General features: G+C 39.3%; 1 protein-coding gene across 1 annotated transcript; it reads left to right on the forward strand.

Moving 5' to 3' along the window:
- The first annotated feature begins 10,391 nt into the window (after positions 1-10,391).
- Positions 10,392-105,615, forward strand: SH3PXD2B (SH3 and PX domains 2B). Its single transcript, XM_044659836.1, has 14 exons — positions 10,392-10,487; positions 30,543-30,623; positions 48,750-48,825; positions 57,735-57,811; positions 63,643-63,734; positions 68,178-68,203; positions 77,473-77,607; positions 80,428-80,532; positions 83,708-83,791; positions 85,767-85,884; positions 89,834-90,060; positions 93,221-93,270; positions 94,117-94,242; positions 103,984-105,615. Exons 1-14 carry the CDS (start codon positions 10,392-10,394, stop codon positions 105,529-105,531), a joined length of 2,841 nt encoding a protein of 946 aa, XP_044515771.1. The 3' UTR covers positions 105,532-105,615.
- The last annotated feature ends 16,136 nt before the right edge of the window (positions 105,616-121,751 follow it).

Below are 121,751 nucleotides of genomic sequence, written 5' to 3' on the forward strand. Positions count from 1 at the left end.
AGGGAGGGAGGGAGGGAGGGAGAGAGAGAGAGAGAGAGGGAAGGAGAGAGGGAGGGAGGGAGGGAGGGAGGGAGGGAGGGAGGGAGAGGGAGAGAACATGAACATGGTTCAAATCCTGATTTAATATCTGGACTTTGGAAATGACTGGAAAAGTCTCAACCTCCTTGACCCTTCATTTCTTCAACTTTAAAATAAGAAATTTGAACTAGATGTTTCTGAAGACCCTTCCAATTCTAAATTTGTAATCCTATGAATGCCTTCTCTTCCTCCTGTGCTCACCTACTGAATTACTATTCATCCTTTAAAGTCCAACTTGTTACCTATTCAATAAAACTTTCTTTGACCTAAATACCCCAGCATTTTCCCCCTGAGACTTCACATATCCTTTGTTCTGTAACTCTCTAATGTGCTAAGTATATATCATGTACTATAGCCATCTTTAGGTGTCTGATTTCCCAATTTCTCCCTACAAGCTTCTTGAGAAAAAAGATTCACATAAATTTTGTATCTACTTAACCAATTCTTTATACAAGATAGGCATTTAATATATATTTGTTGTGTTACAACTATCAGATCATAGATTTAGAACTGGAAGGACAAATCTCTCATTTTCAGATGAGAAAACTACAGCTTAGAGAGTTTAAGGGAATCACCTGGGTTATACATTGTGTATCCAAGATGGAATTCAAATCCAGATCTTGATTGTTAATCCTGCATCTTATCCATTATCCATGCTATCTTTCTCCCTAAACTCAATCTGATTCTGCGCTGAGCCAGTTACCCTGCCCTGATATCTAGCTCAACCACTGCTGTGCCCACATTCTTAGCTCTATTATGATCACTATGGATTCTAAGTCCATCTAACCGCTGCATCCTTTCTGGTATGTCTTCCCCCTGGTCCCTATGCCTGTTATTTAACTGAGAAAGAAACATCTCTCCATGTTGGTTTCTTGGTCTTAACCTTCTCCCATGACCCAGCTTACTTTTTTGACCTGTCTCTGTCAGTCTCTTTGAGATTATTTAAGTGGAAGGTCATCAGAGAGACATTTGTCCCAACCTATGCCTGACTAAGAATCTTATATATAATGTTACCCAAACAAGTGCTTGTCTAAGCTTTTCTTAAACCTCTGCCTTAGAATCGGTTCCAAGGTAGAAGACCTATAAGGACTAGGGAATTGGGATTAAATGACTTGCTCAGGGACACACATCTAAGGAGTGTTTGAGACCAGATTTGAATTCCAGGTCTACCTTCTCCAGGCCTGGCACTCTTTCCAGAGCCACCCAATTGCCTCTCACCTAAGCTTTTGCTGACTTGTAATGAATAGATATTTGCCCCGATAGATTACGTTATTTCAGGGCAGTTCCAATGAGTTAAGTGGTTTTCCCTCTCTTACCTTTTCCCTTAGAATTGCTACTATAGACTCTAAACAATCATTCTAGTGCAAATATTGCTAAAATGGAAATTAGTCTTGATCAATGACACGTGTAAAACCCAGTGGAATTGCTTGTTGGCTATGGGAGGGAGGGTGGGAAGAGGGAAGGGAAAGAACATGGTTCATGAAACCATGGAAAAATATTCTTAATTAATTAATTAATTAATTAAATTTAATTAAAAAAAAAAGAATTGCTACTATATTCTTATTCACTTAGACTCTATCATTGGATAAATATGAGGATTCTCTTCTAACGTTATATGTAGTCTTGTGTCAATCTGGGGGAAGAGGATAGACTTTAAAAGCACATGCTTGTTTATGGTGGACAGATCCAATGAGATATTTTTTAAATGCTTCACACACTGCCAGGAACATAGTGGGTGTTTAATAATTGCTTGTTCCCTCTAGGCAGTTATCACATTCAAACATGAAAGATAGAATGTATTAGTAGAATAATAATTATTTTTGATTACATGATAGAACTGTGAATTTCTTTGTACTGTGCTGGACAGGATGATAAAGAGGCAGCAGCATACCAAGAAGAATTTCTTTTTGGAATCTGAGTACCTGGTTTCAAATCTTGGCTCTGCCACTTACTACCTGTGTAGCCAAGTTATATCACCTTTCTTGGACTTGGTTTCCTCATCTATAAAATGAAGGGTTTAGACTAGTCGAACTTTAAAGTTCCTTTTACTTCTAAAAATCTATGAACTTGGCATGCATTGATATATCCTGGTAGAGGTGTCCAAGGCTGATGAGAGTAGGGGTTAGAGAAGGTTGGTAGTAGGTGGATAGATATGTTGAAACAGCTGTGAGTGGTTCTGAGACTCAAGTGAGGAGAGGCCCCTGTTTCCTTCTCTTTTTATTTTCTGGAACCGTTTCAGTGTAAAAGTGACCAAGAGTTGTGTCTTATCTCTGTTTTAGTTTACTTTGGACTCTCCATACTCCAGCTGTTTATTTCTCCTTCCTGCGGTGTTGTCCTATCAGATTGAGGGCAGCTGGCCACACCAACCATCAGGTTTCCATAGAGGAACACCTTGTAGCTTACATTTCCTTAGAGCAGGGGTTGGCAAACTATAGCAAAGGGCCAAGTCATACCCTCTGCCTAACTTGAGTTAAGAATGGTTTTTACATTTTAGAAGACAAATAACTTGATATTAAAATGTAAATAAAAGGAAAGTTTAAATAAAGATTTTGTCATTTAAAATGTAAAACTAGAGCTTTTCTTAACTAGAGCTGGACAAAAACTAGTAGCAAGCTAATCCTTGCTTCATAAGAGCAAGGAAACCTGCAGCTTTAATGGTGGGATGATGGATGCCCTCTGAAATCTAATTTTTCTTGTCTAGACATACTTTCATTGATATATGGCATTCCTGATGAGGAAACTCTCTTACCAGCAAACTCCAAGGGTACAATGTGTATTTTAAAGGATTTCCTAGAACACTGAAAGAGGTAGTGTCTTGACCAGGGTTATAGAGCCTTTATGGGTCAGAGGTAATACTTGAGCCCAGGTATTTCTGATTCTAAAGCCAGCTCTCCATCCAGGTTGCCTGTCTCCTTTATTACCTCTTCCTCTCTGTTTGTAAAAGTTCTACTCATCCTTCAAGGCTCACTTAAAGTCTTTCATTTTTGAAACATTTTCTGCCCAGCCCAGAATGAACAATCATTTTCCTTGACTCCTAGAAGACCTAGTTTCTATGTCTCTCATTTGATTCTTTGCTACTGTTTACATTTTTATATATGACAGGATATGATGTTTTTTCTGTTATTTCATGGATTTTTGCAAGAAATGGTCTTTTAAAAATCACATTGATTGGGTATATGCCCAGAGAGGAGATGGTCTGGCCTTGTGGCAAGAGGGAAGGATGCCAGATGGGACATCTGAGTGCTTTCATGACATCTACAAAATGCATAAGAACCCAGTGGAATTGTTCCTGTGTAATGGGATAGATCTCCTGTAGAGGATTACTGAGAGACCATGGACAAGAACTGCATAGTTTGAGAAGACATGGTTGGGTTGTGTTCTGTTTTTGGGGGGAAGTACCATTGATGAGAGAACAAATCTATTGAAGAGTGATGGTTTAATAGAACTAGTATCAGATTTGGCATCCCCTATTTGCCACCATGGAGAAACTCTTCTGGGCTTCCATTTCCTCATATGTAAAATGAAGAGATGGTTTTAGATGATTCTGAGATATTTTCCAGCTTTAAGTTCTATAGGCTATCACCCCAGTTAGATTACAAATTGTCTGAGAGCAGTGACTCTGTCTTTATAACCTTATGTAAAAAGATCATCATTTAATGGAAAAATAACTAGACTTCTTGCCTCAGTGGATAGAGCACTGGGGCTAGAATCAGGAAGATTCATCTTCATGAGCTCAATTCTGGTCTCACACACTTGTTGTGTGACCCTGGGCAAGTTGCTTAACCCCCATTGCCCAGCCCTTACTGCTCTTCTGTGTTGGAACCAATCAATATGCATTAGATTCTAAGACAATTAAATTTTTTTTTACATTTATTTGTTTGTTACATTAAAGTTTTCAAACATCTCCCTCCATTCCATCCCTCCCCTGCTCTAGAGAAGGCATAATTTGACAAAAAGATAAATTATTACATAAAACTATGTCTTGCTTATTTCTATTTATCAGTTCTTTCTCTGGAGGCAGACATGCATTCCACAAATAATATTTCTGTTATTGTATATAATGTTCCCTTGGTTCTGCTCATTTCACTCATTATCATTTCAAATGGATCTTGACATGGTTTTTTTATTTATCTGCTTGTCATTCTCTAATAATTATCCTGGATAAATAAAAATATATTCATCATTATTTTTCAAAGTCAGAGACAATGTATTATATAATACTTCATAATACTAGTTGTGTGACCATCATCAATAAGTGACTTCTTCCTGTGTCACTGTGACTTCCTTAGGATTATAGCTATGATTCTTTGACACCTGTATTGTCCCAATTTGTAGCACTGGGCTTATCCTAATTAGCACTCAATAAATTGTAGATTAGTCCTCTGATTGTGGACTTAATAATAATGGCTTAAGAAGAGGAGAAATTCTTTGCCCAATCTTAAATATTAAGCTTGTTTTCTCTTCTGACTCTTTCAGCCTTTGTGAAGACTCGCTTAAGGGACTCCTTCAGATTCCCTCAGTGCCTGCACTACTGTTTTTCCTAGAAAGCTGGCTTTCAGGTTGGTTTCAGGCAGATAGAACAAGCCAGCTGCCAGTATCTTTTCTTGCCATTTAAAATTTCCCCGTCAGCCTTACCGGGGCCAGATGTGTGAGGAAGAAACTATGACCCGAGTTGGCAAGGAGAGGCTGGAGTGCATTGCTATTTGGGAGGGATCATCATCCTGCCCAGCATTTTCCGAAGTTTAAATTTCTCAACCTGGAAAGCACAGACCTTCGATTTGGCCTGTCCTGTTTCTGGGAATTGGTCCTCTGGGCTAGAGCCCTCTGGACTCTAGGAGTTTAATCAAAAAGACATTGGGAGAGGGGCAGGTAGGTGACTCTGGAAACAGAGAGCCAGGCCTGGGGACAGGAGGTCCTGGGTTCAAATATGGCCTTAGACACTTCCCAGCTGTATGATCCTGAGCAAGTCACTTAAGCACAGTTGCCTAGCCCTTTACTGTTCTTTGACCTTGAACCAATTCTTAGTATATATCTAAGAGAGAATGTAAGGGTTTTTTAAAAAAAGATATTGGAAGTGGGGATATCTATCTTCTATTCACTTTATTCATTAGGGGTTTGAAAGATAGATGATAGAAAGATAGTAGATACATAGATAAATAGATAAAGACAGAAAGATAGCTAAGTACATAGTGAGATACATAGTACATAGATAGATAGATAGATAGATAGATAGATAGATAAAGACAGAAAGACAGATAAGTAGAGAGATAGATGGATAGATAGACAGACAGATAGACTGACAGATAGGTAAAGACAAAAAGATAAGTAGATAGATACATAGGTACATAGATAGATTGATAGATAGATTTATCAATCTATTAAGATAGAGCTATTTATTAAGAGAATAAGTTCCTCAAGGAACTTACATTCTAATGGGATATGAAAGTATCAAAAGGAGATCTGGAAAGGGTTGGAAGGAGGGTGCCATCCAGGCAAGTCTGCTGGTAGGGAATGAGAAGCCCTGGATGTGTAGGGCTGGGAGAGAAGTTAACACTTCAGGCAGGCTAGGCACTCATCAGTCAGGAGAAGGGGCCTCAGGGCAGAGGCTTCTCCAGGCTGAGAAGGCTGTTCTTAAGGATGTCAAGGCTGATGTCTGGAAAATTCATGGAGCTTTGTGCTGACCCAGCTTTCAGGAGGGACAGCCAAACAACATTGCTTCCCCCATCTTGCTGTTCAATGGGCATTCACTGCTCTCCATTTGTAGTAGCTGCTTAAGCCTGGGAGAAGCCCAGTTGCTCTTTGGTTGTAGCACAGAGAAGAATAGAGAATTCTAAGGCACTGATCTAACTTATATACCATGTGCTGTATCTGTTCAACTCATGAAGATGTGTCTTTTCCTTCCACAGGGCTTTTGTCCCTCTTGTAGATTGTTAGCCTGGCTTAAAAAAAAAAAAGTCACCTGATGGCCAACCTCCTCATGAGAGTCTCTCTATTAAGTTAGACTGATCCCCAGAAGACCGATTCAGAGTCTGTCAACCAAGCCAATGCTTGAACCTTTTACAGCTTGGTAAGATTTGGAACTTGCCTGGACTTGGGCTTCACCAATACGGCTTTAGAGTTCAGGGTCATTTTCATGCCATCTACTTCTTAGAATAGGTGGGGTAGAATACTGTCAAGATTTTTTTCTTTGTGCCTCAATTTCTGTGCCTAAGTGGTGATCTATGGTTCAATCTCCCTGTCTCCTAGGAAAAGGACAACAGTGGGGAATTGTTCCCAATTACTTACAGCACCTCTGTTCCATATCCCTTGGCTACAGAGAGGGGTAACAAAAAATGAGCTATAAATACTGAAGAACACAAGCATTCCCATAGGCCCAAGAAAATTCAGTGATTAACCAAAGCCACTCACTTTCCAGGAATCAGTCATAGGTTCACAGATTTAGAACTCTTTAAGACCATTTGGCCCAATTCCCTTATTTTGAAGATGAGGAAACTGATCCTCAGAGGGACAAGATGACTTGTTCTGGATCACACAGGTAGGAAGTGACAGAGGTGGGATTCAAATTCAGGTTCTCTGATCCCAAAGCCATAACTGGGTTCACAGTACTGCCTTTCTGGCAAGTCCTGGTCATTTGGTTGTTTATAGTTTTAAGCCTTATTTCATATCCCCTGGCCAGGAAGAGAAGCTTTATAAAAACTGACATTTCTATAGCAATTTAGGTTTGCAAAACACTTTACAAAGAATGCCAGTCATTTGCAGGACTGTTTGGCATGCATGAGTTCTTTCTTATAACAAAGCACAATCTGTTTCTAGTTCCCTTGGCAGTTAATGGCATTATTAAGTCATTCCAAGGGATTTTTTTTTTCATTCCCCAGATTCAGAGGGATGGGAGTGACTAACTTAGCATTGGCTGAGAGGCAGCATGCTACAGTGGAATGACTGTTGAACTTGGAGTCGTGGAACCTGGGTTCAGATCCCACCTTTGCCACTCAACCTCTCCTTGAATTCACTTTACTCATCTATAAATTGAGAGAATTGGACCCCTTTATCTCAAAGGTCTCTTCCAGCTCTCTCTAGTCATTCAGGGATTTGACTTCCTTAACCAACTGTATGACCAGACCCTGCCCACAGAAGGCTAATAGATGCTACTAGCACAGGATTTTAGAATCTCAACCATTAACCTAAATCAGCTCTTCAGAGCTCCCCTGACACAGATTCAAGTTTTCTGATTCACTTCCATCCCAGTGGTAGATTTTCATTTTGAATAACAGATGTGATAGAAAGATGACCTCTGTCATCACCATCACCTTCAATTGGCCTTCACTGAATATTTGCCCTGTGCAGATTAGGTCAGATGTTTTTTTTTTATATCAGCCAATGTAAATTTAAGGCATTGAGTCCAATCTTTATTTAATTTAAAATTTTAAAAATTTGGCAGCAGTCCACCCCCCTGAAAACATTTAATTTATCATGAGCATCTGATTTGTTGCTTCCTGACCCCAGTTTGGGGACAAACAAAAAAGCCTTAGATTGGAAGGCAGGAGATCCTTGTTTTTGTCCTGGTGCTGCTGCTAGCTAGCTTTGTGACCTGGAGCAAAGCATTTCCCTTCCCTGAGACTAGTTATCTTGATTGAAAAGTGAGGAGATTGGATTAAATCAAGAGCTCTTAAGCTGGAGTGGTTCACAGACTTCCCTCCCAAGAGGCATAAGGGGTTTATAGATGTTAGGTGATCTATAAACTTGAATGGGAAAATTAATATAATTGGTGTTCTTTGTAATCCTATGTATTTTATTTTCTGCATTTAAAACACTCTGAGAAGGGATCATTAGATTTCACCAGACTGCCAAAGGGGTCCCTGATATGCCCCTTGTACTAGATGATCCCTGGATTTTCTTCTAGCTGTGAAGGTCTTTGATTATCTGATTAGTCCTAAAGATATCATGAAATTAAGCAAGCATTTCTTAGTCCGCTAAGGGAAAAAAAGTTCAATTTTTCAATATAAATGTTGCTATGCAGAATTTCTAGTGGTAATGGTATGATGGATGTGGTAAGATGTTTGGGAAGTGGGACAACAATAGGGTATCACAGCACTCTCTCTCTCTCTCTCTCTCTCTCTCTCTCTCACACACACACACACACACACACACACACACACACACACACACACACTTGGGAATTACTGACCTATATAAACCAGATGCTGGGAAGCAGAAGGTGCAGAGTCAGCAAATTTGAACCCAAGGGAGCTTAGAGTGTTCCTAAAGAGAAGTGAAGCAGGGTTTCCAGTTAATCAAGCTCACTGGGTTTGTCCAACTGGCCCATGCTTTATGTCTGGTCCCACCAGATTTAGCCACTCCACGTCCATGCAATTGCAAGTCCATCAGAGCACATGCCAGTGGAAAATGGGCCTGGGAAGACTTCTGGTGGGGAACTGCCAAGACTCCAGATTGTCAGAAAGATGGAGGTGGAATTTATCCAACCATTACAGAGCTGTTACACAGAGCTGCCAATCATGAAACCCCACCAAAGTTTGGAAGGGGGGGAAAATCAGCACCAGACTGAATCAGAGCAACCTAAATCTGTTCAAGCAAAAAGGTGTCAACTTGTACCATGGTCCCAAAAAGAACTGGGCACCCTGCGTGCAGAGGGGAGACTGAATGCCCTAGAAGTGAAGTGGGAAGACATTGCCCAGGGGAGTCAAGATTTTGAGAGCTTGCTCTGCTCTTAACTTGGACTGCCATATCTTCCCTCACTTTCTTTATGAAACTAAAGCAGTGATATCTTTACAGGTTTTTTTTGGAGTTACCTTTTATTTTTAACTATAAGACACAATATAATATGTAATATAATAATGCAATGTTATAAACATATAATAAATTATAACAAGTATGCTTATGCAAGGGAAACACATTTTTATATTAGCCGTATCCAAAAATCTATGTCTCCTTTTTTTTCTATCCCGTCCCCCAAAAGGCAGGTAGTAATATATTCATTTTTAATCAAGCATCCCTATTGGTTTGAAAAAAATGAGCATGTATCCCCATTATGTATATATTTATTTATAACTAATAATAATGATAGCTAACATTTACGTAATTGGTTTGTAAAATGCTATAGCTATTATTGTCTCATTTGATCCTTCCAACAACCCTGTGAAGAAGATGCTAGTGCTATCTTCATTTTACAGAAGAGGAAACTGAGGCTGAAAAAGATTCAGTGCCTTGTCCTAGAGTTACACAGCTAGTAAATATCTGAAGGCAGGATTTGGACTGAGGTCTTCCTGACTCTTGGTCCAACACTTTATTTGTTGTTCCACTAAAGCTGCCTTGATAACAATAAATAAATAGATAAACATAGATAATATATGAAAGGCATTTCAGAAGTCTTTAAGAGATATATGTTTTAGAGATATGATTTATCAAAGTGCTTTTGTATAAATATTTAAAATATATAATAGATGTTATATATATTTATATATCACTTATTACATGTGATGTATAGTGAAGATTATATATACATGTACATATATGTACATGTATATATTGTTACTTAGTCATCTGCAGTCATGTCGAATTCTTTGTTTGTGACCCCTTTTGGGGTTTTCTTGGCAAAGATACTGGAGTGGTTGGCCATTTCCTTCTCCAGTTCATTTTATAGATGAGGAAATTGAGGCAAACAGGGTTAAGTGACTTGCCCAGGGTCATACAAATACTGCCTTGTGGTAGCATTCTATCCACTGAGTCACCCAGCTCCATGCACACACATTTGTGTATGTGTTATATCTTTTAAGGATATACGAAGCACTTTTTGCATGTTACCTCTTTTGATCCTCATAACAATCCTGAGAGATAGGTGCTTTTACAATCATCCCTACTTTACAGACGTGGAAACTGAGACTAAGAAAGATTAAGGGATTTGACCCAGAGTTACACAGCCACTAAGTTTCTGAAGGCAGAATTCATACTCAAATCTTTCTGATTCCAAGTGCAACATTCAACCGACTGTTTCCCCTAGCTTCCCCCAGACAGATGTAGCCATGCATTGCTCTAATAGTAATTACATACATTATAAAACTTATGCAAAAATTAACATTTTAAAAAATTTGAGATAAAGGTGAAAAATTGTTTGCACCCATCGTCATTAATTAAGGAAATGCTGCAGATTATTGAATGGGGAAGTAACATAGTCAGGCCTTATCTTTAGGAAAATCCCTTTGGGAGCTCTGGAGCATGGGGAAAGACTTGAGGCAGCAGGACCAGTTGGGGTAGGGCTGCAGAAATCTAGATGAGAGGAGATGAGGGCCTGGATCAGGATGGTGGGTCGGTGTGTAGAGGAGGAAATGGATGTGAGAAATGTGTGGAAGCAGAACAAAGAGATCTGGCTCCTGATTGGGGATGGGAAGGATGAGGTATGGAGAAGATGCTGTGTAAGTTTCAGACCAAGGAGCCTGGAAGAGTGACATTGCCCCCAACGCTCATATATATTTAGCTGTAGCGTGCTTTAAAGTTTGCAGTGAGCTTTTACCCACTGCTGGGACAGCTAGATGATGCAATGGATAGAGCATGAGCCTGGGGTCAAGAAGACCTGAATTCAAATCCAGCTTCAGACACTTCCTAACTGAAAGACCATGGACAAGTCACTTTACCCTGTTTGCCTCCATTTTCTCATCTATAAACTGACTTGGAGAAGGAAAGGACAAGCCACTCCAGTATCTCTGCCAAAAATATCCCAAATAGGGTCACAAAGAGTCTGATAGGACCAAAGAACAACAATTTAAATATATTCTTTTTTTTTTTTTTTGAGCATCCCAACAATCCTGTGAGATAGGGGTTATTAACCTCATTTTGCAAATGAGAAATCTGAGGCTCAGAGAGATTAAGGAATTGCCCTGGGTCACACAACTGAAAAGTGGGACAGATTTCAAACCCAGGTCTTCCTGACTCCCTAGTCTAGGATTATTATACTCTACTGCCTCTCTTAACACATAATCTTTGTCCACAGGGAGCTTACAGCCTAAGGCACCTGACTGTATAAAGACACCTCATTCCAAATATTATATTACCAGGGCCAAATGAGTGACATGGCCATTAAGTGTCAGGGGAGCTCGGTGGTGGGAGAGGTTCCAGAGAGCTCTTTATCATAGAGCTCCACCCTGGCTATGTTGTGTTCTCTGATTTCAAACCCAGGGCTCTGTGTTTTCAGAATAAAGAGATCAGTTGGGGCAGCTGGGTGTCACAATGGATAGAACATAGGTACTAGAGTCAGGAAGATCTGGGTTCAAATGTGGCCTCAGACAATTCCTAGCTGGGTGACCCTGGGCAAGTCACTTAACCCCCAATGCCTAGCCCTTGCCCTTTCTGTCTTAGAATTACTACTAAGATGGAAAGTAAAGGTTTTAAAAATAATAATAATCACTTTCCCAGCAACATTAGCCCCTCTTCTAAATCTGATCCAAAATTCAGCTCTAGAGAGCCTTTTGTGATTGACCCCAACTCTTTCTAGTAGCTTTAAGTATCCTTTAACCCTTCATATCTCTCTGCCTCAGAAGTACCCTTCTCCAGCCAACATATTCCAAGTGGGAGAAAACTCCCCTTTATCCCATCTTTAGTCATAGGCCTAGATCTCACCAAAGTAGCAACTAGAGCAGAGAGACTAGGGCCCAGGGAGCTCCAAGCTCAAGAATCTTTTACAGCCCCATCCTTCTTTTGTCCTTATTTCACTCGCTTATATTTCTTATGCAGTAAAATTCCTAGGCCTTCCCAGTCTACCCAGACAGCTGTGCAGAAGGCAAGAAATGACTTTTAGCCCTGCAGGCTCATTTGGCTAATTAATCTCAAAACAGCAGAACTCCAGAGTTAATGTATGGGTGACAGCGTATGAGTCTTAAGAAGAGTGAGTCTGAAGGGAAAAAACAGAGCTGAGCTGAAAGAAAAAAAGGTCTTTTGGAAATGTGACTTGGGAGGGTAAGAGACACTATCTTCAGAGATAATCCCCTAAATTAGCAACAGAACCAAGGAATTTGAATCCAGTACTCTTACTCCAAATCCATCAGTTTCTCCAATACAGCCCACTATTCGCTCTCCCTTTATTTCCAGTATCATTGTTTTATATCTGTCCTTTCCTATTAATCTTCCTTGGAAATTCTACCATTGCCACTCTGAGCTTCTTGCTTGGCAAATGCAACATCATAAAAAAGTCATGGGTTTTTAAGGCATATGGCCCATGTTGAAACGCAGGCTCTGTCACTTGCCACCAGTGACCTCAGACACATCCTTTCCCTTTGTTTCCCTCCTGCAAGATGGACACAAAGATTCAGCTATAAATTTCCCTCCCAATTCTTAATCAATGATCTTACGTGGATGATGAGCCCTAATGATATTCAGAACTCAGAACAGTAAGGAAGGTAGAGGTGCTTTGCAGGAGAGTTCTTTGGCCAGAAAGAGACAGATGGAGGCCAGAAAAATGGGAAGTTTCATTGCGTATAGTCTGAGGAACAATGACTTAAAAACAATATGACCAGAAGACAGAATCCTAGAAGACAACTATCACAAATGCAAACTTAAAGCAGAATCTCCCTCCACTGACTTGGAAGGGAAGGAATATGCCTTCAGTGAAGGCCCTGAAACCAGACAGAAAATTAAAACTTCTTTCCATGGTTGCCGGGAATCAAAATGTTAATCACTTTAACATGTGAATAGCAACGCTCCCCTTCTGACATCTCCTTCTAATTAATATGGGTAAGGAATTTCAGGCTGCTTTTGCCAAACCTAGAAACCCCATGGAAAGGATATGAAAAATAGAATAAATAAAGTGAAATTGCTAGACATACCCTCTTGCCTCAGAGATTTTATTAATAGGGTGAAAACACCTCATATTTTTGAGTTTGTACGATGAAAACATATGAGATCATAGAGCTTAGAAGACAGATTTGGCAGCTGTTCCCTATCTTTTTGGCCTGGAAAAGGGGTATCGATTGACTTTTTGAGCCCTCTCCAAGAATAAGTCATTCTGTGCATAAATCAGAGCTAGTATATCAGACATGGATAAGGTATTTCATTTAAACATGTATTGTTTAGGTCTGATTTCAAATGTCTATATCTGCGGTATGTAGATGACACATGGGCCATCTCTAGTCCAATTTTCTTTTCTTTTTTTTCATGATTCCTACACATAAAACTTGTTCATATTTACAAGATTTTGGGGGGGGTACCATTTTCTTTCTCTTTAATTGAACTAGACTCTTAATTGGTTTGTTTTATTTTGTTTTTTTTAAATCTTGGGGTGGGAGCTCAGAGTAATTCTTTATGTAGTACTTTTTTTTAACCCTTACTTTCTGTTTTTGAATTGATACTAAGTATTGGTTCCAAGGCAGAAGACAGGTAAGGGCTAGGCAACTGAGGTTAAATAATTTGATCATCACAAATCTCAAAAGTGTCTGAGGCCAGATTTATACCTAAGACCTCCCATCTCCAGACCTGGTGCCCTATTCACTGACTTTACCCAGCTGCTCCTATGTAGTACTTTTGAACTTAAATTCTTTTTGTTGCCTGGGGCCACAAAGAAGTTAAATCAATAAATAAACATTAAGCACCTGCTATGTGCCAGGCATCCTGCACTAGGTATGCATAAAGTGGCAAAAGGCAGACACTACCCTCAAGGATTTTACAATCTAATGGGGAGACCAAATGCATACATATATATACAAAGCAGCTAAATACAAGATGAAAAAGAAGTAGTTAACAGATAGAAGGCACTAGTCACTTGTTCATGATCATATAGTCCTCATGTGTAAGAAACAGTACTTGAAATCAGGTCTTTACAAGTTTGAGAGCATTGTCTTTCTCTTTAGTTAACTATTAAGGTAACCCACGTTATCAGATACCTTCACATCTCAGGGGCTTGGAGAGAGGGTGGAAGAAAGGAAGTTGAATAGGGCACTCCATGGAGCTCTACTGGAAATGAAGGTGCTCCTTGAGATGTAGGGACTGAAGATATGTGGTACAAGAGAATCTCATTGCATATTTTCCAGCAGTATTCGTCATTGGGGGGGAAGGGAAATAAAATCATTTTATTTTGCAGTGATCTATACAGAGCAGCACCTGAGGTTTGTCTTTCTGCCATGGCTATGTGACTCTTATGGACTTAGGCTCCAAGTTGGTTTCCCTTCCAAAGGAAAAGATTAAGGGAGCTGAAGGAACGCCTCTCCAGATTATCAGAGGGAATCGAATGTTCCTTTAAAAACACACACACACACACACACACACACACACACACACACACACACACACACACACACACACACAGAAGAGCTTTGTTGTGAAAGCAAAGGGAAAAGAGCATCAGAAAAGGAGGGGAGAGGAAATTCTGACCTATGATGAAAAGTTTAAGAGTAAAAGAATAGGTTACAGAGAAGAAAGCAGGGAAGGATCACTGAACACTTGGTTCTAAGTAACCGATGACATTCTTCCCAGAGAGAAGGGAACTAGAACCTCTAAGGAGGGAGAAGCTACTCTTCTTTCAGGTGTGAAGATGTAAAACCCACAGATCTACACATCTGAGATGTAGGTCTATAGATGTGGATCCAAGATGAGATTAACCAGGTAGCTGGTGACTGTCTTCCGTTGGTTACTGATGTGGTTATTTGGGACTTAATATTACTGTTAATTTCAAAAACTACTGTTATCACTTAATCAGTAAACATTTATTAAGTAACTACTATGTGCCAGGCACTGTGCTAAGCTCTAGAGACACAAAAAGAGGCAAAAGACAGTCTCTGCTCCCTCAAGAAGTTTACAAGGAGCAAGACAAGTGCACAAATTTATGCAGGAAAATGGGAAATAATTAAGAGAGAAGGAACTACAATTAAGAGAGATGGGAAAGGCTTCTTGTAGAGGATGCAATTTGAGCTGGGCCTTAAAGAAAACCAGGAGGTGGTGATAAGGAAGGAGAGCATGCCAGGCACAAATGGCAACCAGAGAAAATGCTCAGAGCTGAGACATAGATTGTCTTGTTTATGGAACAGCCTGAAGGACAGTGTCATTGGATCAAAGAGTGTGTGACCCCATCCTTAGTCTACTTTTCCCAATAAACAACTATTTAACAATAACAACAAAAAGATTCAGATTTAAGAAAATTGGGAAAAAATAGGAAAGGGCTAGGTTATAAAGAGCTTTGAATGCCAAACAGAATTATATGTTTGATTCTGAAGTTAATAGGAATCACTGGAATTTTTTGAGTAAGGGAGTAACATGGTTTTACCTGCACTTTAGATAAAATCATTCTTGTGGCTGAATGGAGGAAGGACTAGAATGGGGAAAGACTAGGGACAGACAAGCATAGCAGAAGGCTACTGCAATAGTCCAGGTATAAGATGGTGGTAGAGTCAGAAGAAAAGTTGGAATACAGTATTTTTGAGGGATTTTGAAGTTACAAAGATGAAATGGACAAGTCTTAGTAACAGATTGAATATGGAGGAGGGCAGGTGAGAGATAGGAGTCAAGAATGATGTCTTGGTTGTGAGATTGAGAGCATTGTGTTGCCCTCAACAGGAATGAGGCAGGAAAGGTTTAAGGGGGGAAACAATGAGTTCTGTTGGGATATCTTGAGTTTAAGATGGCTACTAAACATTTAGTATGAGATATCAACAAGGCATTTGAGATGGAGGTCAACAGAAGATAGATAAATTTGAGAACCATCCATGTAGAGGTAGTAATTAAACCAGTGAAGCTCATGAAATCGCCAAGTAAAGTAGTATAAAAAGAGAAGAGAAGAGGACCCAGGACAGACCCTTGAGGGATACTTATTATTAGAGGGTGTGATCTAGAGGAGGATTCATCAAAGGAGCCTGAGTAGTCACATAAGTTGGAGAAGAACCAGGAGAAAGTAGAGAAAAATTATATTAAGGAGGAGGTGATCAGTAGTATTAAAGACTACAGAAATCCTGAGGATAATGGGGATCGAGAAAAAACCATTTGATTTGGCAACTGTAATTTTTGTAACTTTGGAGAGAATAGTTTCAGTGAAATAATGAAATCAGATGGCTTCCTGAGGTATGTATCAGGATTGAGTAGAGAACCTCCCAAGACTTTTCAGATTGGACTACTACTATTTATATCTAGTGATACAAATGGGCACAAATTATAACTACCAGAAGGAATCTAGAAAGTGTTGCCAGTGGTGATGAATTCTTGGGAAAGAAACATTCACATAGGGCTACAGGTGGTAGTTTCATCACTGCTGCCATTTGAAGCTAAGGGCTCTAGATTTGGGAAATGAACAGCTGGTTAAGAAGTTGGTGTATGAATTATATCCAGAGAACTACTACACCATGCATGTCTTTTGAGCCAGCAATACCACTATTAATACCCCCTGAGAGATCAAGTCACTAATTCAACAAGTTACATACCAGGGATTTTTTTAAACTGGCAGATATTATTACTGAGCTACTATCAGGAGATTTTGAAAACTAATGCAGAGTGAAGTAAGCAGAACCAGGAGAACGATTTATATTATAACAACAACATTGTTAATTTAAGAATTCTGATCAATGGAATAAACAACTATGATTCCAGAGGACTAATAATGAAGAATGCTGCCTACAGTTTGACAGAGGGATGAGGGACTAAATGTGCAGAATGAGACACATGAAACATATATTTCTGGGCACTGCCAATGTGAGAATTTGTTTTGTTTGTGTGTATATTTGTTACAGCGGTTTTTGGTTTCTTTTTTCTTTTCTAGTAGGCAGAAGTTGGGGAAGTAGAAAAAAGAATAAATGCTTGTTAATTTTTTTAAAGCTTAATTTAAAAAAAAAAAAGAAATATCATGGCATATGGGAGATGTGTTGCAGGACTAGAGAATAACAAATGTTCCAATATAAAAAAAAGTGAAGTGAGTAGAGCCTGCCAACTATGGCAAGATTGACTTTTATTTCTGACAAAATTCAAGAACATATTTTTCAAACGTTGGTTAGTGAACCTCTAGAAAGAAAGTGATGATCACAGAGGCAACATGGTTTCAATAAGAATAGATCATTCCACCTACATGAACTGATACAGAATGAAATAAGCAGAACCAGAAGAACATTAAAGACAGTAACTAGAACATTGTGGGACAATCAAATGCAATTGACTTTGCTACTAAAAACAATGCAAAGATTAAGGACGATTCTGAAGAATCTCTGAGAGAGAATGCTATCCACGTCTAGAGAAAGAACTAGAGTAGAAATCCAGAAGAAGACATATGAGTTATCACTTGTATATGTGGGTATATGATTTGGGGTTTTGGTTTTAAAAGATTATTATAAAAATGAATAATATGGAAATAGGTTTTGAGTGATATAATCACTCAAAACCTATTTCCATATTTTATATATATATATATATATATATATATATATATATATATATATATATATATACCAGTCAAATTGCTTGTCAACTCTGGGAGAGGGGAGGGAAGAGGGAAGGGAGACAAAAAGAATCATGTAACCATGAAAAAAAATCCCTAAAAATTTAAATTAAAAACTAAAAAAAAGAACAGGTTATTCCAGAGTAGTGTCATTTTTTCTTAGGAAGGGCTCCTAAAATTGGCCAGTCAAGAGGACACAGGTGATATAATTTACTAGGTTTGAGAAAAGCATTTGAAAAAGTCTCTTTTCATATTCCTTAGGAAATTATGGATAAATATGGGATAGATGGTTGCATAGTTAGGTGAAACTGGAATTGGTTGAATGGCTGGACCTGATAGATTTAACGTTAATCTAGAAAAATATTTCTAGGCTCTATGTTACTTTTTGACGCTGCACAGTTTAACATTTTTATTAATGACTTGGTTGAAGGCATAGATGGCAAGCTTACCAAATAACATAAAACTAGGAAAGTTCTTGACAGACCAGAACTGAATCTAATGAGATGATGAGGATAACTGGAAAATTTTGCATGTGTTTTTTAAACACCTGCCTTGTTTATATTATATATAAAGTATTGGTTCCAAGGCAGAAGAACTGTAAAATCTAGGCAATTGAGGTTACGTGACTTTACCAGGATCACACAGTTAGGAATTGTCTGAGGCCAGATTTGGGCCCAGGACCTCCCATCTCTAGGCCTGACTCTCTGTCTACTGAGCCACCCAGCTGCCCCTGATCACAGCAACTCTTGGAAGACCATCAACTGAGTCCCTGGGAAATTGAGATTTCCATGGGTGGTGGGAGGGGGCACCTATTCCAACAAAATTAAAGATCCTTGAAATACTAGAGTATATTTTAAGGTAGCATTGTCTGTTATTTCTACAAAAAGAGTAGGATAAAAAAATGTATAATCTTAGGGTTAGAAAAGACCCTAATCACTATCTAATTTTTTTAAATTCCATATTGCATAATTATTTTCTGACATTTTGCAATCCATGTTTCCTCCCTCCCTCTAGTCCCTCCCCATTCCCCAAGAAGGCAGGTAATATGATATTGATTATACAATACATATTTCTATGACCATCACATTGGGAAACAAGATGCAAGAAAATGATTCATGGAGGAAATAAAATCAAGAATGATATGCTTCAATCAGCATTCAGATTGTCAGTTCCTTCTGTGACAAGAGATAGCCTTGTTTGTCATGAGTTCCTTGGAGTTGACCTGGCTCCTTGCCTTGTTGATAATAATTAAGTCATTCACAGTAGATTACTGTACTTTATTGCTGTTACTATGTACAACATTCTCCTGGTTCTACTCACTTTACTTTGTATCACTTCATATAAGTCTTCCCAGGATTTTTCTTGATCATCTCCCTTGTCATTTCTTGTGGTGCAATAGTATTCCATTATCTAGTGTTATGTTATTTTACAGATAAGGAAAATGAATTTTGAAGAGGGTGATTGATGCAAGTTGTCCAAGTCACACAATGACACCAGGGCTAGAACGTAGGGCCTTTCACTCCTGAGTTGGTGTTTTCACAGTATACTTGATACTCTTCCATTTTAGTCTCCCTGAAGTAGTAATTTTATATGTATTGGCTAAGTGGAAGCTATGTGGCCTTGGTATACATTCCACAGGGGTGCCTATAATTAAACAATCAACAAATATTTATCATGCACCTACTGTATTTGCCTTTTAGTACGATGTTTTCCAATCATTTTTAGTATGCAATTCACCTGTGGATTTGGCAAGAATAACAATAATAATAATAGCTGGCATCCATTTTGTATTTTAAAATTTTTCAAAGTACTTTACATATAGTTATTCATTTGATTTTTTTAAAGATCTTAACCACCCTTCCTCCTTCTTTCCCCCTCCTCCTTTTTCTCCATTTCCATCCAATTTCTCTTTTCACACACTCAAAAAAGTGCTAGGAGATGGGTATACAAATACAAAGAATGAAACAATCCCTCTACTTGTAACAAGTTTACAGTCTAATGGGGGAGATGAGGACATATAAAAATACACAATTAACATATATTAAATACACACAAAGTAGTTAAATATGGGATAGTTTGGGAGGGAGGGCATCAGCAGTTGGGAGAGAGAATTAGGGAAGGCTTCAAGCAGTACATGATGTTTTAGCTACATCTTAAAGGAAAAAATGAAGTTCAGGAAGCAAAGGTAAGGAGGGAGTACCTTCCAGGAATAGAATGGCCAGTACAGAGATGGGAAATGGAGTGTCGTGAGTGAGAAATTGAGGGAAAGCCAGTTTGGCTGGATTACAAAATGCTGAAGGGGGAATAAAGGCCAATGAGACTGAAAAGATAGGTTAGGGCCAGGTTGTAAAGGCCTTTAAAACTTAACTAGAGTTAATGCTTTTTTCCCCCTCAAGAGCCATTAGAAACCCACTTGGTTTTTGTCCAAAAGAATTATTCCAGGCATTGTCCTGATAGGTAAATCCCAACTCTTATTTACTGCCTATATAACTTAGATCAAGCCTTTTAACATGTAGGAGCTTTAATCAATCATCTTATCTGAAATTCAGGGAGTTGGATCCATGATCTCTAATGTCCCTTTTAATTCCAAAATTATGATTATATGATTATTCTAGCTCAAAAACTTTTATTTCAGAATCAGCTTCATCTCCCCAATTGATTTATATTCCATCTCTCCTCTGTATGCCTTCCTTCATGGCTGGAATGCACTCCCTTCTCACCTCTACCTCTTTGAATCCCTTACTTGGGTTCGAGATCCCTTAATCAACACTTTTTCTAAACAAAGACTCTTCTAATCTACCTCCTTCCTGCCCTTCCCTCCCCTAGCCACTAGTGTGGTCTTCCCAAAAATACCCTGTACTGTCTTCACTTTGTGTAAATTACTTAGAAATATAGATATAGATATAGATATATTTCATATATATATTTCTTCTCCCCATTTAGATTATAAACTCATTGAGAACAGATTTTTTACCTTTTCTTTTCTTTTCTTTTTTTTTTTTGTCTCTGACTCTTACATTGTACTTGGTTGTAGTGGAAAGAGTACTTGACTTGGAGTCAAAGGATCTGAATTTATATCCTGATTGTGCCATTTGATACTTGTATGACCTTGGACAAGTTACTTAACCTCTTTATGCCCTAATCTCCCAATATGGGTATTGGACAATAACAAAGATGTTAAATTCCCTGCTGGCTTAAAATGTAACTGGGAAATATTTAACAAGTAAAATAAAAAATACAGTACAACATTAGTAATGTTAATCTGTGGTTTTCTAACTCAATATGAGCCCTTAGGGCTTCATTTTTATTTGAGTTCAATACCACTGGAAAATAAACCCCAAGGTCCTTTTCCAGCTGTATCTCAATGCTTTATTGATTTGTAGTCTTTCCAAAAATGATTCCTGAGAAATCTGGATTGAACCGATAACTTGAAAACTAGAGAATATGTTGTAATAGAAAGAATATGATCTGAGTCAAGAGAACTGGGTTTGCATCCTTAACTTCTCTGGTCCTCATCAGTAAAATGAGAAGTTTAGCCTTGATGATCTTTTCCTGTTAACAGTCTATGAAATAACCTCCCCTTTCTCTCAAGAAGGATTTGGGAGCCTAAGTTTTTTTTTTAAATGTAGTGCCTGTGGCCTTTTTAAGAAAGTACTAACAATTGGTGAGACCCACAGCTTCACACCAGCAAACTAAAACCACTAGGCTTTGACAATGCTCCCTGGTGAATGAGAGGAGGGACACTGAATTATCAGTGTTCCCCAAAGGGCGAAGGGACCTTTGATTTTATCCTGCTGAGATTTGAATACAAATGGAAACACTAATTATATTATTATCATTAGATATTGATCTAATGATCATTAATATTAACCAGATTATTCAATAGAATGTGAGCACTTAGAGGGCAGGGACTGTTTCCTTTTTCTCTTTGGATCACTACCACCTAATATGGTGCCCGCCACTTAGTAGGTGCTTAATAAATGCTTGTTGATTAAGTGACTGGATTCTCTAGTTTAATTGACAGATGAGGAAACTGAGGCAAACAGGTTAAATGACTTACCCAGAGTTTCACAGCTAGTAAGTGTCAGAAACCAAACTTGAACTCAGGAAAATGAATCTTCCTGAGTTCAGGCCTCACACTTGATCCACTGTGCCACCTCACTACCCTAAAAAGACTGACTGAATGAATGTGTTGCTATAATGTAAATTGAATACAGAAACTTAAGGAGAAGAATGGAAAGCTAAACAGTAAAAGGAGTACTGAGAAAATAGAAGGAAAACAAGCAGAAGAGAGAGAAAGAAATGGAGGAAAAAAAGCATAGATTGGGTATGCCCTAGTTGTTCAGTGCCTACTCTAGCATTACATTTTGCCTTTTAGTACAATGTTTTCCAACCATTTTTAGTGTACAAGTTCACCTGTGGATTTGCCAAGAGTAACAATAATAGCTAGCATTTATTTTATACTTTAAAGTTTAAAAAGTGCTTTACATGTGTTTACTCACTTGGTTTTTGAAAGGATGATCTACCTTGTCTTAAGCACCTTTCCTCTTTTCTCCCTTCTCCTCCTTCTCCACTCCCACTGCCTTTTTTCTCTTCCCACACACTCAAATTAGGCCACCTACCAGTCCAACCATCTGTCTGTCCACCCCCCTGGAGAGCACTGTATATGCAAAAATACAGTGGTTAACCTCCCTCCTCTTTCCACCATGGATACCACAACTTTTCCCCTCCAAATCAAAAGATGGTCAAAAGGAAGTGAGGAAACCCAGGACATCTGGACATAACAATGAGATCCTCATGAGAATCACAGAGTACTGATTAGGAAACAGCGCACCAGTGTTTTGTGAAATAATATTAGTCCAGTCTACAGTATTTTTATTAGAAGAAATCTGGCCCGTCAGTAATTTTGACTGACTCTTCTTGCTCCAGTAAAAGGAATTAACATTATTCCTTAATCCAATCTATCTATCTTCAGAGAGATAATGGGAAGTTCTCTTATTGTTAAAGTTTTGCTGTTACATCACCTAAAGGTGGTAAGAATTCTGCTGTAGCTCCTAAGGAGATGGGAAGAAGCTGAGAAAACAAGCAAGGGAGGAGACTAGAAACAAAAGAAAACTCCTGTTGGCTGGGTGCTGCTCTTGGCTCCCACCACTGCATGAGTCCTTTTCCACAGACCAAAGCAGGAGCCCAGGGCTGCAGTGGGGAAAATTTTAGCTTCCCATGCTCAACAGAAGCAGCCTGGAAACAAAGTCATAGCCCAGGGAAGGCGGTTCCCTCTTCCATTTTTGCCATTTCCTGGGACTGAGCCCACACTTGGCTTGGACCCTTGTAGTATAAAGAAGCAGAATGTCCCTTAGGCAATAGGAAAATGGGAGCACTGTGTCAGAGTGCCTTGCCTGATTTCCCCCTAGTAGGTGGTGTTAGATGACTGAAATCATGGAGTACTTGAGCTGGGAGAGATCTTAGATCTCTAGTCCAGGCCCCTCTCCTTTAAGATGTGGAGAGTGAGGCCCAGAGACAGCAAATGACTTGACCATTATCACATGGTATGTTAGGGGTAAAGCCAAGACCCAAATCAGACAAAAGAAAGATGGTGAGAACAGTTTAATAAAGGTACAACTGATGTGTTTTACCCACTACCAGTTCCAAAACATTTATTCAGTGCTTTCAGTGTGCCAGGCACTGTGCTAAGCTCTCAAGATACAAAAAAAAAAAAATACTTTCTGCCCTTAAAAAACTCACATTCTAAAGAGGAAGAGAACTTGGAAATAGCTAGGAACTTCCAATTATCTTCTTGGAAATAAAGAAATAGATCAGATTAGGGAATAATGTTAATTCCTTTTGCTGGAGCAAGAAGTATCACCAAAATTACTGATATATATTACAAGATATAGTATTATATGTATATCATGTATATATTTTTATATTTATTATGCATATATTACAAGATATATAGAGAGTATATGGAAGATAATCTCAGAGGGAAAAGCACTGGCAGCCAGGAGTGGGGGTAAAGGATGGCTTGTTGTCATTTGCTTGTTTCTGTCATTTTTTATTTTTTATGTCTCCCTAGGTTATTTTCTTGGCAAAGATACTAGAATGGTTTGCTACTTCCTTCTCTAATTCATAGATGAGGAAACTGAGGCAAATAGTTAAATGACTTCCCCAGGATCTCACAGCTCATTTCTAAGGTTAGATTTGAACTTAGATCTTCCTGACCTCAGGAATGGTGTTCTAACTACTGCAACACCTAGCTGCCTATGGCAGGGACTGGGAAAAGTATCCTTAAGAAGGTAGAATTTGAATGGAGTCTTGAGTCACTTTTTCCTTCTCATGTAAAGCCCAATTCAAGGGCAACTTCCATCCTTCCCATCTCTTTATTATTATTATTTTTTTAACCTTTACCTTCTGTCTTAATATCAGTTCTAAGACAGAGGAGCAGTAAGGCAAGATTTGAACCCAGGCTCTCCCAATTCCAGACCTGGTGCTCTATCTATGTAGTTACCCCTCCTCATCTACTTATATATCTTATATATCACTGTTTTACATCTCTCTGTTGTATTTATGTCTATTGTCTATTATTTTGCATGAGCTTTATCCTCCTTCTAGACTGAGTTCTATGAAATCAAGAACTATGTTTTATCTAAATTTTATAACTCTTCTGGATGGAGTCTACCATAATGTCTTGTATGCGATGGGCAGTTAATTTTGGTTGAATTAACTTATTTCCCCTTCTCTTCTATCTTTCTCTATCATACATAATATGGTATAGAGATTATGTTAGATTTGGAGTCACAGAACCTGAGATTTAATCCGGATCTGCTGCTCGTTACTTGTATAACCCTTCTGGGCCTCAGTTTCCTTATTTGTAAAATGAGAATATGGGAATAGATGACCTCTTGGATCCCTTCCAACTCTATCTATATGATCATATGCATGACTTACTCACTTCACCTATTCCTCTACCACACATGCAACTCTTTCCTTTCATTCCAGTCTTCTCACTTCACTCTTCTTTTCATATCATATATGCCTCTTTTGCTCTTTCATCTTCCTATGTTTATCTATATCGGGGGTGCTTAACTTTTTTTGTGTCATACACTGCTTTGATAGATTGGTAAAGCCTATGGAATCTTTCTCAAAATAATGTTTAAATGCACAAAATAAAATACACAGGATTATAAAAAAAACTATTTATAATGAAATACAACCCATAGATGCGAAGACCTTGATCCTGTGCATTCCTGACATGGGTCTAATAACTATGATAATTTTGAAGGAATAATGAGTATAAATGATCTTTTGGGATAGCTGCAGTTAGTTTAATGTGACATGAAAATATCTGTGATTTCCATTGGTAACGGAGTCACAAATATGGCTAATTGTTACACTGTGGATTCCCCCATTTGACTGTGAGCCTTAAGAACCTGGATTACCTTTTGTCTTTCTTTGTATCCTTAGAATTTAGTACAATACCTTTTACATGATACTTAATAAATGCTTATTGTTGGATTGACAAAGACTAAGATTTGTTGTCTACATTATAATTGGGGTTTATGGGGTATTCAGAGAGGACTAACACCTTGGTGAGAGGGCTTGCCAAGACCTTTACAAGATTATTCACCCATATTTGGTGTCTTCCTGTCACCCAGTTCTCACTTGTGGCTCTAAAAACTATAACATTCATAATAGCCACAGCCCATTAAAACCATTTCAGCAGACAGGATAAACCAGGTTGAGGGTAACTGAGAGACCTCAAACCCATCAGTGAGTTAGGGAGATATCTACCACAAATATATGAAGACATCCCCGGGTAGAATGGGTGGATGAGAACAATTTGTTCCAATGGCCATAAAGGCAACTGAAGCACAAATGGGGGAGCTCTTAGAGCTTGGTCAAACATCAAATATGCCAGTCATCACCAGTTGTCTTGACTTTTGTCTTACCATTGGACTTGGATGACTCTGAAAGAGAGAGAGAGAGAGAGAGAGAGAGAGAGAGAGAGAGAGAGACTAATGACATTGTGAAACTCTGTCCTTACTTAAATACAATTCACGTGCAAGTCATCACCCCATGATGTCATTGGTTCTCTTCCAAAACAAAGGATGATCAACAACAGTTTAACGAAAGGAAATGCTACATTTCTTTTAGAAGTTGCTGAAACTAAGGACTCAAAGAAACTAAAGAAGTAATTTTTTTCTCACCCAAATTCCTGAACCCCTTGGATATTATATACAGGAACTCCCAGAATAAGAATCCCTGCCATATATCATCTTTATACCAAGACTTCTTTTTTAACTTGGTCATGAAATCACTTCTAGGCCTCTGAGGTTGCTTGTTTAACTGTACTCTTCTAAAGTGTTGATTATTAATCCTTATTAGTAAGGACCACCAACAAAGGATATGGATAAAGTATATTATTTTACATTTGAAGGTCAGGAATGATAATCCTTCTTGTATCATAATCAGCAGGATTTTCTAATGGTGGTGCAGTGGTTAGATGTCTATTGTACCTAAGTCCAAAAGTTGAGATATGCTCAACCTGCAAACCTACTCAACTTGCTAACACATTTGGTCTTGGTAACTTCATGCTGCTGTGGGAAAAAAAAAAAAGAAAAGTCATGGGAGAGGAGTGGGGGAAGTATGCAGAGATCTCAAAGTGTGGCCAGCACATGCCTGAGAGTTCCTGAGGTCAAAACTAATTTTATAATAATATTAAGACATTATTTGCCTCTTTTTCAACTACATACCTCTGTGAGGTCAGATTTTCTTCATATAATTAAACCAAAACAACATATTTTTAAGAGTGCAAAGGAGCTAGCAAAAGATTATTCTAGCCATTAGAGAAAAACAGATGTAGATTATCCCCAAACCTTGAATAATCCTCAGAATACCCAATTTTCATAAAAAATAGGAATTTTATCTTTTAAATGTTAGAAATGTGAATTTGGTTCCAGTGCAACATTTAGGAAAGCTTTCATAGTTCTGAACTGTTCCTACAGAACTTTGAAATTGTAAACAACAACCCAGCAATGAAAAGTGTAATCAAAATGTTTTTTCCATTTATGGGAATCTACCTTTTTTTTGGTTATGGTAGTAGGTTTTTGTTTGTTTGTTTTGATCTTTGGCTCAATTTCTTTTTTCATGATTCTTTAATTCCTTTTTATGGGACGCAGAGGCTATTTAGAAAGTAGGTGGTTACATGTATGTTTCGTGGGATTTATGCCAAGGAAATCACTCAAGATATCAGCTTTGGGATCTTTACTAGGAGGATTTAAGGTAAAGGCAACCTATTCTGGTTTGGCAAGAGTAGGGAGGAAGTTATTTCTTGATCAGTGAAGCCTTCATGGTGTCCATGGTACTTTTAAAAGCAATGATTCCCAAAGTGGGCACCACCATCCCCTGGTGGGTGCTGCAGCAATCCAGGAGGGTGGTGATGACCACAGGTGCATTTATCTTTCCTATTAATTGCTATTAAAAATTTTTTAAATTAATTTCCAGGGGGCTAAGTAATATTTTTTCTGGAAAGGGGGCAGTAGGCCAAAAAAGTTTGGGAACCACTGTTCTAAAGGAATAGATTGAGCTTTTAAGGGAAAGTCATCATCTTGCCTTGCCTCTCTCCTTTCTTCATTTACCTGAAACACAAAACAAAGAAAAAGCATCTCTTGGGTAATGGAAATCCTTTCAACCAAAGAGAGATTCTTATTCCTTGTTAAGAGTTTTAGGAAAGTGAGGAAAGGATAGGGGCAAGGCACCAATTCCTAAATTTCTTAGTGGTATAGTATCTTATTATCTCTGATTTTCCAATACTTTTTCTGCCTCTCCCTAAAGGAATGGGTGCCTTTTATATCCATCTAGTCCTATATCCTACTAAGAACTCTCATCATGAAATGAAGATGACCCTGAATATACCAGCTTAACTTAAATGCTACCAAATTGAAATAGCCTCCTGGTACAAGCCCTGGGATGAGCAAGCTGCCTATTGTCCAAGGAGGTCAGGAGTGCTCATCACCAGTCATGTTTCAGTGGAAAGGACACTTACTTTGTAGAAAAGGGAGCTGAGTTCAAATCCTGGGTCTGCCGGTGTTGAGTTGTCTGGCTTTCTCACTAAGCCTCTAGGTTTCTGTTTCTTTATCTATAATGTGAAGACTTGAACTAGATGGCCTTCTAAGGTTTCAAATCTCTGAAACCACCGGACAATCATTTCTCTTTAAAAACAATAACTATTTTAAAAAAACAAAACCTTAATTTCTGTCTTAAAATCAATACTAAGTATCAGTTCCAAGGAAGAAGAGCTGTAAGGGTTAGACAACTGGGATTAAGTGACTTACCCAGGATCACACAGCCAGGAAGTTATCTGAGGTCAGATTTGAACCCAAGACCTCCTGTCTCCAGGTCTGGCTCTCTGTCAGAACCACCTAACTGCTCCATAGCAATAACTCTTTAAAACCATTAACTAATTTATGGAACAGCTCTTTGATGCATCAGTGGAGGAAGTCATGAGTAATCCCTGATTGCTTCTCATTGCAATTTGAATGTCAGCTCTTCTAAACCTTCTTTTCCCTATTCTAGTCTGTCACACTCTGAACCCTGTCATTGGAAGATCTTGTCCTATATTCTACTGAGAAAATGAACCATTTGCCTTGAACTCCCTCTTTTCTCCTACATTAAAAAACCTTTTCACATCACTCCCATTCCCTTCTTTTTTCCTCTGGTCTGCTGAAGAAGTGATCCTTCTCCTGAACAAAGCCAATTGCTCTAGTTGTATCTTTGGTGCTATCTTCTCTAAACCAGTTGCCTCCCTCCCCCAATCCCAAATCATGTTCTTTTTCTGATCCTCAGTTTTTCCCTGTCTGCTTGCTCATTCCCTGCTGCCTACAAACATGCCCAGGTCTTCCTCTTTTTAAAAAAACTCTCACTGGACTCTACCATCCCCTCATAGTAGCAAGCTATGGAACTTCTCCCTCTCACAGTCAGAGTCATAGAGAAAACTGTCTATATCCATTGATCCTACCTTGTCCTAGTCTCACTAATTCCGTACCCCCTTGGAATCGATGACACTCAACTGAACTGCTCTTTCCACAGTTACTAAGAATCTCCTAATTGCTAAATTCAATGACTTTTTCCCAGTTCTCACCCTTCTGGATCTCTCTTCAATACTTCACACCACTGACCACCCTCTTCTTCAAGACATCCTCTCTTCTCTAGATTTTCATAATATTGTTCTCTCTTTGTTCTCCTCCTTAGTCTCCTTTGCTAGATTCTTATCCATCCATGTTTTAATTATTAGTGTACCCCAAGGCTCTGTCCCAAGCTTCTTTTTTTCCCTACACTTTCTCTTTTTTTCCTTCTATACACGCTTGTTAGTTCCCTTGGGTCTAATGATCATAATTTGTAGCTTTCTAGATCCATTCCTCTCCTCTGAGCTTTAATCCATATAATTAAGCACCTATTGGACATTTTGAATTAGATGCCCCATAAATATTTCAGATTTAACATGGCCATATTTATCCCCCAAACTCTTCCTTCTCCCAAGTTTCCCTGTTTTGTCAAGAGCAAAACAATCCTTCAGTCATCAAAGTTACCTTGTTTTTATAACTTGACGTCTTATTTTCCAAACTAAACTACAATCATTGAGAATAGAGAACCTATCATATACTTAACTCATATCTTCCATAGTAGTTATGACAGGGCATTGAGCATAGTACTTAGGAGATGATCTTAAAATTTCATTAATATCAAAGGATGGCCAAGGAAAGACCAGCTAAGTATATGTTTTGTGTGTGTGTGTGTGTGTGTATGTATATGTATATGTATATATATATATATATGTATATATATATATATATGTAGAAGCCCCATATAAAGCAAAAATAACTTGGACCAAAATGGAGGTTGTGAAAATGAAGTTATATTGAAGCTAAATATGGAACAGAATGAGAGCAAGCTAGAGGCCATGCTCATATTTGCTTTGTTTTATTCAATAAGGAAAACATAGCAAATATTATTAAGCATTAAGTACAAAAACAGAACGAGAGGGGGCATCTGGGTAGCTCAGTGGATTGAGAGCCAGACCTAGAGACAGGAGGTTCTAGGTTCAAATCTGGCCTCAGACACTTCCCAGCTGTGTGACCCTGGACTAGTCACTTGACCCCCATTGCCTACCCTTACCACTCTTCTGCCTTGGAGCCAATACACAGTATTGACTCCAAGACGGAAGGTAAGGGTTTAAAAAAAACAAAACAAAACAGAATGAGACAAAATCATGACTAACCTTGCCCCCCAAAAAGAGATATGAGGAAATACCTCTCCCTGCACCTATATATAGAGGGGGGGATCCATGGATATGGAATACTACATATAATATCTGATCTTCATTTTTATATGTATTTGTATATAAATTAATATTTACATGTAATATTATATATTTATTGTGTAGCATTATATAATATTGTAGATTAGGCTCTCTTTGGCTTATAAAGCCCTTTATAACATGGCTCTGAATTACCTTTCCAGTTTCATTGTAAAAGCACTTCTCTTCCTATGTTCTCTGATTAGACCAAACTGCCCTTTCAGTTCCGTCCAGCGTGCCATCTCCCATCTCCATGCCTTCATACTAGATGTCCCTTGTGCCTAGAGTGCCCTTTTTCTTAATCTCTACTTCAGAGAATGCCTTGCTTCTTTCAAGTTGTAGTTTAAGTACCACCATTTCACCCAAAGTCTTACCTGATTCCCCTACTTACTAGGGCCCTCCCTCTCTAACTGCCATATATTTAACCATCTTGTATTTATTTAGATTAATTCTCTTTATATTTATTCTGGAGCTACCAATACATGTACTTGTCACTACCTCCCATCTCTTCCCTGCTTTGGAACATAAGTTCATCCAAAGAAAGGATTATTTCATTCTTTCTGTTTGTATCTTCAGCACCCAGCATGGTGCCTGGCATATTTTAATTTATTATTTAATCATTTAACTTATTTTTAGGACTAATTTAGTAAATGTGTTTTGATCTTGATTTTATTAACTCTTTTCTTCCTTTTGTCCCCACAGGTCTACATCATCAAAGTTACTTGGTCCAGTGGTTCCACTGAAGCCATTTATCGACGGTACAGCAAGTTCTTTGACCTACAGGTAAAGATACTGACACCTCAGCAGTTGACACCTGTGCAACACTTATTCTGGAGGTGGGATTGCTGGAAAAGTTTCTTTCTTTCCCACATGGTGCATCCTGTTCTCTTCTTTGGAATTGGATTCTCTACCAGAAGTATTCAAGGGGTTTCATTTTCTTAGGCTTTTAAAATGGCACCCTAATTTCTAAAGCTTCCGTGGCAAAGGAGAACATTCACATGTTGCTTTTGCCGCGTTATATATTTTAATTATCGAAATACAAACTTACACAGACCAACTAGTTGTCTGTGTCAACGGGAACCATAAAATGGTGGATCATTTGAAAAGCCCAAGTATGACTTGCAAATCCTTATAGCAACATATATTTAGATCTGAAAGGCATCCCAGGGGTCATCCAGCCTAACACTTCATTTTACAGATGAGCAATCTGAGGTCCAGAGAGGTTAGAGGACTTACCAAAGGCCACAGAGGCAGCAGACAGCAAACCCAGGGTTAGAACCCAGTGAGAGTCACCTGACTCCAAATTCAATAGAGTTCTTTGAATTTATATTTGAATATGGCTCAAAATGGCACTTTAATTCAGGTGGTATCATAACTCAAGAAGCATTTACTGAGTACCCGTTATGTGACAGCTAAAGACAAAAATGCCTTTGAGATGCTAACATTCTACACGCATGTTTTTGTTGAGCAATCATTTCAGTCACATCCAACTCTTCGTTACTTCATTTAAGGTTTATCTGGACAAGGACCCTGGAATGGTTTGCCATTTCCTTCTCCATATTATTTGACAAATGAGGAAATTGAGGCAAACAAGGTTAAGTGACTTGCTCAGGGTCCCACAGTTAATCAGGGTATGAAGCCAGATTTCAGCTCAAGAAGATGAGTCTTCCTGACTCCAGTCCTGTTGCTCTCTCGACCTAGCTGCCTACATATACATACACAAACTTATATATATATGTATGTATATGTATATGTGTATATATATGTATATATACATATATATGTACTTATATACACATCCATATGCCTACTCAATATACATATAAATATGTATAAAATACATACAAATTAATTTGTGGAGGGGGAGACTCTATCCAGTGGTTCCCAAACTTTTTTGGCCTACCACCCCCTTTCCAGAAAAAATATTACTTAACCCCCTGGAAATTAAATTTTTTTTTAATTTTAATAGCAATTAATAGGAAAGATAAATGCACCTATGGCCATCCCCGCTCCCCTGGATCGCTGCAGCACCCACCAGGGGGCGGTGGCACCCACTTTGGGAATCTGCTCTAGAAGTTGTGGGGAATCAGGAGGGACCTTTGAAGGAAACTAAGACTTCTAAGAAGTATAGTGAAAGAGAGACTGTGTTCTAAGCATGGGTAACAAGATATGTTAAAGCAGTAGAGGTGGGAAATGTACTGTCCTGGGTGAGGAAAAATGAGATGTCTAATTTGGCCAAACCAAGACTGATGGAAAAATACCAGTGAATCCAAAGCCATGGGCATAGTTCCCCATGGAAGCCATTTAACTCAAAAGGAATAAACTCCATGATCCATGGTCACAAATTGAATCCCTGAAACTAGAGAGCTGTTTTGCAATCGCATACACTGTGACACAAGAAGTACCAGAGAGAGATTATGTCTGAACTTTAATGCAAACCCATCCTGAGCACTAGAAAAAAAAAAAAAAAAACAACTCAAAGCACATGTCTTTCTGAGGGTAGGTCATTAGCTTCGATTCCTTATAATGGAACACAACATACATGAAAATGGGTGTGCCCGGTGATCTGGGAATTCATAATGCTTTTTTAAACAAAATAATGAAGTCATTTGCTGACTCAGGACAAGTTGAAAAGCTGTTTACAGTTCTTCTGTGTTCCGTAAACACAATCCAGGGCGAAGACAAACAGCATCAGCTTTCTTTTCCTCTAACCTTATTGGTTTTCTGGCTCATGCTTTTCCATGTTGAGGAATGTAACTGAGTACACTGGTTTTAAAAGGCTTACTTTTGCTAGACCAGCATTTTCCTAAGGAAGAAGAAATAAAGAGAGCACTTTCAACTCAAGGTTATATCACTTACTTGCTTAATTCCATCAGTTAGAAGTTAGAAGCCAGATTTCCCCTAATACAATCCACAGTAATAAGGAGTTTACTCTACCATAAATAGCCCCAGACTTCCCTGTCTTAAAAAACTTTTTAAAAGGTATGGCTCGCAACATGTTCTAAAGATTAACAGATGGGCCGTTGGACCTAAGAAGGCATGGAATTCCAAAGGCATCGGCTCATCATGGAAAATGCGTTTGCCTCCAGCTCCCCAAAGTGTAAATCTGGAAATGGTTAGTGGAAATGCACCAGCTGATCTCAGCTGTTGCAAAGGAGCAGAAAGAGGGAGTTGATCCCTAAGGCAATGATTCCCAAACCCATTTATAGGTGTGATATCCAAATGTCATTTGATTTCATGAGATTCTCTCCCTTTCTACACTCTCTTTGTAAAAGATATATTTAATCATATAGGTATAAGTATAAATTAAAGTAAATTAGAATTAATTTAGTTTGAAGAATTTGGTGATTTTTCTGGACACAAGTCCTAGAAGATGTGTGATTTTCTTTAGTCATTTCCCTTGCTAGAAAGAAGGTTATCTTCATTGCCCACTGCCCCTGTGTAAGCTCCCTTTCTTCTGGATTCCTATAGTATTATCATCTATATTGTATCAATCAATAATATCCTTTGGTAGAATGTTCTCTATTTCAAATTAGTCTTTTCTCTCAACTGTATTATAAACTCCTAAGTACAGTCTCCCTCCAACCCTTACCTCTTAAAATCTATAACTCCTAACAAAACAGCTCAAATAGCATTACTTTTTTGAGGCCTTTCCTGATTACTCCTAACTTTTATGCTCCTTCCTTCCTCAAATTATCCTGTACAGGACATTCCACAAATCTTGGTGCAGTTTTAAGCTTTTACAGAGTGTTCCACAAGTCAAGGACTTTGGGAACACCTTGTATTTCTTTTTCTCCCTCTGTGTTATATCCTCCAATAGAATATAAATTATCTGAGGGGAGAGACAATTGTTGCTTTTTGGAGGGGCTTTGTATCACTAGGGCCTTGCACATAGTAGTAGGTGCTTAATAGAAGTTTGTTGAACTGAATTGAATAATTATGTGACCTTCACAGTGCTGTGAATACTTGGTAAATACTTGTAAAGCTCATTTGAAACCGTGTTTCTTTACCTCTGCTTTAAAATTCAACCTCCTCAATGAATCTTTCCCAGATTAACCTGTCTTCCTTTTGGGAAAGTCAGTATAGTTCTGATAGCCAACTTACCATATGACTCTAAGCAAATCTCTTCCCTCTAGGGAATCTCCTCATTTTAGAGAGGAAATTGGACAAAATGATCTCTGAGGTCAACAGTCATTTTTGATGTCCTCTCAGTTCTCTGAAGGATCCCCACATCCATTCCAGGATCTATACTGCATTTTTGGATGCAATGATAAAAGTCATCACCACTTGTCACAACCATGTTGATTGACCAGTCCTGAGATGTCATCAATCATTTATATGACACCTCATCCAGTGATGCAGATTGTACCATGCTTGCCCATCCCCTTTGCCACCTGTCTGCATCCCCCTATAAGTCACACACATTGGGCTCTTTATTGTTTGTTCTTGTTTCCCATCATGTGACCAACTTACTCTTTTTTTTTTTTTTTTTTTGCAATATCTTATTCTCTCTGTGTTACATAGCCTACACACATCTGGTATATACCTTTCCTTTGCCTTCTGTTTGGTATACATTTTAAAGTCTTTACAGACTAGAGTTTCCTGTGACTTACAGCTGTACAACAACTGATAAACTATTGGTACGAAAAAGATTGCCCTTTGTTTCTGAGAGAAAATTTGAGGCAATTTCCAAAAGGCAATACAAGCCACCCTCCTTTTCCTGTTTAATTCTGGGACCAACTCATTGTCCATTTACAGTATCTCCAAGTTACAGATGGGCAGGCTTTTATAGGTTGTCCACCCAACTGTGTCATAATCTAGGTAATAGGCATTCTTTAGGGTTTTCCTCTGTAGATGTATTAAATGACTATTGATCTCATTCAGGAGCCTTAGCAGTATTGTTGAACCTAGTGTAACCAGACTAATTGAACAGGAGTATTTGGATAGGGAATACTTCTTCATCTTGTCCTCCATACTAAATCTACTTGACAGGGTCAGTACCTTTGGTGAGGCTATGTATCCCTTTTATGCCTCATCTGATATATCAATAATCAATAGATCGTAGATAACCTCTGTTGTCATATCATTCATAGAATGTTGAATAATTTTGGTGTATGCATGGAAGGCACCTTGTTGGAATGAAAAAAGGTCCCTAAGATGGGTGACACAGTAGACTTCTGAGATAGCTCAAGAAGAAATTACAATACATCAGCCTATGGCTTGCTTCAAAATACATAAATATCCTCAGGAAGCTTCAAGAATCTGACAGTGTCAAAGAATCTGAATGTCTTTAAGGAAGTATTTTGCTCTAGTCAATCAAGTTACTTTTTGTTTTTGTTTTTAAGGTAATCATCAATAACATCTTGTATTCTCTAACTTCTGGGTCATTTGTATAATGGTAAAGATGTGTTCTACTATAAAATAGTGCTTGTAGATCTGACTTCCTTCATTGTGGATGCTTTCAATTCGTGTGAATGAATTTCACAAGTATTTTATGTAAATAGGAAAGAAGTTCTATAGGTTAGCAGTGGTTGATGTTCTCTTTCTCACCTTCTTCATTTTAAAAAGGTCTGAGTTTGTTTTTTTCTATGCCTTTGGTATCTCCTCTGCCTTCCAATATCTCAATGTCTTTACAATTATAACTTTTAGCACAGATCTCCCCTATGTATATTTGGTTTAATCCAGCTACTTTTCCTATCTTTATTCTCTTTAGAGAATTATTTCTACATCCTCTGGAAGTATATTTGGGAATGCTATATTAGAGTAAAAATGTGGTTTCCTGCTGCCCTTGGGGGAAAAAATAGCTATAAAAAATCTTTACGGGGCAGCTGGGTGACTCAGTGGATTGAGAGTCAGGCCTAGGTTCAAATCTGGCCTCAGACACTTCCTAGCTGGGTGACCCTGGGCAAGTCACTTGACCCCCATTGCCTAGCCCTTATCACTCTTCTGCCCTGGAACCAATACACAGTATTGACTCCAAGATGAAAGGTAAGGGTTTAAAAAAAAAATCTTTGCAGTTCTTTCCCATTTTTCTTCTATTTGTTGTCCTTCCATTTTCACCTTCAAATGCTCTTCAGATAACTTTTCTTGGTTTGTTTTCGTGCCAGACTTCCTTTAAATTCATTTTACCCTTTATTGCTTCTGTTTTATAAGGTGATACTGCTCAAAAACTTATCTCCTCCTTATCTGGAAGAATTTATAGCTGAGTTTATATTTTAAGCTGTATTTCTCCAATTGTTAAGTAACTCAATTGTCTGGCTACTAAGGTGCTTAAAAAGCTATTCTGCTCTTGTTTTGACAATTGATTTATACTGGTTAATTATGTAAATTGTTATTGTCTATGTCGGTCCTTACTTCCACCCACAGTACAATTTTCATTATAAATAAGTAGGTCAGGGTAGTTATTTTTATTGTAGACCATGTTTTTCTCTCACTTTTGTTCTGGCTTTATACTAATTTCTCTTTGCTTGAACAGTTTTGTGATTTGGCTATAGCCACCGCACTTGGACTGAGATTCTAAGTAGACTATCACCTTGTTAGGGCAAAGATTAAAGTAGATGGCTGATTCAGGACATAAGGAACAGTATCCCCATATCAGTAATGAGTTGTATCCTGTCTGTTAAAATGTGTTTCTTTTTTCAAAAAAATTTTTGGCACTTACTATTTCTAGCTCCTACCACTTCTTTTCTCAAAGAAAGTATTGATGATATATAAACCTGAAGCTTCTATGTACAAGTCATTGGCCTGTCTCACTATTTATTCCTGATCACCATTTCTCAATAGTTTCCTCACCATCCTTACCTAGTTTCACATATATGCTGATTTAATTTGGAAGGTCTTAACAAGTTCTTCATAGAATTTATCTACCTGTTCACCCTCCACAACAAACATTGATATATAAACTGCAATTATTTTCATGGTAGAGTTTTTAAAATAACAATATTTTATTATTTTCCACAATTACATGTAAAAACAATTTTAACATTCATTTTTAAAATTTTGATTTCCAAATTCTCTCCCTCTCTCACCATCTTTTCCATCCCTTAGATGGCAAGCAATCTGATATAGATTATGCATGTATAATCATGTAAAACATATTTCCATATTAGTCACTTTGTGGAAGAAAACTTGAACAAAAAAAAGTAGAAAATAGTATGATTTTGTCTGTATTCCCACTGAATAAGTTCTTTCTCTAGGTTGGTGGAATTTTTTTATCATGAGTCCTTTGGGATTATCTTGGGTCATTGTAGTGCTAAGAACAGCTATTCACAGTTGTTACTGTACACAATGTTCTGGTTCTGCTTACTTCACTTTGCATCAGTTCCTGTAAGTTTTTCCAGATTTTCCTGAAACCCTCCTGCTTCTCATTTTTTATAGCATAATAGTATTCCATTACAACTATATATCATGGCCTTTTTACAAATACCTGCTAAGAGATCTGCAATACAAAATGAACAAATGTCCCATGAAATGATGTTTCTTATTGCCTCTTGGATGCATGATAAAACCAACTCCACCTGCAATTCTTTTATTTATCTCTTCAGGGAGAACCTATGAGCCACCACCTTTTTATTGAGCTGAAACTTCCTTCTTTTTTGGATACCATTTATAGCAAGGATATCAAAATCAATACAATTCCTCCAGGAAAATGTCCAATTGGTTGATCCTCAGGCAAAGGTTTCACATTTAGAGTACTAACAATTAAGCTAGAGCTTATGGGGAATTCTTAAAATCCTATGCTCCCTTTTCCAGTGTTCTGCCACAATCCCTATAGAGGCAGCATTTTATGTTTTCTTTTTCATGGGTTGCTATGACCAAAATATTCATCATCACTAAGTCACTGAACTACTAGAAATGAACTTTTCTCTGCTTAAATAAGGTGGCCATCTAAAAGTAGACCTTTCCAGCATGGCACCCCTGCCATTGTTATACTGTGATGGCACAGCCTTCAAGAGCCCAAAGGTGGCCTCCATGCCATAATGAGGAATCAGAATAGAACTTTATGAGGCCCCAGGGAGCACCCTAGGCACTCTCTACTTGATTATTCTTACTTATAACATTAAACATATTTGAACCAAGTAAAAGATAGTCTACTTCACAGAATCCAATTGATGTGGTGGTTTCTAAATCAAATGGGGGCCACCTATAGAGTCATTAGAGCTCTATTTTCTTGGCATTTATATATAAATTTTATAATAGGCATCCCTATAGCTACTTTGCAGGTGTTTTCTCCAGAATTTGGGAAGTCTTCCAGGGCAAAAGCCACATGTACTTTTATTTTCCATACAGTGCCTCATTCATGCATGTTGTGTACACAGCAGGTGCTTACTCACTATTATTTTAGACACAGCTTCTTGCATCTGCTAGAGGAATCTGAGAAGCCTAGGTATTTGAATTAAGCCATGGGCTGGAGTCCCTCAGCCTGATGTACCTAAGTTTCTCCTTAGGCTCCCTCAGCAGTCCAATGAGTTCCCTCTTAGAGATCCTTCTTTTATTTGGTACTGGAAGCATTTAACCACTGACCCACATGGAGCCTTTTCAGTGCAGAAGAGAATATAACTGCCAGCCAGTCCTCCAAGATGCCAAGAGCTTGAAGCACTGCCCATAGTTATAAAATGCTAGGCCAATGGCAGACAGCCTAGGAGTGGGCCCTCAGGACTTCTCTCTGTAGAGCTGGGAGGTTAGTAGTCATGAGGGAGCACTAAGCTGCCAAGGAAACACATTAGGGAAGGGAAAAGTGTTCTGGCCTAAAACTTCAGTTTTCTTAGCCAGACTTGATTGTTGCCAACCCTCAGTCTGCCTTGTAAGGTACAAAGCTATTCTAAGTACTTGGGGTCTCTCTATCTAGAAGGACCACCTCTGAGGTGAGTATAGTCATTGAATGATAGCATTTGAAAGGCCTTCAATTCAGCTCCCTAGTTTTACAGATGTGGAAACTGAGGCCCAAAGAGATAGTTGTTTGTTTGTTTTCTTAGTTACTGCAAGATAGTTAGAGGATTTAAGTAGATCATTGAAAGGAACCGTGCAACCTGGAGAAGTCTTCAGAAAAAATAAGCTAAGTGTCTTCAAGAATTTGAAGGGCTGTCATATGGGAGAGAGGATAGAATCATTCTAATTGGCCTTCGTTATTGTTGTTCAGTCATTTTCAATCATGTCTGACTCTTTGAGGTTTTCTTGGCAAAGATACTAGGATGGTTTGCCATTTCCTTTTCTAGCCCGTTTGAAAGGTAAGGAAACTGAGGCAAACACAGTTAAGTGACTTTCACAGAGTCATCCAGCTAGTGTGTCTGAGGTCAGATTTGAACTGACCCCAGGCACAGTGCTTTATCCACTGTGCCAGCTAGCTGCCCTGTCTTAGAAGCAGAATCAGAGTCCAAGGGTAGACATCGTTTTAAAGGCAGAGATTAACTCAATGCAAGGGAAAACTTGCTAATAATTAGGCAGTCCCCAAAATGGAATGAATTGCCAGGGGAAGTTGAATGGAACATGTTGGGAAGTAGTGAGTTCCTCTTCTTTGGTTGTCTTTAAGTAAAGCCTGAATGAACACTTATCAGAGATTCTTGGTCAAGTACAGTTTGGGCTTTATATCCTATAAAGTTTCTTCACACTCTGAGCCTCTACGACTTGCCCAAGGAGGTATAACAGTGAGTCATTTGTTGAGCTGTGTGAGGACTCCGACCTCATGATGATTTGCCTTTTTCATTAGACTACACCATAGGGGGAAGGTCTAGCCCAAATAGTATCTTTCCTCTGCTGTTATCCTGCCTTTTGTATGACCTTTTGCTACACTCCACGTGATGATTCAGCCAGGCACATGCAGAATTCAGGAGTGGGAGGAAAGCTGAGCCCAACCATATCATTCCACCTGGCAGAATAATTTCAGAAAATGTCAGAAACATCTGCCGTGTAAATGGGAATATTCCCAGGGACAGTTCCATGATTTTAATGGGAAAGTGGGAGCAGCATATTGTGTAAGTGCCAAAGCTGGAACGGTCCTTTGTACCCCACACATTGTATTGATTTTGTGTTTAAGCCCTGACTTCTAGTGCAGAAATGAATATTTTTGGTTGCTCCTGAAGAGATCATTTAATTCCTGATATACATTTTACAGATGAGGAAGATGAGACCAGAAAAAGTAAAGAATAATGGCTATAGAGTCAGGCCTAGGAAGGGTTCAAATCTAGCCTTAGACACTTCCTACCTGTATGACCTTGGGCAACTCACTTAGCCCCAATTGCTTAATCCTTACTGCTCTGCTGTGTTAGAACGGATACTTAGTATTGATTCTAAGACAGAAAGAGAGGAAGGAAGGAAGGAAGGAAGGAAGGAAGGAAGGAAGGAAGGAAGGAAGGAAGGAAGGAAGGAAGGATGTCCATAATCACACTATTGGAAGTTGATTCCTAGTGTGGCATTCTTTCCACTGTATCATACTGTTCAGTCATTTTTAGGAGAAACTGTCTCTTTTCCTCCCTGCCTTAAATCTCTCAGCTTTGGAACTCCCCTCTGGGACTGAGATGAACTGATTGGTGAATGAATAAAGTCACCTAGATGGCACAATGGATTGAGTGCCAATGGGCTTGAAGTCAGAAAGACTCGTTTTCCTGAGTTCAAATCTGGCCTCAACACTTACTAGCCAGCTGGGCAAATCATCTGGCCCTTTTGACCTCAGTTTCCTCATTTATAAAATGAGCCAGAGGTGGAAATGGCAAGCCACTCCAGCATCTTTGCCCAAAAGATAAAACAAACAAATCCTAAAGGGGTCACGAAGAATCTGACACTGAAATGACTGAACAAAAATGACAGTCACCCAATCCACTATGTAGCTAGCCAGCATCACATCATACTTCTTGAAACAAAGGATCCACTGCCATGTTCCTGAGTATACCCTCTCCTACTTAGAGCCCTAGTTCTGCTCTTATATGGACCTTGGGGGAACTGCTTCTCTAAAAAGGGATTTGACTTTCCTTTGCTCTCTGGCTCTTACCCTGGAGCCCTCAAAAAAAAAAATACCTGAATGTTTAAGTTTGGCTTAAGTCTAGGTTTTCCCCCCAGTGAGAATAGAAAGATAAAAAATGTACAATGTAGATCATGTATAGGACAGTTGTATCATATCTTCAATAGCCCATATTCTCCTTGCTGACAGTGATCTCATCATGCTCAGAAAGTTGTCCTTTGACCATTTTTCTTTTGAGTTGGATTGAATTGAATTCCTTTGAGGTGATCTAAGGTATTTCCTTCATTCAAAGAAGTTCTTAGACTTACAATGTGAAACTGTAACCCATAACTCCTATTATACTCCCTTAGGAGGTACTTAAAACATGAGACATTTTGTGGGACTACTAAATAGACATTTCACCTCCTTAACCTCAGCTCTGCACTTTTTGAGCAAATCTTTCAAATTCCAAACTTTTTTGCATGCTAGTGCTTGACTTGGGCTCACCCTCCTGATGACAGTCATTTTTTTCTAAAAAGAATGTAGTTCCAAAAATTCCTCCTGCTGACAGTCGGCTCCAACTGAGGAACTCAGGAGCTCCCAAACTCTCCTAGTCATGAGGTTGCCTCCTCTAGCTGAACATATTCACCAAAGGTTCAGTATTTGATCATTTCTGCTCAGGGAAATTCAAAGCAGAAAAGGCAGCCAGGGACTGAGGTCCAGGCTCCAAATTGCCTAGACAGCACATATGCCCCTTGCTATGTGTAAGTAGCTACTATAGCTCCTGGGGAACAAGGGCAAGAGGAGCCAGAGCAAGTGTATGAAAGAGAACCTCCAGAGCTGCTTATACATTTGGTAGACAGAAAGAGAAAGAGTAAACCACAGATCAGAGTTAATTTTTTTAATTTGAAAACGTTTATTTAATTAATTAATTCAGAATTTTTTTGCCCATGGTTCCATGATTCATGTTCTTTCCCTCCCCTCTTAACACCCCCCTCCCGTAGCCAACAAGCAATTCCACTGGGTTTTACATGTGTTGTTGATCAAGACCTATTTCCATATTATTAATATTTTCATGAGGGTGGCACAGATCAGAGTTATTACTCCTCTTAAGATGTATTCACATGGCTCAGTGGATTGAGAGCCAGGCCTAGAAATGGGAGGTCCTGGGTTCAAATCTGGCCTCAGACACTTCCTAGCTGTGTGACCCTGGATAAGTTACTTAACCCCTATTGCCTAGCCCTTACTGCTCTTCTGCCTTGGAACCAACACATGGTGTTGATTCTAAGATGGAAAGTAAAGATTTCTTAAAAAACAGAACAATAATCAAATCAATCCTACCATTATTACCAGAAAGGGCATGACTGCCTATGCCTTTAAGACTCTACTCACTGTTCGGGTGGCTGCCCAGGCAAAAATTCCCTTCCCTGAATATCATTTCCTCTATTAGAATAGAAACCCCTTGGGGGCAGCTGGGTGGCTCAGTGGATTGAGAGTCAGGCCTAGAGATGGGAGGTCCTAGGTTCAAATCTGGCCTCAGACACTTCTCAGCTGTGTGACCCTGGGCAAGTCACTTGACCCCCATTGCCTACCCTTACCACTCTTCTGCCTTGGAACCAATACACAGTATCATTGACTCCAAGATGAAAAGTAAAGGTTTAAAAAAAAAAGAATAGAAACCCCTTAAGGGGCAAGGACCCTGTCATTTTTGTCTTTGTATTATATGACCAATACCTAGTATAATACCTGGGAATAGTAGATATTGTTTGTCCATTAATTGGCTAATTACTCGCCTCTCAGATTTTACTATAATCAGAGTATTCTTTCTGATTTGTCTTTGCTACTGGGTTGGGGAAATATTGCTTTAAATCTGGGTCAAAGCACAGGTCAAGCATGTTTCCTTCCCCTTCTGGACCTTACTAGTTCATCTCTCAACCCTTTCTTTCCTTAAAGCAGTCAAATGTGCCCTTTCACGTTTCCCAGACCCTTTGGGTGAAATTGCTGACAAGCTATGGAAGGAAAGAATATTGTATTCTCTAGAGTCAAAAGGGCAGCCACAAGGGTCTCCAAGCCAAAGGAAGCTAGAAAGCCCCAAGACAAACCGTACATACCAATACCCACAGAGCATTTTCCTAGGCTCTTCCTGCTTTTGAAAGGTTAAGTCTAGTTAACACTTAGCAAGGGAAGTGTACTGCCATATTTATTCAAACCACCCTCTCATGCCCCCAAGTTTAGAAGATATTTTTCAGCTAAAATAAATAGTGGCAGTAAGAGGCAGAATTACATTAGCCAGTTGTTCCCAGTTATTATAGACAAGAGGGTGACTGGAGGAACCCAGATTGCCATGACTCTGAAGGCTGAATCTGAGCAGTCAATCAATGGTAACTCTTTTTAATACACTGTCTTAGAACTTCCTTTCATAAGGTCATTTTAACAATGGTTTTAGGCCTCTTGGTATGGCAATAAATAGTTATTCAGGAGAGAAGTTGAGGGAAGAAAAAAAATCACCTATTTCAAAATCACATTGATAAGGCTGAAATGTACAGGAGGGAGGTGGTATATGTGTAAAATACAGGCAAAAAGTATCATTGAGTGGTCCTGTTTTCCCCAGTCTTCATCCCCTCTCTGCCGCAATCACTGTGTCTTCTTCCTGGGCTTTGGCCTCAGAATATTTGAATTGTGATATTAAAGAAAGAGAAGAGCAGTTCTGAGCCTGAGAACTTCTTGGAGCTCGCTTCTCAGATCTGCCACTAACAAAAACCACCTGCAGGAGTTAGAGCCAGCTTTCAACATTGTTTTCTTTGGACAAAGTATTTTACTTTTCCTTCAACTGCAAGCTTATGTCTTGTAAACTGCTGAACTGGTATTCTTCTGTTCCCTTTTGAGCCTTGTGATGTGGCAGCTTTTACGTGACACCCTTCCCAGCCCCAGCCCCAGCCCCGACTCCCATCTTCCTCTCCCCAGACTGACTCATTTACCTCCTCTAAAACCAGCCCTTCTCCTACCACCACCACTTCCTTTTATTATTTGGGGGAAATTGGGGAATTTTTCTGGTTTCCAGGGGTAATTTCTGTGGTTAGACTTTAGGGGCCTCTTGTCTTGCTCTTCCAGACACTAGGCATCTGAGTGAGTGTCTTAGCCAGCATGGAATTCCCTCAATGTCCCATGTCTCATGTGAGTGCAAAAGGCATCAAATATCCTTTGAATAGAAATTCCCTGTGGCCCAAGGACCTGGTACTACTGAAACCTGTGGCCTATGATCTCAACTTTTTTTTTTCACTAAATCCTCATAGATAATATTGTTATAGCCTATTATGTTAGCAACATGAAGAAGAAAATTCAGTATCAGATAGGACTTAAAGTGAAAATATAAAGAGGCAAACCACATCTTTAGCCACTGGCTGGACATGGAGAGCTGGAGGCACTCGGCCAACCCTAAAACATAGGCTCATAAACTATTGACGATAACCATCCAAAAACCTTAGTTTCGACAGAGGTTGATATGAGAGACTTCATATTCAGCCACAAGCATATATCTTATATATAAACTGGTAGAGATGTTTCCAGGCCCTTGGGTCACCAGACACTTCAACTGAGAGGAAAAATGGTGAAAGGACAAATTCCTGAGCTTAGTGGGATTACTGTCAGTAAAGAGAATGTGGGAGATTGAAGATATATTGCAGAAATCCTACTAAGTCACTATGTTCTATAGCAGAGCTTAGTCAAAAAACTTGAAGAAAATCTAAAGCATTAGATTCACATGCAAATAAACTATTAAAGGTTATCTCAATACAGTCACTGAACTACACTCACTGAACTTGTTAAAATGATTCCATATGAACCTGAGCGCCATTAGACAAAACACCAGGGTGGAAATGATGTCACCATCCAATTTTCAGTGTCGGTAATATCTCTGTTTCCCAGATTAGACAACTAAGAATTTCCTTCTTCAACAAATCCAACTGCCACATGCCAGTAAGAATGGCCTCTGTGTAATACAGTTCACATCGACAATGGCTGTATGTATGATTCAACAGGAAGCTTGCAAGTGACCAGATTCAGATGTGGGAACAAAATTGGTTCGAGCAGTTTCATCAGCACAATCAAAGTCATGGGTGTTGGGTCTTGGTGACAGGTTACTTGAAGAGATTAACAAGTTTGTGGTGACTGTTTAGGAGAAAGTAGTGGCCCATGTGAGACCTGCACAAGCTGGCTTCAGCATGCTTTCCAGGCTTATTGTACAGTACACCTTTTTATGTATCCCCTATTCCAAAGGCAAGCCAGAAGTAGGTCAGAGTGGGTTCCTTGCTATTCCTCATATGTGACATTCCCTTTTTTATCTCTGGGCTTTTGTACTCACTGTTCCTCATGCCTGGAGTTTAATGAAGGAGGAGATGAGAAGGGGAGCTGACCACACATTTGCTTTTGGCAAGTAGCTTTAGTAGGTGGATCGGAAGGGTAAAAATTTGATGCAGGGAGACCCATGAAAAAACCTTTGCAATATGCTTTTTGATGCAGTAATACTACTACTGGATTTGTACCCCCAAAGAGATAATAGTGAAAAAATGTTTGTACAAAAATTTTCATAGCTGTGCTCTTTGTGGTGGCAAAAAATTGGGAAATGAGGGGGTGTCCCTCTACTGGGGAATGGCTGAACAAATTGTGGTATGTGATGGTGATGGAATACTATTATGCTGTAAGGAATGATGAACTGGAGGGCTTCCATGTGAACTGGAAGAACCTCCATGAACTGATGCAAAGTAAAATGAGCAGAACCAAGAGAACATTGTACACAGAAAGTAAAACATTATGGAACTATCCAATGTAATGGACTTAACTACTAGTAGCAATGCAATGATCCAGGACAATCCCAAGGGACTTATGAGAAAGAACACTATCCTCATTCAGAGAAGAACTATAGGAGTAGAAATGCAGAAGAAAAACGTATGACTTATCACTTGTTTATATGGGTATGTGATTTGGGGTTTTGGTTTTAAAAGATTGCTCTATTGTAAAAATGAATAATATGGAAATAGATATCAATTGATAACATTTGCATAACCTAGTAAAATTGCTTGCTGGCTCTGGGAGTGGGGCGGAAAGAGGGGAGGGAAAGAAAATGAATCATGTAAACCATGGAAAAATATTTCTAAAAAAATGAAAATTTTAAATGGAAAAAAAGAGAAAGGAACAAGAAAAAAAAACCATTACAATAATCCAATTGAGAGATGTTGAGGACCTGCAATGGCAAGGAGAAACAAGGAGACAGATGCAGAAGAAACTGTGAAGATAAGGGGAAGAGAGGAATGACAAGATTTGGCAACTGCTTGGTTATGCAAGTTGACTGGAAGTAAAAAGTTAGAGATAATAACGTTGAAGACTTGGGCGACTAGAAAGATGGGGATAACCTCCATAGAAATATGCAAGTTCAAAAGGGTAAATTTGGAGTAAAAGATAAAAAACAGTATTTACCCTTTGACCCAGTAATATCATTGCTAGGTTTGTATGAGAAAGAGGGGGGGAGGGAGGGAGGGCCATTATTTACAAAAATATTTAATGTAGCTATTTTTAGGGGGGGATTTTTAGGGGGGAAAAGCAAAGTTTTTTCACCTAATTTTTTTCTGTTTGTGTTTCCTTCCACAAAAGGGTTAATATGGAAAAATATTCTACATGAAGACACATATAAAATCTATATGAGATTGCTTACCATCTCAAGAGGGGTGGGGAATTGGGAAAGAGGGAGGGAAGAGAGTTTAAGACTCAATATTCTTTGAAAAATGTTGGAAATTTTTTTACATGTAATTGGTCCTAGATATCAGAACTAAGAACAGTGGGTGCAATTTTGCTTGATACAAGGGAAAACTCCCTAACAATTAGAATTATTTTTTAATGGAATGAACTGTTCCCAAAAGAGGAGTTCCTCCTCATTGGAAGTCCCCACGAAGAAGCTGAATGATCACTTCTCTGGAGTTTGGCAGTGGGGATTTCCCTTTGGGTACAGGTTCAACCTTTGAATGAGGTTCTGATTTCAAGGTAAAATGGTAAGAGATACTGCAAATCAATGTTGACTCTGAGTCTCTCCAGACTTCTTCTGAATTTTGGGAAATTGACTTAATACCATTCTAAAGGAAAGTAATTTTATATACAATATATAGGGTTCTCTTACAATCAGGTACTTTTGCCTCACATTTGAGATTTATTAGCTCATAGGAAAGCATTGATGTTGGCTTGTGGTTAGTCTTGTGAGCAAAATTAAAAGATAAACACAAGATTGAAGTTTAATTCCTGAGGCTGAGATTTTAAAACAGTGATTCTTCCAAGGGTTTTTAATGGTTCAGTGAGATGAAATTTCCTTGAGTTCACAGGTTTTCCTAGGAAATAGAATGATTGTAACATGTTCCTAAATAGAATCTTGCTGGTCTGAGGAGACAAGGCAACCAAGTTTATGAATCTTTACTGTCATTAGAGAGGAGTTGTGTGACTTTCAGGCCAGAGAGTTAAAGACCTCTGTAGAGATGAATTCATTCAATAACCGTTTATTAAGAGGCAGCTAGGTGCTCAATGGATAGAGCTCCAGGCCTGAAGTTGGGAGGTCCTGAGTTCAAATGTGTCCTCAGACCTTCCTACCTATGTGACCCTGAACAAGTCACTTAACTCTTTACCCTTCTGTCTTAGAGTTGTTACTAGCACAGAAAGTAAGGGTTTTTAAAAAGAATAATACTAATCATTTATTAAACTCCTACTATGTTCCTGGCATTAGGCTAGGCATCCAGGATACAAAGACCAAAATGAATGGTGCCTGCCCTCAAGGAGCTTACATTCTATTGGATGGACCACTGGGCTGACATAGACTGGCATTTGCTGAGACTAGTTGTGCTTATATAATGGGCATGAGTGTTTTAATGTGGGCTCCGAAGTAGCTTAGCTGTCTCCACTAGATGTGTTTCTTTAAAATTGCATAATGAAAAAATAAAATAAAATTGTACAATGAAAACTCTATGCATTAATTGATCAGTAAGCACTTACTGAGTACCTGGACTTACTGTAGTTACTGGACTTCGAAGCCAAAAGTGAAAATCTCCGAAAATGAGAGACAACACGAGCATATACAAGAACAATGCAATGTATCCTTTGGGGCAGAAGACCCCAGTCACTGGAAGGACATAGGCAAAGCCATAGGCAAAAGGTGGTGGGTGCTGGAGCAAAGTTTTGAAGGAAATCCAGAATCAAAGAGGCTGAGGTTTAGGAGCAGCTAGATGGCTCATGGATAGAGAGCCAAGCCTGGAGACAGGAGGTCCTGGTTCAAATCTAGCTTCAGACACTTCCTAGTTGTATGACCTTGAGCAAGTCACTTGGCTCCATTGCTTAGCACTTACTGTTCTTCTGCCTTGGAACTGAAACTTAATATTGATTCTAAGACAGAATGTAAAGGTTTAAAAAAAAAAGGTTGAGGTTTATAGATAATGCATAGAATGGAGGTTAAACAATGCAAAAGCTGAACCTTAGAATAGTGGAATAAGGTTCAAAGGGGAGGCTGGAAACCAGATTGAAAAGACCTTTAAATGGCAAAAGGAAGAATTTCTATTTGTTACTATAAGTAATAGCAGAACTCTGTCACTTTACTAGAGGTTTTGATAACTGCCTTGGCCATTAGATCATTACTGTCAGAGCTTTTCTGAGCTAAGGCCAGACATAGCCAGGTGATCCATCACCTTTAAATGATCTCCTACCAAGATTATGAACCTCAACATCTCCATTTTCTGAAATATCAAATCATATTTTCCATATTGACTTTCACCACAATTCCAGACATGCATTTATTTCCACAGGAAAAATAATAACCCAAAGAAAGCTTTTTTTTTTTTTTTTTTTGGAAAGAGAAACTGGTAAGATATTTTTTCAAAATTGTTTTCAAGACTGCTTTGGTTAATATTGACCTTTCTTGTTCCCTCAACCCCTCATGGCTGTCCTTTTAGATGCAAATGTTGGACAAATTTCCTATGGAAGGAGGTCAGAAGGACCCAAAGCAGAGGATTATTCCCTTTCTGCCAGGTGGGTATAATCAGGACTTCTCAAGCTTGTGATTTTTGTTTACTGTAGTTGAATGGAATTTGCAGATCCCAAGACACTTTACAAACTGTTCTTTAAAACCAGGCACACTGGGCAAGCAATTTATAAAAGAGGCAGAGAATTCTTCCATCTTTACTTTAAGTCTTTGTATTCTTGCATCTAGTTACTTCTTAGAAAAAATTTTCTTGAATCTCTAGCCAAGAAATCACTGGGGTTTCTGCCCGATCCTATGCTCCACTTAACTGTACAGAATATTCATTGCCACCTTTGTACCATATTTAACATTCATGGTGTGTGTTAAGTGCCACGGGGATCCTAAGAGGGTGTGGTGAAAACATTATCTCTTTATTCAAGATGCTTACCATAGAGACATTTAACAGTGGTCAGGCACTAGACAAGGAGTGGAGAGACTAGAATTCTGAGTAGACAAAGAAATGCAGCTGGGGATGGTTGGAAGTATTGAGGTCATTTGGCCTGAAGATTCAAGGTTAAAGTGCTTAGCACAGAGCCTAGTACATAGTAGGTGCTTACTAAGTACTTTTTAATTGGAATATTTGTGCCTGCCCTGTGGTAGAGCCTTCCAAGCTCATATTAGTCTGATCAGCCACAGCTGGACACACTATACAACCCAAAATACTGATATCATTTTGGTCATCTTCAAATACGAAGGACAACAACCAACTAACCAACCAACCACTGATTGGAAAAGAGTGGGAGGACAGAGAAAGGCATGATAACTGTCTTCAAGTACCTGAAAGAGTGTCATGTAGAAGATGGGTTAGGTTTATTCCGTTTCACCCAAAATGATAGAACCAGGAATAAGGGGCAAAAATGAACTTGAAATAAACGAAAACTTCCTAACTAAAGTGCTGTGAGCTGCTTCGGGAGATGGTGGGTTCCCCCTCTTCAAGCAGTGGCTGGATGACTATTCATCATGAATATTATAGTGGGGATTTCTTCTGAGTATGGTTAGATTTGAAGGTTTTTGTAATAGTCCTGATCCTGCCACAAGCCATGTAAGTCATGCAAGTCACTTAGGTATCCCTTTTTAATTTTTTTTTGTTTTATTTTGTGAACTATCAAGTCATTATTATAAGTTATTTAAAAAATGAGTTTTCCTATGTGACATGCACAAAGATACATTACTATAGAAAAATATTTAAAATCAAGGAGTGAAATTGACTATTAACAAAGTTTCCGTTAGAAAACCTCACCCAAAGCTTTGTTTCCCACCCATACAAGTGACTTTTTTCTGTACAAAACAAATGTGTATTGGATTTCTGACACAGCAGCATTTATTCAAGCATCTCCTCAAAGTGTAGATATCGAGGAAGTCCTTAGGATTTGGGGGCTGTAATTATTTTACTCCTTCATTTCAGTGATTCATATCAGAGTATCACAATATTGTAAATTTAGAACTAGAAGAGACTTTAGAAGTCATCTAATCATTTTGGCATTTTACAGATGAAGAAGTGAGATTCAGAGCTATGTAATAACTTTCCTCCAGGGTCACAAGCTTAGAATTAAGTGTCTGATGGGGACTTTTTAAGCAGGTCTTTTTCTCCAAGTTCATCACCCTATCTACCTTACCAGGTCCTTATCTATTATAAAAGAAGTGGGTTTAATTAAATGATTTTCCAGGCCTTAAAGAATTTGATTTTGTTCATCTGAAGTAGGATACCAGAAAAATAAGTATTAATAGTGTAGATAGGAAGTCACTGTTATTCATCTACTGTTATCTACAAATATACATAAGAGAATTACATAATTATTCGTTCAGTAACAGAAGGTGTACACAACCTTTACACATGAATTTTCATTGTTTTCTTTCTCTGACTTGGGCCTGGTGATAAATCTTTCTTTGTTACTGACAGTGTTTGTTGAACTAGAACTAGGATCCCAGTGTCCTAGATTCTTTGGAATCTATCATCCTTTCCTTACTGTAAATTTTTCTTTTTCTATAAAATAACTGTACATTTTATAAGCATTCTTAAACACCTAATATGTGACAAGCACTTTGTTAAGCATTTGGTAGAGATAAAAATGTTCCTGCTGTTAAGAAATTTATATTCTATCAGAATAGTTTCAGAAAGATAAGATTATAGGCATTGAAAGCATAAATTGCACCCTTTCTGGGATTTCTATTGATGATAATAATGATAATCTCATATTTGCATAGCAATTTATAGTCACAGGATTTTGCAATCATCATTTCCTTGTGTCCTTACAATAAACCTATAAGGCAGGCAGTCCAAGTATTTATTATCCTTATTTTAGGTGAATAAAACCAGCTAGTCAACAAATATTTATTAAATGTATTATATACCAAGCACTGTGCTTAAAAAGCAAAAACAGCCTCTACACTAAAAGAGCTCCTATTTTAATGGAGGTAACAACATGGAGGTACATTTCTTTTTTTTTCAATGTATGTACATTTTTAATGGAAGTAATTGAAGGGAAAGAACTAGCTACAGAGGGGCCAGGAAAGACCTTCCTTCAGAAGGAGGCAGCTAGGCAGTGCAGTGGACAGAACCTTAGGGGATACCCATGCTTAGTGAGCTTGGCATGAATGAAGATCAAGCAAAGGAAACTGAGGAGTAAGAAAACAGTAAGAAAACTAGAAGACAGCAATGTCACAAAAACCTAGGAAGAAGAGAGTATCAAAAGAAAAGGTGATGATAGGGTCAAATAATGAAAAGAGGTCAAGAAATCTGAAGTCAAGAAGACTTGAGTTCAAATCTAGTCTCAGACCCTAGCTATATGACTCTGGACAAATGATTTAACTGTTGTCTGCCTCTGTTTCCTTAACTGTAAAATGAGGAACATAATAGCACCTACTTCCCAAGGTTGTTGTGAGAATCAAATAAAATGATATTTGTAAAGTGCTTCAGTGCCTGTCACATAGTAGGTGCTTAATAAATGCTTACTCCGTTCCATTTGAATTGAGTCTTACAGAAAGCCAGGGAAACTAAGGTGGAGATGAGAAAGTAGAGTATTCTTGGTATGGCAAGCCAATGCAAAGGCATGGAGTTGGGGAATGGGATGTGTAAATAGGACCACGTAGCTAGATCAGAGCTTCATGATGGAGAACAAGTGTCAGACCAAAAAGGTAGGAAGGTGCCAGGTTGTGAAGAGCTTTAATGCTGAAGATAGGACTTTATATTTGCTCCTGAGAGTAAAATGAACGCAATGGAGTTTACTGAATAGGGCGGTGGGTGACCTGGTCAGACTTGCACCTGAGGGAAATCATTTTGGCAGCTAAGGGAAGGATGAATTGCAGAGGAGTGAAATTTGAAGCAGATTAACTGATTAGAAGGCTGTGGCAATAGCCCAGATGAAACGGGATGATGGTCCAAACAAAGATGGTGGCTCTGTGAGTAGAAAGGAAGGGACATACATGAGTCTTATTGTAAAAGTACAAACAAGACCTGACCATTGTTTCAAATATATGGAGTGAAAAATTGTTGAGGACTCGAGATGTCCCCACTGCTGTGAGCCCAGGTTACTGGGAGGATAGTAGTGATCTTGATAGCAACAGGAAAGTTTGGGAAAGGCTTTGGGGAAAAGAGAAAGACTGTTTGGGGCATGCTGAGTTTGAGATCTCTGTAGGATGTGTGCTTCAGGATGTCCAAAAGGCAGTCTGTGATTCATGATTGTAGATCAACAAAGAGACTAAGGTTGAATGTGTAGAGCTGGGAATCATCTCTATAGAGAGGATAATTAAGCCCCTAGGAGCTGAGATCACTGAGAAAAATAATAGAGAGAAAAAATAGTAGAGGACCCAGGACAGAGCCATGGGGGATACCCGTGGTGAGTGAGTGTGACACGAATGAAGATCCAGAAAAGGAAACTGAGAAGGAGAAATAAGACAAATAGGAGAACCAGAAAGCAACAATGTCACCCCCCAAAAAAAACCCTAGGGAGAAAAGAGTATCAAAGAAAAGGTGATAACAGTGTCAAATACTGCAGAGAAATCAAGAAATGTGAGGATGGAGAAAAATTATATTTTATAAGAGATTATTACAACTCTTAGAGAAAGAAATGAAATCAGAAGAGGTAGTAAGCAATTCATCCATGATCCTACAGGTTGGCAGAGTTGGAGATATGGATGCAAAATTACATGGTTATAAATTTAGAGCTGGAGGAGAACTTAGAAACCATTAAATGCATAGGGGCAAATTAGATGGCTCAGTGGATCAAGAGCCAGGCCTGGAATCAGGAAGACCTGGTTTCAGATCTGGCTTCAGACACATCCTAGTTGTGTGACCCTGGGCAAGTCACTTAACCTACATTGCCTAGGCCTTACCACTCTTCTGCCTTAGAACCAATACACAGGATTGATTCAGAGAGAGAGAGAGAGAGAGAGAGAGAGAGAGAGAGAGAGAGAGAGAGGAACAAACGAACGAATGAACGAACGAACCATTAAGTGGAACTCCCTCATTTTATACATGTGGAAACCAAGGAACAGAAAGACTAAGGAAATTGCCCAAGGTCACAAGACTACTAAGTATATGAGGCAAGATTTGAACCTAGGAATTCCTGACTCCAGTGCCAGTGCCCAGCCCAATACATCATGTTACCTCTAAAGTTGGCTTATATCTAACCCAACCCAAGATTCTTTTCTGCTGTACCAGAATTGGTAAATTTCTTCCACATGATGAGTGAGTTTTATTGAATATAACTTAAGTATAGCATCTGGAAGTCCAATAGAACTTTATTTATCTGGACCCAGTTGACCTAAACCAAGGAGAAGCTCATAAGATTTAGGACTGAAAGAACCTTGAAGATCAAGTAGTCAAACCCCTTCATTTCTTCTCCTGTATTCTGTATTTTTCTGTATATTCTGTATTTTTTCTGTATTCGATTACTCTCTCATTGACATAAAAGATCAGAATCCATTCCCAGCACCTAAAATGGGGGAAACAAACAAAAAGAATTAAAAGGCCAGGCTAAGAAGATCCTATTTCTCAGGAACCTCAGAAAGAAAAGGCCCTCCCCCTTATTATTTGGTCTCACTGGACACCATGAGCATGAATCACAAGAACAAGATTTCCCAATAAAGCAAAGATGCAAAGAGAGTCCCTTATTTTTCAGGGGAAAAAAAAAGTTGAAGCCCAGAGAGGGTTATCAAGTAAGAAGTAAAACCAGGATTCAAAATTAGATCTTCTGAATTCAAATCCAATACTCTCTAGTGAATACTCTTTCTGAGATTTATACAAAGAGACCCCAGCCTCTCTAGTAGGTCAGAGTTTTCATCTTAGAACTCTAGCCCAACAGAATTGTATTTCCCCTTTCTTCTAACCTCCATGGCAGGCTCAAAGACAGTCCTTTCCCAATTTTTATTCAAATATGTACTGGATCTATGATTTCATCAGTATGGACATCCCCATTTCTGGGAGCTCCCTCCCCCAATACCAGTTGCAAGTCGTATATGATTTAAGACAGACTACTGGCTATTTGTTTACAAGCTAAGGATGATTTTTACATTTTAAAATACAATAAAAACTTTGTTTTCAACTGTAAATACCATTCTTATCTCAAGACGTGCTATAAAAACAGGCCCCAAAATGGCCATGCAGACTATAGGACCACGGATTTAAGAGATTAGCTCTAAGGAATTGTCACAGGCACTTAGAAGTTAAGTAATTTGCTCAGGTCCACTCTGCTTGTAAATTCCTTCCTTAGGATTATGAATTTATCTTCATTATTGTTTCCACAGCTACTGTTACTGACTGTTCTGTCCCTGTCTATACCATATCTACATCTAAACACACAACACATACTTGTAAAATTTAGTAGTGGTTCTGCTGAAATACTCAAAGTTCTTCAGGTGTTAGCATTTTATAAATAAATATGCACTAATGTCGTTACTACTAAAATTAAAAAAAAAAAAAAAGGATTTTGAATTTAGAGCTGGCAGAGACCTGAGAGATCTTTAGTCTACCAAACCCTCTTATTTTGCAGATAGGAAACTAAAACCAAAGGTCAGGTTTGAACCCTGATTTTCCTGATTCCAAGCCCAGCATTCTATCCATTATGTTCTATTTCCCTAATAACCACAGCAATAATGATCACAACAATAGCTGGCATATACATATTGCTTTAAGGCTTGAAAGTGCTTTCACCAATATTATTTCCTTTTCTCCACATAACAACCCTCGAGAGGTATACTAGAATATATATACTGGAATTATACTTAGCTTTAATCAACCCAAATAAGATTCACTGGGTTCTAGGCATGCACCCTATATTCTTAGAGTATAGTACAACAGATAACTGTAACTTTACTGGATAAAAGGGGCAGTCACAAATTTAGAAAAGCTCTCCTAGATAGAGTTGAGTTCACTTTCTTTGACCCCTGGAGCTTTATTGATCATGTGCTCCCCACCCCCACCCAAGAATTAATGGGAACTCTGTTCCCAGAAACTGGACTTCTTTGTAACAAGCTGCAGTAACCATTTGTTGCATTCAAGGAATCTCTTGGGTCCTCCAAACCCCTCTGTGTAGTGTGACCCTCTGGAATGTCTCCTCTCAACCTCCCTACTGGCATTTCCTGCAACCCAGGAGCAGGGTGGGGAAGCTCTCTAGAAACATTCTGTTTCCCAGGAACCCAGCGGAGGTCTGACTTCACCCTTCAAGCCCTAAGACACTAGCATCAGCAAAACAAGAACAAGTCTGATATTAGCACAAAAAGGGGGCGGGAGAGAGGCAGCCCTGTACAATTTTCTGTTCTGACCAGAGCTAGGAAAGCTAATTTGGCCAAGGGCATGGCTTGAATAATAGGAATTACAGTTTGGCCTTCTTCCACCATAGAAAACAAAATCCACTAGTTCCCACCAGAATGCTGCTTTTTTTTTTTTTTTTTTTTTTTTTTTTTTGTAAAGCACCAATTCCACTCCAAAGAGCCCAACTGATTTAGCAAGAGGCTGCAAAGTTGTAGTACTGTGCTCTCCTTGCCTGTAGCACAAAGAAGGTCCTAAAACTGGGGAGCATCTAGTCAATCCCTCACAAATGAATCGCTGGGCAGAGGCACCATAGACTAGGAATAGCACAAATTTCACCTCATTGCAAATAACATGAAGGTCTGAACAACCAATTAAAACTCCTCCGGTGAGAATTTTTTTAAAAATCAGTAAAGTACATAATGGATTTGATTTGTTCCAAGAGAGAGAGGAGTTTTTAAGCCACATTAGAGGAGAGGTAACATTACCTATAACAAGGCAGCATGGAAAGATCATGAAATTTGAAATCAAAAGACCTGTGTTCAAATTCTGGTTCCATCAATTGTTAGCTATGTGATCTTAGGAGAGTCACTTTAAGTTATTTTCCTTATACACTTATACCTACTTTATTTTTCAAGGTGGTTATGGGAAAAGTACCTTGTAAATTATCAGTTGTTAAAGGAACTTAAGTTACTGTCATGATAATGACTTTCTTGAGCTGCTTCCACTAAAGGATACTGGATACCCTTCTCTCTTCCCAACACCCTTCCATCCTCCTTTTTATAAGGATTCCAGTGGTTATAACCATTTGCTAGGAAATTCATGTTCTCCATTTTATGAGAATGGTGTACTTAAAGTCACATTATTAAACCACATTAGAGGAGAGGGCAACTAGAACTTTCATTCACAGAGTAAACTTTAGTTCATAGATCTGAGGTATCTTTGGAGCTACAGCTCTAATTTTTTTAATGTAAATTAATGAAAACATAGGATTTAATTTACAGAATTTCACATTACAAGCACTTTTTTCAGGAATCTCTTCTTTCTATAGATCTGTTCTCTCTATAGATAGACAGATAGACAGACAGACAGATATACATATATGTGTGTGTGTGTGTGTATACATGTACATCTTTATATATAAAACCCTTACTTTCTGTTTTAATAACAACTCTCTCTAGTCAGGAGGACCTGAGTTCAAATTTGGCTTCAAACACTTCCTAGCTATGTAAACCTGGGCAAGTCACTTACCTTCATTTGCCTGGTCCTTGCCCTTCTGTCTTAGAGTTGTTGCTAAGACGGAAAGTAAGAATTTTAAAAAAGAAAAGAAAATTAATCGAAAGCAATGAGGATGATTAGCCTAGAAGAAAAAAGAATGGGTGATATATATATATATATATATCTGTTTTTCAGTATGTTAAGTGCTGTGTCAGAGAAAAAGGAATAGACTTTTCTTTATAACAAAGATTACAACTAGGACCAATGGATGGAAGTTATAGAATTTTGATTTGATATAATGTGACATTTTTTAAACCCTTACCTTCTGTCTTAGAATCAATATTGTGCATTGGTTCCAAGGCAGAAGAGCAGTAAGGGCTAGGCAATAGGGGTTAAGTGACTTGGCCAGGGTCACACATCTAGGAAGTGTCAGAGGCCAGATTTGAACCTAGGACCTTCTGTCTCTAGGCCTCGCTCTCAATCCACTGAGCCACCCTGCTGTCCCCTAATATGACATTTCTTAACATTTGGAACTGTCCAGAATTAGAAAGAGATAATACATTTCCTAACATGAATTACCCAACACTTGGGTGAGATCTTCAAATGTAGTGTAAATGACCAATTGTAGAAGATTCTGTAGGGGTAGTTCCTACGTAGGTGAAGATTAGATTAGATGCCATCAAGTCCCTTTTTAAGCCTGAGATTTTATGTTTCTATGATTCTTTGCCCCCTCCCAAGGGACCCTTCATTCACTTTCCGGATTAGATCCTGTTTCTGTCCTTGCATCTTGGTTGTCATTTCATTCCTCCTCTCCCTCCAGCCCCCCATCAACTAAGCACAGAATTATTGGATAAGGAGGGGTGCATTGAGATGACCTATAAAGTTAAAATATTTGTGGATTTCCAGTTTAAGTATTAGCTAATGTCAGCAGTGTTCTGGTCTTTTCCACAGGCAAAATTCTCTTCAGACGAAGCCACATCAGAGACGTAGCTGTCAAACGTCTGATTCCCATTGATGAATACTGTAAGGTAAGTGTGTTGAAAGCTATCTCAGAATCAGCAACCCAATCTTCCCTCTCTTTAAAGCTGTCAATTCTCCATTGTTGTATCTAGCACTCTGTTAGATTATAAACTCTTTGATAGCTGGGACTATGTTTTGCCTCTTTTTGCATCCTCACTGCTTAGCATAGTGTCTGGCATACAGAAAGCCCTTAATAAATGTTTATTGATTGATTTTTCCCTCAGTGGAATTGACTTTATTCAGCTGGTCAAGGGACAAAATAGTATTGTTATCATTTCACATATCCACATGCACATAACTTTGTGCTTCTTTCATCTTTGGAAATTGCTTTTCAGACATCAACACAGAAGCCACTCTAGCGAGCGCAGGGTATTTTAGAGTCACATTTTTCTGCCAGGGGGCATGATTTCAAAGAGGATCCCAGTTAAACATAACTCACTCCAGATTTTAGTGGACTTCAAACTCAGTATGAGCCAACAGTATTTATTTCTGTGGCTATAAGACAAAATCTGGGTTTGAGTGTCAGGACCAATGGTACTCTGTCCTGGGTAGTCTTTTTTTTTTTAACCCTTATCCACTGTTTTAGTATCAATTCTAAGACAGAAGAGCAGCAAGGGCTAGCCAATTGGAGTAAAGTGGCTTGCCTAGGGTGAAGGGGGCAGCTCATATGCAGTGTGAGGGTTGCATTTTGGTCACTCAGTCTCTAAAAGGTTCTCCATCACTGCCTTAGATAGTTTTTATCAAGAGGGTTTTGTCCAGTTTGGGGCTATTTTAGGAAGGACATTGATAAGCTGAAACATTTCAGAGGAGAGTGACCAAGATGGGGAGAAAGGGGCATGGTATGTGTCATTTAAGCATTTGAAAGCATCATGCAAAAGAAAAATTAAACTTATTTTGCATATATAAACATATATATATATATATTTCATATATTCTGTGCTACACTTGATCTTAGCCAAAAGGTCGAGAAGCGATTATTTCATATATTCTATAAAGATAAACTTCACGGTAGCTAGAGCTATTTAAAAGTGAAATGGGTTGCCTTGGGAAGTAGTAAGCCCCTTATCACTGGAGATCTTCATGCAAGGACAGGGATGATTAGTTGGCTGAAATGTTCTGTGATCCTATGACATTCCCCAGGAAATAATTAGTGACCCATTTCTTTGTTTTGTTTTGTGGGAGGGAGGAAGAAAAAGACCAGGATTTTTTTTTGTCTTATTTGTGGCATAAGGCATGGTGTTCAGGAATCAACTCTATTAGCTGTCATATTTAGTATGCTATGCTATGATATGATATGATATATGATAGTATGCTATGATACAGGCATCTTTGGCACCTGGGGTGGGTGTCTCTGGGGCTGTAGTTCTGGAGAGAGACACTTCAGACCTACTGGGAAATATACTAAGTCAGTTGGATACCTGGGCTAAAGGGTTCTTAGATAGAACATAAAGGCTCTACACTTCCTAAATCTTTATCCTTCAAAGCTACAGATCCACTCCAACCTAACCCACTGTGGGACTGATACAAAAGCTTGGAGGTTTACGCAGTGGCTAAAAAGCAGGTTGAATGAACGTTGAGATGTAAATGAAGTGACAAGATATTAAGTTGGAAGCGAAAGATAATCTTTTTTATCAGAATGTGATTATGTTGGTGGCTCTGAGATAGATGGTATAGGAGGAGGTCATTGGAGTATGGGAAAAAGAACATGATACAGAAGGAAGAGGCAGCGTCATATAGTAAAGAGAGTATTGGACTTCATGCCAGAAATATGGGGTTTAATACTACCACAGATAGCTGCCACCTTTGTGATTTTAACTTCTCTGAAGCCTAGTTTCTTTATCTATAAAATGGGCATAATAAAATAAAAAAGATCTGTAAAGTGCTTTGTAAACCTCAAAACCCTGTATAAATGCTAATTGTCACTAGTATTAATGTGTTCATAGGGTCATTTCTCAGAAAACTCAGGCAAATCCAAACTCTTTAAAGAAAGAGAGAATTTTAAAAGTATGATCTCTGATTGCATATAGATGCAAAATCTATATTCAATTGCTTACCATCTCAGGGAGTTGGGAAGAGAGGGGGAGAATTTTGTCTCAAAATTTTTAAAAGGTTAGAAAAAGGGGGGCAGCTGGGTAGCTCAGTGGATTGAGAGCCAGGCCTAGAGACGGGAGGTCCTAGGTTCAAATCTGGCCTCAGACATTTCCCAGCTGTGTGATCCTGGGCAAGTCACTTAACCCCCATTGCCTAACCCTTACCACTCTTCTGCCTTGGAACCAATACCCAAGACAGAAGGTAAGGGTTTAAAAAAAAAAAGGTTAGAAAAAGGTATGATTTCTTAAAACCATCTTTTCTTACACAACTCTAGGCATGGGGAAAAGGATATTTTCAAAGCCTAGTGAAGCAGAGTATGTAGGAGAAAGAGTGTTAATCTTGGAATCCTGTTGGATCCCGCCTCTAACCTTTACTAGTACATGCAACACAGGATGCTTCTTGGGGATGACAAGATTTATAGTGTACTAGAGTTGTAAAGAAAGTGCTTTTAAACCATAAAGCACTATAGAAATGGAAGAGTAATTAGTTTTGTTCCTCTCTTTTTTTTTAACCCTTACTTTCTGCCTTAATAATGAGTCTAAGACAGAAGAGCAAGTACTAGGCAAATGGGATAAAGTGACTAGCCTAGGATCACACAGCTAAGAAACATCTGAGGCCAAAACTGAACCCAGATCCTGCCAGCTCCAAGCCTGGCACTTTACCCACTGTGCTACCTAGGTGCTTCCTTCCCTTCTCTTTATGAGCTTTTAAGAGAGAATCTTCTTTTGTTGAAGTACATGCTCTGCCAAGAATACCATGCTCTTAGGCCTCTTGGGGTCACTTTCCAAACTGATAAATGTTCTAACATGTCCCACCATACCTTCCTAATGGGTTAGTATTTGCCAGATTAATTTTTCCCTCTTATTTAATTATGATCCCATCTCTTCTACCTTTATAAGTCTAATTTCCCAAATCTGAACAGCAATCCACACATACTTCCCCTTTCATTACTCCTATTACCAAATTTGATTTTGAAAGAAAAAGTCTTTAAGTGATAAGAAGCTACTGCCTTCTGCTTCTGGCTGTTGTGTTTGATGATATAAGAAATAATGAATCCATTTGGCTTAACAACTGGAACATAATGCCTGATGTTCTATGACCCACTTAGAAGCTTTCTCTCCTTCTGGTTAATGCATTGCATTCTGCATTAATGTAGAATAAAGTGGATGTTTAGCTTAGCCTGAATTTCCACATTCCTGTTTCCTCGAAAGGAAGAGGCCAGTCTCTGAAATAAACTAGAACCATCAGGGTTCAGATGGGCAGACAGGCAAGCAAGACTTTCTCTGCTCATGTTGTGCCCTGTGCTAATCCCTTACATCTTACCCAGAGGGGTAGAGATTTCCAAGTCCTGTGACAGCCATTGTTATGATCTGTCTGTCCCTACCTTAAGAAATGCAACCCCAAACCAGGATAACACAATTTTTTTTCAGAAACTTAATGGTTCTCTTTCCTTTTGCATTTTGTTAGTAATAGACATTTGTCTGATTTCAGAATTAAAATTCATTGTTCACACTCCTACCATAGACTGAAGAAGATGAAATTAAACCTGGCTGTGTGGCCACTTTTGCCTAGCTTCCTTTTGTTTAGTACTCACTGGAGAAAGAGGAGATTGGCACTAAAATTAGGTCTTGCATTGTCTGGGGACGTCACTTATCCAGTCTTCTCCCTTGTTATTTGGATTGGCTCTGCCTGCTATGGCCTCTGAGTGAAGACATATCCTCTAAGTGCCAATTTGCTCTAGGTGCCTTGGGCTCATTTATAGATCGGTTCTTTTTTTTATGTCTTTCCTCTCCTATTATTTTTTTTCTTCACCTTTTTATTGGGAGCCTGGGCTCTCAGACAAAATGAGCTAAAAATCATGGGTAGAAGCTGTTTCAAGTCTGAGATGTGATAGGATTCAGGTGCCTGCTTTGGGCAGGGTATACCACTACCACAGACACCACCACCTCTGCCTCCCAAATATTATCATTAGCAAGCATTTTCAGCATCTTCTCGAGATGCAACCCTGAGTCTCACTCGAGATAATGCTAAATATTCAAACATTCAAAAATTTAAGCTAGAAGGGACCTTAGAAGTCATCCTATCCAGATGGGGAAACTGAGGTACAGAGAGATTAAGTGATTTATCCAAAGTCATACAGTTAGTAAGTACCAGTGCTACAGTTCTCAGTTTGAACCCCATTCCTCTGTCTCCAAACCCCAGTGTGCAGGAAATGACTAGATTATCCCAAAAGTTTTAGAGCAGAGTGTACCCTCAAGGCTTGTATTTCAGTAAGACTTTTGGAATATCCTGTGTGTAATGTCAGGCGGTTTAGTCTCTAAATTCAGAGAAAGGTGAATAATTAGTGTAATATCCTGCTTAACTCAAGATATGAGAATGAGTTCTAAACCAGTGAGTGAAGGAGTTTAGGGATGAAAAAAAAAATACTAAGATCCCTTTTGGATTCTTTGATCTATACCTGGATAAAAGATATTCCCTCTGGATCAGTGCTAAAGAAAATGGCATGAGAAAATGGGCAATAAAAATCAGTGAGCCATAAATACCAAGTGTTTTAAGTAAGTAAGGCTTTTTCAAGAAATTGCCATTATGATTGGACAGTTTATAAAATGCTGGGTTTTGCCATAGAGTACTAATGAGTAAATTTGGCATTCTTGAGTTCCAGTGGAGTTCTGTGGTATGGGTAGAGAGCTACAGAAGGGGAAATAGCCCTGTACCATACTACCCCAGCTAACTTGACAGCTCCTTGAAGGGGGAGAGTATGAACAACATTACTCTTATTTTCCACAAAGCTCAGCAGAGGATTGAATATATAATCTAGTCAGTGACCTGCTCAGTTGACTAGTTAATTGACTGCTCAGTACAGACATATCTAAGCACTCAGCCCTTAATCCATTCATTCTTACCCTGTACATTTGGGAAGGAATTCATCCCCATCAATGGGTGCCACACTGTTTCCTTTGGGTATCTATTGCCAGATGGGTAAAAACTGAAAATAAAAACAGCATCTGGTGGGTGGGAAATAATTGGATGTTTCCACGAAGGCAGTGTCTAAATGTTTGTGCTGTGTTGTGTGTCTTTAACCAGTGTATCTCATTGTTAGAGCCCAGTATCTTCAGTCTCTTTTGAACTGTCTATTTTTAGGGAGAAGGGGACCTCCTTAATATCTCTGAGGGTAATGATGCTACTTGGAGACTCCTCCCCCTAACTTCCAGGCAAACTTCACCGATTTGGGGGGAGGCCGGCTGCACCAGGGGAAGTTCATTTTTTTTTGACCCTTATATTCTGTCTTATAATCAATAATAGCATTTTCAGGCAGAAGAACAGTAATGGGGTTTAAGTGATTTGGCCATCATACAGCTAGGAAGTGTCTTTAGTCAAATTTGAACCTAGGCTCTCCTGACTCCAAATCTGGCTTTCTATCATACCCTGAGCTAACTAGCTAACCCCGAACCAGAAAGCTCTTACCCCCTTGCTGAGCTTTCAAGCCCCCGAACTGTGTAACCAAACACATAATCTCCCAAGCCTTTTGAGAGTCCAGCAAATTAAACTATATCCTAGTCCTCAGAAGAAACAACATTGGGAAGATACTTATCAGAATATAAAGTGCAGGTCCAGATAAAGGTCTTAAGAGCTCAGTGGGAGGATGAGGGCCAGGAGAGGACTCTCAACCATTTAGCACTGTGGTTTTATTTCCCCTATAGTCAGTTTTCCTGCAGGAACCAAATTTCACATTTCTCTGTTTCCTTAGGCCCTGATCCGGTTGCCACCCTACATTTCTCAGTGTGATGAAGTACTTCAATTCTTTGAAACAAGACCTGAAGATCTGAATCCTCCTAAAGAGTAAGTTGCTTTGTGGATGTCCAGTTGACTTTCCTTTCAGGAATATCCATTGCAATTCTGGAGACAACCACATTCAAGCTTCTCCCTATATTCTGACCATAAATGCCAAGGCATCCCAAGATAGTGAGCAATCTTATGCCATTCTAGGAAGCATATAAAATTTGAATTAAGAATATACCAGGGTTCAACTAGGTGCCTCAATAGATAGTCAGGCCTGGAGACAGGAGGTCCTAGATTCAAATGTGGCTTCGGATACTATCTACCTTTGTGACCCCGAGCAAGTCACTTAACCCCCATTGCCTAGCCCTTACCATTCTTCTGCCTATAAAATGAATACATACTTTTGATTCTAAAACAGAACATAAGCATTATTTTAAAAACACGTACCCAAAGCTTATACCGTGAAACTGCAGATAAAATAAATGTAGTACAAGAATGACACAAAACACAACACTTTTAAAAAAGCCTTTCATAAAAAGAAAAAAAGAAAATATGGGGAAAACAATGTCTTTCGAAGAGATAAGATAGTTGGGAAAGCAAAGAGATGAAGTGACAACCTAGAAAGGAATAGGGAGCTGCTAGTAGGCCTGGAAAAATAGGAGGGAAAAAAACAGAGAGAAACTTTAGTTCCATGCTAGGTTTAAATGACTCTTCTGTGCACCAGCACAAATGCCTAAAAGCTCAAGTTAGCTTGAACTCAATCAAAAGGTGGAGAGAGAGGCGTGGGATATTGGCAGACCCTTCTGTGCTTAAAGAGTATTGGACTGTAATAGCCTCCTCTGCTGAAAATCTGTTTCCTGCTCAGAGAGAAAGCAATCTTCTTTGGTTGGATTGGGGAGTGGGTGGAGAGGAACAGCACCAGGATCTGAAAACCACTGGACAAGAAGCCCAAATGTCATGCTTTTGTCCATCTTCCCAGGGATTCTTAAAGTCTTCAGTCCTTTAGGTCCCTTAAGAACCCTGATGTGAGCAAAGAAGTTCACCTTGCAAAAAGAATATTTATTATGGGCCCAAAATTTAATCATTAGTAGTTTTATTATAGTCTCCAAAATTATTTTGTTCCCACCTTTTACTGAGTTGTCATCCTTTCCCATTTTTTCCTTCAAAATAGAGTGATTTAAAAATGGCAAAGGGCAGATTACAGACTCAAGAGAGAATCTCAAAAGTCTTAGAGCTAAGCCCTGCTGAAATGTTCCAACTTCTCCCCAAACCCAACCTCTTCCTCCTAATGTCATTTCTACTTGCATTTTTCTCATTTAAAATAAAGATAATAAAGGGGATAAAGAAGGGATACATTAAGAAATGTATGATATATACAAAAACAAAATGTATCCAGAAAAACAATATTTTAAATAAACTAAAGATGAAAAACGGTGTTGCATAGGTGGCTAGAGAGCTGGCCTTGAATCCAGTAAGCTCTGGATTTAAGTCCTGACACTGAAACATACTAGCTGTGTGACCCTGAGCAAACCACTTGACTTTTCACTGTAATGGGCAACTCCCTAAGGTTGCAGAATAGTTACTGCTCTGCTTAGGTCAAGGGAGTTCTTGACACCAATATAATTTCATGTCCAGACCAAAAATAATTTTTTCAAAAAGGGATAATAATACTCATGTTATCAACTTCACATTGTGGTTTTAAGAATCAAATAAGATATTAGATATGAAAGCATCATCAAAAGTGTCCATTGCTAGTGCTCTCCCCTAGGGGAAACTAGGTGGATCTTGGAGTCAGGAAGACCTAAATTCAAAAATGCCCTCAGATACTTATTAATTGTGTGACCCTAGGAAAGTCACTTAACCCTGTTTGCCTCAGTTTTCCCATCTGTAAACTTAGCTGGAGAAGGAAATGTCAAACCACTTCAATTTCTTTTCCAAGAAAATCCCAAAATGGGTCGGAAACAACTGAAAAAAGACTGGACAACAACAGAACCCTCCCCTGCTCAAACAGGACTCCATAGCTGACTCTCCTTCCCTTCCGGCTTTCACCTTTTTCATTGGCATGTCTTGAAAACCCCAAAACATGAACAGAATGACCCACTAGAAGCACATGGTTCAGAGAATTGTAGTATTTGGAAGTGGAAGAGAGATCTCAGAAATCATCTAGACCTCATCTTAAACTTTATTGAGTACCTCCTGTGTTCTAGGCACTGTGCCTCATTTTATACCTGAACAAATAGAGGTTTAGAAAGGTACAATTTCTAGGAAATAGCAGAACTTGGATTCAAACACAGGTTTTCTTACCCTAAATCCACTGTTCTTTTCAAAGTGTAAAAGGGAGGGGAAATGGTCACTAGAAAAAGCCACTAGAAAAGGAAGCTATTTTCTGGCTTTGGGGTACCTAAGATATTTATTTATAAGCTCTTATTCCAGCCAAATGCCCAAATGCTTATCTAAGCTCACATCCAAAATGCTAATTATCCCAAGTCTCTGACTCTCTCCCCCTGGTGAAAATTGGCTTTAAGCTGGTCCACAAGTTCCACGGGGGACATTGTACCACATGATGAATAGTGGTAGAAAATGGTCTGACTCAGCTGTCTGTGATACAGTGGTTCTAAGGTTTGTGTGGATGTCATCATTCATAAATAAGATAAACTTCTTTCTCCAGGAAATTGAATGGAAGCCAACACTTAAAAGGAATCGGAAGATCAAGAACTCTTTTTTTCATTCATTATTTCTTCCTTTATTCAGAAGTGCTGGCAGAGAAGAGACTAGGTCAGCACATTCCATGCTCAGCTGCATTGCTGGTTTTGCTTTGGATTTCTCCCCTCAGTTGATGGAGGACTTGTATCCATCCTGAAGGGTGGAAAACGCTTGTGTTGGAAAGGGCTTTGGCTTGGCAGGAGAGGAAGATCCAGTGAGAGCAAATGAATTCAGCTGCATGAAACTAAATACATATGAGGTTGATGTAAAGGGAGTGAGAAAAATGGGTGGGATTCATCTGCGAAGACTTTTTGGAAGAGCAATGGAATTGGCGTCCAAGGACCTGGGTTCAAAGCCTGGTTCCAAGGGGGCAGTTAAGTGATTCAGTGGATAGAGAGCCAGGATTCAAATTTGGCCTCAGACACTTCCTAGCTGTGTGACTCTGGGCAAGTCACTTAACCCCTATTGTTTAGCCACCCTTCTGCCTTGAAATTGATATACAGTATTGATTCCAAGATGGAAGGTTAAGGAGTTTGGGGGGTTTTTTTTGGTTTTTTTCGGTTTCTTTTTTTTTAAACAAACAAATAAATCCCAGTTTTACTATTTGCCAGCTATATAAATTTAAGGAAATTCAACTTTCTGGACCTCGGTTTCCTCATGTATAAAATCAAAGCATTGCACTAGTTGATCAATGGAGGTTGTTTCCAAAACTTAAATCTTGTGAGGGGGCATTGTAGTAGGGTTTTGGCAGGAGAAAAATATAGGTTGGGGAAGGTTTAAACAAAATGTCTGAACTGAGACTGAGACTAAAGCCAGCAGTTGCAATTGCTTATCTAGAATACAGATTTTGAGCCTAAATTTCCCATTCTGTTTAAGAAGTAGTGAGAATATTAAAAAAGTAAGAAAGAAACAGTTAAGTGTGCAGGGCTCAGACAGTTGGTGGAGTCTCTTAAAGGCTGTGCTTCTGCATTAAGTAGGAGGGAATTGGAGCTCTTTATAGATTTCTGAGCAGACGTGTTCTCCTGGCTGCTTCTTCAAAGTTGATGTTGCATATGATAAAGATTAGGAAAAACTGGCAAAACCCAGCCACACGTGTACTTGACATGTAGGAGGATAGATCTATGAGCCCACTTGATTCTAAAGAACCATAACTAAGGAAGCATTTCCAGGTTTAGGAGCCCCACCTCCTCCAATCTCTTTCACCATCTTTTTCACTCTACAGTACAGCTCTTTGGGTGGGAAGTATCCCATGAGTCATGTAGTCCCTAACATGCATTGGGGTTAGTCCAGCGTGACTACCGCCTTTAAAGACAAGTGTATGGATTACTTATATGGTGGATTCAGCCTTTGAGCATGTGCTCCATCTCCATGGCAGCTTTTTCAAAATGCCAGCAGATTAAGAAGGACATCGTTTGGGGATTCATTCTTGGATTTCTTACTGATGTGCTGGCTGAAGTTCTTCATCAGCAGTGTGCTCCTCAGCCTAAGCCCCTCTCAGGATTTATCCTTAGTGGTTTCCTCTTTCCAAAGAACCCACGTGCCTCCTTGACCAGTGATTTCTCTAAGAAATTCAGCTTTGCAAGATGAAACACCAGCATGAGGGGTATAGAAACATCAAGGGATTTTCTGAGGTCTTTTCTATCCAAAGCAGCCTCAGAATTCCAAGATATCTTGGAGACTTCTGCTGTTTTTTCTCTAGAATGCAAAAACTGTTACTAAATTAAAAAACTCATCATTTATACACAACACATGCTGACTTACTATTCTTCTCCCTCCCATCTCTGCTTTTTTTCTATACAGGGAACATATTGGAAAGAAGAAATCTGGTAAGAATGAAATTTTCTTCCCCTTTTATGCCATTGAATTATCTCTCCAGATTCTTGCATATGCTCCTGGCCTTGGAATCTGAGGATCTGAGTGTGAGTCTTAGTTCTAATCTTTATTAACTGTACAACCCTGGAGAAGTCACTTAACCTCTCTGATCCAAATTGTCCTCTTCTATAAAGTGAAGATATTAAGTAATACTTGCACTCTGACAGCTTCCACCAAAGTCCTATACCAATACCTCCTCATGGCATGGAAACGAGGGACCCAGGGTCCTTGAAAGTTATGACAGCCAATTGTAAGCCCAGGAAGGTCTTACAAAGCCAGAGGTCTTTGAGTTTGGGCCCAGCAATGGCCTGGATATCTTGCCATCTGAGTCTAAGAACAGAAAGGATTCCTCATTAGACTGACTGCAAAGTGATGGATTATTTTGGACATGGTAACTCTCTAAGATGATTTAGGTCCTAGCTATGTGACCCTGGGCAAGTCACTTAACTCCCATTGCCTAGCTCTTATCACTTCTGCCTTAAAACTAATACACAGTGTTGATTCTAGAATGGAAGGTAAGGGTTGTTTTTTTGTTTAAGATAATTTGGGAAGGAATAAAGGAGTTGTGATATGTAGTAGTGGAAGGAGCACTCAACCCAGTGAAGGAGGAGGGCTCCCCAAGTGTCTCATATGTCAAAAGGTTGTTTTAAAGAAAGCCATTTGTAAGTTCTTTAAAGCCCTCTGGAAATGTTCTCCTCACTCTCACCAACAATGGTACATCTCATCCCTTCAGTCTTGTTCCAGAGGGAAATGGACTACCTCAGGAGATACTGAGATCCCCCTCCCCAAAGACTGTCAGGCAGAGGCAGCTCCTTCTCTCCCCAGAATCAACATTTTAAAATTTATAGCTTTCTTTACTCTTCTCTGGATGCTCAGCTCTCTAGTGAGGGAAACAACAGAGAAAGGAAAGGACATAGAGTATGTAAACCAGGGCATTCTACTTTCAGGCTTGGGAGCCATCACAATATGAGAATTTCTTGTAATGATTCTCACACTTGTAATGGAGAGTGTGTTGGAACTGGAGTTGGGAAGATCTGGGTTCAACTCCCACCTTAAACATTTACTGGTTGCATAACTATGGGACTAGTTTCTCAGACTCTCCAGGCTGAAATTTCTCATCCAATAAAATGATGAGTTGGGCTAAATGGCCTCTAAGGTGTCTTCCTGACTGGGCCATTTGATGCCTAGGTGACTTGGAGCCAGTTATTTTACCTCTTTGGACTTCAGTTTATTCTTCTGTAAAGTGAAGGGATTGGACCAAATCAGTGATCCCAAAGTGGGCACTACCACCCCCTGGTGGGTGCTTCAGCGATCCAGGAAGGCGGTGATGGTCACAGGTGCATTTATCTTTCCTATTAATTGCTATTAAAATTTTTTTAATTAATTTCCAGGGAGCTAAGTAATATTTTTTCTGGAAAGGGGGCAGTAAGACAAAAAAGTTTGGGAACCACTGAACCAAATGATCCCCAAAATCCCTTCCAGTTTTAAATCTGGTGGTTCCATATCACGGAGATTAGTTTTCTCCATAGTTTGCAGTTGTGCATGTCTACCTTCCAATATTCTGAATTCAGCATCTCTGGTTTCTTGAGCCACTCCTGAGTGGAAAGATTGTGGTCCCCAGTGCTTTTTAAAAGACTTAAGGTTGTCCCTGGAAAGAAGATATGAACTAAATCTAGCATTTTAAGGGTTGGAAGGAACTACCCAAAGACCCAAAGCCTGGAATTAACTCCTACCTCTTCTCACCAAGGTCTGTTTACAGCTCTCCTTTTCTGGTTTAATAGGTACTTGGGGGAGCTTGGCATCCTGCTAAAGCTACAAATAGCCACTGGACCCATGGATAATTATATAGGCCCTTGAAGGGAGTAGAAAATAGGAGGCCATTTCATCCTTCCTGAGATGGCCAAAAGGCCTATGTTTTTTACTATAGCGAGGATCTTGTCCCCGGAAGGAACCAGTGGGAGGAATAAAAAGGAAGGAGAATCAGCTTGGGTAAATAAAGGTGATGTGTCTGCATGGAAGGAACCTGTTTTTTCCAAGACAATGATGAAGGCCCTCACCTAGAAGGGACAGAGGAACGTGTAATTAGTGATAACTCGGACTACTTTATTTTGCTGCAATACTTGGAAAAGTTTATATAGTCTTGACCACAGCTTTCAAAATCAGAGCTGAGCAGCCTCTTAATTATTCTTCTTACTTCTACCTTAAAATTTGTCCATTCTTTAGGACAAGCTGAGGAGTGCGTGCAGATGTTTTAGAGCCATTTAAGGTTCAAAACCTCTGAACATCTTCTTGCTTTAAGGAACCAAAGATAATTAAGTTGGGAAAAATTCCCATGTCTACAGTTCCTTTCCATCAATTTCCCTCTTCCAATACTTTGGCTAGGCTAGTCTTATGAACTGTCAAGCTGTTAGATTTACCCTAATTCTACTAGAGAAGAGGATCCCACAATCTAACAGGGATCCTGATCATTTTATTTAGCAATTTTTTATGTTTCTTGTTTGGACCATCCAGAATCAGCATTCTCTGGGTTTTTAGTACATTTTAGCACCCCAGATATTATTCTTTACTCGGCTATTGTTTGCTTTCCAGAACTGATATTTTCTAGCAAAATTGTCAGTAGAGCAAAGTGAATCCTCTACTTGCCATTATCCTACATTATAAAATTTGTGTTGCTTTCAAAAGAAGTGTCAACGTCAGCTATGTGGCACATTATAGAGAGAGAGCCAGACCTGGAGTTGGGAGGAGCTGAATTCAAACCTGGCCTCAGACATGTCCTAGCTGTGTGACCCCTAAGAAAGTCACATAATCCCATTTATCTAACCCTTACCCTTCCACCCTAAAGTTCTTACTAGGACAGCAAGAAAGAGTTTAAAAGTTAATTTTTTTTTTTTTAAATACAGAAGTATCAAACACTGTGGCCTATAACATCCCCAAGTAAGGCCAAACCAGATTAAAACGTAATTGAGGGAGCAGCTGGGCAGCTCAGTGGATTGAGAGCCAGGCCTAGAGATAGGAGGTCCTAGGTTCAAATCTGGCCTCAGACACTTCCCAGCTGTGTGACTCTGGGCAAGTCACTTAACCCCCATTGCCTACCCTTACCATTCTTCTGCCTTGGAGCCAATATGCAGTATTGACTCCAAGACGGAAGGTAAGGGTTTTAAAAAAAAAGTAATTGAGAAATATTTGACAAAAATAAAAGTACACTTTGGAAAACTTATGTGGAAATTTGTTATTATGTGCAATTGGGAAAATGAATAAATAAAAATAAAACCACAACAGAACATAGGTAATATTAATACATGGTCTTCTAAGTCAATATACAGCCCTCAGGGATCCTTATTTACGGTTTAGTGACTCTGCTCCCATTTGCTTTAGAAGATCTTTGTTATCAAAGGTACTGATACTATCTACACTAATTCAGATCATAACATCATTATACTTTGACAGATAGTATTCTTGAGAGGCAGAGCCCACTCTCTCTCCCCAGTTACCACCTAGTGGCCAGTCTTCAGATTCTGAATCCTTCTCCTCACCCAGCTTGAAAGGCCCTTGAAGGACAAACATGACCATACTCAAAGTCCTTCCAGTTTGGTAGCACCTTCTAGAGCTGAGCTCCAACTGACACAGCCTGTGGGGGACTTGGGGTCATCTCCGTATCATAATGAATCTTTGAGGGGGCTTCAGTGGAAGGGAGAACAGGGATTTGTTGAATAGGGATTATATTGGCCAGTTCCAGGCATGCTCAGAAATATTTTGCCTACCAGGAGGTGCTTTGCAACATTTCCCAACTCTAAAATCTCCCCATTGCTATTATGCCTTGTCCTTTTCCTTACCCCATCTTAAACCCCTATCTCCCTGTTCCTGCTTTTCCAGAGGAGTATATCCCATGCCACCTTCCCCCAAATATGTGTGTATGTTTTCTTTTTAAACCCTCACTTTCTGTCTTAGAAACAACTCTAAGACAAAAGGACAAGAGCTAAACAAGCAGGGACTAAGTGAGCTGCCCAGGGTCACACAGTTAGGAAATGTATAAGATCAGATTTGAACCTAGGTCCTCCTGATTTCAGATCTGGTGCTGTATGCACTCTGCTCCCCTATTTGCCCCCTGAATGAATTTATATGTGTATGTGTGTGTACACATATGGGTATGTATATATGTATACACACACATATCTATTTGTAGATTTCTAGATTCTTCAGCTTTTATCCAAAAGGATGCAGTGAGCTGTATTTGGGAGCTTGCTGGCAATATTACACTTCACAGTCAAGCACTTCTGCCTAAAGTGGACCCCGATCTTAAAATTACTTTGGTTGAGGCTCCTTGACTAGGGTAAAAGAAAGATTCTCTTCTCTCATCTGTAAGTTCTGTAAGTAGTGGATAGAGTGCCTAGAATTAGAACCATCTGGGTTCACTGTCCATGTCCCATACATTCTGGCTGTTTGCACTTAACCCCTTAGTGAGCCAGTGTGATAATTGGATTAAGTCTACACTGCCCATCTTTAGATTTAATCACCAAAGGTGAGAGCACCTCCAATTTGTAACCCAATTGGTAAGGTGTGCTAGAGTGGGTGACGAATCAGAGTCAACTGACTGCCCCTACAAGAAGCATCTATTGTGATTGGACAGGCAAAGTAGGAGGGAGGCATAGGAAGTGATGCATAAGTGACCCCTTTAAAAAGAGGGAGTGGAGTGGGGAGAGGTGCTTCTGGTGAAGAGGGCGGCTGGTGAAGGAGGTCTTCTAGCTCTTTTGGTCCATGGAGGTGGTGAGTTTAAAGACTGACTGAATCTTCCTGAACTTCTTTTAAGGAACTTCCTTAATAGACTCTGTGAATGAAGCTTTGCTTCATTCACCTCTGGGCCTCTGGCCCTCTGATTCTTGGCTGAGGGTTAATTAGATCTACCTGGATTAATTAGAGAATCGTAGTAATTTACCTATTCTTATTTCCTTATTCCTCTCTCTCTTCTCAATTGTAAATAAACTTCCATAAAAGTCAATTTTGACTTGAGGTTATTCCTTAATTGGAGATTTTCCCCCTGGCAACCACCTTTTAATATATCAAACCCCAAAAACCCTTTATTCCCCTACACCAGGCAACTCTGAAGAGATAAGAATAGTTGTGGGATCTGCATTGGTGGATCTATTGCAACCTGGTGTTTCTCACTCTGATGAAATCATAGATCTGGACCAAAAAACACACCTCATGTATCAGTATAATAATAATGGAACTACCAGATCAGGGCAAAAATGGAGCTTCTGGCTTTCGCTGTAGTCGGTCCTCCCTTCTATTAGACCCCCTGATGTCAGAGAGTAACACATTAGGATGTGAAGGGAAGAATGCTGCCCTCACCTAGATCTAGGTACCCAGAGTCTGAGCTTCAATAGAGGCTTGGGCTGAGTTTCGAAAGGAACCGAAAGACTAAATTCTATGGATAAGGAGAAGGCATCATCTCACAAATGTCATCTCTAAATCTTGACCCCCTCTCCTTTTTTTCCATCTTCCTTCTCTCCCCATGCTCAGTGTCCATCTGAAATCCGCTCTCTGATTCACTCAAGCAAGGCATTAACAGGTCACATTTTCAGACTGTTTAGAAACATGCAAAAGTCCGCATAGTGTGATGCAGTGGTATCAAATGCAAATAGAAATGGAAATCCATTTCTGTTTCTAAACTCTACCTAACGATCTCTACTAGCTGCATGTTGACTCAGAAAACCACCTAGTTACATTATCTACATCCTATTGTATTTTGTTTCTTTGGTTAAATACTTCCCATCTTGCTACCCTGAGGAATGTTGCCTGTCACTTCATATTTTACCCTTTCCCTGTAGTGGATAGTTTGTTAGACCTAGAATCTGAATGACCTGGGTTCAAACTCCACCTTAGACCCTTACAAGGTATGTGATCCCGTTCAAAGCATTTCACTTCTATGTGTCCTAAGTCTTATCTAGAAGGATTAGTTGTGCTCTATTTGACCCCAGAGAGAAAGATTCAAAGGCAGTAGGTAGAAGTGGCAAAGGGGTGCATTTAGACTTGATGTAAAGAAAAAACTTCCCAACAATTTGCACTGTCCCAAAGAGGAATGGACTCCCTTCAGTAGAGAGCTTCAAACAGAGGCTGGAAAACCACTCCTCTGGGATGGCATAGTGGGAATTCCTTTCCTGATGTGGGTTGGATTAGACAGCAGTTCTTTGGCTAAGACACACAGTTGGCAGTCTTTGTTGGTGGAGGGAGTTGTTGAGGAGCTGATCAGATCACAGAATCTTTGCATATTTGCACAGAAACATTCACATGGAGTTGAAAACTCAAGTGTTACTTCTTCACTGGCTCAGTCCATTGATAAAGGTCTTGTCCAGTTCAGTTCAGGGCCATCGTACCAATATGAAATCTTTGTTTTTGGTAAATATGATGTTAGTTCAGGATGGAGAGTTTAAACTATGTTTTATTTTGAATGGATTTTTGCTTCCTTTGTTCTCCTCAATTAGAAACCCCTCCCTTCAAAAAAAGATGATCGTAGGGGTCCCTGGGAACTTTTTTCCCAAAATTAACACTAACATTAAGCTGAGGAGCATCTAGGTAATTCAGTGGATAAGAGTGGGAGGCCTGAAGATGGGAGATCTTGGGTTCAAATCCATTCTCAGACATTTCCTAGCCATGTAACCATGGACAAGTCACTTAACCCAGATTGCTTAGCTCTTAGAGCTCTTCTGCCTTGGAACTAATTTTTAGTACCAATTCTAAGACAGAAGATAAGGGTTTAAAAAAAATTAAGCTAGACAGACTATTTTCTCCAGTTCGTGACTGTGTTTCAGAAAACCTTTCTGACCCTTTCTGAGTTCCTAGGTATGACTGATCTCAGGAGGACATTCCTAGTATAAAGGAATAGGGTTACTGCCAGTGGGACAAAAGAAAAAAAAATCAGTGATTGCCTTAAAAAATGGTTATTATGGGGGGCAGCTGGGTAGCTCAGTGGATTGAGAACCAGGCCTAGAGACAGGAGGTCCTAGGTTCAAATCTGGCCTCAGACACTTCCCAGCTGTGTGACCCTGGGCAAGTCACTTGACCCCCATTGCCTACCCTTACCACTCTTCTGCCTTGGAGCCAATATACAGTATTGACTCCAAGACAGAAGGTAAGGGCCTTAATAAACAAACAAACGAATGAATGAATGAATAAACAAACAAATAAATAAATAAATAAATGGATGAGCAGGTGGATAGATAGATAGATAGATAGATAGATAGATAGATAGATAGATAGATAGATAGATAAAATAAATGATGGGGCAACTAGGTGGCTCAGTGAATAGAAAGCCAGGCTGGCAACAGGAGGTCCTGGGTTCAAATTTGACCTCAGATACTTTTTAGCTAGATGACCATGGGCAAGTCACTTAACCCCAATTGCCTAGCCCTTACTATCTTCTGCCTTGGAACAAAGAATTAGTATCGATTCTAAAACAGAAAGTAAGGGTTTGCTTTTTTTAAGTGGTTATAATGAATTTTTAATTTCCATAGACCTAGCATAGCCTCCATGTTTAACTCAGCAAAATGGACAATAAGTATATAAAAACATTTGCCTTTGCTCTCAGGTGCATTCTCTTCCTGTGGGGAAAATCCTAGTGGGGATATGCTACAAATAGCTCCTCAACTAGCATCTAATGCATTTATATTAGATATGTGGATACCAGAAGAACATAAAAATCACAACTCCCAAAAAAGTACAAGCTCACTATATTGGTATGTATATTTAGGTTCACTCAGGAACAGATGTTTGCTGGGTTGTTTTTGGTCTTTGTGAGCATACCCATGTGCACAGAAGTGCAAAGGCAGCAGGATTCTTGGGATTTTGAGTCCTATGTGTTGGGCTACACCCTTCAGAAGAAATGCATATTCAGGGGTCCGGCTCCACCTGTTGGGGTTATTCTAGGAAGTGATACCCTGCTCTGTGGTAGCCTAAGGCTGACAGCTGAACTCTTTCCATAACCTAACTTGAGGATAAAATACTAACCTCCCTCTCCCTCACATCTCCAGCCAAATGCCCTGCATTGGCCCCGAGTTACTGTAAGGCCTTCTTGGAAATTTCTATCTCCATTGCCTCCCTGCTTTGAGTGAGTAATAGTGGCCTGGGTTCTCTCAGGCGAACTGAGTTCCAGAGCTTTGGAGGGGAGATCCTGAGGAAATCAGCCCCTGGTTGTATAGGAAAGGGAAAGGTTAATGCTAGGGAGGATTGATACCTATGTTTTGGATTCACCATTGGTCTCCAAACAAAACCACATTCAACAATGCGTGTGACTTCATTTTTGGCCCTGAAATAGTAATAATAATTCTCATTGATACAGCATCAAGATGTACAGAGCTTTTTGTTCACGGCAATGCTGTGAAGTAGGTAATGCAAGTATTATCCCTGTTCTATAAGCAAGGAAACGGAGACCAAGAGATTAAATGGTTTGCCTGGTACCACATAACTAATAAGTATTGGAGGTATGATCAAAATCCAAGTCTCCTGATCCAAGCCCAGCATTCCTTTTGCTACTCTGCTCTGACTTTCTTGGAAAGACAGAGAGAGAGAATCACAAAAGGAGAAGGTGAAAGACAGAAAGGCAGATTCTAATCCTTATTTCCTTTCTTTTATTCCTGTTTTCTGCTTTCTCTTCACTTCTCTTTTCCCTCTCTTCCTTCATTCTTCTTTGCTACTATTTTTCATTTCTTTTTTCTCCATCTTTTATTCAGGGACATTAGCTCCCATGAGAAAAAAGAGATAATTTCCTCCAGAACTTCCCAGAAGAGAGATGTCACAGGAGCTCGAAACAGAAGACTGTCATAGTCTCCTACCACATTTGGATGATCTAAAAGGAGCTACACACACACTCACACACACACACACACACACACACACACACACACACACACACACACATATACACCCCCATACCCATGTTATGACCTTAAACTCTTTCTTCCACCCTCCTTTAGCCCTGAAGATTCTCTCTCCTCTCTCTACTATAGAGGTTTTTCTGAAATGTGATGTCACTTCAGTTTAAAGGAATCAGGATGAAAACAGTTAAGATCTTAGATACCAACCAACTTGACTTGGCCACCCTTTTCTCTATTCAAAATGTCACCCTTCCCCAGCTTCTCACTAGGGTCATAGACAACCCCCCTCACCACAAGGTGTTTACATTGGTCAAATAGGAAGCTTTATTTTGTTTTTCTTTTCCCACTTTCAGGAGGAGACTCAGCCTCAGTAGATCCAATGGTCCTGGAACAATATGTGGTGGTGGCAGATTACCAGAAACAGGAAAGTTCAGAGATCAGCCTGTGTGTGGGCCAGGTGGTAGACATCATTGAGAAGAATGAATCAGGTAAGACAGCTTTTCCTTACCCATACTATCTTGAGCCAATGCTTTGGGATGGCAGCTGGCAGGAAGGAGAATTGAGTTCCAGGATCCCATTCCAAGTGAGCCACACTGACCACTAACAACACTAGTGACCCATAATAAAGGTCGTTTTGTCAGAGTCACATGAACGTGGTAAGATGAAATAGCTCGACCATCTCAAAGAAAATCTGTTTTTTATTGCCAGCTTAGAACACCCAGAACATTTGATGTGACTAAATTTTCATGGAGTTCCCGGTTTTTATGGAGTTAGTGATTTCAGCCCAGTTTTTAGCTGGCCCATATTCATAGTTTAGAAACCGGGTTAGCTAGAAATAGCCCCCTTTTTAGCCTTAGCATAAGAAGGGTTGATGGGCAGTACTTATCAAGCATTATAGCAGGGCTCCTCAGTAGCATAGTGGATAGAGCGACGAACCTAGAGTCAGGAGGACTTGGGTTCAGACCCTTCCTAGCTATGTGGTACTAAGTAAGTCACTTAGCCCCAGTTTCTTAACCCTTGCTACTCTTCTGTCTTAAAATTGCTGCAAAGATGAAAGGTAAGGGTTTTAAAAAAAACATAATAGCAGACATTAGGGCAGGACAAAAGGAGGGGAGACACCCAGGAGCCAGAAGAGGTAAAAAATCTTTTAATGGAAGAATAAAATATACAAAAGATTCAGGATGTTTATTATGGCTAAAGTCTGTAGTTGGCCAGTTAAGAAAATATCCCAAAAGACTGACTAAGAACCATATGTTGCTAATATTTCTCTAGTGCTTACCAGGTACCAGGCACTATGCTAAACATTTTACATTTGTTATCTCATTTGGGGCTCACAACAACCCTGAGAAGTAGGTGTCATTATTAGCATCCCCATTTTACAGAGGAGGAAACTAAAACAGAGGTTAAGTGACTTTCCCAAGGTCACATAGCTAATAAGTATCTGAGACTAGATTTAAACTGAGGTTCATGAGAAGAAAAATCTTTTTCTCACGTTTTCTGGATGATATAAACATTGGCTAAGATACTAATTGGCACCATTAGCCAAGTAAATTAGGATTGCATATATCCTAAATCTGTGATGAATGTTAGCTCGTAAATATGACTGTCATTAATATTAACATAGATGCATATATAAGCAAAGATATCACTAACCACAGTTGTTCAAAATAATCATGTCTTTAGTCTCAGCGATTAAAAATTACCTAGTACAGTAAAGAGGACAAGTGAGCTCTTCCCAAAAAAGGATGGTTTGTGTCTTGTTACCTTGGCTGAAACTGATACACAGAAAGAAGCCTGGGTGACTCAGTAAATCTAATGTAGCAGCAGAATTAGATCGCTATCCCAGCTTCTTTCCAACTTTTTGCATGGCACATTCTTGCCCCACTCATCAGCATCAAATGCTCATTATCAACTACAATTTCCAACATTGTCTTTATCAAACTGGAGTATATCTTTGAGTACGGAAGGCAGGCTGTTATAGTTGGCTTGTAGCTAGGTGATTCAGTGGATAGAGTGCTGGACCTGAAGTCAGGAAGACTCATTTTCCTGAGTTCAAATCCAGCTTCAGACATTTACTAGCTATGTGGCCCTGGGCAAGTTAACCTTGGTGACCTGTTTCCTCACCTGGAAAATGAGCTGGAGAAGGAAATGGCAAACCACTCCAGTATCTCTGCCAAGAAAACCCCAAATAGTTACAGACTCTAAACAATCACCCTAGTGCAGATATTAATAATATGGAAATAGGTCTGGATCAATGACACATGTAAAACCCAGTGGAATTGCTCCTTGGCTACGGGAGGGGGAGAGAAAGAACATGAATCATGTAACCATGAGAAAATATTCTAAATTAAGTAATTAAATACAATTTTTCAAATAAAAAGAAAACCCCAAATAGGGTCACAAAGAGTAAGACATGACTGAAAAAAGACTAAACAACAATAGATTAAGTGTTTCTGTGTACAGGAAGGATATGCAGGAAAGGAGTCCTTAAAACCCATCAACAAGCTTATCAAATGGGAAAAAAAAAACTGCAACTGCTTTCAAGGAAATTATAGTGCATATGGAAAGACAAAATTTACATACACCTAAAAAGACAATAATACAAGTTTTTAATTAACCAAGATCTAGATAATGTGGTAGACAATAAGTGCTATGAGAATTCAAAGAGAGGAGAGATATCATCATAAATTAAATCTTTTTCCTTTTAAACCCTTATCTTCCATCTTAGAATAATTACTAAGTATTGGTTCCAAGGCAGAAAGGTGGTAAGGGCTGGGCAATGGAATTGAGCTACTTGTCCAGGGACACATAGCCAAAAAGTATCTGAGACCAGATTTGAACACAGTACCTCCTGTCTCCAGGACTGTGCCACCCCAACTTCTTTCTTGAATGTTTATTATGTACCATTTTGTGCAATCGTTACTTGATTCCTAATCCCTCCCCCTATTCATCTCTAAGCTCTATGAGGGCAGGAACAATAGCTTGTCTAAACTTTGCTTGTCACCCAAGATCTGGCATAAAATTCTATATGCCATCAGCACTCAGTTATGTTGGTTGAATTGAATTAAATTGAATCACTGTGTATAGCAATTATCAGGGAGAAGTAATACCTGCCCTGGACACTGAAGGCCATGTATGATATGGACTGGTGGAGAGAAGTAGGACAGGATGGGTAGGAAGCATAGCAGAAGCAAAGGCATTGAGTTGGGAATGAGCATGGGGCATGGGAAAGATGGTGAGAGGATGGACACCGCTACTCTTCATTGTCTGGGCACATCCAGCCTACCCATTAGCCTTTTCCCCTCCAGGTTGGTGGTTTGTAAGCACTGCTGATGAGCAGGGCTGGGTCCCTGCAACTTGTCTGGAAGGTCAGGATGGTGGCCAGGATGAGTTTTCTCTGCAACCTGAAGAAGGTAGGAAAATAAAAATCAACATTGTATTTATAAATACTTCCAATGACTCCTAGTGAAATGAGGGGATCACTGCATCTAGTGAGAGATTGGACTCTGGTTCCTTTGATCCCTTCTAGCCCTGAGACTCTATTACCCCCATGATGTTATATATTCTATTTGTCCACATTTGTGTCTTTTCGTTCCTGGCTGTCAGTGCTAAAGGGCTGGATGGTGTCTTCTTCGAACTTTGCATCTCTCTCAGCCTCTAGAAAGGTTCTCTATACACATTAGACATCTAACATATGTTTGTTCAATGAAGGCATGAGTGAGTGGTTAAATGTGATTCCACAAATGGCAGCTAAAGCCTTTTTGGTTGGCATGGGACTCTCCAAGCTCCCTCCCGTATCTTCACTCAGTCTTTAGTGGAGATTGAAAATCTCCTGGGGGATGTGTAATCTCTGGCCCAGTAGCTGAGTAAAAGCAAACTTGATATTTGAACTGGGAATCACCGCCTCCATTCCTAGAGGCCAGTTTGGAGAAAAACCCAGAAAGACTTGGCTTCATAGGTTGGAGGCTTCGTAGGTCCTTTGTGCTGATGTTGTAGTCCTATGGAAGCCTCTTCCTCTATTTTCCATCCAAGAATCATTCTTTGGCAGTCCATTACAGGCGTTAAAAGGTCATTAACATAGAATTTGCACATGTATATATAGCGATTTACAAATTTTAGAGCACTACATAACTATCATCTAGTGTTCTTATTATTAAAGATTTACCCAAAGAGATTCCCATAGTAATGGTAGGAAAAAAGGGGCTGATCACTTGAAATTTACACTCAGCCTGGTCTATTAGAATCGATGACCAGGAAGACATTTTTAATAATAACTCAAATGCCTAATTTGCTTTTACTAAACCATCAAGTTAGAAATTACTTGTAATGCTTTTCTGACTTAAATGCCAATAGGTACTGTCCATTTTTATACTAACTTGAGTAAGGACACCATTAAAATAATCAAGGTGAAATGATCAAAAGAGCCTTCCCTGTTTGGATTCTAGTATTTTGTGATTTAACTTGAATTGCCAACATAGAAATCTATGTTCCCATTGCAACCATTAGTCTCCAGCAATGCACTGGTTTTCCTTTAATAATCATGAATGCTGGGGGAAACTGGGTAGCTCAGTGGATTGAAGGTCAGGTCCAGAGATGGGAGGTCCTGGGTTCAAATCTAGCCTCAGACACTTCCTAGCTGTGTTTCCCTGGGCAAGTCACTTAATCCCTATTGCCTACCCTTACCACTCTTCGGCCTTGGAGCCAATACACAGTATTGATTCCAAGATAGAAGGTAAGGGTTTAAAAAAATCATGAATGCTGAAGAGATACAAAAGGACACCCCCAACCCATTTCTTCATATAATTGAGAAATCCAAAGGAGTTACACATTGTGCATGTTTTCAGACTTTTCTCAATATATTGCTTGTGTTTATTTTTTTCTACTTTTCTTCTTTCTTGTCTCTAAGAAATACTATTTATAGGGCAGCTAGGTGGCTCAGTAGTTTGAGAGGCAGGCCTAGAGGCAGAAGGTCCTGGGTTCAAATCAGGCATCAGGTACTTCCTACCTGTGTGATCCTGGGCAAGTCACTTAACTCCCATTGCCTAGCTCTTACTGCACTTCTGCCTTGGAATCAATACAAAGTATTGATTCTAAGACAGAAGGTAAGGGTTTAAAAAAAAAAAAGAAATACTATTTGTTATGTAGGGTGGCTCTCTGGGTGGAGGGAGAGGAAGAATACTGGGGGAAAATATAATGATTGTTAAAAAATAGAAGACATCAACAAAATCTTATTTTAAAGACTACAACAGCAAAGAATTCGTGAGTGAAACTATTCCCAAGAAACCCAGGACCTGAAACTAGTTAATTATTCCTAATATGAGGCACATAAGCAGGTTTTCGAGAAACAAGATCAGAATCAACTCCTGTTGCTCTAGCCCGCCTGAGTGCTTTTTATGAATATTTGTGGTCTCTAGTATCTGAATAAGCCACTGTAGCTTTAAATGTAAGGAGATCAGTTATTTCAAGGTTTTTTAAGTCATGAGCAGCTTTAAATATATTAGTAATGTGTTTTTTTTAAATACACCCCCTTATCCAAAACATCAAAGATGTCATGGGGTGTAGCAGAGAGAGAGCCAGCCCTAGAATCAGAAAAAGTTGTGTTCAAGCCCAGTCTCTGACGTGCACGAGCTGCGTGATTATTGGCAACTCTTTAAGACCGAGTTTCGTTGGTTTGGAGAATTTCCTAATCAGGACTTTCCTACACGGGTCAAAACTCTGCCACCCCCTCCTTCAAAAAGCAATCCAAGCCATTAACCTTTTTGACACACTTCCAGAAGTTTTCCCAAACTTCTCTCTTAATTAAATTCAAAAATGAATATTATTACTGTCTTGTTTTTTCCACTACTTATGCTATAATCATTTCTCCAAGATACTGGCCCCTCTCCACTGAATCCTCCCTTCATAAAAATGGGAAGAGTTAAATAAAACCCAATTAACAAACCAACTATACATGACAGCGTGAGACATTCTGCATCTATGGCCCCTCTCCACCCCCAATGCTTTACCAAAGAAAGGAAAATGTTTCTTCATCTGTTTTTTGGAACAAAGATTGGGCAATACAATTTCATCCCCTTTTTAAAAACCTATAATCAGTGGGTTTCTCCTAAATAATTCAACCCCTAGAGTAGAGATTCTTAACCTTCTTTATGTCATGAACCTCTTTGGCAATCCGATGAAGATTACAGATCCCTTCTCAGACTAATGTTTAAATGCCTAAAATAAAACACAAGGATTTAAGGGGAAAAAAACAATTTGATGAAATTGAATTATCCCAAAATATTTTAAGAAGCAAGTTCATGGATGCCAGGTTAAGAACCCGTAATCTCAAGCCTTTTATAATCTGATGTTAAACACAGAACCGGGTCGGCTAAGCCACTGCTCCCTTAGGCAGAGTTTGGGATTCTTACTGGGGGACTTTCTGCCTCTGAGAGATCAGATGTGATGTGGAGTGAGAAGTAACATATAGATAAATAAGAATAAGAAACAATGGTAGGTATTAGGTACTAACTCTGACTTGTGAGTGCTGCCTTCTCATCTCCTGTTTTATCCATTTCCTGGTTTCCACTACTCAACATGCTTCCTTCCCAGTCTCTTGGAGATACTGGTCTTTGCCCCGGCACGTGGGTCGCCGTCGGACACTTGGGGACTTGTACACCATTGGATGGGGTCAAGGTGGATTCTGTGGAGGCTTGTTTTTGTTTTGTGTTTGAAGCCTGGTCCCCTATTTCTGCCCCATGCATGAAGTCCCCTGTCCCTGTGGCTGTGTGTGTGTGTGTGTGTGTGTGTATCTGTGTACTGCATGTTGATAAATAGTGACCTTGCTTGTGTCACTTGTACTAGATAAATTTGTGTGGGGGCCTGGAAAGAGGACTTGTCCTCCTCCTCTCTCACAGCTGTTATGCTGCAGAGGACGCCTCTCTGCTGAGTTTCCTCCTCAGGTGTGATGATTAGCTCCTCTGAGCACATGCCTCTGAAAGCACAAGCTTTTCTCTTAGCTTTGAATGGGGTCAGAGGCACACTCTCCACCCACCCCTACCCCGCCACGCACAGAGCTCTCCCTAGGATGATGTCCTTTACGTACTGGAGACAAGGCATCCCATCTGGGCAACATCCGTTCTTCACAACCCTCTCACCTGATGGGACCTCTCACATACGCATAGGGCTTGGCATCTTTCCCTACATGGTCTGCAGTTTTCATGAATCAGTGGAACAGCCGACTCAGCCACCCCACAGGATACGCCATTATTTGAGTCAACTTACTTCCCTACTTGGGTGGATCAGGGAGGTTAAATAAATAAATAAATGAACGCAGTGTAAGTCAGCTCTCCATGCCAGACAGGCAGGCCACCAAAAAAAAAAAAAAAAGCCCATTATGGGTCATTGGAGAGAGGGGAAGGAGAGAAGGAAAGGAGAGAGGAGAGAGGGGAGGAGAGAAAGGTCTCTTGCAGGCTTCAGCCTCTCAGCTAGCCTTAGCCTTCGGTGAGAAGGAAAGGAAATTCTCCTGGGGATTGAAAGGTTGCAAATGCAGGAAGGCACTCCTTCCTTCCTAGCTTGCCTGTCGCTTCCTTTTAGAGTTGAATGTTGAGCATGGGGGAACCCTCCCCCCCAAAGCTGTTTCCTGTGGTGCTCTTTCTCTTATCCCCCTCACCCTAGGTGTGAATGCTTTTTTTTTTTTTAGTTCAAAGATATTTTATTTTCCTAATTACATGTAATAATAATTTCAACGTATGTTTTCCAAAACGATAAGATCTAAGCCATCTCCCTCCCTTACCCCTTCCCACTAAGAAGTGGTGAGCAATTTGATCTGGGCCATATACGTATTATCAGCATGAATGCTTTTAAGCCGCTGAAGGACAAGTTTGTTCCCTTGCTTTCTACTGAGTTGATGTCCTGAATCTAGATGATTCCAAAGGAACAAACCCTCTCTGCTTGATGGCCTGAGACCTTAGGGTTTTACTGTGGGAGGGAAATTGCTGAATTTAACTTTTCTGAAAGGAGCTAAGAAAAAAATCCAAAAGCAACTTTGGGGAAATTGGTATAAAGAAGGGAGAAATTACCTATTTATATTTGTCTTCTCCTGACTATATTAATGGAACTTCTAGCTGTCTTTGGTTGGTAAATGATCTCATCCTCAAACCATCTGCTGCCAAATGGATCTAATCCCTCAACACTACAGGCAGCCAGGTTGCCAGATTCAAACTGGAGATTGTCTTAGCCATGTGAAGCTTTAACCCTTCCTATCCTGGGTTGGCTCTAGATACTTGAAGATTGGCTCATCTTCAGTGAAGGCCTGGTAGTAGACCTCAAAGGATGATTCATGAGATTCTAACTAACCAGGAAATTAGCAGTTCTCATGAGGCTCCCAAAGACCTGAGAACTAGAGTATAAAACTACAAGAGCTTCAAATAAATTTGGGACATCTGCCTCATGTTCCCTCCAGTGCTGGGTGGAAAAATAAGAGACCTATTAAAAGGCTAAAATAAGCTCTCCAGTGTTCACTGAGGCTTGAACAGTTTCTGAAGGAAGGTTTTCTGACCTTAAGGGGAAGAAAGAGTACTTTTTAAAAAACTTGCTATATGACAACTGACTTTTCTCAATGACACTTCAGGCTTGACCCATTTATGATGTTGTCTTTTGTTCTTAACAGAGGAGAAATATACCGTCATTTACCCATATACTGCTCGAGACCAGGATGAAATTAACTTGGAGAGAGGGGCTATGGTTGAAGTTATCCAGAAAAACCTAGAGGGCTGGTGGAAAATCAGGTATTCTTCCTATCTCCCCTACAGCCTTAGAAAGGGGTAATCGAGATTTCTTACATCTTTGGACTCTGTTGGTGATGATATATGGAGGCAAACCTTTCGTGAGGATTTTTGGCCTGGCTCTGAAAAAGAAGTATCTCTTATATGTTTTTCTCCATCATTTTATTCTTCTTTGTGACCCTGTAATAAACAATCTCATCTTCAAACATACACAACCACAGCTTATCAGGAACTATTAGAAATCCTGGACTCTGACTATAAATATTTCTCACAACTGGCAACTCCGTTGGAAACTACTTATTTTTTTCAACCCCACCTTCAAGTAGGGGACAAAGAAAAAACATAGTCACAAATCCCCTGTGTGTGAAAACACAAATATATAAAAGACCCATGATTTCATCAGTGTGGAGACATCCCCAGTGTGCAAACTCCCTCCTCTGATTCAGATTGCAAATCATATGTGACTTGGTAGATAAATCAAAGGGAGCTGCGGGGGCACATTGAGATTAAGTGTGTTGCTCAGATTCACAAGGCTAGTAAGTATAAGACGTTGTCTCTAGCTCCACCACTATTCAGTGCTACCACTGTTCATATGGAAGAAAAGCGTTATTTCTTTGCTATGCCACTACAACAACCCCTGTACTTCTCCTTCTGATGAGTTGCTTTGCTTTGATGCTAAGCTTTCCCCAAGGACAGGGGCCCATTGCCTCTTTCTCTATCTCTCAGGGCCTAATAATAATGTTATTAATATTATTGTTGGTTGCATTTGTACAGCATTCTGTTTTACAGAGTGTCCTTCCATGCATTAGCTCATTCTCTGTCTTTTTTTTAATTATAATTCTAATTTTTGAATATTTTTTCCATGTTTACATGATTCATTTTCTTTCCCTCCTCTCTTCCCTCCCCCCTCCCAGAGCTGCCAAGCACTCATTCTCTCTTAACAACCACAGTGTGAGGTAAATGAGAGAGTTATCGCCATCCTTGTTTTTTAGATTGGGAAATGGAGTCACATAAAATTCAAATGATTTTCCCAAAATTACATAGCATGATAGTAACAGCACCAAGATCTCCTGACTCCTAGACCAGGCCTAAAACTTTCCAGATCACCAATTCAGCAATATTGCTGTGTATCATTGTGCTAGAGAGCTGTAATCATCCCCAGAGGAAAAGCCCTTCCTCACCCAGAAATCTGAGTAGGCCTAGGAGAAAAGAAGTAGGAGAAAGGAGAAAGCAAGGGAAGGTGTTTTTCTTAGAATTAAAGAATTTTTCCCCCACCATATGATAACATTGCCTTTGAGGGCTGCTGTTACAGCTGATACAAAGCAGGGCGTCCTTCCCCAATCTTAGGCCAACCCAGAATCTATTCAAGACTGGGGCTGATATGAAGGAGCAACATCCATTCCCTGTACCAGCCCAAGTCACTGAGACTCCACTCCAACCATCCTGGCAATGTTCCTTCCCCTGTTCCTCTCCCAGAGGGATCTTAGAATCCCTGCCCCACTTTGACCCTTGGGCCCAACTCCCTGTTCACCAGTATGGGGATCAGAAGACGGGACAAACCCCTTCTGGTTTCCCACCCTGAGAGGCAGACACCGGGAATGCACCCAAAGAACTCCAGGGTGATCGATCTCTAGACTTTTGCATTCCCCCTGCAACTGAACCCTCCTTCTTGTCTTGGCCTAATTAAAGTGCAAACTCAATGGGAGAAAGAACTATTATCCTTTTCTTTTTGTATCCCTAGCACTTAGCATAGTATTTGGCAGAGAGGAAACAATAAGTGTTTTTCATCCTCTCCCTTCATTACTAAAAAAACTGACGAGATCTAGTCAGCCTCCCTCCCTTTTTTGGCCAAGACTTTATTTTAAAATTTTCATCAATATTCATTAATGATACCAATCTATAGATTTTTTGTTTGTTTGTTTTACAGTGATTTAGATATTAGGTCTATATTGTCACAAGAAAAGTCTGGTAAAGTGCTTTCTTTTTCCGTTTTTTTTAACACTTTCCTTTAGTATTGGAATCAATACTCTGTTCTGGTTCCAAGGCAGAAGAGCAGTAAGTACTAGATCCATGATGGCAAACCTATGGCATGGGTGCCAAAGATGGCATGTAGAGCGCTCTCTGTGGGCACGTGGCTGCCACCCCCACCTCCAGAGTTGGTTACTAGAAAGTTAGAGGGACTGGAGCAGAGCTGCTCCCCTCCCCGTCTCCACCATGTCTGATGGCGTTATTTTTACATTCCCACCTCTCTGCCCAGCAGTCAATGGGAGCACACAAGGGGGTAAGGTGGGTGGCTCACAGGCAGCAGAGCTGGAGGGGAGCAGAGCGCTCAGACCACTCCCTTCTCCCTCTCTACCCTCACTGAGGACATTCCTTAATTTACCTGCCCTTCTGCCCAGCAGTCCAATGAGAACACCTCCTCCTTCCTTTGTGTGGGGTAAGGAGAGGATGGGGCATGTGGTCTCTGAAGGGGGGCGAGCACAACACTCAGTCTGGGGGGTAGGGTGGGGGCAGGACCTTGCACTTCATCTCAAAAAGGCTCAAGCCATATCTTTTGGAATTGGTCAGGAGTGAGCTTATGAGTTAGGATATAGAGTGGGAAGGCTGGGAAGAAAAGAGGCTGGGAGCTTTGCTATTGTTCCCATAGGTCTAGATTTGCAAGGTTGGCTTCTTCTAAGACATTCCACCCACAGTTCAGGTAATCGGCCACCAAGAGAACAATAATGCCTCTTTGTATTATTTCTCCTGAAAGGGTGTAACTTGGCATTTTATATTACAAAATCCCATGACAGACTATGATTCCTTCAGTCCAGAACAAAACCAAAATCCCTTGACTTATTTTTCTATTCAAAGGTCCGGTCCCTGGGGGGAGTGGTGGGGTGGGGTGGCTTTTCCCTTCCATTCAACTATTTAAGATACATGAATATTATCAGTTCTATGATTTTATCGTCTTCTTAACCTGCTACCAGTTTTTTAAAGCCCTATTTTTGCTTTTGAACATCTCAAAATGTGTTTAAACAAAATACAACCAGGTTTTTTAAATCTGAAACATACATCATTTTGTTCACTGGTAAATGTAAACAAATCTTTACTTTGAGATGGCTCTTGGACAAATGGGATCAATTCTATATTCCACATCACCTCCAAATATTCTGAGTTACCATTTAAAGCCCTAGAATGACTTTCTGTGTGCACCAGACACCGAGTCTGGGCTGATGTCTGTAATAAAGGGAGTCAAACAGTTGTTCAGTTTGTATTTATATCAGAGGACCTCAAGCTCTTCATAGATTAATGAAATGAACACAGACTAAAAGCTTTATCTCATGCCTTGCTTCAGGCCCTTGACTAATCTGTCTATCCTAAAAGTACATGTAATAGGGATAAAACTCTAGCCAAGATTTTTATAGTATCTTACAATTTATAAAATATTATATAGGGGGCAGCTGGGTAGCTCAGTGGATTGAGAGCCAGGCCTAGAGATGGGAGGTCCTAGGTTCAAATCTGACCTCAGACACTTCCCAGCTGTGTGACCCTGGGCAAGTCACTTGACCCCATTGCCTACCCTTACCACTCTTCTGCCTTGGAGCCAATACACAGTATTGACTCCAAGACAGAAGGTAAGGGTTTAAAAAATAAAATAAAATATTATATACATTACCTAATTTGATCTTTAAAACAGCCCTTTGAGTTGGGTAGGTGAGTATTACTAAATTCATTTTATAAGTAAAGAAATTCCTTTACAAAGAAATTAAATAATTTACCTAAGATCATTCAGAGCATGCAAGCCAGATAGTAGCAGAACTGAGACTTGAACCGATGCCTTTTGTCTCTCAGTCCCATGTCCCTTTCTTTATACTTTAGTAGGCCAAGTCAGTTTAGAAGGTTGGAGAGACTTTCTTACTGACACAAGGAAAGTATGATGGGAGCTGACAAAAGATATTTCTTTTCCTAGATTTCAAGGTAAAGAGGGCTGGGCCCCTGCCTCCTACCTGAAAAAAGGCAGTGGAGAGCTATTTGCTCAGAAGCTAAGCTCTGGGTCACCAGCTCATTCATGTACTGTCGATGTAGATGGCATTTCCCGGCAGCAGAACTCAGGAAGCAGAGAAAAGGATATACTCAACAACCAGAGAGATGGGAGGTTTGAAAGCCGCCCAGGGCTAGATGGTGACATCAAGCAAAGTGAGTAGATTACCAAGCAAGATAAAGAGAAAATATATCATTGTTCAGTTCGTTCTTTAAAAAAAATTTTTTTAATTTAAGTTTTAAAAAATGTATTTCCAGGTATCTCAACCTCTCTCTCCCTTCCCCACACCCTAGAAAGCATCATCTAACAAAAGAATATGTATATATAAAGTATGTTTTTGTATTCCTTTTCATCAGTTCTTTTTCTAAAGGTGGACATTCACAAGTTATTCTTCAAATATTAATTCTGTAGTTGCACATAATGTTCTCTTAGTTCTACTAATTTTACTTTTCATTATTTCCTATAGGTCTTCAAGTTTTTTTTAATTAATCTGCTCATCATTTCTGATGGCATAGTAATTCTCCATCACAATCATATAATTTGTTCAGCTGTTCCCCAATTGATAGATATCCCCTCTATTTCCAGTTCTTTACCCCTACAAAGAAAGATGCTATAAATATTTTGAAATATATAGATTCTTTTCCTTTTTCTCTGATCTCCTTGGGAAATAGACCCAACAATGTATTGCTGGGCCTAAGGGTATATATACAGTTTTATAACTCTTTAGGTATAATTCCAAATTGCTCTCCAAAATAGTTGGATCAATTTGCAATTCCACCAATAGTGTATTAGTTTCTCCATTTTTCTACATCCCCTCCAGTGTTTGCCATTTTGCCCTTTTATCATTTTAGACAATCTGATAGGTATGAGATGATGTCTCAGAAATATTTTGATTTGTATTTCTCTAATCATTAGTGATTTAGAAAATTTTTTATATACTTATATATGGCTTTTATTTCTGCATCCAAAAACTGTCTATTCACATCTTTTGCCCATTTATCAATTGAGGGAATAGTTCATTCTAATAATAATAACTTAAACTTGTATAATGTCTAATGCTTTTGTAAGTTCTTTAATAGCATTATCTTATTTAAACCTCACAGGTCTATTGGTATGATTATCCCCATTTTCCATATGAAGAAACAGATTCTGAGGGGCTAAGTGACTTGACTAAAGTCATATGACTAATGGCAGAACTAGAATGAAAATCTTGGTTTCCTGTTTTCCACTAATTTCACCGTCCTGCCAGGAATCACATTTATAGACTTCTGTGAGCCTTATGAAGAAAGGATTTGGTTGGGGAAAGGACTTCCAACCATTAGAGAGGAAAAATCCTTCTTTGCCCTAATTAGTTGCACTGTTTTTTCTGCAGGTAGTTGTATTATTGAAAAACAAATAAATAACCGTATTGCTTACACCAGGGCCATCACCTTACTAGGATGCATAAACTGCTATTTCTGTTTAGCAATACTTTGGTTCCAGATGGACTGTTTCCTGTTTCCCAGTTACTTTTTTTTAAAACCCTTACCTTCTGTCTTAGAATCAATACTGTGTATTGGTTCTAAGGCAGAAAAACAGTAAGGACTAGGCAATGGAGATTAAGTGACTTGTCCAGAGTCACACAGCTGGAAAATGTCTGAGGCCAAATTTGAACCTGGGTCCTCCCTACTCCAGGCCTGGATCTTCATCCACTGCTGCCCCCCAAATTTCTTTTATTTTTATGTTCTTGATCACCATTTTCTGACCCTATTTGTACAAAATTCTTTAATCTGATTGAACATAAACCCAGTGAGAGTAGGCTCCATTTAATTTTTATCTTTGTTTCCCCAACACCTAGCACAGCATTTGGCATATATACTTACTGATTAAATCTCTGACTTGAACTACCCAGAATCTCCCTTTCCCCTGTAGCCATGGTCAGTATTCCATTCCAGTTTGGCTGCTCTGGACAAAGATAGCACTTTGTTCTAGATCCTTGGCTATGCTGATCAGGGTTGAGAGTAAGAAAAAGGGAAGGAGATGAGGCAAGACAAGAAGGATACCTGGAAAGTAAGGCTCTCCCTCAGAATGTTTGAGGTCAGAGCACAGAATATATTCCTATTAAGATCATGATAAGGGACCATAAATCTTAAACTGAACAAATCTCAGAGGCCTCCTAGAAGGAGGAGGAGGAGAAGGAAGAAGGAAGAGGAGGATGCGGAAGAAGCAGGAGGAAGGGAAATAGGAAGAAGAAGATGAGGAGGAGAAGGAAGAGGAGGAGGAGGAGGAGGAAAGAGGAGGAGGAAGAAGAATAGGAAGAAGAGGAGGAAGAAGAAGATGATGATGATGATTACAAAGTACTTAATATATACTGCTTCATTTGATCTTTGCAATAACTATAAAGTTGGTGTTGTTATAGGAAATTGAGGCAAAGAGAAAATAAGTGACTTTTCTCCTGCGTCACATATATTTGGTCTAATTCTTCCTGAAGATATCTCCACTATAGCACCTAGCTCCCTCACAAGAGGAAATTGAGACCCAGGGAGAGTAAATGACTTGCCTTAAGTTACTGAGGCAGGAATGAAAGCATAGTAGCTGGGGATAATTCCCTCCTCCTCTCCATACCCTTAAATTTTACTTGATCAGATATATATATATATATATACTGAAGCCTCCAGTTAGTACATTGTGGGCACTGTGCTCCAGTCAAACCTCCACGGAGACTTCCCCTTCCATAAGTCTTCAGGGACAATCCCATCCTATAGCACCAGCCTCCACAGTCCCTGAGAGTGTCGGCTCTTGAAACTTGGTGTTCTTAAGGAAAAGGGGAGACTTTTCTCTCACTGAGACCAGAAGTTTCTCCTCCTCTCAAACATATGGGGCATGTACCTTTTCCCTCACCCAGCTACAGGTTTTCTCTTGCTTCTAGAGTGGAAATTCTGGAAATCTCTTTCATTCTAGAATAGACAAAGGCTAGTGATTCAATTCATCTTGAGAAAAGCTGTGTTGGTAGAGTGGCAAGAGCCCAAGCTGGGAGAAAGCTAAAGGGAAGGGTATGAGTAATATTGCAGGAGGGAGTTGGTTCTTCCCCTAATTGGAGTTTTGACCTAAAATTCTGAATTTTTTCTTTTACTATACTCTCATACTCTAGTTGGCATTGTAATTATTTGTATGTATATCTTTTTTTACTCCTTAAGTGATAGCAGCCCTGTCTTTTTTTTTTAACTTTCTACCGCTCCTCTATGCATTGTGCCTATTTGGTATACAATAAATATATGTTAAATTGGGAATACTGAATATTGAAATGGAATGCAATAAGATCATGTTTCTCCATAGGATCTCCAAAGATGAGGCAGAGACCCCCTCCTCGACGAGACATGACCATAGTAAGTAAAATCCTCACCCTGGGGAACCGCGCCCTTATTTGAAAGGCCCGTGTTATAGGATAATCCTTAATACTCACATATTTTTTTCATATTCAACAAAGTATCTTCATAGGCATCCTCTCATCTGGTCTCACAACAATCCCAATGTACTCATAGTAGATCTGGTAGATATTATTATCTACTTAACATATAAAGAAACTGATGTTTAGTGATAATAAGTGACTTGCCTAAGGCCCCATATCTATGTATTTATATATAGATATATTTAAAACCTTTACCTTCTGTCTTAGAATCAATACTGTGTATCGGTTCCAAGGCAGATTTGTGGTAAGGGCTAGGCAGTGGGGGTTAAGTGACTTGCCCAGGGTCACACAGCTAGGAAGTATCTAACACCAGATTTGAACCCAGGACCTCCCATCTTCAGACCTGGCTTTCTATTCACTAAGCCACCTAGCTGCCTCCTTTGACAAAGTCAAAATCAAGACAAAGACAAGCCTTTGACTCTTAGGCTAGGACCCTTCCAGTGGATAAAAATATGTAAGGCTGTGCCCCTCTAGATGAACAAAACCTAAACCTTGGATGAAATGGGAATACTTCCTGTAGTGATATCCTAGTTTCTTCTGTTCCTTTTTCTCTTTAAAAAAAAAAAAAAGTCCTTGTAGCCCTAGAGGTTTTCCCATACGTGCCTTCAATTGAAAAGCTACTAGCTCACTCATAAGATCAAAAATCCAACATGTCTCTTTAGAACCAGATCAGATTTCAAAAGAATTAAAAATTACCTCCTGAGTTTCAATTTCTTAGTAATACGCTTTACATTGAAATTAGTTTTGTGTTTAATTCCATCAGCCTCGAGGTCTGAACCTGCCAAAACCCCCTATCCCACCCCAAGTAGAAGAGGAATATTATACCATTGCTGAGTTCCAGACAACTATTCCGGATGGAATCAGTTTCCAAGCAGGACTGAAAGTTGAGGTAAGTTGACCTGACCTTGCCTTTCTACTTCCAGCCTCCCTTTTCCTGCTCTGACTTCTTCCTTCCTCTATAATTCCCTCTCATCCTATCATTTCCTTCCCTGCTATCTGAACAATTCCTTGGAATTTCTTTCTTCTGAGTGCTTTTTCCTCTTCTCTCTTGATGATTCTAGGAAGTTAAGGTATTCCCAGTTCTTTCAGAGATTTTATGTAAATATATGCATTTGATAGGTAGGAATAACAAGAAAAGACCCCTCACTTGGCAGCATGCATTATGAATGCCAGAGGTGATGCTTGAGATGGGCCTGGAACAGGCATTACACCAAAGTAAGGATGGATTGACCCAATTCTCCAGCACAACACAATTGGTGGAATAAGTCATCATCACCCATACACTCCCTCCTCTCCTTTCTTTTTTCTCTCCTTCACGTTCATCTTCCCTATCATCAGAAAACAAGAACAACAGGTTATATCAGGTGGACAACGTGGCATGCTGTTTCTGTAAAGTTGCCACACGTGCACATACACACCGTTCTAGATGAGAAGCGAGCAGAAAAAGATGACACCATGACAACTGACGTCAGTTGTAGTCGACAACTGAACAAACATCTTAAGTACCAGACAAATAAGAAAAATACAATTTCTGCCCATAGGGAGAGCTTATGGTTCATGAGTGGGAGTCCAGTGTCTCTTTCAAAGATCTCATCAGCTCCCATGGGCTCAAGAATAACCTCTAAACAGATGGTTCCATAATCCATATACAGTCAATTCTGCTATAATTTGACATGTGTTCCCCAAAAGCATAGTGCTGTGCAAAATCACATCACAGGATTTAAGGGAATAATGGGGTTAGGGACACAGTGCTCAGAAACTTTGTCAATGGCACATATTTTCAACTGCTTTCTGAATATCTCATCTCAGATGTCCCATTGGCATCTCAAATTCACCATATCTAAAATGAAATTCATTCTTTCCCCCTGAGTATGCCCCCCTCTTCCATTCTTTTCTATTTCTGTTATATGTACCACCATTCTTATAGTTACCTTTATTCACAGTCTTGGGGAGTCATTCTTGACTCTCCCTTCATCATTCATAACCATTACTTGTACAATTTCTGTGTCCTGTTAGTCACTTCTATATCTTCTCTTGTATCCATCGCCTCTTCACTCCCAAAGCCAACAACTTGAGTTCAGGTCCTTATCACAACCCTCTTGGACTACTGTGATAACCTCATAATTGTAATCCCAACTTCCAGTATTTTTCCACTCCAATCTGAAAGAATAATCTTTCTGAAGCATGGGTCTGACCATGTCCCTCACCTCTCAAAAACTTTCAGTGGCTCCCAATTGCCTCCAAGGTAAAAAACAAATTCTTTGAATTGCCATTTAATGCCCTTCATAATCTTTTTCACCTGCTGTTCCATCCTAATTTCATATTCCCCTTCATATATTGAATATTTCAGACAAACTTCTCTACCATTTGTTCCTTGAACTCACATTAGCATTAGTGCAAGTAGTCCACCATGCCCAGAGTACACTGTGTGCTCGTCTCTGTCCCAAAGAATCCTTATCTTTCTTAAAGGTTCAGCATGGCTGCCATCTCCTCTGTAATGAAAATTTTCCTAACTCTTATTAATATTGCCTCCTTTCTTTCTTTTTTTTTTTACTCTTACCTATTTGTATATGTGAAGGGTGTCCCCTCCTTCCTCCAATAGAATGGAAGCTCTTTGAAGGCAAAAACAGCTCTATTTGTGTTCCCCATCATCTCACTCAGTGCCTGGTATATAAGCACTTAATACCCCTTTATTAAATTGAATATGTGCACATGGTGATGCAAAGGGAGATAAGCAAAAGGAAATCCAAAGTACCCCAGGAAAACTTGAAGAGCAAGAGATGACTTTCAGCTGGTGAGATTAGAGCCCAAACCATATGTTCTACTTTTTTAAAAGTCTCTCACCTCCTCTTCTTTTTCTCTTCAGCTTGTCTCTTTCTTTGCTGCTCTCTTCCTTCTTTCTCTTCTGCCATTGTATTTCCAAGGATTGTTTCCTCCCCACTGTTGACATTTAGGACAAAAAAAAAAAAAGAGGCTAATCTCTAGCCCTGACAAAACAGCCCCTAGAACAGAGGTTCTTAATCTGAGGTCTGTAAAAAAAATGTTTTATATTTTGATAACTATATGTCAATATAATTGGCCTTCTTTGTAATCCTATATATTTTAGTTTGTACATTTACACACATTATTCTGAGGAATGTATAGCTTTCACCAGACTGTCATGACACACAAAAAGAACTAAAAAACCATTTGTGTTCATTGTTCTTACTCCCTGAGATTGTGGTCTTCAACCCATCTAGCTTCTTATCCATTGGGTATCATACACACTCTCCTTTTTCATCAGAAAGAAATGTGCCCATTGCTGGTTATTTAGGAGAAGAAGTATGAGGATTAGGAAGAAATTATACCTTTAGATCTATTATCAACTACTTTACATTTTCAAAGCATTTTTAAATGTTATCTCATTTGAGCCTCAAAAGAAAGTTATTCTTATCTCCATTTTCAATAGGAAAAAACTTGAGACACAGTTGGTGATTAAAGCCAAGTTCTATCTATAGCTAGTAAATAGCCAAATGGAGAGCAGGACCCTGGGATCACTTCACAACATTTTACGGCCTGCCTGTGTAAGCAACACACCTCCTTGTGGATTATTTTCTTTGACTGGTCCTCCTTTGTACTGAAGTCCTCCAGTCAGAACTGTCTTTACCTAAAGACTTGCAATTTTAAAATAAAATTCAGCCTAGGGACAACTGAGCTGGGACTATTTTCTGTGACTTGAAAGGTTCACTATGAATATGGGCCTGAATGATCTCTCTACTAGATTTCCATCCTGTATTTCCAATTATCTGCTAGTCATTTTCACCTGGATTTTCCACTCAATATGAACATGTCTAAAATCAAATTCCTCTTTACTCCTTTCCCAGATTTTCCTACTGACTTTCATATTTCATTCAGTCATACAAACTTAAAACTTCCCATTGATCTTTGACTCACACAGTAGTATCTGTTTTCCTTTGAAATATTTCCTGCATCCTTCTCTTCCTGTCTAATCCCACTGCCACCAGATCAATCCAGGTCTTCATCTCCACCCCTCCCCAAATTATTACACAGAGCCTCACATACAATAGGGCCTTAATAAAAGTTGAATTGATGTGAATTTAACTTCTGTCATGGCTAGGTAAAGCCTATCGATCCCTTCTCAGAATATTATTTTTAAATACATAAAATAAAACTCATAGGATTACAAAGGAAACCAATTATATTGAAATAATCAAATATTTTTAAAGCAAATTTTTGGGTCCCAGGTTAAGAACTCCAATCTGATGTCTCTGCCTCCCAGCTCTCCTCATTCTAACTCATCCTGCAAACCCCTCTCCAAGCCCATCTCCCCAAAGTACCACTTCATATTATTCCTCATATTATTCCTTCATATTATTCCCTGCTCAAAAATCTTGAACTCTACCATCATCTATGGAATAAAATTCAAACATGAATTTGGCATTCAAGGCTCTTTATAGTCTCACCCAAAGCTAGTACAAATCCTATGCTGCAACCAGTACTCACTGTCTCTCACTTGGGCATTGAAATGTTTTTTGCCTCTTTAACTTGATTCATGCCATTCCCCCTGCCTAAATTTGAATGCCCTTTCCCTCTTTTTTTACCTTTGGAAATTGTATTCCTCTTTCAAGGCCCAGCTCAAATATCACCTTTTACCCAGCTCAAATGCCACATTTTCTGTGATGTCTTCCCTAATCCATCCCTTCCCTCTAGACCAGTGATGGGCAAACTTTTTAAAGAGGGGCCAAAGGAAAGGAAATGTTCATCTGTCAGTCTTTTTCTAAGGCACCTTTCGAAGTTTCATTTTATTGTATCCTACTCATTGTATTTGTCAGATTAGGAATAATGTCATGCAGAGGGATAGAACATTTCAGGGGGCTGCATCTGGCCCAAGAGCTGTAGTTTGCCCATCACTGCTGTAGACCATTCGTTCCGTGCACAATGCTACAAATATGTACTCCATCTTGTCTCTACTTTTAGATTATAAGATTCTTGAGAATAGCAATGGCCTATTATTCTTCTTGACACATAATAGACACGATAAATATTTGTCAAATAAATGAATGAATGCTGATAACCAGTTGTGACATATTTCCTGGTGAATCTTTGATCTCTTTCCAAGTTTTAAAATGTGGCCATAGCATCCCAGCAGTTTTCCATTTGGCCCATATCCAAGAGAATAGGAAGTAGGGTTTCCTGTATCTCTAACCTTCCTGGGGTTCCCCAGTGCTAAGAAGATTTGAGGAACTGGATGTATGACTGCTCATTTCTTCCAGTGAATCAGCCACAAATATCTAAAATAATAAACTAAGAGGAAGAGAACAATGATATACATCTCTGCTTTGAGGAATTTATTATTTCACTGATGTGATTTAGTAGTGATGTCAATCACAACTTAACCATGACTTCTCATCTTAAAAATGTATTTATGTAACTTTTTTTTATATCTCTTACACTTCACAATATATCCTCCTCCCTCTCCCAAAGTGCTATCCCACATAACAAAAAACAAGAAAAGAAGCTATTGAACTCTACCGTCATTTATGGAATAAAATTCAAACATGAGTTTGGCATTCAAGGCCCTCTAGTTTCACCTGAAGCAGACTTTTTGCTTCATACTTCCTAGTACAAATCCTAACATTTTTGTACTACAAATCTAGTGCAAAACAAGAAAAGCAGTTCAGCAAAGCTAGCCAAAACACTGACAAGTCTGACGTTGTATGTAATGGTTCATACCATAGTCCACCTCTGCAAAGGAGAGGAGATATATTCTCATACCTCCTCTTTAGAACCAAGCATCCTGAAGGCTCTTGTCCCTGTCTTCTCATGAATCCTCTCAAAAAAGCCTATCCAATATTTTGAAGACATTTCTCTAGTTCTCTCTTAATTGTTTTAAATTAAATGATTAATTTAAAACTGTTTAATATCAGTATAATGTTCAGTGATTAAATTTTCTTATTATTTATTTATAATTGAATTATTAATTTCAACACAAAATATAAGCCTCTGCCAAGATATTTTATCCATTCTAAATCACTTTTCCTGTTTTATGGCAATAGTTCATGGGTATTTTGTTTTCTTATTCTGATTTTTAATTTTGCATTATTTCATAGACCCCTTTCTAGATTTCTTTGTCTTCATAAATGTCAGTCTATATTTTTATAACCATTTCCCTGTTGTTAAACACTCTATTTCCCTGTTGTTAAACACTTATGTTGTTTCCAGACTTGTTTGTTTTTTTTAAGTACGTATAATGCTGCTATGAAAAATGTAATGCCTCCCTTATTGCTTGTTTTTAATAACTTTCAGGATATAGTTCCAAAAATGGAATTAATGGGTTAAATGATATGATTATTTTTGTTGACTTTTACTATATACTGTAAGATTGATCTTTAAAAAGAGTGTATAAGTTGGAAGTTCCACCAGCAATGTATAAGTGTTTTATTGTTGTTGTTTAGTTGTGTCTGATTCTTCATGATCCCATGGACCATTAACATCCATGAGGTTTTCTTTACAAAGATGCTGGAATGACTTGCCATTTCCTTTCACAATAGCTTAAGGCAAACAGAGGTTAAGGAACTTGCCCAGGATCCCACAGCTAGTAAGTGTCTGAAGGCAAAGTTGGACTCCGGTCTTCCTGACTCCAACCTAGACCTCTATGAGACATCTTAGCTGCCCTTTTTGTGAGTGTGCCATATCTATTTCTCCACAAAATGCTGGCACTGATTTTTAAAATTTTAAATTTTAAAAATTATGCCTGCTAATTTAATAGCTGTGATTTGGCACCTCCAAGTTCTTTTAAGTTGCATCTCTTTGATTATTAGTGAAATTACAATTTGTGTTTCCTATTTTAAAACCTGTCTGCATCTTTTGGTGTCCCATAGGGTTCTGCCCTGAACCCTCTTTTTCCTGTTATACTGTTTCATTTGGTGATCTCATCAGCTGCCAAAAGATTTAATTACCACCTCCATGCTGATGATTCTCAAATCTACCTTTCATGTTCTAACCGACATCTCCTTTTAGACATCTCAAACTGGATGTCTAGTAGACATCTTAAACTTAATATGTCCATTTCAGAACTCATTATCTTCCCCCCTTAAGCCTCTCCCTGCCTTTTAGTTTAGGGCACTACTATCTTCCCAGTCCCTCAGGCTCACAACCTAGGTGTCATCTTCAACTAAGTCTATGTCCATCTGTGTCCAATCTGTTTCCAAGCACTGTTGATTTCACCTTTGTAGTCACTCTCAGATACAGCCCCTTCTCTCCTCTGGCACAGCCACCATTCTGAATAAGATCCTCATCCACTCACACCTAAACCATTGCAATATCCCACTAAGGTGTCTGCCTGCCTCAAGTTCCTCCCCACTCTAATCCACACGCCATTCATCTACTAAAGTGAATTTTCTAAGACATAGACCTGACCAAGTCACCCTTCCCCCTCCTTTGTCCCCTCACCCCCAGCCAGTAAACTCTGTTGACTTCCTATCACCTTAAATTGTTGGTGTTCAAAGTCTTTTATAACCTGCCCCATTCCTAGTACCCATACACCTTTCCAGTCTTCTTAGACCTTATTCCCAACCGCATCATCTTCCATCTAGTGACACCACTCCAGCCTCCTTGCTGTTCCATGAACAAGACATTCTCTCTAGGCAAGGCATTTTTCTCTGTCTGTCTTCTATGCTCTCCTTTCTCATGTTAGACTACTGACATCCCTGACTTCCTTTAAGTCCCAACTAAAATCTCATCTTCTACAGGAAACCTTTGCCAACCCCACTTAATCCTAGTACCCTCCCTCTTTTAATTCTTCCCCATTTATCTTCTATATAGATGGTACAAATTTGTTTGCATTTTGCCTTCCCCCATTAGATTGTAAACTCCTTAGGGGAAAGGACTGTCTTGTACACTCCTTTTGAATCCATTGCACTTAACACTGCCTTACTCACAGTCAGTATTTAATAAGTGTTTATTGACTTATTAACCAAATTTATCCATTCTGGAATGAAAATTATCTTTATGAATTTTTAAAACTTTTCCTTATATGCTTTAGAAATTAAATATTTAACCTGACATTTGTCACAAAAATTATTCCCAGTGTGTTAGTGTTCTTTAATTTTTAATTTTAATGTTTAGTTGTATAGAAAAATTTTATCTTAATGTAAGTCAAACACTTCTAAAAATTTAGAAGCAAAAAGTCCTTTCACTTATTTAATAGGAAAAAAAAATCTCACCCTTCAACAGCTAAGACAAATACATTATACCATTTTTCCTTTTTATTTTCTTTTTATAGTTTGGGTTTTTTGTTATGTTTAAGTTTCTCCTCCAGATGGAATTCAATGTTATATTTGATGTGAGACATAAACTTAAATCAATTTTGCTAAATTGCCAACTGACTTTCCTCAAGCACATTTATTAAATAATGAATCCTTCTCCTAGTTTTTATTTTATATAGATTTATCAAACACTAATCTTTGGTATGCATATAGTTTGCTCTCTAGATTCCATTTCATTGATCTATTTCTATGTTTTCTTCCAGTACAAGATAGTTTTTATGACAACCACTTTGTAATATGTTTTAAGTCTGGACTTCCTCTAGTTCTCTTGACATTAAAAAGATGTTCCAGGGGAGTACATGGGCTATCCATCATTCGTCCCTTGCTCTTGCTTTGTGCTGGCCCATCTCCTTTTCTGGTTATAAATCTCTCTGTTGGCATCTTCTGTGTCTACTACCCCTCATCTTATGCAACTTTTGGTATAGTGTGTTATACTCTATTCCTACTCTCCATGGACCTCTCCAATGCCAGTAATGTATCTTTTTAAATGACCAGATTGAGATTTTTCTTTTGACTTGATACAATTTAGAGCATTATTTCCCAATTCCAAATCTAATTTTTCCTGCTACAATAAATATAGTCTATTCTTGTCTCAGCATCTTTAGAATAGCAGCTCCGGCTGGCTTAAGGACTAGGAGCAGCATTGGTAGGGCATTTATGGTGCCAAGGAAAGAAAGCATGGATTCTTTGAAGTATCTGAGTTTTAAGAAGTAACATCATTTAGTAGTCAAAGTTTTGTGTATGGTTAAAATTTGCAGCAGTTTGGTAGTTAGGAAATGCTGAAAATACTTAAAATGATGGAATGCTGATAGAAGCTCACTGAAATTCATTGAAATCCATTGAATATGCATTTTGTTCATATTATGTCTAGTTCTCTGTATATTCATTTTTAAATTTTAAAACTTTCTTCATTCCTTCCTAATAAATAACTATTTTATTATATGAAGTTATATAAATTATATGTATTATATAAAGTTATACAAATGACTTCTAGATAAGGATGGGGAAAACATATTATTGTTTGCATATGGTGGGCACTTAATCATTAAGAGGATCAGATCAATAGGATGTAATAAAATTATTAGAATGTCAATTCTTGGAGGGCAGGAACTCATTTTCATTTTATCTTTGACTATCTGATACCTAGTATAGTGCCTTCACACACAGTATGTGCTTTTAAAACTGTCCATTAAATTGAGAATATTTATTGTCCCATTTTCATCTTTATACCGCACTGACCAGTGGTAATGAAGTTACTTATTCATGACTCTTTTAGCTACTAATTAACTGATATAAAGATATGTATTCCATTTATTTCAGTCATTCAAAAAACATATATTGTTGCTCTACAGTATTCATATGTGTGCCAGATACAGAAAAGAGAGAGTGCCTGCCCTATGAGAGTTTATATTCTACTGAGATGGCCCAATGTGTTCACAAACGAGTAGACACAGGATATATGCAGATAAAAAGAAAGTAACACTAAAGGTACTCCAGAGAATCAGGAAAAAGCTTTTTGAAAGAAGTTTTACTTTAAGTACCAAAGAGAGCTAGAGAATTCTTTTTCCTACCCACTTCTGTATTATCAGAGCACTAATCACTTTTCTATTTAGCATACACATACAGGAATGTCTTTTATTAGAGATATTATATTAACATCAGTTAAGTTAGTTTATGTAAAGTAAATCTTATTTGTTCCGTTGGTATCAATTATAAGATCTAAGATGGGTTCCTTTTTAGAAATTGGAAGAAGTAAAAGCTCATTTTAGACTGACTTGAAAATATCGTCGAGGACGGGTTTGAAATGGCAGGCAAACTGGAATCATTGTACATCTATAGTACTGTGCTGGCAGGAAACTACAGTGCCTTGTAATACTGTTTTAAAGCATCTTTTAAAATTTTTGCATCAGCTGTGACCCTGGGCAAATCACTGCCTAGCCCTTAGAACCAATATCAGAGGGTTCAAAGTAAATCAAATAAACCAGAGGGTTTTAAGTAAAGGCATAAATCAAGTAATAAAGGTACAAATTAAAAAAGCAAAAACAAAACATAAGTAAGGATTTTAAAAAATTTTTAGCATTTCCTCTCTCTAGTTAAGCACCTACACAGAGAGAGAGACAGAGACAGAACTAGAGACAGAGAGAGAGAGAGAGAGAGACAGAAAGAGAGAGTGTGTTGGGTTCTAAGAATTTTCCCCTTCCTGCAAAGACACAATTCTCAATATTTTAGTCCTGTTGGAAAACCCTGTAAATCAAATGTAAAATCCTTGTTACTAAGTTGATCTGTTCTTTTATACTTTTCAGGTGATTGAGAAGAACCTAAGTGGCTGGTGGTATATCCAAATTGATGATAAGGAAGGCTGGGCCCCAGCAACATTCATTGACAAGTACAAGAAAACAAGCAATGCCTCAAGACCTAACTTCTTAGCCCCATTGCCTAATGAAATGACACAGCTGCGCCTGGGGGAGGCCATGGTAGAAAACAACACAAGCCACGAAGCAACTGGCCCCTCTCGGCCTTTACCTGAAGCACCGCACAATGGCATGGACTGTGGCATGCCTTGGTCCAAAGAATGGAAGGGGAAAGAGGGCCATCGGAATGTCTCTTTAGATATGGCTGCATCAGCTGGGTATGAGGAAATCTCTGACCCAGACATGGAGGAGAAGCCCAGCCTCCCACCACGTAAGGAGTCCATCATCAAATCAGAGGGGGAACTGCAAGAGAGAGAGCGACAGCGGATGGAGCAGCTCAGAGGGTCCCCCAAGCCCCCTGGAATGATTCTGCCCATGATTCCACCAAAACACATGCCCCCGCCGAGGGACAACAAGAAAACAGAGCTGAAATCAGAGAAAGGCAAACTATTTCAGCAAAAAAATGAGATGGGGCTTGAGTGTGGGCACAAAGTACTCGCCAAAGAGGTAAAGAAGCCAAACCTCCGTCCCATCATCAAGCCCAAAACTGAACTGCCTGAAGATAAACCTGAGTCTTTTGCCCAGAACCCCTTCTTGAAGTCTAAACCTCAGGTTAGACCAAAACCAGCTTCTTCCCACCGGACAGAGCCACCTCAAGCTGAGGACAGGTTGGATATCTGCAACCTTCGGAGCAAGCTCCGACCTGCTAAGTCTCAGGAGAAGTCGTCAGAAGAAGAGAATCACCACCTAAGTGGAGCTCATGATGTCTCCTTCAGCAACAGTTTGCTTTCAGGGGAAGCTTCTTGCAGGCCTCTGGAGCGAGCCACAGTAGACACCAAGCTCACAACTAAACAGGACAGTCTCACATCAAAGGACATTTCCTCGAAAGTCCCCCCAAGGCCAGCCAAGACGACCGATCCTATGCCCAAGAGTAGTCCTACCACTTCCAAAGAGTCACCACAGCAGAGACCAGTAGTACCTCCTCGGAGGCCACCACCTCCCAAGAAAGCCTCCTCCTCTTCCAGGCCCCTTCCTGAGACCAAAGTGCCATATCGAGAGGCGAACGAGGTCAAGACTGCTCCAGCTCTTGGCCGACCCATGCTTGTCCCTCCAAAGGCCAAACCTTTCCTGCCTGGTACAGGAGGCCAAGAAGAGGTCAAAGCAAAAAGTGGGCTCGGGCCAAAAGCAGCAACCAAGCTAGGAGAAGCAAGGGAGAAACCAATTACTGCACCTTTCTCCACTGCAGAAGTCCCCAAAGATACATTATATGTGGCTATGGCCAACTTTGAAGGGGATGAGGAGACCAGTGGCTTCCAGGAGGGGACTGTGTTTGAAGTACGTGAAAAGAATAGCAGTGGCTGGTGGTTCTGTCAGGTTCTAAGTGGAGCGCCTTCTTGGGAAGGCTGGATTCCTTCCAACTATCTAAGAAAGAAGCCATAGTTCTCATTGCCCTTGTAGGAGCTGTCCCTCCACTATCTCCATTGGTTTCACCTGGGTATTTAATTAGCTTCTTAACTTATCATTTTCAACAAGGCTTTATAAAAGGAAATGATTCCCAAGTGCATTGGGCTTTCCCAAGCTGGAAGGAGCATGGAGAGTGCATCTCCCAGCCTCAATGCAGTTTAATTCCATTCCTTGGTAATCGTCCTACTTATAAGGACTATAATCATCCAACTTATGAGGACTGATGATCAGTCCATCATCAGTGGTAGTAAGTCTCCAATGTTACCATCTCCAGGCCAAATGGCCAACTCCACTCCTATTCTTCAGTCTCTTTTCATGTATAATATGAGAGGGTTAGATGAGACCAAAGTCCCTTCTAAATGTTTTCAGTTACCCACAGAAAATAGTGCTTTAAGTGGGAGAAACAGGTTCTTGTTGGAGCAAGAGCAGTTATTCATCTAGTGGCTCTCACACAGCATCCAAGAATCAGAAGCTGCCCTTTCCCCAGAATATGCTGGTGTTCAGAATCTAACTAGCAAAGGCTCTGAGATATCAGATCCCATAGCCAACCTAGAAACTCCTCTGAGCATCTAAAAGTTAATCCACCTGGATCAAGTATGAAGCCAGGCTCGGTGTCCCAGGATAAGCCTTGTTATGATTCCCCTTTCACATGACCATCAGACCCACATTCACCACCACTGAGTCTTTTCCTAAAAGCTACTCATTCCCATTTTTGTTGTTTGCAGAAATATCTGCTGCCACAAAGGGCCTATGTGCTTTTTCTAATCTTAACAGGTCTTCCCTTCATTAAGGTTATGGTCATCTTTGACTTGTAGAGGGGCAATCTTTCCTCACATGCCATGGAAGTAGAAGAAGACAAGGACGGAAGTCCGCTAAATCTGCGTTTTTTTGTTTTTGTTTTTGTTTTTTGCACTCTGGAAAAAGCTTTATGTCTTAGAAGGGTGATTCCTTACCCTAAGGCAGCACAGCACTCAATACATGCTTTGGACATTACTTAATCCCAGGGTTACCTAGAACTGATTATCAGCCACCTTTTTCTTTCATTATGGTGCTTTTCAAACATGGGACTCTGTCCTTCACGGGTAACCCAGCTCTACTTGGGGGACAGAAGACGGTGGGCCTGAAATAGGAATTGACAGCTAGCTGATGTAAGTTAGGTCAATGGAGCCCTTTGGCTCCCAAAAGCTGAGACAAGGATTCAAAATGTTCCTGCTTCTAAACTAACCACAGTGCCCTCCTCTCTTCCCTTACCCCACCACTTTCTCTACCCACCATTCCTTCCCTCCCTTAAATGTATCTCATCCTAATTTTTCCTTAGGATTCCAGGAGGAATCATTGTGTATTCGTTCCACAGCATCTCATTTTTCAAATGAGGGCAAATGCTTAGGGATAGAGCTGCTAAAATCCATGGCATAGGCCAGGTGAAAGGCAGAGATCCATCAACTTCTACAGCAGTCGGTATGGGGTAAGGGTGGGGAGAAGAGATTAGGGAAACCCCTAAATGGCTAGCCCCATAAGTGCACAGCTCAAGCACCCAATCAACATTTGACAAACTCTTAAGTGCCTACTTTGTGTCACACATTACGTTAGAGGCTAGGAAGACAAAGGTAAAAATGAAATAAATGGTCCTTACCCTTAAGGAGCTCATGTTCTATTGGGAAGTCATCAAGTACAAAGGAAAATATATACTAAATGCAAGGTAATTGGAGGGGGGGAGGTGGTGCTAGTAGCTGGCGACATTAGGAAAGCCTTTCTGTTGAAGGTGACATTGAGATGTACCTTGAAAGGAAGGAGAAGAGATTCTAAGAGGAAGAGGTGGGTGAAAGTGGCCATTTGTTTAGTCTGGTGGGAGAGTGGCAAGAGACAAGAGCTAAGTACTAGTTGAACAGATTCCCACTAATGTTCTGCTGTACTCTTAATCCCCCATATCTGGAAAGTAGCCAAGTTTTCCATAGTGCTTTTGCATCTATTAAGCCACTTTGTCCTCAAAACCTTGTGAAGTAAGTTGGGCAACATTTATTTATCCCACTTGACAGATGCATCAGAGTCACATTTTGTTCATGTTACTTTGCTCATTTTTTTAAGAAAAGCAAGATGAGAACCCAGGCATCCTGCCTGCTAGTCCAGAGACCAGACTGTTTCAGGCCAAAAGAAACTATGACTAGGAAGCATGATTTGTTGGGCAGGGTGGTTAGTTTGGAATCAAGCATCTTGGATTTGAATTCCAGCTCTATCAGTTAATAATATTTATGTGACCTTGGGCAAGTCATTTAACTTCAGTATGCCTCATTTTTCTCAACCATAAAAATGAAGTCATTCTAGATGATCTCTAAGGTACCTTCCAACACTAAATTTTTGATCCCATGATTTCCTGTGGAAGGAACAAAAGGAGCAGTGGCTTCAAGTGACCCGGTGATACACTTGGAAGCAGGGATGTACTTTCCTTCCTATTGTTTTCAGGAATAAGCCAGCTCTAGCCCATTCCTATCACTGTGTTTATGTCCATTTTCCTAGGAAGGCAATTCCCCATACACATCCTCAATTAGAAAGGTGGAAGTATAAAAGTCTGTTCTCTCATATTTCTGGACATGTTGCCTTATTTAAAAAAAAAAGTGGTCATTAATGCCCTCAGAGAGGAAAAAAGCCTAATCCACATTTTCCCTGGATTTCACAGTGCATGTTAATTTCATGTCCATTATTTGTCCCTTCCTCTAAGGAAATCAATGTGTAGCCCCGGGGAACCTATCACCCTGGGACTAGAGACTTGAGGATTTCTCCTATTTCTGACTGGCCTCCTCCATCACTGTCTTCAGAAATCACTTGAGAAGATAAGCAGCAAGGGAGATGAGGATAAAGAATCCTAATGACTTTGAGAATAACCTTGGCAAGTCTGAGCACTCAGGACCCTTCTGTCATTCCTGAAACTCTGATTGTCAGAGATTGGAACCACCCATCAGAGCTGAGCTAACTTTTGATAGTTTGCCTGATACTTTCCTGGATTTGGCTTCATTTTGGAAAGGAAAGCCACATATTTTGTTATAGTCCTGCTTCCTGGTCTCATTCATCCATTCACCAAATATTTACCAAGTGCTCACTATACAGAGGGTACCATGCTAAGCACTATAATAGCTGCAGATGTGAATAAACCACAAATCCTTGGCCTCAAGGATCTTTGAGGTCTCTACCAGCCTAAGGTGGTTTGACTTATTGTCACAGTCATTCTGAAGATGGTGTCTATCCTACAGTAACTGCACCACCTCCCTCCTGTTCTTTATTCTGGAGTATTTTATTACATTGAAGTCTCTAAAACAGTTGATGATTCTCTCCCTGGGGTCAGCTCAACTGGAAGCCACATTTCCTTATTTTCTGCAGCAGCCTTTTCAAATTGAATCCATAGCACAGGTCTTTATTTCTCTTTTCTCTTTCATTTCACTAATGGGTTCTTCCTAGCCAGGTGAAGATAAGGTTGTTCTGTGTGGCCTGATGCTATGGCTAAGGGTCTTTCCATTCTTGCTTGATGACAGGTTTACATAATCCATTGGGATCGTTGCAGTAACTTCACAAATCTGTGATTTAGGGTGGTGAGGGTACTCTCCACTAATACTCATTGTGATACCTCTCAGGCCTGAAAGATGTTCCTCATGAGTTGCCATAGCTTAAAAATCTACCATGCTCCAGGCACCCTGGTGATGAACCACATGTAACATAGCAAAGCTAGGCTTTGAATCAAAGATACTCATTCTTATCCACAAGCCTCTTTGTGACACTGCAGAAAATAATTGGCAGTTGACTCAAAGTGCTGAAGAGTTATAAGCAGTGTTTTTGTGAAATCTCTTTTTCTTAAATCAAATAAACTTTTATCATATAGACTCTCCCATCCCATACCACCTTCAAACAAGTCAAAGACTGGTTAGCTTCTTGTATAACCCCATATCTTGCTCTGGACCAAAATTCCATGCCAAATGCCAACCCAAGAAGCTTAGAAATGTGATTGGATTCCCACATCCCTGTTTACCAAATCGTGTCAAATATTTAATTCTTAAACCTGCTGTACTGAAACTGCTTGGGGTGAATCTGCATCATAGGACAGCCTCTCTCATTCAACTTCACTCCTAACACCTCTCCAACAAAGGATATTTTCCACATTAAATTGTATTCCCAAGCAGTGTTGTACACTTGACTCAGAATCCAATACCTACATTCAAATTACAGCCTTATTAGTTAACCTCTCGGCTTCAGTGTTCTCTTCTGTGTATAGAGAGGACATTGGACTAGATGACTCCCAAGGTTCCTTTCAGCCCCAAATCTATGATTCTGTGATCCTGTGCCATATGCTATAAAGAAAGCTGGACCTCTAGCCTTGCACAAGCTATTTCTTTTACTGTTAGAGCTGGATACTGGAAGTCCTTTGGGCCCCAAGTCAGGCAGAGCTGTAAGAAATACTAAATTGGACCTACCCCATCAGGGACTCTTCCCACTTGCCTCATGTAATTTTCAAAGTAAGATTAATAGATTTTAAAACAGTCCATTTATGATTCTCTTGCCAAGAAAAACACTCCAGAGTAAACTCTCCACCAGAAAACCAATGGAAGATGGAAAACCAATTGCCATAAAGGTTTTTTTTAAGTCATGTGACAAATCACATGGGCATAATAGTGGCAATCATGGTTCTTAGCCAATCTGCCACTGCGTGGTAGTCAGTATTTTGTCGCTTTTGTTCAGTACAGAAATGGAAGGTACAGTTCCTGCCCTCCAGGAGCATATGTTAAGATGTGGTCAGGACCACATGGAAAATATGCAATTTATGTCATGGCTGCTGTTCCTTCAGTCCAATTTTGCTTGGTTTTACTTTCCTTGCTACTGCTGCTGTAACTAATTAATATTGCGCCCCACTGAATCACAGTAGGGTCTTTTGTTCCTCTTTTGACTGTTAAGTTAAATACTAGACAAGACTTTTAACCTGCAGCCTTTCCCCCAGGTTCCTTAGATCTCTGTAGTTTCCCAGGCCCACCTCTTAAAGACTTGTATATGCTGCGACCAGTCAATAATACCAGAGACCAAAGATTGCCTGTTACCAGATCCTGAATCTGATTTGGTGGGGAAAGGATGAGTCATAAAAATTGCAATGGCCACATTGGCATCACTGATACAGTATTTGTGCCATGACTGCTGCTCAATCCTTTGACTTGGTAGAGCTATGCTTAGACCTTCCCTCTATTCCCACTCCCAACCCGCCACCTCTGGCAACTAGTGTCAGGGGTACCGGTGTCTGGGAACAACCCCCAGCAATATCTGCTATCCTAGGACAGTCCTGTTGAAACTGTGGCCCAGATCAGGTGGATCCATGATCTATTCCTAATCCAGGAGCCACCAATTACTAATTTGTGCCATCAATATTTTTCAAATCTAGCTAACTGCATAGGATTATACTTTCTCAGCCAGGAAAGTTCTCTGCTGACTTTCTTTGCCACGAGGTCTCCAACATGACCTTATGTCTTGTTAAAACATTCCATGTTCCATCTCGTTTCTGACCCCTCAATTCCAAATCAAACATCCTTAACTCCAAACAGGGACAAGAGGCCAGATAGAACCTCTGTCATTCCAAGGAAGGTTTTTCAGAGGCCTTTCCTTAGAGACATAAAAGAGCAATAGTTGTTACTTTTTTGGAGGAAAAAAAGGGGACCCAATTTATTATGCTAATTGCCAGCAATAAGAACAGCCCCCACCTCCTGTAACCTAGATCAGGAACATTGGTATATACAATCTGATTTCTCATAAACCTTAGGAAATGAGTCCTGCATGGGCTGAATCCAAACACTTTGTGTGTTTCGTAGACTAAAGCTTAAGAATCTTGGCTATTCCAGAACTTCTCTTACTCAACAAACAAATTCTCTGATGGTTATTTTTGTTTGTTTCCTTATAACACATAAACTTATATAAATATATATGTGAGGGGAAAGGGGATCAGAACATTAACTGTAGCATGTGTAGGGTATATACTTCACCAGTAGACTCTTTTCTTTCTTTCTTTTTTTTTTTAAATAAAACAAAATGCTTGACTGGTTTCAAGCTTCATTGTGAATGCAGAGTCTGTGTATTTTATTTGACCAAACTAAAATAAAAAGGCCTCCATGAATAGGAAAGAAGGAGTACACAGAAATAGCTTTGTACCCTAGGATATCCATGAAAGATGGTCAATCTGGTGAATTATACAAACTCCCCCACATGGATGCTTTTCTGGGATTCCCAGAAATTCACATGAGACAGTCACTGGCACATCCTCTTGGTACGTGATTCTTTCTTGTGGCAGAAAAACACATTAGCCAGTTCTCTTTTGTCTTCTTTCCTGGAGGTCCCCTGATCATTGCAGTACAAGGAAGAAACCCCGAGCCAGTTGAGGTTTATAATGGAGGAGAATCTAAGTGGGGGAAATAGCACAGTAGAAGAGAGCACTGGTTAGGGAGTCTGAGAACCTGGGTTTGAATCCTGACTTGGATGCCACTTGTGTGACCTTGGACATGGTTATAACTTCTTAAGCATCCATTTTTTCATCCGTGAAAATGAGAGCAAGGGGTGGAGGGTGGGTATAGGAGACAGTGTATGGGCTCTAGAATTCAAAACCACCTCTGCTGATAACAACCTGTATGATATTGTCAAGTCACTTAACTTCCCTAGGCTTCCCTATCCCCAGCTTTAAAATGAGGGCAATGAACTAGACAGTAATAACTATGATAGTAGCTAATATTTGCATTATGCTGGGTACTTTACAATTATCTTGTTTGATTCTCACAACCCTAGATAGCAGGTGTTGCTGTGGTCCCCATTTACGGATGAGAAAATGGAAGCAAGCAGAGGTCAACTTACTTACTCAGGGTTACACAGCTGGTAAATGTTTGAGGCCACATTTGAACCCAAGTTTTCTTGACTTTAGGCCCAGTATTATATCCACTGTGCCACCAACCTGCCCCCAATCTCTGAGAGAGCTTTCAGCTCTAGATATATAATCTTAAGTAGGATTCCCAAGTCTCAAAGACAAGCAAGACTCTCCAAAAGATTTGTGAGGGAGGGAAAATTTATCTTTCATGGTCAAACGGGGTAGAAGAATTAGGGACAAGCTGCCAAAAGAATGCCAGTGCCCCATTGGAATGATTTCCTGGGCACTTTTAAAAAGCAAATATATATAATTAGTTGAATGCAAATTAACATGTTTACTAATCAGCTACTATGTTCCAGACACACTTAAAGAAACAAAGATCTTAAATTCCACTAAATTGGCTAAAGCACACCTCTGATGAGGCTAACGTCTTAGGTTCAGTCCCTTGGGGGTCCAGTTACCATTGTGCAGGGATAACAGCCCCAGGAGGGGCTCAGTGGGGAGAGAGCCAGACCTGGAGATTGAAGGCCCTGAGTTCAAATTTGACCTCAGACACTTCTTAGGTGTGTGACCCTGGACAAGTCATTTAACCCCCATTGCCTAGCCCTTACCACTCTGCTGCCTTGCAACCAATACATGTAGTATCAATTTTAGGATAGAAGGTAAGGGTTTAAAAAAAAGCCAGTCCCAGACTACATTCCTGAACCCCAACATCTATTTCTATACATGTGAGCCCTTGGTCAAAAAAGAGACAAGGTGAGAATATGGATATCTCCAAAATGTTGATCCTCAGTAGGATAAAAACCCTTCTAACAGTATATTTTTGCTGATGAAGGATGGATCATATCATAAATGAGAAACTATGTATATAACTATGATGTTTCCTGATAAGTTTATGCCCTTAGTCCCCCTCTATTAACTCTGTAGTCCCATGTGAGGAGGGTTAAAGGAGGGAAGGAAAAATGCCTTTAAAAGAAAGGAAGGAGAGGCAGGAGCATCCCCAAAGCAGTTTGCCTCAGCTCAGGAGTGAAGAAAATGAATTCAAGTTGGAAAAGAGAGAGCAAGAGCCCAGCTTCATCTCCCTCCCTTCAACTCCGGCTCTGTCTAACCCAGGCCTAAAACTCACTGTAGACAGTCACCCTGACACCAACCCAAGTTTTAATCAGACTATAATTCTGTGTCCACATTTAACTGTAACCCTAATCCCAAACAGGTGGTGGATAGCATTCAGCACAGTGGTCACAAACTCAGTGATCTACACATAGACATTTTACTCCCAGACACTCCGGGGACCATTGATTCAATTTAACTCAATAAGTTTATGAAGTACCTACTATGAATAAGGGACCTTGGGAAAGTCACTTCATCTCTCAAAGCCTCAGTTTCCACATTTGTTCCTGGTACGTAGTAAGTATTTAATAAATTCTTGTGACTGATCGATAAAATAAGGAGTTTCCCACCAGGCTGCACTCCTTTGGAGATGGCTCTGCTGGATTCCTTCTTCCCTTTAACTTTTTTCAGTTTCTTTTTGTGAGGCATCTTTCCCACTGGAATATAGGCTCCTCCTTGAGGACAGGTAGTGCCTGTCTTTCTTGATGGCCTTTAAGATCCCTTTCGTTGGGGCAGCTAGGTGGCTCAGGGGCTAAAGCATCAGGCCTGAAGGAAAGAGATACTGGATTCCGGTCTGGTCTCAGTCACTTCTTAGCTCTGGGATCCTGAGCAAGTCACTTAACCCCAATTGCCTAGCCCTTAGCAGTATGTAGTATCTGTCCTAAGATAGAAGGATCCTTTCCATCTCTCCTTCCAGGATCTCCAACATCAAATCTGACTGTGATATCAGTCATGCGAGGGGAGCAATGTCAGAACCCACGGCTGCTTCAGCCCCTGATCAAGAAGCCAGCAGGAGCCTCCTCCCTCCTCTAGATGCAACACAGAGCCTAAGATGGACCACTAAAGATTGGTATAAATCTTTGTGATAACATAGTGGTAACAACAGCAATGTTCTCTTAATTTTCTGTGCACTTTTTAAAATTTAGTTTTATTTATGTAAAAATTTTCAGGAGCAGCTGGGTGGCTCAGTTGATTGAGAGCCAGGTCTAGAGACAGAAGGTCCTAGGTTCAAATCTGTTTTCAGATACTTCCTAGCTGTGTGACCCTGGGCAAGTCACTTAACCCCCATTGCCTAGCCCTTACTGCTCTTCTGCCTTAGAACCAATACACAGAACTGATTCTAAGATGGAAGGTAAAGGTTTAAAAAAATGTAATTAAAAAATTTTCAATTTAGTGTAATCAAAATCGCCATTTCATCTCATGCAGTCCTCTCTATTCCTCCTTTGGTCCTGAACTCTTTCCCTATTCCTAGATCTTAAAAGCAATTTCTTGCTTGTTTCCTTAATTGGTTTATTTTATGCACTTTCTAAAGAACCTACCTGGCAGGTCATATAAATGTCATCATTCTCATTTTAGAAAAGAGGACAGCCTAAAACTCTCCAACTACATGATGGCTTTGGAAATGTTGGATCAGATTTTAAGCAGAGTTAAATGTTTATGCAGATAGAACTATATTAGAAATTTTATTTTGGTTAGTTAAAAGTTAGGGCGACTAGGTGGCAAAGTAGGTAAAGTGCTGGGCCTGGAGTCAGGGAGACTCATTTTCCTTAGTTCAAATCTGGCCAGATACTTCCTAGCTGTGTGACTCTGGGCAAGTCACTTTTTACCCTCTTTGCCCAGTTTCCTCATCTGTCAAATGAGCTAGAAAAGGAAATGGCAAACTATTCCATTATCTTTGCCAAGAAAACCCCAAATAGAGTCATGAAGAGTCAGATAAGATTGAAATGAGTGAACAACTGTTAGAAGGTGGTTAGGATGATAGGTAACCTTGAAGGTCCTTTTTCCATTCTAAATCTTTGATGCTATGATCTCAAACTTCTAATTAACCAAAAATAAACATCTACACATTCTAACTATAAAAATTAGAATTCTCATTTTTTTCAAGGAGATTTTATTTTCTCAATTACATGTAATAACAATTTTCAACATACATTTTCCAAAATTATAAGATCCAAATTCTCTCCCTTTCTCTCTTCCCTCCCCTTTCTCAGAGATGATAAGCAACTTATTCTAAAATATATATATATATATATTCACGCAAAACCTACTTCCATATTGGTTATTGTCAGAGAATACTCATATAAAAAACAAAACCCCAAAATAAAACCATAAATAAGGTGAAAAATTGCATGCTTTGATCTGCATTCTGACTCCAGCAGTTCTTTCTCTGGAGGTGCTTTGTCATAAGTCCTTCAGAAATGTCTCGGATCATTGTTAGAATTTTTATTATACAACGAGTATAGGAATAATTTACATTTCCAAAGCAATTTAAGGTTTACCTTCTGAAGCCTACATCTTACTCTCTTATAACTGTAATTCTTATCCTAAACTCAGAAATGACCTTACTGTCTGCCTCCATCCTGGACACCATCTGATCAGGCTGTCAACACAATGTTACTGACTGCTTTCAAACTATAAATTTAATTCTTTCCTGCCAATGGCCTCTAGCTAACCTTAACCCGATCTCTAACTCTAATTCTCAATGTAATGTTACTCACTACTAAAACTTAATTTTTAATGCTAACATTAACAGACCTTACATAAACAAAATATCCCTTTAAATGGCATATACCCCTCTTCCTGAACTTTTAGGAAAAGTTTTAAATATCCAAAATGTGGATCTTGGAGCCCTCTGAATGGATATCTGCATATGCAGTTAGCAGTACTTGGAAAGGCAGTCAGAAGACAGGGGAGTTTATTTTTCACCTCATGAAAACATTTTCCTTCCGAGACCTACAAGTTCAGGACAACTCCTAGGACACGCTTGTCAGATTTATCAAATGAGATCTGCACATTTGCATATTCTCTGTTCTTCCTTTAGCCTCAAAAAAAAATTTCTGAACAATGATTAATTAGTTCTCTGTTTCCCATGGCTCATTTTGAACTAAATGTATTTACTCTATCCCAGAGTTCAGAGGGAAATTCTGTGTATTATATAGTATAGACAGAGTAAAACAAAAAAAATAACCTTCCAATTTGTAACATTCCTGTGCACATTCATTCTGTAACCTCTATAAATGGGAAGGATTGTTGTTTGGGGAGTCAAAGGACCTGGGTTTTAATCCTAACTACTTAGTGTCTCTGTGACTTTGGGCAGGTCACTCAGTGTCTAGAGATATCCATTTCCTCCTAAATGAATTAAAGATATTGGGCTAGATAACCCCTAAAATCCTTTCCCTCCTTGAACCTGTGATCCAGTCAACTACCTCTCTGCAGAGCCTGTGACAAAATCTAATAATAATAAATAACAGCAATCATAACAATAATAATAACTAGCTCTTAGTTTGTTGGGGTTCAATCATTTCAGACTCTTCATGACCTCATTTGGGGTGATCATGGCAAAGGTACTAGAGTGATTTGCCATTTCCTTTTCCATTTCATTTTACTGATGAGGAAATTGAGGCAGATGGCGGGGGGGGTGACTTGCTCAGGGCCACTCAACTAGTTAAGTGTCTAAGCCTGAACTACTAGATCTCGGATTTTCTTGACCCCAGTCCCTGTGCTCTCTATCCACTGCACCACCTAACTGCCTATAACTTTTATTCAGAGCTTTAAAATTTAGAAAGCACTTTGCAAACATGATCTCATTTTATCTTCATGACTATTATTTAAAGTTTCATTGCACTGAATTGAATTTATGCCCCTTGTCCATCGATTGGGGAATAGCTGAACAAATTGTGGTATTTGATGGTGATGGAATACTATTGTGCTGAAAGGAATAAAGAAATGGAAGAATTCTATGTGAACTGGAATGACCTCCAAGAATTGATGCAGAGTGAAAGGGGCAGAACCAGGAGAACATTGTACACAGAGACTGATACACTGTGGTAAAATTGTACGTAATGGACTTCTCTACTAGCAGCAATGCAATGATCCAGGACAATCCAGAAGAATTTATGAGAAAGAACGCTATCCACATTCAGAGAAAGAACTTTGGGAGCAGAAAAGCAAAAGAAAAACATAGGATTAATCACGTAGTTTGATTGGATATGATTGGGGTTTTGATGTTAATAGATCACTCTACTGCAAAGATGAATAACATGGAAATAGATTTTGAACAATGATACATGTATAACCCAGTGGAACTGCTTGTCAGCTCAGGGAGAGGGGAGAAAAGAGCCGGGGGGGGAGGGGGGAGGGTCATGAATCATGTAACCATGGGAAAATATTCTAAATAAAAAAAATTTTTAATTAAAAAAAAAGAATTTATGCCCCAGGATGCAGAAATCCAGGAGACCAGCTCTGGTGATATGTATGGTTTGCCTCCTCCAGACACAGACAGTATATTAAAAAAGATAAGTTTGGCTAATCTTTAAAGTAGTCTCATATTTACTTATTGTCCTTGGTGTGTTCATCCCAGAGTTGTGAGAGAATCTCTCTGTGCAATTATTGCTTAGAATGATCCAAAATTCCGACGCAGTTTGCGCATTTAGTTGTAATTTTGTAATTTTCTGGCAAATGCTGAGCAATAAGACCCAATCTTTAAACTCACAGTGGAGGCAATTTTATCTGAATGTCACTTTCGAAATCTGCCTGGACTCAGAGCTGGTTGTTTTAAACTCTGAATATGGCTAGTGCTTCAAAAAGCTTGTCATTTCGGGGCAGCTGGGTAGCTCAGTGGAGTGAGAGCCAGGCCTAGAGACAGGAGGTCCTAGGTTCAAATCCGGCCTCAGCCACTTCCAGCTGTGTGACCCTGGGCAAGTCACTTGACCCCCATTGCCCACCCTTACCACTCTTCCACCTATGAGAAAATACACCGAAGTACAAGGGTTTAAAAAAAAAAAAAAAAAAAAAAGCTTGTCATTTCTTATGTCACTCAGACAGAAGTCTGGGATTCTCTGCCTGCCTTCTAACATGATCAATAACTTCAGCTAAGAAGAAAATGAACCAAGGATGAATATAATCAGTTTTCGTTGAGGGGCAGGCAGGTAGGTGGCTCAGTGGATTGAGAGCCAGGCCTGGAGATGGAAGGTCCTGGGTTCAAATTTGGCCTCAGATAATTCCAAACTGTGTGACCCTGGACAAGTCTCTTAACTCCATTGCCTAACCCTTACTGCTCTTCTGCCCTGGAACCAATACACAGTATTGATTCAAAGAAGGTAGGAAAGGGTTTAAAACACACACACACACTCCACATGCTTACACACATGTACCCTTGGCCCCAAAAGAAACAATGTAGGAATGTGGATAACTCCAGACAAGTTGGTCCCTACCAGTAGAAAAGTACCTCCTACAGCATCTTTTTGTCATTGAAGAATGGATCATATCATAAAGAAGAAACTAGTGAATATAACTATGCTGTGCTGAATTGTGAATTCCTAAAACAAAATAATTAGTAGATTTATGTACCTAGTGCCCCTCTACTAACCCTAAAGAAAGGAAGGAAAACTGCCTTTAAAAGAAAGGAGGGAGAGGCAGGAGCATCCCCAAAGCAGTTTGCCTCAGCTCAGGAGTGAAGAAAATGAATTCAAGTTGGAAAAGAGAGAGCAAGAGCCCAGCTTCATCTCCCTCCCTTCAACTCTGGCTCTGTCTAACCCAGGCCTAAAACTCACTGTAGACAGTCACCCTGACACCAACCCAAGTTTTAATCAGACTATAATTCTGTGTCCACATTTAACTGTAACCCTAATCCCAAACAGGTGGTGGATAGCATTCAGCACAGTCGTCACAAACTCAGTGATCTACACTTAGACGTTTTACTCCCAGACACTCGGGGGACCATTGATTCAATTTAACTCAGTAAGTTTATGAAGTACCTACTATGATACTAGGCACTTAGATAAAAATGAAATAGATCCTACCCTTAATCTTTGTTGGATAAAAACATTGGAAATATGAATGCAACCAATAAATGTGCTGTATTACAGCAACATTACTTTGATTAATATACTACTTTAATACAGTTTTGTAGCAACCACTGTGAGTTCAAATCATGAAAATAGCCATCAATTACTTTTTCCATGTATCAACACATAGCAATTGGTTATATTTACAGCAATAGACAACTCTTACATAGCACTATTTTCATGTGAGCATAAGGTAGATAGTTAAGACAAACCACTGTGGATAAACACTGTGTATCTCCAAGAATTTTTTTATATTAAAGAGCCTCTTTCAGGGTATCCTGAATTATTTCCTGGGAAACAATTCCAAGATATGAGTAAGAGAGAAATAAAATTATTTGGACCTTTAAAAAAATACCAATCAAACTGCTAAAATGTTATATTTTAGAGCTGGAGAAAATAATTTTAAGATCCATCTGGAAGAGCAAAAGGTCAATAATATCAAAGGAATCAATGAAAAAAAATGTGAAGGAAGGTGGAAAGTAGTAAGAGGTCTCAAACTTTTACAAAATGGTAATCATCACAACAATCTCTAGCGTCTAAGAAATAGAATGGTAGACCAGAGGAACAAATTAGGTCCACAATACCTAATAATAAATGACCAGAGTAAATTAGTGTTTGATATGTCAATAGATCCAAGTTTAGGGAACAAAAACTCACTATTTGACAAAAAAAAACTGTTGGGAAAACTGGAAAATGGTATGGCAGAGACTTGGAATAAAACCAAGATCTTTTACTGAGTACCAAAATAATGTCAACATGGGTGCATGATTTAGTCATGAAGGGTGATACCATTAACAAATTAAGGGAGCACGAAATAATTTACCTGTCAGATCTATGGAGAAGTGAAAAATTTATGATCAAGCAAGCAATAGAGGGCATCATATATAAAATTGATATTTTTATTTTATTAAAATTTTTAATTAACTTTTTAATACACATAGAAACAATTTTTGATCATTGTTTTCTGACATTTTGTGATTCGGATTCTCTCTCTCCTCCCCTCATTCTTCCTCCCCTCTCCCCAATGCAGTAAATAACAGGTTATACTAATGCTTTTATGTAATGCATACTTCCATAATCCCCATATCATAACTGAAAACATATATCACATATACAATAAAAAACTCATGAAGGAAATAAAGTGAAGGATGGCATGCTTTGCTCTGCAATGAGATTCTAACAGTTCCTTCTTTGGTTGTGGATAGTGATTTCTTTTAATCATTAGCCCCTTAAGGTTATCTTGGAGCCTCATTTTGCTGATAATAGTTTAGTCCTTCATCGTTGATTATCATATAGTATTTCTGTTACTGTATATACTGTTCTAGTTCTGTTCATTTCATTTTGCATCATTTCATATAAATCTTTCCAGGTTTTTCTGAACTCATCCTATTCATCATTTCTTATAGAACAAGTTTTCCATTACAACCATATACAACAGCTTGTTCACCATTCCTTGATTGATTCCTTCAATTTCTAATTCTTTGTCACCACAAAAAGAGCTACTAAAAATATTTTTGTATGAGAAGGTCCCTTTCCCCTACTGCTGATCTTTTTGGGAAACAGACTCAAGAGTGGTGTTACTGGATCAAAAGGTATGGCCCTTTTGGCATGGCTCCATACTGCTCTCCAGAATGGTTGTATCCGTTCAGTTCCACCAGCAGTCTTTTACTGTCCCATTTTTCCCACATCCCCTCCAACATTTATTATTTGCCTTTTTGGTCACATTAGCCATTCTAATAGATATGAGGTGATATCTCAGAGTTGTTTTAATTTACATTTCTCTAATCAATAGTGACTTGGAGCATTTACTCATATGACTAAAGATCTAATATCTTCCTCTGAGAACTGTCCATTTTTATACTTTAAAAATTTATCAATTGGAGAATGCTCTGTATTCTTATAAATTTGGCTCAACTCTATATATTTGAAAAATTATGTCTTTGTCAGAGACACTTGCTATAAATTTTTTTCCTAACTTCTTGTTTCCCTTCTAATCTTGATTGTATTGGTTTTGTTTGTACAGAAAACTTTTAATTTAATGTAGTCAAAATTATCCATTAATTTTTTGTAATAATGTTCTCTATGTCTTGTTTGCTCATAAATTCTTCTCTTATCTATAAGTCTGATAGGCAAACTTTTCCATGTTCCCCTAATTTGTTTGTGGTATCCCCCTTTGTTTCTAGGTCAAATATCCATTTTGACTTTATCTTGGTGTATGGTGTGAGATATTGTTCTTTGCCTTGTTTCTGCCAAATTGTTTTCCAGTTCTCACCACAGTTTTTTTTTAACATTTATTAATATTCATTTTTAACATGGTTACATGATTCATGCTCCACCTTTCCCCTTCAACCCCCCCCCCCGCACCC

This window comes from Gracilinanus agilis, chromosome 2, assembly GCF_016433145.1.
Source record: "Gracilinanus agilis isolate LMUSP501 chromosome 2, AgileGrace, whole genome shotgun sequence".
In the NCBI taxonomy this organism is placed as follows: Eukaryota; Metazoa; Chordata; class Mammalia; order Didelphimorphia; family Didelphidae; genus Gracilinanus; species Gracilinanus agilis.

Coding starts and splice junctions, on each gene's coding strand:
- SH3PXD2B (XM_044659836.1), top strand. CDS start 10,392: ATGGTGGGTCGGTGTGTAGAGGAGGAAATGGATGTGAGAAATGTGTGG. Junction 30,624..48,749: donor GCAAGTTCTTTGACCTACAG/GTAAAGATACTG, acceptor CTGTCCTTTTAG/ATGCAAATGTTGGACAAATT. Junction 48,826..57,734: donor GATTATTCCCTTTCTGCCAG/GTGGGTATAATC, acceptor TCTTTTCCACAG/GCAAAATTCTCTTCAGACGA.